Source organism: Hylobates moloch, unplaced genomic scaffold, assembly GCF_009828535.3.
Source record: "Hylobates moloch isolate HMO894 unplaced genomic scaffold, HMol_V3 SCAFFOLD_6, whole genome shotgun sequence".
Taxonomy (NCBI): domain Eukaryota; kingdom Metazoa; phylum Chordata; class Mammalia; order Primates; family Hylobatidae; genus Hylobates; species Hylobates moloch.
In genome coordinates this window covers 151,066,051-151,187,257 of record NW_026652281.1, presented here as the reverse complement: position 1 = coordinate 151,187,257, position 121,207 = coordinate 151,066,051, and the positions used below count along the sequence as shown (strand labels likewise).

Here is a 121,207-nt window from a genome sequence, read left to right as displayed (position 1 = left end):
CTGAGGCCCAACCTGGTTAGGCACTGGCCAGCTGGGTTATTTGGGCAAGACCTTTTTCCCCTCTCTCTCTCTTTCTTTTTTTTTTTTGAGACAGAGTCTCGCTCTGTCACTCAGGCTGGAGTGCAATGGTGCAATCTCGGCTCACTGTAACCTCCACGACCCAGGTTCAAGGGATTCTTCTGCCTCAGCCTCCTGAGTAGCTGGGATTACAAGGACGCGCCACCTCGCCGCGCTTATTTTTGTATTTTTAGTAGAGACCAGGTTTCACTATGTTGGCCAGGCTGGTCTTGAACTCCTAACCTCAGGTGATCTGCCAGCCTCCCAAAGTGCTGGGTTTACAGGCATGAGCCACTACGCCCAGCCCCTTTCCCTCACTGAGCCTCCAGTGTCTTCAAATGTAAACTCAGGAGAACTGAGTTGTGAGGATAAATCAAAATAAGGCATATATTCAGCATCTGGCACACAGTGAGAGATAGTTGTCCATTCAGGGCATAACCTATGAGGTACACATTATAATTGCTTTACATTTAAACTTTACAAATAGGTTTCCCACTAATGCTTTTGCTTTTTTTTTTTCCTTTGTCAGAGTCTTGCTCTTTCACCAGGGCTGGAGTCCAGTGATGCAATCTCAGCTCACTGCAATTTCTGCCTCCCAGGTTTAAGTGATTCACCTGCCTCAACCTCCGGAGACTGCAGGCGTGCACCACCATGCCCAGCTAATTTTTGGCCTGGCTAATTTTTGCATTTTTAGTAGAAATAAGATTTTGCTTTGTTGGTCAAGCTGGTCTTGACCTCCTGGGCTCAAGAAATCTGCCAGCCTTGGTCTCCCAAAATGCTGAGATTAGAGGCATGAGCCACCGCGCACAACCCGACCATCTCTTTAAATTCATGTAGCATTTTATGGCAGAGGAACTGGGGCTCCAAAATGTGAAGTTACTTCCCCAAAGTAATAGGCATTGACAGAGACATACTTTCTTAAACACTTGTTATTAAATTATATGCAGAAACCTGCACAAATCATCACTATGTAGATGGCTGAATTTTTACACAGTGAATATACTTGTGTAAGATCCACCAAGGTTAAGAAATGGTGCACTGCAGAAGCACCTCATGTCCGCACCCAATCACCATCCTTTTCCTGTTTTTTTGATTTCAGATGTCATCAATGGCCAGGTGCCTGTAATACCAGCACTTTGGGAGGCTGAGGAGGGAGGATTGCTTCAGCTGTGGAAGTCAAGGCTGCAATGAGCCCTGATCACACCACTGCACTCCCCCCGGGCAATGGAGCAAGACCCTTTCTCCAAAAAAAAAAAAAAAAAAAAAAAAAAAGTTGGCCATTTTTTTTTTTTTATTTTTTCTTTTTTTTTTTTTTTTTTTTGAGACGGAGTCTCGTGCTGTCACCCAGGCTGGAGTGCAGTGGCACGATATTGGCTCACTGCAAGCTCCGCCTCCCAAGTTCATACCATTCTCCTGCTTCAGCCTCCCGAGTAGCTGGGACTACAGGCGCCCGCCACCTCGCCCAGCTAATTTTTTGTATTTTTTAGTAGAGGCAGGGTTTCACCATGATAGCCAGGATGGTCTCGATCTCCTGACCTTGTGATCTGCCTGCCTTAGCCTCCCAAAGTGCTGGGATTACAGGCGTGAGCCACCGCGCCCGGCCCTAATTTACTTCTTTCACTCAAGTTGTATCAGTGAGACACATGTTATTGTGAAACCGAGAGCTAACCTGAGTAAACTCACCAAGCTTAACCTGCCTTGCTTGCTTTACATTGCTTACTTCTGGTTGTTCTTAAAACGAGGCGGGCAGATCACTTGAGGTCAGGAGTTGAAGATCAGCCTGGCCAACATGGTGAAACCCCGTCTCTACTAAAAATACAAAACTTATCCGGCGTGGTGGTGGGCACCTGTAATCCGAGCTACTTGGAAGGCCAAGGTGGGGGAATTGCTTAAACCCAGGAAGCAGAAGTTGCAGTGAGCCAATATCGCACCACTGCACTCCAGCCTGAGTGACAGAGCAAGACTCCGTCTCAAAAAAGAACAACAACAACAGAAAAAACTAATGCTAACTATGACCTAAGTCCATGGGTGAAAAAGAAAAAAAAAATCCCGCTAGCAAGTCATGTAGCCAAACAATACATAACTAAACTCCCACAAGCTTCCTTATAGATTATGTCTCTGGATGTTGGTCACTATAGTAATGGGTGCTTAAAGGTTTTTCAGGAACTAGAAGGCAGCCCTTGGTCATTTCCAGTTGGTTAAGACCACCAACCCTTCAATTGGGCCTGCATGGATGCCCAGAGAATGACCTTTTGAAGTCAGAGGCCCAAAAACCTCACCCTCAGATCATGCCAATGCAGCCATTTTCTGCACATGTGTGAAGAACGATGTAGCTTGATTACACTTGCGCAGAAACCCCAATTACCTCACCTTTCCTCCCTACCAATCATCTTTCCCCACACTTTAAACTACCCTGCTTTCTATTCCTTAAATACCCTCAAGCCCTATATTTGGGGAGGTAGATTTCAGGTTTGTTCTCCCGTCTTCTCACACAGCAGCCTTGTGAATAAAATCTTTTCTCCTTTGTAAAACCCATCACCTCAGTGATCGGCTTGCTGCCTGAGGGTAGAATGAACTTGGTTAGTTAACAACTATAGAAGTTTGCATATCATTTGAATATGTCACCATTTTTTTTATCCTTTCCACTTATTGATGGACATTTAGTTGTTTCCAATTTGGTTCATTATTAGTGTGACTAAGAAGAATCTCATACATACCCTTTGTGGAAACAGGTTATAGGCTATGTATGTTAGTGTGGAGTTGCTTAGGGTGTTCATACGTTCAGCTTTAGGTGCTGCAGACAAACAGGTATCCAAAATGGTCGTACCAATTTACACTCCTCCAACCAAGTATGAGGGTTCCACTTGCTCCACTTGTTCACCTCCACTTGGCATTGTCATCTTCATGTTAGCTATTCTCATGGATATGTGTATTAGGGTTTTCCAGAGAAGCAGAAACAAAAGACTGTGGCATGAGAGAGAGAGAAAAAAACTACAAGGTACACCAGCAAGCTAAGAGATCTAGGGAAGAGTTGTTGATGCTGCAGTTCCAGTCTAAAGGTCCTCTGCTGGCAGAATTCCCCCCTCTTCAAGTGAGCCCAGTCTTTTTCTTCCAGGCTGATATGGTTTGGCTGTGTCCGCACCCAGTCTCATCTTGCATTGTAGTTCCCATGATCCCCACATGTTGTGGGAGAGAACCAATGGGAAGTAATTGAATTGTGGGGGCAGTGATCCCCATGCTTCTTTTCTCATGATAGTGAGTTCTCACAAGATCTGATGGTTGTATCAGAAGCTTTTCCCCCTTTTGCTCAGCACTTCTCTTTGCTGCTGTCATATGAAGAAAGACATGTTTGCTTCCACTTCCACCATGATTGTAAGTTTCCTGAGGCCTCTCCAGCCGTGCCAAATGGTGAGTCAATTAAACCTCTTTCTTTTATAAATTACCCAGTTTTGGATATATCTTTATGAGCAGTGTGAGAATGGACTAATACACAGGCCTTCAGATGATTGGATGAGGCTCACACATATTATGGAGGGTAATCTGCTTTACTCCAAGTCTACTAGCTTAAATGTTAATCTCACTAGGAAAAAAGAAACACCTCACAGAAACACACATCACTGTCTCGTTAGGGCTGGTAACTAGCACTTTGCTTTGTCTATTTGAGAAGGTCATGGTTCCCTGTTTGCTGTTGTTTCTTGTGGATGTGTGTCCATATCTTTGCATGAAAGGTTATATTTTCCAGTCTTCACATCCAGCTTGTTTTTGTCTTTCTAGGGTATGTTTGCTTAGAGATTCTTTGCAGTCCACCTGTTGAATCCCATTTCCGCTAGGACACTGCCTCCTTTTCCACACTAGATCGCCTTTTAAGCCCAGGTTTGCCTCACTTTCACAAACGTTAGTAGTGCTGCCAGACTTGGATGGAGGGTGGTGGGGTCCCAAATGAAACACCCTAGCCATGTGGGAAGGCTGGTAGGGGGTCGTGCCCAGGGACCTGTAGAGCATGCCTCCCATAGCGTGGTGCTGCTGGAGAGCCACTGAACTGCCATCCTCCCCTCTTAGTCTCAAGCTGCCCTCAGGGGTTTTAGTCCCTTCAGGCACTCACAACACTTCTATGGGTTGATGTAGGAACCCAGGATAATGTGAAAGCCGGCATCCACCTCACTGTCACCAGTGGAGCAAAAGTTCATGATGTGAGTCTCCACATGCTGTTCTGTTCATCTGAGTGGGAGCTGCAAATTAGTCCTGCCTTCTATCTGCCATTTTCTCCCAGTAGGTCTTTTTCTATGTGTCCTATAATAATATTGACAGTAACTCTGATCAACATATTCTACAAAATATTCTGAAGAAATTTTGAAAGAAAACAGCAAAAATGATTCTAAGGGCAATTTTCTGCATGGTGACTGGCAGCTTGGGGCACGATCATCAAGGATAAGGAAGTCCATTTCTCTTACCCTCCAGTTGGAGGTTTTTTCACTTCTCGAGGCCTTGGGGATCATTTCTGCTTCATACTTGAGTTCTAGGATATTGCTGATGATAAACTTTGCACTGATATTGGTTTTAGTTTTCTGTGGGGGAGAGGGAGGCCAGATTGCTTCTACTCTGCCATTTTGGTGACTTGACTCTCAACTTTTCTTCCTCCCTATGTTTTATGTAAGCACATATAGAGTTTTTGGTAATTTTATAGTATATTCTAAGCATCAGGAGACATCAGTATTACTATTGTTTTATACAGCCAGGCTTCATTTAGGTCTACTAATATATTTACTCTTTCCATTGCTGTTCTTTTTTTTTTTCATTTCATTCATTTTAAACTGTATTTATATATATGTTTCTGCTGGGTATTGAATTCATGTTGCCAACTATTTTCTTTCAGCACTTTGAAGATATTCTATTGTCTTCTTGTTTCTGGTGTTGCTTTTGAGAAGTCAGCTGTTAGTCATATTACTGCCCTTTACAAAGTAATGTGTCTTTTTTCCTCTGCATGTTTTTCAGATTTTCTTTTTTCTTTGCAACAGTTTCACCATGAAGTGACTAGTGTGGGGTTTTTGTCTCTACTCTGTTTGGGCTTTTTGGTGCTTCTTGAATGTGCAACTTGATAGCACTTGTCAGCTTTGGTAAATTCTAGGCCATTATTTCTTTGGCTATTGCCTCTGTTCCATTCTTTGTCTTCTTTTCTGAGACTCCACTACACATACGTTAAATCTTTTTACTCTGCTCCATAGATCTCTTCTGCTCTTCTATAGTTTCCACACTTCTTTCTCTTAATGCTTCTGTCTGATTATTTTCTACTGATTTATATACCAGTTCACTAATCCTCTCTTCAGCACTATCTAATCTGCTATTAAACCCTCTATTAAGTAGTTTTGTTTTGTTTTGTTTTTGAGACAGGGTCTTGCTCTGTTGCCTAGGCTGACGTGATCATGGCTCACTGCAGCCTCGAACTCCTGGGCTCAAGTAACCCTCCAACCCCTGCCTCCTGTGTAGTGGGACCATAGGCACGTGCCACCATACCTGGCTTAATTTTTGATTTTTTGTAGAAACAGGGTTTCACTTTGTTGCTAGGTTTGAACTCCTAGGCTCAAGTAGTCTCCTGCTTTTGCCTCCCAAAGTGCTGGGATTACAGATGTGAGCCACCACGCCTAGCCTAAGTTCTTAATTTCAGTTATATTTTCCACTGTGGTAATTTCCATTTCCATTTTGCTAAGTTTTCTTATTCAGAATTCCTTCAGAATATTTTCTAGAATATGTTGATCAGAGTTAATGTCAATACTATTATAGAACACATAGAATAAGACCTACTGGGGAAAAAATGGCAAGTAGGAGGCAGGACTAACTTGCAGCTCCCACTCAGATGAACAGAGCACCATGTGGAGACTCACATCATGAATTTTTGCTCCAAGAACTACTGCAGGAACATACCAGGAAAACAGAGAATTCACAGACCCTTCAAAAGAAGCAGCTTGCTGCTGCAAACTCTGTGGGACGGCCGAAAAACTGTGAGTGCCCAACGTGTGAGAGGGGGAAAGTCCACCTCCAAACACACATCCTCACTGGGAAACCTGAAAATCCAGATCGCAGGAAAAGGATATAACCTTACCTAGAGCTGGAATGAATTTAGGGAGCTGAGCAAAATATAAAAGTAGAAGAAGCAGCGGCAAGAACCCTCAAGGTACTCCTAGTTCCCTGGGAAGCCATTTCTGACTTTCTCTCACGGGGTGTATGGGGAGGGCTGCCAGTGGAATTGGGGAAGGACCATAGGGAGAAGGAAACTTCCAGCTGAACTTTGTAATAATTTCGACCAAGCATGAATTTTCCAGGGCAGAATCAAGGGGGGAGGAGGAGGGCGAATGGGAAGTGCAGATATGAGCACAGAAGCTGCAGCAAGCAGAGAAGGGTGAAGCCTCAAAGCCCTGCTTGTTTTCTTAGTGGAGAGGCTTGTAGTCTGGGGCAAGATCTCAGCCTTGCTCACTGGATGCTTGGATATAAACTTTGTGTGTTGTTGGTGGGGCATGGAGGGAGTGAGACTGGCCTTGCTGGCTGCGTGGGAGCTGAGGCCTGTCACGGCCAGCTTTCCCTGACTTCCCTGGCAACCTGTATGACGCAGCAGAGGTAGCCATAATCCCCCTGGGAACATAACTCCATTGGCCTGAGACCTACACTCAATCCCCACAGCAGCCACAGCAAGCCCCTGCCCAAGAAGAGCTTTAAGCTCAGACACACCAGCCCTGCCCCCGCCTGATTGTTTTTCTCTTCTCACCCTGGTAGCCGAAGACAAAAGACCTTAACTTGTGGGATCTCTTCGACCCTGCCCATCGCCTGAGAAACCCAAATACTTATCCAGGTGACTTGAGGTCAAGCTTGTATTCTCCCCATACTACTACAGCTGATGCTGTCTTGAAAGTGCCACCTCCTGGCTGGTGGCTAACCAACTCATGCTGTCATGGCAACTCATAAAAACCCTTCTCCAAGAAGGGAGAAGACAACGGCTAATTCCACTGTCTGCAACATCCTGGATAACCAGGAAGGGAGAAGACAACAGCTAATTCCACTGTCTGCAACATCCTGGATAACCAGAAGTCTTGAGTCTGTCCATATGACAACTTCACTGCTAATGCAACCAGCATTCAAGAAAGCTAGCACACTAAACAAAACTACAGCTAAGGATCCTCACCAAGGACCCTCACCAGAGCAGGAGCTCGTATCCACAGCTGAGAGACTTGAAGATGGATCACATCACAGGACTCTTTGCAGACACTGAGCCTAGTAGCTCAGCTGGGTGGCTAGACCCAGAAGAGCAAAAACATTTACTGCAGTGTGGCTCTCAGAAAGCCCCATCCCTAGGGGAGAGAAGAGAATACCACATTAAGGGTCCATGGGACCAAAGAATCTGAACAGCAGCCCTTGAGCCCCATATCTTTCCTCTGACATAGTCTACCCAAGTAAGAAGGAACCAGAAAAACAATTCTGGTCATATGACAAAACAGAGTTTTTTAATGCCCCCTAAAGATCACACTAACTCACCGGCAATGGATCCAAACCAAGAAGAAGTCTCTGAATTGCCAGAAGAAGAATTCAGAAGGTCAATTACTGAGCTACTCAAGGAGGCACCAAAGAAAGGTGAAAACCAACTTTAAAAAATTATTTAAATAATACAGGATATGGATAAAAATCTCCAGAGAAATAACATAAACAAAAAACAATCACAATTTCTGGAAATGAAAGACAAAGAAATGCAAAATCCACTGGAAAGTCTCAACAATAGAATCAAATAAGTAGGAGAAAGAACTTCAGAACTCGAAGATAGAGCTTTCAAATTAACCCAATCTGACAAAAACAAAGAAAAAAGAATTTTTAAAAAATGGACAAAGCCTCCAAGAAGTTTGAGCTGATGTTAAATGACCAAGTCTAAGAATAATTGGTGTTCCTGAGGAAGAAGAGAAATCTAAAAGTTTGGAAAACTTCCTTGAGGAAATAATCAAGGAAAACTTCCCTGGCCTTGCCAGGGATCTAGACATCCAAATACAAGGAGCTCAAAGAACACCTGAGAAATTCATCTCAAAAAGATCACCTAGGCACATAATCATCAGGTTATCTAAAGTCACCATGAAGGAAATAATCTTAAGTGCTGTGAGGCAAAAAGCATCAGGTAACCTACAAATGCAAACCTATCAGATTAATAGCAGATTTCTCAGCAGAAACCCTATAAGCTAGAAGGGATTGGGGTCCTTCCTACCTTTAGCCTCCTTAAATGAAACAAATATCAGCCAAGAATTTTGTATCTGGCAAAACTAAGCTTCATAAATGAAGGAAAAGTATTTTTCAGACAAACAAATATAAAGAGAAGTTGCCACTACCAAGCCAGCAGTACAAGAAATACAAAAAGGAGTTCTAAATCTTGAAACAAAACCTCAAAATATGCCAAAATAGAACCTCCTTAAGCATAAATCTCACAGGGCCTATAAACAATAACACAAAGAAAAACCAAGGTATTCAGGCAACAACTAGCATAATGAATAGAATAGTACCACACACCCCAATATTAACATTGAATGTAAATGGCCTAAATGCTCCACTAAAAGGTACAGAATGGCAGAATGGGTAAGAATTCACCAACCAAGTATCTACTGTCTTCAACAGACTCACCTAATACATAAGGACTCACATAAACTTAAGGTAAAGGAGTGGAAAAAGATATTCCATGCAAATGGACACCAAAAGTGAGCAGGAGTAGTTATTCTTATATTAGACGAAACAGACTTTTAAACAGTTAAAAAAGACAAAGAGGGACATTATGTAATAATAAAAAGACTAGTCCAAAAGGAAAATATCAGAATTCTAGATATACGTGCACCTAACACTGGAGCTCCCAAATTTATAAACAATTATTACTAGACCTAAGAAATGAGACAGATGGCAACACAACAATAGTGGGGGACTTGAATACTCGACTGACAACACTAGACACGTCATCAAGACAAAAAGTCAACAAACTGTAGACTTAAACTATACCCTAGAACAAATGGACTTAACAGATACAGAACATTCTTCCCAACAGCTGCAGAATATACATTATATTCGTCAGCACATGGAACATTCTTCAAAATAGACGATATGATTGGCCACAAAACAAGTCCCAATAAATTTAAGAAAATCAAAATTATATCAAGTACTCTCTCAGACTACAGTGAAATAAAATTAGAAACTCCAAAAGGAACCCTCAAAACCATGCAAATACATGGAAATTAAATAATCTGCTCCTGAATGATCATTGAGTCAACAATCAAATGAAGATAGAAATTAAACCTTTTTTTGCAATGAATGACAATAGTGACACAATCTATGAAATCATCTGGGATTACAGCAAAAGTGGTGCTAAGAGGAAAGTTCATAGCATTAAATGCCTACGTCAAAAAGTCTGAAAGACCACAAATAGACAAGCTAAGGTCACCTCAAGGAACTATAGAAACAAGAACAAACTAAACCCAAACCCAGCGGAGGAAAAGAAATAACAAAAATTAGAGCACAACTACGTGAAATTGAAACAAAACAAAAAAATACAAAAGATAAATGAAACAAAAAGCTGGTTCTTTGAAAAGATAAAATTGATAGACCATTAGTGACATTAACCAAGAAGAGAGAAGATCCAAATAAGTTCAATTAGAAAAGAAACGGAAGATATTACAACCTATACCACAGAAATATAAAAGATCATTCAAGGCTACTATGAACACCGTTATGTGCACAAACTAGAAAACCTAGAGGAGATGGAGAAATTCCTGGAATATACAACCCTACTAGATTAAACCAGGGGGAAATGAAAACTCTGAACAGGCCAGGCGCACTGGCTCACGCCTGTAATCCCTGCACTTTGAGAGGCCAAGGTGGGCGGATCACCTGAGGTCAGGAGTTCACCACCAGCCTGGCCAACATGGCAAAACCCTGTCTCTACTAAAAATACAAAAATTAGCCAGGCATGGTGGCAGGTGCATGTAATCCTAGCTACTTGGGAGGCTGAGGCAGGAGAATCACTTGAACCTGGGAGGCGGAGGTTGCAGTGAGCCAAGATGGCACCACTGCACTCCAGCCCGGGGGACAGAACGAGACTGTCTAAAATAAAAAAAATTTAAAAAAACTGAATAGACCCCCAATAACAAGCAGAAAAATTGAAATGGTAATTTTAAAATGGCCAACAAGAAGTCCAGGAGCAGATAGTTTCACAGCTGAATTCTATCAGACATTCAAAGAATTGGTACCAATACTATTGACACTATTCCGAAACATAGAGAAAGAGGGAATGCTCCCTAAATCATTCTATGAGGCCAGTATTACCCTAACACCAAAACCAGGAAAGGACATAATAAGAAAACTGCAGACCAACATTCCTGATAAACATAGATGCAAAAATCCTCAACAAAATACTAGCTAACCGAATCCAACAACATATCAACAAGATAATCCACCATGATCAAGTGGGTTTCATACCAGGGATGCAGGGATAGTTTAACATACCAAGTCAATAAATGTGATGCACCACATAAACAGAAATAAAAATAAAAATCACACAATCATCTCAGTAGACACAGAAAAAGCATTTGACAAAATCCAGCATCACTTTATGATTAAAACCCTCAGCAAAATCGACATGGAAGGGACATACCTTAAGGTAATAAAAGCCATCTATGACAAACTTACAGCCAACATTATATTGAATGGGGGAAAGTTGAAAGCATTCCCCCTAGGACCTGGAACAAGACAAGGATGCCCACTTTCACCACTTGTATTCAACATAGTACTGGAAGTCCTAGCCAGAGCAATCAGACAAGAGAAATAAAGGGCATCCACATTGGTAAAGAAGAAATCAAATTGTCACTGTTTGCCAATGATCATATACCTAGAAAACCCTAAAGACTCATCCAACAAGCACCTAGATCTGATAAATGAATTCAGTAAAGTTTCAGGATACAAAACCAAGGTACACAAATTAATAGCACCGCTGTACCTCAACAGCGACCAAGCTGAGAATCAGAACAAGAGCTCAACCCCTTTTACAATAGCTGCAAATAATAATAAAAAAATACTTAGGAATACATCTGACACCTAACCAAGGTGGCGAAAGACCTGTACAAGGAAAACTACAAATTGCTGCTGAAAGAAATCATAGATGGCACAAACAAATGGAAACATCACATGCTTGTGGATGAGTAGAATCAATATTGTGAAAATGACCATACTGCCAAATTCAATGCAATTCCCATCAAATTACCATCATCATTCTTCACAGAACTATAAAAAGCAATCCTAAAATTCATATGGGACAAAATAAAAAAGAGTTCACATAGCCAAAACAAGACTAAGCAAAAAAAAAAAAATCTGGAGGCATCACATTATCCGACTTCAAGCTATACTGTAAGCATATAGTCACCAAAACAGCATGGTACTGGTATAAAAATAGGCACATAGACCAAAAGAACAGAATAGAGAACTCAGAAATAAAGTTCAATACAGCCAGCTGATCTTTGACAAAGCAAACAAAAACATAAAGTGGGGAAAGGACATCCTATTCAACAAATGGTGCTGGGATAATTGGCAAGCCACAGGTAGAAGAATGAAATTAGATCCTCATCTCTCACTTTATGCAAAAATCAACTCAAAGTGGATCAAGGACTTAAATCTAAGACCTGAAACCATAAATATTCTACAAGATGACATTGGAAAAACCATTCTAGACTTTGGCTTAAGCAAAGACTTCATGACCAAGAACCCTGAAACAAATGCAACAAAGATAAATAGATGGTACTTAATTAAACTAAAAAGAAAGAAAGAATCAGCAGAGTAAACAGACAACCCACAGAGTGGGAGAAAATCTTTACAATCTATACTTCCAGCAAAGGACTAATATCTGGAATCTACAAGAAACTCAAATCAGCAAGAAAAACAAAACAAATAATCCGATCAAAAAGTGGGCTAAGGACATGAAGAAAAAATTCTCAAAAGAAGATATACAAATGGCCAACAAACATGAAAAAATGCTCAACATCACTAATGATCAGGGAACTGCAAATCAAAACCACAATGCGATACCACCTTACTCCTGCAAGAAGGGCCATAATTAAAAAATAAATAATGTTGCTGTGGATGTGGTGAAAAGGGAATCCTTTTACATTGCTGTTGGGAATATAAACTAGTACAACCACTATGGAAAACAGTGTGGAGATTTCTTAAAGAACTAAAAGTAGATCTGCCATTTGATCCAGCAATCCCACTACTGTGTATTTTCCCAAAGGAAAAGAAGTCATTTTATTAAAAAAAAAAAAAAAAAAAAAAGACACTTGCACATGCATGTTTATAGCCGTACAATTTGCAATTGCAAACATATGGAACCAGTCCAAATGTCGATTCAGCAACGAGTGGATAAAGAAAATGCGGTGTGTGTATATATATATATATACACACACACACACACCATGGAATACTACTCGGCCATAAAAAGGAATAAAATAATGGCATTCACAGCAACCTGGATGGAGTTGGAGACCATTCTAAGTGAAGTAACTCAGGAATGGAAAACCAAACATTGTATGTTCTCACTTATAAATTGGAGCTAAGCTATGAGGATGGAGGCATGAGAATGATAACAGTGCACTTTGGGGACTCCGGAAAGGGTGGGAGTGAGGGTGAGGGATAAAATACTACACATTGGGTAGTCTACTACGCTGCTCGGGTGTAACAGCAACAGTGCACGCTGCTTGGGTGATGGATGCACCAAAATCTCAGAAATCACCACGAAAGCACTTATCCATGTAACCAAACACCACCTGTTCCGCAAAAAAAACTATTGAAAATTTAAAAATACCATTATGGTAACTGAAGCCATTTGTTTCTCTTATTTTTTAGTCATTGGATTTTGAATTCTGGTGTGCTGGAAAAATTTTTAAAATCAAATACCAGATGGTGTGTAATAAAAATTGTAAAGATTATTTGAAACTCTAGATGATGTTATCATTCTCCAGAGAGAATTTACTTTCGTTTCTGGTGGGCAGTTGAGGTAGAGGAAGTTCATCTTAATTCCTTACTTGGGATCAAGCTGATTTATAGCTGGGTTCAGTCTTTACGAAGGCTAGTGTATATCTTGTTTGGTCTTACTCTCTAGACTTTAGCTCTTAAATGCCTCAATTTAAAGTCCAGGGTGTTTATCAGGGCCCTTTCTGGCCCTGGTCTTACTTTTGTCCCTTAACACCCCATGAGGCCACCTACAGCTCAGCGTCTTAGCCTCTAGGCTGTCACTCACTGTCAGCCAATGTCTGGAGGAGAAGTCATGCTGAATATTGCATCACCTTGGTGCTTGTCTTCTGCCTAGACTTGTGCACAACCCGCCTCAAGGTCTTACCACCTCAGTAGCTCTCCAGTCCCTTTGAATATATATTTATATAAATATAAAATATATATATTTTAATCTAGTGTTTATTTTGGTAGGAGAGACGTCAAATCTGATACTAACTCCCTCCCCTCAGCCAGAAGAACAGGGAAGGAGGAGATATAGGGAACAGAGGAGACTGAGGCTACTGTGCCTTAAAACCCTGTTTTGGCCTGTCCACGTGGAACAATCACAGAGCTGTCTCACCATCCCAGTAACCTGGAGCCTTCCCTGTTCTCCACAAGAGTCGGCATGCGGGGCTGCTAACAGGATGCCCAGCAGGATGACGCGAGAGCCTGACAGGTGAGGGTGCACCCAGCTCACACCTTCTCACGGTGCAGATCTCAGCCTAAAGGCCCCTCCTGGGAGCTGCCATCCTGGACCCCTCTCTCCAAAGCAGCTCTGTCCTCGCGCCCTCCCTCATACATTGTCTCTACCATGCTCTGAAATTCTCTTGTTTACTGTTTACTTGTTTATTGCCACCCTTCCCCACCTCAGCCTCATATCAGCATCCGCCCCCCCGACCACCACCACCAGCAGCCTCGGGACTCAAGTGTTCTGGTAAGAGGGAGAGAGGACTGTGGCTCATCTCGACACTTAGACATCATCTCCAGCATCTCCTTCACCTGCAGCAAGGGGCCAACCCTCAGTACCAGGGTGCGCCACCTCCACTGTTTCCCTAAAGTCTGCCCACTCCCGAGGTAGGGTAGCTCCTATGGCACCGAATCCCATCCCAGAATATGCTTATTACGGATGATAATCACCTGTGTACAAGTCCACCTCCCCAAGGAGACCGTGGGGGCAGGCACGTGCCTTTTCTGTTCTTCATTCAAGTGTTCATGCCTGTCTCCCTCACCTGATGAGGCGGGGAGGAGTTTCTGCTCACTAGTCCTTCCCCCGCCCCCGGGGGCCGCAGAGCACCTGACACCATCCAGAGGTTCCCGTGGCTGCAGGCTTCCCTCCATGCTACCAGCCAATTGCTGAGCCCTGCCTCTGAGCCAGACCCGCGCTCGGTATGTACATGGAGTGCGTCATTCCATCCTTAACGACCTAGGAGACAGGAACTGCCATTCTGTGAGGTAGGGGCCGTGAGCCTCGTTTTACAGATAAGAAGGAGGAGGCACAGGAGAGGTTAAGTCGCTCAGCCAAAGTTACGGCAGGGAAGTCCCGGGGCAGGGATCATACCCAGGCTGTGTGGCTGTGGCTCCCACACCCTGAGTCCCTATTCGAGACCGCGCCTATCGCAGCATTCATCACACTGTGTTGTAGCTGTTTCTCTCCTCCCCTCCACAGAGCTTCTCCTGGAGGGAGACAGTCGACCAGAAGAGTGAAGAAGGCAGGAACGGGTGACTGGAAGGAGGGAGGCTTTGTCCTGCTCAGCTGACATTGTCCACCAGGTGGCAGTCACAGCTCTCAGATAAAGTCGTCCCGTTCTTTCCCCCCTTCCCCTTTAAGAAGGAAACCCTTTTTTTCCCCCGACGCCGCCTCCCTCAATTTTTATTATTACCAAGAAGTGAAGTGAGTAGCCTCAATTCAAAACACGACTCCCTGCCTGAGCTTTTTGAAAATGGCACTTGGAGAAGGTGCGTCTCCAACCCCTGTGAGCCGCGGCGCAAGCGGAGAGAAGCAGGCGGGCTTGGGGATGCGCAGCCCGGGAGCCCAGGATCCATGATGTGAGATGGAATTTCAGCCCACAAAAGAGGTGACTGGCTCCTCCCTCCCCACCCCTCATCAAACAGCTGCAGGAGCCGAGTTAACCAAACGGTGCATATTCCTAGTCATGAATTCCATTTGGCCAGCGGCAGGTCTGGGACATATGTTCCCCTGAGGGACACCTCGGGGATGGCTGTCAGGAAAGGGCCTCCCCGCCTCATCTGCCTGAAATGCTGTTCCTTCACCCTCCGCTGGTTCTGCCACAGCTTCTGGCAGCTTCCATTGTGATTCCGGGTGAGTGGGGAGCTGAAACACACCTTGCTCCTAAGTCCCCCAACTTTCAAAATGCCAACCCCAGGACTGCTCTGTGAAGGAAAGAGACCCCAGGCCAATTCCATGGGTTGAGGGGAAGAGAGATTTCCTTTTTTATAATAAAGCAATTGTGGGCCGGGTGCAGTGGCTCACGCCTCTAAATTCCAGCACTCTGGGAGGCCGAGGCGCGCGGATCACCTGAGGTCAAGAGTTCGAGACCAGCTTGGCCAACATGGCGAAACTCCGTCTCAACTAAAAATATAAAAATTAGCCAGGTGTGGTGGCACACGCCTGTAATCCCACTTGTTCAGGAGGCTGGGGCGGGAGAATCGCTTGAACCTGGGAGGCAGAGGTTGCAGTTAGCCGAGATGGCGCCACTCCAGCCTGGGTGACAGAGTAAGACTCCATCTCAAAAAAAAAAAAAAAAAAAAGCAGAAATTGATATATTTTAAATGTGTATGTTAAATAAATAAATGCTATTAACCCTCAAAGTACAATGTAACATCCTTGTGCTCTTGTTGAGAATTAGGGGAAGATTGGATTCTTTGTGGGTTACCGCAGAGGGTGTGATAATGGTACCAAGTTGAAAGGTGTTCAGGGCTCAGTGCTATGATACCAGGCAGTGGAGCTCTATGGCTATTGTTTAACCTTCAGATAATGTCAGCTGTCTCCATTTTCAGTCCTTTGTGAATGAAAGGACCCTGGGCCCAGGGGACCTGGCCCAACCCTGAAGGAATGGGAGGGCCCCACCCCTACAGGGAACTGAGATACAATTCTCTAGACCTGGTAGCAGGGAAACTGAGTGTTTCCTCCCTCCCCCTGCTGCCTCCACACCATTAAACCAACACAGACACACACCTGGGTTTTGCGCCCAGTCTCTAAATTAATTAAATTGCCTGCATCATCACTTCTATCTCATTTTCCTTCCAGAACCGCCCTTCCCGCCCCCGCCAAATTAGAGCAACGCTTGATCAGAATTAGAGTCTGTGTCATGCAACTAAGTATTAATACCACTCCTTACCTGTTGAAGCAGGATCTCATACCCTTTCAGATAAGCAAAGAATTTCAATGAGACTTCAGAGAACAGGGAGGGGATTGGGGTAACAGTCTCCCTTTGTAATCGATACCTTCCTTTTGAAGGTTCTGTGTGTCTAGGCAGGATTAGAAGTGACCTTGTTTTCCTTCTGACTTCATGAAGGTTTTGCCTCTGCTGAAGTGTTCCAAGGGAACGAGATTAGTAATGCGTTGTAAATTGTGTTTCCTCCCAAAATAGTAGGGCATGTGGGACTTTGCCAACTCTCAAGTCACGCACACGTGTCTTCCTCACTGCCCACGTTCTCTCTGACACGAAGAGCTAACGTGGCCCAGTTCTGCTGCCATCCTGCACTGACACCAGCGACACCGGCGCCACTGCTACCCCCTCCTAAGGGCTTCTCCTGCCCCACTCGGGCTCCTTTACAATCTATTCTTCCCACAGTTGTCCTGGTGATCGCAAATCAGTCCCATCCCTCCCCTGCAGCTACTTTCACTGACTCTCCCTCCGTGTAATTAAAAATAAAATCTAAAGTCTCTACTGGGCTAACAAGGTCTTGTCTTGTGCAGTCCCCCCGCCTCTCTGAGCTCAGGTCCTGGTGCGCCCCCTGGCTCACTGTGCCTGGCCACACTGCTCTTCCTTGCACATTTATCAAGCTCAGTCTTGCCCCAGGACACTTGCACGTGCTATTTCCTCTGTCCAGAATACTTTCTCCTCACACTTCAGCATGGCTTGTGTTTTCTCATTATTCAGATCCGTTTAAATCTCACCTGTCAAGGAGGACTTCTCTAATCGCCCAGTTAACATAGCCCCACTCCTTCCTAGTCTGCACTGTATTAGCTGGTTTAATTTCCTCAAGGCAAAGCACTAATATTTTCCTACTTATGTACGTGTTTACTTGGTGACCGTCTGATGAGTTCCCTTTCCCAGGACATAAATGCCAAGGGAACAGGGACTTTGCTGGATTTGTCCCCACAATGTCCCCAGAGCCTGGGACAGTGCAAATACTTGTTGGATGAATGACTGAATGAATAAAGAAACTCCCTGATGCAATGTTCTTTTGCAGATCAACAACTTCGGGTAACAGTTATAAAGTTGGAAATTCAGATTGGTGGTTCTATGCATAACAGTAATGCCTTATCTTTTCAAGGCATTCTTTCCCGAGATCTTCCCAATAATGCCCATCACATTTCACTAAGGCTCCATTGCTGAAGCTGAAGTGACTCACCCAAATCCGACACAGCAACACACACACACACACACACAAACACACACACACACACACACACACATCCCAGGGCTCAAATCCAGGCCTTTGTCTCCAGAACATAAATGCCAAGAGGGCAGGGCCTTTGCCTGTCTTGTCCCCACAGCGTCCTCGGGGCCTAATAACAACAAATATTTGCTGAAGAAATAAATAGATGAATGAATGAGCTAACTCCCGGATGGAATTCTTTCCCTGGGACTAAGGAAAATTCTAGAAAACAGATTCCAGCCTCAGCTGGCTGGTCTGCTCAGGCATAGAGAGGAGCCAGCGCTTCCTTTGCTTTTGCCCTCCCTGCCCCTAGGGCCTGGGTCAGGCAGGAGGCCCACCCACAACCCACCCAGGCTCTGCTCTCCCGGCCGCTGTACTCATTCTGACCGCGTTACTCCGAGGTCTGAAAGTTCACGGCTTTCTCAAGAACTAACTTCTATGAAGAAGCAGTAGCATGGAGCCCGCTGGACAGCTTGTTAGAGATGTAGTTTCAGGCCCCCAGTGCTACTGACTCCGAACCTGTGTTTTGACAAGATCCCCAGGTGAACTTTTTGCCTGTACTTCTCTGAGTGCTCCAAGCTACCTTTATCAGGCATTCTGATCTGCACTTTCCTTGTGAAACATCCAGCCTTGGGGCCCCATAAGCTGTGGGCCTCTACTCCTGAAGCACAGCCCTCCTCTTAATGGCAACTTTGAAAGCAGGTCTAAGGAAGAGAGCTCACATAGGGATCCTGTTAGTCACTCATTCAGCAAACATTTAGTAAGTGCTTACCAGGAGCAAGGCACATGATGGGCCCTGAGGACACAGGCAAGAGAATATTTGTCTCCTCCCCCAAGAAAGGTAAACAAACGATAGGCAGTGACAATTATGCATCCTATTCAGTGCCGAGTCAGGAGTGCTTCTGATAACAAGTAAAAAGTGATGGCCAGGAGGGCTTCAGAGAGACCCAGGAAGTCCTCTCAGAGGGAGGAGGTGATGGTGATGTGCCAGCTGACTGTAGAAGGAGAAGTGAGGAGCCAGCTCCACCTGGAGCTGGGTCGAAGCAAGGAAGGGGGCAGGGCAGGAGCAGGCAGAGACTTTCCTAGGAGGCAGGTGAGAAGGCGGTGCACCAGGGAAGGAGACCTGCATTACCAGAACGGTGGTCCAGGCAGAGTGGTAGCAGCCCACCATCAAGAAGGAGAAATAGAAGGGCAGGTTGGGAGCCAGGGCCAGATCTTGCAAGGCCTTGGGGCGGATTTTATTTCCAGGGCAATGAGCCGCAGCTGGGGTGTTTTGCAAGGCAGGGGCAGAGGCGGTCAGGTTTCTGTTCCACCCTAGCTGCGGGGTGGAGGCTGGAGGCCATGCCTCCATCTCTCTGAGAGGTAAGGGGACTTTCCTTAGGTAGCTGGGGCCAACAATGGTCAGATCTGGGGCAATAATGTTAACGATACTGGGGGCCCCTAATGATTATGACTGAAGCACATTTTTCATGAATACCTTGTTGAATCCTAACCTCAAACCAGTGATGATTATTTGCCCTTCTAGTGCATGAGAAAGCCGATTCTTAGAGGTTACCTAATGTGGTCAAGGTCACTTGGTCCGTCAGCGGTAGTCCAAGGATAGAAACCCCATTGGTGTCACCCCAAAGCCAAGTCCCTAACCGCAGTGCTTCCTGTCTTTGGCGTTTGAGCCCAGCTATGCCCAGCTCCCAGGTGCAAGTCAGGTCTACTATCCCACATGGTGTCTGGGCTCGCTTCACCCACCTTTTGCACTTTATAAGGACAAAGGGGAAATAATTGCAGAACTAAAAATTCTGTTTCCTCAAAGGCAGTGTCATTGAGCTGTCACTGAAGGACACAGGGCCTAATTTCCAACTCTTCCCACCTCTTGATTCTTTCCCTAAAGGGAAAGATTTGGGGCTTATCCAAAGTTTCCAGAAAACCAGTCCCAGGACACAGCCCCTCTGGAGTTTATGCCCAGTTTGGTAGCACACATTCAACCCCCTCTGCTGCCGCTCGTGACTCCCAGACATGGGAGGAATCCTCCAGTTCCTAAGATGGAAAGAGGGAGACAGCGAGAGCTGGGCACTGCGGTAGCAGCAGGGCCTGGAGTCGCAGAGTCTTCTCGGTCACCATGGCAACTGTTGTAGGCTGGATGGGCTGGGAGCCAGAGAATCCACAGGAGGAAAGGAACGTGGGAGAGGGACATCCCAGGGTTCCTAGCCCTGCACTTGGCAGTGACCCTGCCACCCACCTCTGCCCTCAACTCAGCACTGGGACTGGCACTTCGTAAGCGGATAGATAACAGCAGCAAACAACAATGATGATGATGATAATGAGTTAACACTTACTGAGTGCTTACTCTGTGCTAAACACAGTGCTACGTGCTACCAGAATCAGATGATAGACCCCGACTTCCAACCATTATGGAGCTCCACTCTCCATGTAGAATTCAAAGGAAAGAATATTACAAAACGTGTATAAGCAAAGCCAAGAAGAAATTCCAGTTTTTCCCCATTATGGGTGATAACTGTATTAATGAAAAATTGCCCCACCCTGGGGAGAATGATGAGGGTGCGATCAGGAGTGTGAAAGGCCTTAGATCCCTAGTTATGGGCCGTGTGTGTAGAGGGTGCTGTTGCCTTCTGGACACAAAATTGCATGCAATAGTTAAATTCTACTCCTCTCTCTTCTTGACCTCCTCATTCTCCCTACTCTCCCCCTTAAACTCCTCCTCCTCACCCTCCGACACCCCTTATGGAGGGCTGCTGATCCTAAGTACAACACTTATGAGACTAAATCTGATTTCCCAGGTTGCATCCTCTCCAGCTTTAGAATTTCATGTTTGGTCTTTGTAGGAATTGAACTTTGGGAAGAGGCAAAGAAAAAGGAAGTTGCTGATGACTGTATTTGACCATGGTCTTAACGTCTCCCTCAGAAGGGCGTTTTGCTGCAAATCTGGGTTCAGAGATTCTAAGTTGATTCTTCCAGGCTCTACAGCATCACATCTGCTCAAGAACAGCTGTTTAGGCTGCAGCAAGGATCAAAGCCATGTGTAATTCAAAGCTCTCCTGCTCTAAAAATGGCAGACACTGCCTCTCTTTACATATATACACATATGTGTATATATATACACACACATATATATAAAAGATCAGGAATATAAATTCTCTGTAGAAATCTATTTTGATGCTTCTGACATCCGAATCCAAAAGCAAAATGTTCAAGTGCTGTTTTAAAATTCATGAGGACACATCCGTAAGTCTCTCCCCGATTCCTTTGGATTTCAGGACTATTTTTGTGAGATTACATAGACCGTGCAGATATCAAAGGATCAGATGCATGAGAGGAGGCTTGATTTTCTATATAGAGCATGTTGGTCAATTATAGTTCTATAGAAAAAAGTAAAACCCTTTCTTCTTGGTGGGATTTTTCTTTGCATCTAAAGAACAGATACCTGAGATATATAGAGATATACATATCTCTATATATACACATAGATATATAGATACACATATAGAGAGCCTGTGTCTACAAGAAATAAAAAATTAGCTGGGTGTGGTGATGCTCATCTGTGGTCCCAGCTACTCAGGAAGCTAAGGTGGGAGGATCACTTAAGCCCAGGAGGTCAAAGCTGCAGTGAGCCATGATGGTACCACTGCACTCCAGTCTGGGTGACAAAGTGAAACCCTGCCAAAAAAAAAAAAAAAAAATATATATATATATATATATCCCTCCATCCACCTACCTATCTATCTGTTCATTATTTAGCAAGCTGGATAGACTTCCTCGGAACCCATGTGATTTTGGTTAGTTGGGCCACATCTTAGTCCCTTGATAATTTGGGGATGGCATAACTACAACACAGATTAGCTGTCACACTATTCACTGGTGAGTTTTTAACCAGTGCAGGGGAATAAATGGAATTTTAATAAAATTTCTGCTTCGGTTGGACGTTTCTAAGGGGTGCGGTGAAACAGGCAGGACCTGTGTGCCTAGATTCGCATCCTGGCTTTGCAGATTAGTTAACGTTTTTGAAGCTTGGTCACCTTAAAGTGAGATACTGTATAATGACAGTATCTATGACATAGGATTGTGGGGAGGTAGAAGGGAGACCCCTGTATCAAATGCCTAGCACTTGGAAAGCACTCCACCAATGTTGTAGTTAGTATTATTATTATTATTTTGAGATGGAGCCTTGCTCCGTCACCCAGACTGGAGTGCAGTGGTGCCATCTCGGCTCACTGTAAACTCCACCTCCTGGGTTCAAGAGATTCTCCTGCCTCAGCCTCCTGAGTAGCTGGGATTACAGGCGTGCACCACCATGCCTGGCTAATTTTTGCATTTTTAGTAGACATGGGGTTTCACCATGTTCATCAGGCTGGTCTCGAACTCCTGACCTCATGATCTGCCCACCTTGGCCTCTCAAAGTGCTGGGATTACAGGCGTGAGCCACCGCCCCCGGCCTTATTATTATTATTCTCACCCCTAAAATTGTGTTTCTGGAATTCTTGGGTTTACAATACTAGAGAAAAGGGCCCTCCTTTTTCTTTGTTTCCTGCCCCAAACTGATGCGTCTCTCTTGGTGGTTGGATCAAAGAGAAAGAATATGTACTAAGAAGTCTATACTGTACTTCCTCAGAGTGAATAGAAATGTCATTTCAACTACCTTGTCCTTACTCCTAAAATGTATACCCAGTTCTGGCCTCTGAGCCATACTCATGGGCCAGTAAGGCAGACAAGAACTGCAGAGGTAGGCCTGAGCCACGTGAGCTTGACAGAGCTCATGGACTTCCCTCTGGCCTCCTTATCTGCCTCCCTACTAATTACATGACCTCGAGCACCTCTCTTAGCTGAGAGTCAGTCAGTTTTTAAGAGAGGAAGTGGCCACATTTTAGGACTCACAATCATTTGCTCCTACAAAGTTTATTTTTATTTTTTATTTTTAAAATTAGAGACAGGGTCTTGCCATGCTGCCCAAACTCCTTGAACTCCTGGCGTCAAGTGATCCTCCCACCTTCCACAGTGCTGGGATTACAGGCATGAGCCATTGTTCCCAGCCATTGTACAACTTTTGAGTTTTTTTTTTTTGGTTTTTATTTTGTGGTGTTTTTTTGTTTTATCCCCCAAGACGGTCTCTGTTGCTCAGGCTGGAGTGCCACGGTGTGATCGTGGCTCACTGCAGCCTCCACCTGCCGGGCTCCAGCAATCCTCCATCTCAGCAGCCCCCTTCCCCCACAGCAGCTGGAACTACAGGCACACACCACCATGCCCAGCTAAGTTTTTTGTTTTTTTGTTTTTTTTTTTTTTGGAGAGATGGGGTTTTGCCATGTTGCCCAGGCTGGTCTTGAACTCCTGGGTTCAACTGATCCTCAGCCTAGTCCTCCGGGAGTGCTGGGATAACAGGCGTGAGCCACCATGCCCAGCCATCTTACAACTTTTGTTTTATCATCCTATCTCTATAGTTTCAAATATGACACTTACACCCAGATTAGGTTTAGGAATGAAACTTTTGTTTTAGAACCAAAACCCAACTTAAATAAAAAGCCCTGATCCTGTTAATTGCTAATCCAGCGGCAAGAAGGTTTAAAGGAGAAGATTTGAGATTAGTAGGTGAGAACTGGGACCTAGGCACATCCCAGCCTTGGCCAAATCACCCACCTTCTCCATGAGACAGTTCTATGATCTGTTCAATACCTCATGGAAGTGTTATCCTTGCTAATGTATGTAAGGGCCTGATATATAACAGGTGATCAGCATTTACTAGTTTCTTCTGAACCAAATCATTCCGTCATTGCAGTCAGGAGTGCTGCGAGTCATCTGATGGATGTGACTATTCCACATTCCCACCCCACCCCACCCCACCCCACCCTCACCCCACCCCACCCCACCCTCACCCCACCCCACCCCCACGCCACCCCACCCCATCCTCACCCCACCCCACCCCACCCCACCCAGCATGCTGTTGAAATCAAACCTTCTGTCACCAAACACGCAAGGGCCCACAGCACTTTTCCCTCAAACATGAAAGGGGAATTGTGCCTTTGAAGCGGCGTCGTGATCTGGGGTAAGTACCCGAGGTTCATCATCTCACGCCACGGGAAATCAACAACGCGGACATACAAGAAGTGAGTTTAACAGTGGAGGTTCAATAGGCAAAAGAAAGAGAATGGCTCTCTCTCTTACGAGAGAGAGGGGCTCCTCAGTGGGACTTCCGGCTCCATAATGAAATGCATGGGGTTTTATAGATGAGCTTGAGGAGGCGTGTCTGATTCACTTAGGGCCGGAGAGATTGGTCGGACCAGGTGTGACACTTGCATCACGCACAAAGCAGCTGGCCATCCCACCCTAATGTTTTATTATGCAGATGGGGTCTCTACCTGGCCAACGCCATGTTGCCTGCCTTTCCACTGCACACATAGCGACAAAGAAAAGGAAGAGGGAGCCTCCATGTTGAACATGCCTGGCCCCCAGCTAGCTTTTTCCTGTTGGCACAGCTGCCGGCATTTACCTATGCAGGCTTCCAGCTTGCTTATTTATGTCTGCAGCTCGATTTTACAGGCTGCTCTTTGTTAGAAAAGAAATGATTTTGGGGCTGCTTTTTGTTAAAAAGGAAGCCTTACTGAGGACTCTCTTACCCTCGCTAACCGCCTAAATAATTTCCTTTTAGCTCCTGTATCACCTTCATTCCTCCAAATAAGGAAGCGCCAGGTCTTTCCTGGATCCTAGCTAAAACATTCTTTACAGCTTCACATAATTATTTTACCACCACCCCTCCTGGTTCTCTTCCTGGGTAACTTATTTCACGAGTTTAAAATGCCCTATTGCCTTTGGTGGGTTCTGGGGAGTCACTCCTAGGTCTCACAGGGAGGTGGGAGAAGAGTTGAAAATAATCTCTTTAAAATGGTGACATTTGCTTGATCACATTGACATTTTTATGGTATCAAAGCCGGGCTTCCTGAAATAGAACTCCGATGAAAAGGATAAAGAAAGCTCAAGCTTAGCTGCTGGCATTTGCATGCACTAATTCACCACCTCCAGCCCAGCTACCCACAGGCAGTTTTTCTCTGACACTGAATCAAATTACACGCAATACTAAAGGCTGGAGGTTTGCTCACATTCTGATTTGGGATGCTGCTGTTCATTTTTAACTTCCTGAGACAATGTGTACTTTCCCAACTCTGGTCACCACGCTGAATCACAATAAGACACTTTTTCCAGACAGCCAACAATGACACCCAACTTGACCAGAGAAAGATGGTAACTCAAAATATCCTGAGAAGACTCAAGGCACGGCAAAGTAAAATGTTCTCTAATGAGGACGACTGAATTGGTATTGCAAGATAAGAGCTCCTAGTGGGGCGCCAATGTTCATTTCCTAAATTCTTAGAATTTATTCAAAGCCAGTGGCCCCTATTCTCAAGAGAATCAGCGGGTGCTGAGGGAAGTTTGCAAAAGAAAGTTTTGAAGGAGGATATAGGAATGATGAGGCAGGGAGACAGCATATCATAGAATGGCAGATTCAAAGCACAAGCTGCTTGTCTGAAGTGGCATCTGAGGCACTCGTGAGAAACAAGGGCTGGTCTGAACCGGTGAAAAGCATAATCAAAATAGCTTTATTGTGCAAAGTAACTTCTCTTTTTCTTTCTTCTGGGATGGGAGTAGAGGGAAGACGAATTAAGAGGATGCATTGGAACTAGGACAGGGGTTAGAAGCTAGGTAAGTACCTAGAACTCCAGTAAAGTAGGTGTGGGCAATGAAAACAGCTCTGAAAGTGGCTCACAAGTGGCAGGGCCAAGCACCCTTCCAGCACACATGTATGGATGCCAAAAAACAAAGTGGGGTTTCAAAGCTTCTTGAAACATACCAAAATGTTACAGTGGTATATCCCAAAGTATGTTCCGTGTGTTACCTGTAAACAGAATCTGTAGTCAGAGAAATTGGAGTGAGGGGAACACTTTCAACAAAGTAAATAGATTTCTGGATGGGCGCAGTGGCTCACGCCTGTAATCCCAGCACTTTGGGAGGCCAAGGCAGGTGGATCACCTGAGGTCGGGAGTTCGAGACCAGCCTGACCAACATGGAGTAACCCCGTCTCTACTAAAAATACAAAATTAGTTGGGCATGGTGGCGCATGCCTGTAATCCCAGCTACTTTGGAGGCTGAGGCAGGAGAATGGCTTGAACCTGGGAGGCAGAGATTGTGGTGAGCTGAGATCGCACCATTGCACTCACTCCAGCCTGGGCAACAAGAGCAAAACTCCATCTCAAAAAAAAAAAAAAAAAAAAAAAAAGATTTCTTCATTGTAGAACTTCTCAAAGTCTTAATAAGCTAATGTGCAAATGTGCATTATTTTGACTTTGCAAGAAACAAGGTGACCCATTTTCTAAGTGTATTTAATGGTAAAACTTTGTATTTTTTTGTCTTTTTCTTGTGGAAAGGACTATCCTAGTCCTCTGAAGATCACAGTCTGAAATATTAAGAGTTTTGTCTTATTATTTGGTTATACACATTTCAGAAAATAATTACTCCTTAAAAATTTCTAACTCACTTCATTGACACCGTCAGTATTCTTCAATTTTTAAAATCAGAGATTACTTTCCCCATGACTTTTGATCAAACTATTTCCCAAACTTTAAAAAAAAAAAATCCCTAGAAAAATTACTTACTTTCTGACCTAGCTGTGGACACAAACCCATTACCAAAAGGGGTTATGAAATAACTTGATTGTTAAGAATGTGGTAGAGAATTTCCACTGTTTATTCATCTGGTTAGACAGTAAAAACAAAAGATAAAAATAAAAAGAATTTTCCTTGTTGGGTAGGTTTAGGCAATCAGTGAATACAGAAATATAGCCCAGGAAGCCTCTTAGGCCCTTTCCAGACGCACCATGCTGTGATTTCAAACACCCAAAGCAATGCACCTATATAATTTCAAGATAGAGTTGTTATATCACGTATCATTGATATCTCACTTACCTGAAATAAACATTTCCTAAAATAAACTAAATATGCTTGGGCTATCTTTTTTTTTCTTAAAATAGTGAAACCATCCCAGAATGCCTAGGAATATTTATAGACTTGATAACCAAATGCCACCCACATCTCCAGTGTCCCATCCCTGGGGTTTCCTCAAGGCCCTTCACTGAATGCTCAACATAAGGTTTGGGAATTGCCAGATAAGAGAAAGGGGAAGCTGTCCAGCCTGCCCTTACCCTCAGTAATCTCTATAGTTAGAAGAGCTGCATGTTGGGAAAGACAATTTAGAAGCCAAAGATCTCATAGTCCATTTCTCTCAGGACAAGAACCTCTTCTAGTCTTGAGAATACTATACTCAAGAAAGAACAGATATTAAATTTGACAAAACAGGATATTCTCAGTGTTATATTTTGTTACAATAAATCCTTATGTTAAAAGTTTGAGAATGCAGTTTAAAATATAAATACTAACACATTACAGTACTTGGTAGTCCACATGATTAATGGGTCAAATCAAAGATAGTATTTTCAATTGACATGCCATAGAGAGTATAATCCCACATACCGTATCCTATGACATTAAGGTCTGGGGAGGAACTGGGAATTGGAAGTCAAAAGAGACTTGTTTTCAAGCCCTTTGGTAGTCTGGCCACAAATCAAGACTATTCATTGACAAAGACTCAAAACTGAACCTCCCAGACACGGACTTTCATTATTAACTAAACATTAGGTGTTTCACTTTTGTTGGGCATTTGGCCTTCAACTGATAACTGAATGCTTAGATCCTGGGCTTACTCCCCGTATACATATTGAAGGCTACAAATAAAAAGAACTCTGCAGGGCAGGCAGCAGATGAACTAACAGTACAGGCCAAAGACACAACCACCCACCGACGCTTATAGGCTTACATAAGAATGCACACTGGCCACAGTACTTATATGACTGAAGATTTTTTCATACTGGTTTGTGCTGCATTAGCTCAACAGTATATTCCTAATACTTTAAATTGTTATATTCCCAATCAAGAAAGCATCATCTACTTGTGTTAAAAAGAAATAAGTATATTAAAAGAAATCTGAGTTAAAAGTTTTATTCATTCAACATCTCACATTACAAATATTTAAAAATTATATGCATACTGGTATAAATAGTCATTTGCAAACTATTTAATAACATTAATTTTCCACTAGCACTTCAACAAATGAACTCTTTTAAAAAAGGAACTGTGTTATATAACTTAAGAGTAGAACATACAAAAATAGGAACTTAACGTGAAAATGACTTTAATAAAAAATGAATTACCCTTATTTAAAATGCTATAATAAATACTACAACCTCCCCATACACAGTAAAAACTATATGGAAATTCAGCCAAGTAGTACAATTAACTGACATACTTAAATAACTTTTCCTTCTGATAATATGAGCAATACACTGGAAAAAAAATTAGGGATTAGTAAAAACTAGACACCCACTTGCTAAAAGTTTCACTTCCAAAAAATATAACAAAAATCTGATGAAAATTATAAAAACTAATTATACTTTAAATTTTAAAAATATAAAAAATAAAACAGTTGAATACAATATTGTCCCGATTCTTACAATGCTATCAATCACAGTAGCTTTAAAATAATAAAATAAAGCAAATGACCAAAACCTCTTTTATTCCATTTTTAAAAATAATCTTAAATTTACATTAGTAGAAAGATTGATTTCTGATTCTTTTCTTTAGAAACACCAGCAAGAAAGAGGATTACTCTTAACAGTAGAAAATGACATTTTTAAATGTCTGCAATTAAAAACAAAGAATTACACTGCAAAGATCTTTCAAAAGTTTGAAATAAGTATTGCACATAACTTGAAGTTAACTTGCCACAATTCATCACATTCAAGTTTTAAATCACCTTTTAACAGAAGATTCAACTCTTCAAAACAAAAGGGGTGAATTATCAAGTCTTTCCAACAGCACTCTCATAAAATGCTAAATTCATTCACTGCAAGTTTTATTTTGCATTCTGCAGAGGTCTGTGTATGGAGAAGTATTTATATTATACCAAAGCGCGGGGACCAGAAGGGGAAAGGAGAGGGTTCCTTTACATAGAAAATAATCAGAAACACTTTATTTTACATTGCAAAAATAACCATGTAATTACTCTGTAACTACATTGTAAGTACATGGCTGGTGCCATGCTAGTGCGCTAGAACTACATGCTTGGTGAATTGAAGTGATGCCCTAAAATCTGTAAACTAATTACATGTTAATTATGTTTGAGTTACATGGTAACTCCCAACTACAATCCCATGTAATCTGAAGAACATGTAATCAATAAAGTTCAGAGTAATAGATAATCATTGTTTATGCCCTGTAAATTGAAGTGTAACCAAATAATCTGTAAACACACTTGTCACACGATCACAAGTAAATATTAGTAGAATAACAATTTCTTACATTAGTCATGCATACTAACATTACACACCTGTCCCAAGGCAGGCTATTTTTTTTTCCTTATATATAAAAGAGCAGACATCTCTGAATCAAACACTTAACATCAATTTATTAATATTAAAAATGGCTAAACATTCACCAAAAATGTCTGCATTTTATGAATAATTTTAAAAACTTAGTAAGAAGCTGTAGACAATTTTGTTATTTTAAATTTCTACCCTATGCTTATGCATTTAATTTTTTTTTTTAGGAACTACAGTGTTATCTGTCATTTTCATGCGAATTTTTTTTCATTAATTTGTGACTTTACATAGACTATTTCTTAAATTATAGGTACACCAATAGCTGGTGCTGGGGAAGGATGTTTAAGCAACATGCTTTCTCTTCTCTGCAGACTCTAAAATAGCATTGCCAGTGCACGACATTCATAATTTAAAATGTATGCAGAGCACTGAAATGTATAAAAAGCAGAATATAAGAAAATAAAATTTATTAAAATTATTTATATTAAAAAATGAAGTATATGAAGATCTCTCAGTAATAAAAGTACAAAAAGCTACTCTTTGCAATATGAAAAATTGAGGTATTGCATAAAGAGATATCCCGTCAGTGAAAAGTGTGCCTAAAAATGTTCACTGTTGGAAAAACAAGATATACAAAAGTAGTGCATAACAAATATACATTATGTGCATGACAAAATAAGTTAGCTACAAAAACACTGTACCGAAATTCAGCAGGTCATGTACAAAGGGAAAAATTATTATTCAAAGCTAGTTCTCAAACAGTGTTATTTCTTGTTAACTCATCACACCAGTTTACTGAGTAGGAACAGCACGATAGCACACCCCAAGCCACCTACAAGCATTTAAAAGAGTAAAAAGAGGCAAATGAACATTCCAATTAGAATCACGTAGTTCAGGAGAAAAGAAAAAAAAGTCCCTGACCAGCTACACAAGAGCACCCTCCATTCGCATGACTGCTTTCAGTATTTGCAGGGAATTCTTTAAAAGCAGCTCCCTTTCTATGTTTGAATATTAGACAGCAAATGCCTCCATTTTGACCTTTGGAACTTAACAGGTATAGTTCATTAAAGCCTGTATTAAAAGTATAGGGCTGCTTTTCCTAAAGATCATCCATAGGGGTCATAAGCCAGGTGGTTCCACAGCAGTGCTGGGGCAAGTCTTTGGTTTTGAAGGATCCAAGATGGTACTGTTAGGTAGCGCAACTAGCAAGATTGCCATTCGATCATATTATTTCATGTTTTGCCCACTGATAATAATCCTTTTAATGATGGATAGGGCATTTAATAAGAGAATGTCAATTAAAATAAAAGTTACTTCCATGACTAGGGCTTCAAGAGACTATTTTAAATTTACCCCTGAAGCATACTGTTCAACACATAACGCCTTTCAAAGCTAGAATTTTATTTATAATAAAGCATGCATTACTTGATGAAGTTGGCACTTCAAACACTGACTATGTCCCATGCTAAATTCTGAAACTGTAATGTTATTTTAGTTTATAGGAAGAGTAAGATAAACATACGTACCTTTGCACAGATTTACACAGTTACTTAGTTCAACAGTGCAAAACACTTTGCAACTACTTAACTTTAACTTTTTTTTTTTCATTTTCTATGTTACAACTAAATTACAGGATACCCAAAGTAACTTTAAATCTAAAAGTAAGCCAATCAGCAGCCAAATTCTATATTGGTTTTGTCTTCCAGTTTTGGCTACAAGTGTACTGTAACACAAAATCAAAAATGATATCCTTGAGGTATCTCTAGATCTGTTGTTGTTTTTTAACGTCAAAATGGAGAGCAAAGGCTGACACCTGATGAGTATTAGTAAATTAGGATATAGAGTTTATATATAAACATCAAAAATAAAATTTATACATTTGTTCTTCAGGAGAGGAAATGCTAGGTTTCCCACCAGTTGTCATTAATTCTAGCTTTGGTAGGTTTCCTGGGGCTTTGACCAGATAAGTCAGTTAAATAAATAAGTGCACTCCCCTCAGTAGTAAATCTACCCAATTTTTACATTCTGAATTTTAAAAATTGTTTAAGAGAAAATAAACCTAGCTCTGCCTACTTTACTATTTTTTTTTAATTTTTTCTGATGTGGTGGTAAATTTTTGAGGGATAATGAAATTATGTTCAGCCTCCAAACCCTGAAAATTAATTATAATGCTGCTCAATCTTGCTTATGCATTTTTTGCTCTAACATGCTCTTTCCATTAAAAATTGTTAACTTCCTCCATTGCTGTTAAAAAAATTAAAAAGGGATGGAAAAAAGAGACAAAAAAGATGAAAAAAAAAAAGAAAGGAAAAGGCAAAAGCACTTCCCTGGGGGAAAAACTGTCAGATAGACCGATAGTGTTATTGTTGCATGGTTATTTTAATAAAAGTATTCTTATATGTTATATTATTAACAATAATTTAATTAAAAACCCAAAATACTCTATTGTTTCATTTCTCTTTTAATATTTCTCTCTCTCCTCTAAGAAAATGTTGCAGGAAGTTTGGATCCTCTTGGTTTCCAGCAAAACAAGAGAATAAAACTTCCATGCAACCCGATGGCAATACGAAAAAGGAGTTCATATTGTTTGCAGTGACACGAGAATCTACAAAACACCTATATTATAGGTCATTCTTTTCATTATACTATAGTTAAGTTACAGACTGCTACAAAAGGACATGCCAGCGTGAAGAGGTTGAGGAAGGGGTCAGAATTAACAGAAGAGTGCACTTATTCTGAGGCCTGAAAATGAGCACTGTAGTTATCCTTTAGTTCCAGCGGAATGAAATATGCCGAGGGCGGTCACCGCCTTCCTTCACCAGGGGCTTGTGGAATTCCCTGCCAGCGCGAGAATGGATAGCAGCCCAGCAATATTCACAGTAATACTGCAGACAGGTAACATTAGCACAGAAAAATGGAGCAAATTTCCCCCCACAACGGGCCCCCTGACATTCATCACACAGCTGATCATCCAAGACATATGGCTTAACTTCCACCTGCAATCAAAAACAAGAGTTTACATTTTTCAGTGACTAGGCCAGCAATGCTTACCATACATGTACATTTCCACCCACTATCTGAATGAATCTGTTCCAAGGTGCCCAAAGAGGAAGGACCAACTATTCATTTACTGAAATACGGATAGTTCATCTTTTAAGAACCTAGTAAGGCTTTTATTATCTATCATTTTACATTTTTTTCTTATTAAATAAACATCCTTCAAAGGAAAAAGGATTTCAGCAGACATCATGAAGTGAAGCCAACTGTTTAGACTAGAATGTTATGAGATTAAACCCACAGGAGATTTTTCATAGACACAAACCCTCATTTTAATTAGAGGATCTGGATTTTTGTCATATGTGGAATCATAATTTAAACAAAATCAACTAAGAGGATCCAAGTTCCACACAACTGCACTTCAATATTCAAGTTGGTGGGAAGACGCCTGACTACTGTGTCACATGATTCTGAGCTGTCGTAAAGCCTGGCTCGTGGTTTCTATTTATAGTGTACACATGTTGGGTTATAATCACAAACCTGGAACTCTGTTAAAAAAAAAAAAATGCAGCCATAGGATTCACAGTCTAAAACCCTGCTTTGTTCTTTCTCAGTAAGAATGGTTCACCTGAGTCTAAAAGTCAGAGGTGAATTTCTAAAACTGGGCCTGTTCCAGCGTTCTATCGGCCAACCTGTCATGTGAACCTTTCAAGCATTAACAGTCACCTGGTTATTAATTCATCAGCTAGAAAAGAGCTGGTTATTTTTAGTCTGGAGAGATTCATGGCTGAAACTCCCTTACAGCAGGCTGTCACCACCACTGGTGCCATCCAACTCTGCCAAGGAATCCCGACCAAGATTAGCCATGAACAAAAGGAGAAGAACATGCAGTGAGTCATGATTGTGATTCTGTGCTCCAGCCTGGGTGACAGAGTGAGACCCTCCTTCTAAAAAAATTTTTTTAACTAAAAAAATAAAAGTACAAAAGGAGAAGAAGAGTGTCACGAAGTCCAGGAAGAGCAGGCATAAGGAGAGCACTGGGCTTCTGGCCTCTAGGCTGCTCCATAATGTCTACAGAGTGACAAGAACACTGGGCAAAGGATTTCATTGCAGAGGAACACAAATTCAGTCGGAATTTCTAATGACCAATCCCACAGCTCTGAAACTTATGTTGGAATGAGGCAGTGAGATGTAGGTATTTTTTAGTGTGCATAAAAAACCAAGTAGGCCGGGCATGGTGGGTGGCTCATGCCTGTAATCCCAGCACTTTGGGAGGCCGAGGCAGGTGGATCCCTTGAGGTCAGGAGTTTGAAACCAGCCTGACCAACACAGTGAAACCCTGTCTCTACTAAAAATACAAACATTTGCTGGGCATAGTGGCGTATGCCTGTAATCCCACCTACTTGGGAGGCTAAGGCAGGAGAATCACTTGAACCCGGGAGGCAGAGGTTGGAGTGAGCTGAGACTGTACCACTGCACTCCAGCCTGGGTGACGGAGTAAGACTCCATCTCAAACAAACAAACAAAGTAGGCATGTTAACATACTAATCTTGTCCCTCCCCCACGCTTATAATAGAATAGGTAATTTTCTCTTTAATATATTCACAGTTTGTAGGCTGACCACCACTATCTTAAATTTTTTTACTGCCAATGAAGTAGACTGTACATGACATGAAACATAAAAAGCAGAAACTGCTACTGACTTGATCATTTTTACATCTTGAATTGAGAACAACATGATAAAATCAATCTATTTTAGCACAATGCCTCAGAGTGATGGATATCAAAGTCAGCATGCATGAAAGTGCCAGTGTGCCATGAAATAAAAAGGTGACCCCAAAATATAAATCAATATATTGCTTCCCTCATCAACAAAGGCTTTCTATGAAAAAAAAAATCGCCAGCTGGACCAAACATTGTGCCCAGTAATGTAGTTGATTACACGTTCTGGTCTAAATTCCTATCTCACTACAAACTAAGTTTACAGACTGGCGGTCAGTCCACAGGCCACACTTTGAGTAGTACTGGCAAGTGATACAGTTCTATCTGCTAGGAAATAAACTCATGAGGACAGGAACTTCTTGCCCTAAGCACTAAAACGTTTGTTGAATGCATGAAACACCAAGCTAAGGAATAAATCGGTGAGAGGCAGTGGCTGTGGAAAAAGAAAAAAAAAGAAATCTGTGAGTGCAGTTCATTGAGAAATAGGGCTTGCTGAAGTCTTCGCTATGTCCCAGGATTAAAAAACAAACAAAAAAAGGGCAGGAAACCTCAAGGGCATTCCTGTTTGTATACTTGATATAACACAGTACAAAGGATTCAGTAAATATTTATTGAATGACTTACAAACTAAGTGAATGAATGGATGGATGGATTGAGATTGAATGGAAGTTACAGTTTAGAGAAGATTAAATTAACTCAAGTAAATTGTAGTGTTCTGATTAGACTACTCAAAAAACTGAAAGATAAAAGAAATTCACAGGAAATTCTTTCATGTATTATAGAGCATAATGAACTCTATAGGCAAAATTGTCAGCTGTCACTTTATTGTCATAAAATCCTCCCATTCTAATATTGGTAATCACACATTTAGAGGACCATTTCTAGAATTTTCCAAAATGTAGTGTAAGGCTTACCCGTTTATCTATCTCTCCATGCTGCAGCTGAACAAAGCGGGCACTGATAGCAGCTATGTAACTCTGTTGATTAGAGAATGCAACTCTCCCAGCTCCTTTTGGGTATTTTAGCTCAGGGTCAGTATCAATCCCAGCGTAACACACACCTCCGTATAGCCGATCCATTATCATCGCAAGCTCCACTAATTAAGAAAGGAACAAAGAGGATATTTAAAATCAGGAAAATTCATCTGGCTCACCAACGGTTTCATCAAAAGCAATTCATCTGTACTCTGAGCTCACATCATTATAATAATTATAATAATTATTAAAATGAAACATTACTACTACCAGTCATCCATTGTGTTAAGCCTTAATCTTTTAATTGTGGGCAAGGGGTTGCTAGGTGTTTTCTAGTATGTTCTCTTTATTCTTCTCACAACTCTATGAAGTAGGTAGTAATTTCCCGAGGAAATTGAGGTGCTGAAAGGGTGATCCATCTGTCCAAGGTCATAGGTCACTAAGTGATAGTACTCCCATGTTTGCCTGCTCTGTGCCATGTTGCTGCCATAGATTTACCAGTTAATAATGTACTGATTAATGTAATAATTACTTGAACACTAGAAAATGAACTGGTAGACTCTTTGTGGGCCCTCCTGGCTTATTTCCATCAAAACCCTTTCCCCAATTTTTCATTAAAAAAACCTTGAAATAATGACTGCATTTTCTTCTTTATGAAGTGTTAAAATCGTGCAGCTACATTCCTGTTCATGTTGTGTCTTTATATCTCGTTTATATTATTAAACCTCAAATTACTTGAAGTTAGGAATTTAATTTGTTCTGTAAGTACTACCCTAAAAATATGATGCATTGCTGAGAAGTCTATTATATCCCAGAGCTCAGTCAGTGGCTGTTGAGCAAATGAGGATGTGGGAAACAAATACTGACAATTTCAATGCAGAATCTATCCTTGAAGGACTTATTTTCTTTTCGGACAATGATGAGAGTAACAACTAGCATTACGCAACACTAGACTAAGTACTTTGCACTGGTCATCTAATTCAACCCTCAAAATAACACTAGGAAATACTTTTCCTAGTGTTATTTCATCCTAGGGATGAAACACTTTTCATCCCTACTTGACAGATGGGGAAACTGGGAATTAGAAAAGTCATGGAATTTGTCCAAAGTCACTGAACTATTAGAACACATGAATTCAAACCCAGATATTTTGATTCTAGAACTCTCACTCTTGGATATTAACTCCAATTCTTAGGAAAAATTTATCCTGAAGATCTTTATATTTCTTGTGCTATAGGATAGAGAGTTTGTTGTTTCTTTAATCATACCAGCTCGTAATGGTCGAGGAACACCACCAACAAATATAGTTTTTCGTGGGTCAAGTGGCTGTGAACCATCCATCACAAAGTCACTGTCACTGAGATTCCAAGGCCGAATCTGGACCTAGGGAATGTACAAACCAAAATGTCTCATTCTCAATACAGATAATTCATGGGCAAAAAAGTTAAAAATTATTACAAAGTATTTTTAAAAGCAATAATCACATCATTACAAGTCAATAAAGCTGAGAAACTAGAAGATTTAAAAAGAGTGTATCCCAACCCATCATTTCATTTTTAGAAGTAAACTAAACCAAGGTGGGAAGTTCAATTTGATTCTCTATTATAAGCCAAATTACTTAACATGTCTATGATTATTTGTAAGTTAATTCACTGTTTTTCAGCTTATTTGGGCCTTTAGTCGGTCCAATGCCTCAATATCTACATAATTTAAATTTTTAGCATGGTATCCAATGCCAATCAACATACAATACTAAGTAAACAAGAATTGTGTGTCCAATCAGTGTATTCTAGGAAATGCAAACTACTCCTGATACTATCAAATCTGATGCATTATTTCAAAATGGTTTTCAAAGTAAAAATACTGATGATATTTGCAATAGATTTTTTTTTATGACAAATACTTCAGTGTATCCATTAGATCGGTCAATCAAGAATCATGTACCTCATTTAAAACTGTTCACATTTTCTAACTGTCACAAATGCCCACACCAAACGCTATGGGTTGACAGCAGTGTATTCCCAAATACCCACACCAACAGAGTCCTATGTCAGAGGTCCCAGATTCAAATACGGTTGGGGATTGGCAGGGAACATAAACGAGTCAAGCAGAAAGAGTCCAGACCACAGGAACTCTTCGAAAGTTTCTGACCTAGACAACCACAAGACTTCAGGAGAAGCTCCACAGATGTTATTTGCTTAAGCGGGGTCCACTGACAACTCCATTCTGCACTATCATCATTCACTGGGTGCTGGCTGAGTGATAATAAACTGCTGCTTTGCCAGAGTCATCAAAACATGCCAGCTGCTCCTCTTCCTAAAGACTACATTTTATGATAAACTTTTCCAGAAAGAAAAAACAGTATGCAATGTACCTGTACATGTATACACACGATTCACTCTACTTTGGAGAGTACCATATATAAAGTTAAGGATAATATTGGGTAAAATCTTCATTAAAGTGAGGAAAAAGCTAGAAAGACGTACATATAGTATTTGTGATTTGAGTTCTGTTATTCAGAGTCGATTCAGCTATTTTATTAAATGCATTATCAAATGAAGTCTGGTTTTTTACTTTATTTATTTTTTTTGAGACAGAGTCTCACTCTTCACCCAGGCTGGAGTGCAGTGGTGCAACCTCTGCTCACTGCAACCTCCGCCTCCTGGGTTCAGGTGATTGTTGTGCTTCAGTCTCCCAAGTAGCTGGGACTACAGGTGTGCGCCACCACGCCTGGCTAATTTTTGTATTTTCAGTAGAGACTGCGTTTCACCATGTTGGCCAGGCTGGTCTCGAACTCCTGACCTCATGTGATCCACCTGCTTCGGCCTCCCAAAGTGCTGGGATTACAGGTGTGAGCCACCATGCCCAGCCGTGAAATCTTTTAAAAATGAAGATTTACCAATTATATTTCAACTAACCAAAAATTCGACGTCAAATTGATATGTGCAAATACACAGAATGTTAATGTTAAGAACTTCACAACAAGACTTTACTTAGTCGGCTTACAAACGTGTCAATTAAGTACCCCAAACACATCAAATTGTCTATGGGTTTTTCAAACATAACAGATGAATGGAGGCAAAAACAAGAAGCTATTTTATGCTAAACTACACTTACTGGCTTATCCTTGATAGTGGGACTTGATACACAAAGGTAGAGTTTTCCATCTTCTTCAATGCATGCATCAATGAGAGCCTGCACAGAGCTTTCATCTTGAAACAGCAGGAACGCATAGCCTGGAAAAAGGGGGAAAGAAGGCTTATATGTTTTCCTATTTTTTGGTAATTTTTCAGGGGAAAGGAATCATGCACTAAAACTAAAGAAAGGAAAAAGAAATAGGAAAAAAAATTAAAACAATATTTATACCAAAAGTCCGATAACATCAACATACAGTTCATTTTGGTAGCATCTTGAAACATCTTTTAGAGTAAAATTAAATTTGAATTAAAAGAATATTAGGTTGAAATTTTAAAGAGCATTTGGGAAAATGCAAGTTTAACAATACAACATTTTACAGTGAAGGTGAACATTTATGAAAAGGCTACACATTAAACAATATAAGAATAAATTACATAAGTATAATGAATCTTGAGAATTACCTTTAGGAGGAAAATAGGATTTGCTCTCGGCTTTATGAGGCCAATCCACAATCAAAGGGCCAAAGCGACGAAAACTAGCTGTGATCTCATCTAATAAACAACAAAGGAAAACAGTAGATTTAAATATTTTTATGATCATTTTTTGAAAGTTTTTAAGTTTCAAATCTACTATTTACAAGAACAGTAAAAAGAACTCCTTTACTCCCTTCATCTAGGTTCCCCAGCTGTTAATAATTTGCACATCTGCCTTCACCCTCTTCTCTCTTCCTCTTTCTCCCTCTATCTGTACATATGCACAAATCAATCTAGCCATCCAACCAAGCCAGCCAGCCAGCATCTTTTTCTGAAATTGTGCCCTGTAATCCCAAACATAACTATTGGTATCTGCTCAAAGCAAGGTCACTCCCTTATACACCAATTTTGATATAACACTACTATGCGATTCACAGACTTCATTTACATTTCAAAATCCTTTCTGATCCACAGTGCTATCCAGAACACAGGTTGCACTTAATTATCATATCCTCAGAGCATCAGTCTTTTTTCAACTTGGAACAGCTCCATGTTCTTTCTTGTCCTTCATATTCATTCTACAGAATGACTGCTATGGTCTAAATGTTTATGTTCCCTCAAAATTCGTATGTTGAAACCTATTCCCCAATGTGAGGGTATTTGGAGCTGGGGCCTTTGGTAGGTGATTAGGTCATGGGGGTAGAATCCTTTCAATGGGATTAGTGCCCTTATAAAAGAGGCTCTGGAGAGACCCTTCACTCCTTCTGCCATGTGAGTGTACAATGAGAAGATTATTATCTATTAGGAAGCAGGCCCTCAGCAGACACTGAATTTGCTGGCACCTTGATCTTGGAATTCCCAGCCTCCAGAATGGTGAGAAATAAATTTCAGTTGTTTATAAGCCACCAAGTCTATGTTATTTTTTATAGCAACCTGAACAGACTTAAGATAGTGACCCTCAACCTGGGTCTGTGCTCTGCCTCCTATGATCAGAATCATGCTATGTATTCCAAACTGGAATATCACCATAATGGTGCAATGCCATCCTTTCCTACCATGTGCATGTTAATCTTTTTTCCCCCCAAGATAAGGGCTCACTATGTTGCCCAGGGTGGTCTTGAACTTAAGTGATCCTGCCGCCTCAGCTTCCCAAGTAGCTGGGATTACAGGTGCATACCACCACACCTGGAGGGCATGTTAATCTTGATCGCCTGGTTTCCCTACCACAAGGAAACCTTTTCTCCTTTTGTATTCAATTAGTGTTTTACAAGAGTATATTGTGTTGCTCACCAATATCCTGTTCCTTCATGAGCCTTGGCATCCATTGAAGACTCCTGCCTGTATTACTACCACAATAATGGTTGCCAAATAATGATTATCTGTTTCCATCATTCCTTCTACATATATTAGTCAGTATTGTGCAGTAGGGAAGAGTTTTCCATCTGTCCCATTGATTTATTCATTTATTGATATCAGTTTGGATCTATTTTATTCAATGGGTTGTGATCCAATTCACTCATTTATTTTGATGCTCAATTTGTCCCAAAAATTGTCCCTGATTTGGGACAATTTTTGTCCTGCTTGTCCCATAGGTGTGGGAGGCTCCTATGTCCTTCGCACTTCTTGCCTCCATTCTTAAGCACTTTCATGCTTTCTGGCCTAAGAAGATACTCCAGGCTCATCTTATTCTTTCCCTGTCCCAGCCCAAGAATCAGTCATTTTTTTTCAAGATGTATTGATCATTTTAGTGGCAAAAGATATTTAGAAACTAAGATACAGGTGCTCTATATGCTCACTGCTAGTGAGTATTCATTATTTCTAAGTCTTCACAGTGAAGGAAGCTAGGAAATAAATAAATATACGCCCAAACACAAATTTATAACTATTTCTGTATCTGTGTATGTACTTACAAAAACTAATGAGTTCATATTGATATTTTCAATATGACTCCAACATCTCATGGCTTTTTCTAGCCTTCCGCCTTTCTATCTTTATATTCTCTTTTTGCAGGGAGAAACCTAGTTCCCAATACCTGTAAAGACATTTATTAATTTGCTCAATGTAACCAATCTTTCCCCTATAGCCTCCTCTACCTTCTACCTTTGTGCCTTGGGTCTTCTCGCCCTTATTTCTTGGATACCATATGTGATGCGGCTCAGGCCTCTGAGCAAGCCCCCTCTACATACATGTATACACATCCCCTCCACGTGAGACCTCTTCCCTGTCACCAGTCCACTTCCTTGACAGCAGTATCTCAGCTTTAGAGGGAGAGGAAAAAGGGATGAATGGGAAAAAATGATAGACAAGGCAGGCCTGACCATATTTTGCTATTAATTTAAATGATACAAATTATGCTACATTATATATTTGGACACTAATGAGATTATGGAAAAATACATTTCAAAGAGACTGCTAGAAAGAGTAGGTAAGCATGTGTAGATAAGACCTGATAATAGGGCAGGGTAAAGGAACAGAAAAGAAAGATGAGGAGTATGTCTAAATTCCAGTCTGGTAGAGCTGTTTTCATCTTCCCCAGACTGTGAAAACAGTATAGTCTGCTCTGCTATGATATCTATTCTCGTAGGTATCATAGTGAGCCCTCATCTTGGCAGGAAAAAAGATTAACAGGCGCATGGCAGGACAGGATGGTATTGCACCATTATGGTGATATTCCAGTTTGGAATACGTAGCGTGAGCAGAGTAAGTTTAGTTTGTGTGAGTCTAGTAAACAGGGAACAATGTCAGTATAGCATGGAAGTTGTACTGGTTCATAAATGATTTTTCCTAGGTAAGGTGAGCTAGCATAGGGAGGAAAGAATTACAAACTTCATCAGGAAAGGAAAAAGCCCCCCACTTGTCTGATGTACAGGTACAAACCCTCCCAGCTCTATTATAAGAAAATTAAAAATAAGTGCAGCAACCAGAATTCTCTTGTCAGAGAGCTATGCCCCTAACCTTGCAGGGCTCTTATCTCCTGACAGTTTAGTTTGTGCTTCCTCAGGTGTTCAAAGGTCTGTTTCCATCTGCATTGTCTCCATGCTTGCAAGCCAGCATTTCTGCTTTATTGGTTTTGTACATTTTCAATATTCCCTGAAGCAGCCCCAAGCATGCTGAGCTACTTGCCTGAATTGTCCAAGTTATCTCCAAGGTACTAATTCTCTTCTTGTTAGTGCTTCAGGTACAAAGTTCATTAGCTTTTAAATGATTTGTCTTTAATCTTGTTTTCCCACATAAACCCTGTAATTTTTAGTACACAATTCTTCAGAACACAATATTCTTCAAGCTATACTGAGGGCAGGATGGAGATTGATTCAGACAACCCTGAAATTTCAGCATAGCTTCCACCAAGACATTTTATTGTAGACAAAAAGAAAAAGCAAAAACCTCTATGTTTATTTCAATCTTTGACTTTTTAGAACCATTTCTGTCTCGACCTTCCAAAAGATAAATTATCTTAAAGAAAATGAAGTGACTTGATAAATTTGATCCCAATCTAAATGTGAAGATATTAAACTTTATTATTTATTAGATCTTACACATGTATAAAGAAATCTATTCTATTCTCCATAATATGATTTAGTGTATTTCCATTTTCACTCAGGAAACGAAGACAAAAGAAATTAGGAAAGCAACGAAGAATAGGCTATAAGGTCTGCTACTTTGATTTTTATTGGGGTCACTCAGACCCATGGATGAATAGCATATTCCTGAACAAGTCCCTCTAAGTCTTTGCATGGCTGGCTCCTTATTCAGGTCTCAGCTTAAATATCACTTCCTCAAAGAGGCTTTTCTTATCCACCTAATTAAAAAGAAACTCCCTGCGTCACTATTTTACATCATCCTGCTGTGTGCTTTTCAAGACTTGCTCTCCAGTATTTTCTTGCATATTTATACACTGTTTATGGGCCTTCCCCCAATAAAATGTAAACTCTATGTAAGCAGGGACCTTCCATCTTGTTTACCACCTTAAATAAGATTATCCTTCTTGTAGTACAACTGTAGGCTATATTTTTCAAAAGTTCATGCTTAGTCTAAGATTTTAAACGATGAACTATACATTTGTGGAGCACTCATAAAAGGTGGGGAAAAAAAGGAAAATACATCATTCAATTTGTCTAAAGTAGCACACACAGACAAAAACGCAGTTAGTACCCATGTATGCCCATAACAATCGAGTGCCTTGTAAGCTTTCCCAGTGATGTTTACTCCTTTTCATATAGTCCAATCCCTTGCTCTAGTTGGTTTGCACAGCTCTGCTCCCCTCCCTTCTATGAATTAATCTTATATGCCATGATAGGAGGATAGGACAAGAGAATAATGCAAGCAGGGCTGACTATTGGAGCCAGATAAGACTGTTATTGTAACACTATCTATGAGTTTCCTACTATGTGCCACCATCGGGGCACCATGCTGTCAACAGTTCTAAATATACCTTCATCAATGTCTGGAGGCAATCCACCTACAAACACCTTGCGAGAATATCGTTCCACTCTTTCCCCATTCTGGTGACTGAAGCAGTGAGGTGAACCCAGGCCACTATGAAGAGGCTGATCCCCACGGCCATCATCCAAGAATCCATCTTCCATTGGAAACAGTGAAGACTGACCTGGAATAGAAAGCAGGGAAAAAACGGTAACAGAAAATGTTCCTTGCCACTGATTATCATGCAAAGAAACAAGGAAACAGCAGATTCAATAAAACTGCTGCTTTTATTTTTCTCACTGAATAATAGAAACACTGAGCTATACTCTTGAATTCCCACCAACTTAAAGTCCCAGCTGAGTCAGAGAGAAAGCACATGGTTAAATATTAATAGAGGGCAACTCAAGTATCCCACTGGGATCCAGAAACTTCAGTGAGGTGAACTGAAGTACAGGAGGAGAGAGCACACTTTAGCAGGCAGTCGGCAGCAGGCTGTACTCCCTTGGCAGGGCGCCATGGCTATTGGCAACCTAGACATGTACACTAAGTATTAAATTTGGCTATAAGACATTGAATCACTTATATTTCTTTAAAAAATCAAACAATATAGCCTGCACAATTTCCTCTAAGAGTGTGCTTAAAATGAACAAGTAGATTTTTTTTTTTTTTTTTGAGACAGCATCTCGCTCTTTTACCCAGGCTGGAGTACAGTGGCATAATCATAGCTCACTGCAGCCTCAAACTCTTGTGCTCAAGTGATCCTCCCACCTCAGCCTCCCAAGTAGCTGGCGCTACAGACACATGCCATGACATCTGGCTAACGTAACAAGTAGATTTTTAAAGTGACCACTCATTTTTATTTACCTTAACTAATGGGATATAATCAAAACCCACTTAATGTTATATTCCAACTTCATTGTGTAGTCTTATGAAATTTAAGATTATTAGGCATGCTAAAGATATATTTATTATTAGCTGGGTAATTATCAGCTTGCTAAGGGTATTATCTATTTCTAAAAACTAGTCATTAAATTTACTGTTTGAAAATCTTATTATCCAGAATATATCTGCAGGAAACACCAGAGATGCCAATATGTGTAACAGTCTTTCCATATTTACCTGACAGCAAAATATAAACTTTTAAATCATAAGGAAAACACAGAGCTACAAATAGCTGCAAAATCTCCCAAGCACTGTTTTATCACTTTTCTGGCTGCCAATTTACCTCTAGGTACTACATGCGGAATTTGTTAATGGATCCTCTAGAAACCTATCTCAAGTGCTCTTAACTTTAATAGAAACATTCCAGGTTTTGCCACACTTGTCTTCAATTTCTATTACTAAACACAAATAATAACAGTATATTTTTTATAAATTTATCCTATAGTAGCATATGTCAAGTGAAGACACAAACTGATTATAAAACTGGAGGTTATTTCATGAATGATCTTAAAAAATCACTTATCCTTTAAATCTAAGCTATTTAACTGTCTTACTTTCTCGTAAAAAGGCAAAATATAGGTGCCAAGAATAAGTTATTCAGGTACCTCTAGGAAATGATTCTTTAGAATTACCTAAAATTTCTAGAGCTTTTCCCCCAAATGTTTGAAATTTATAGGATTAGTCATTTATTTAGCTCATCTCATTTTAAACCACATGTATTGTTTACTTAGTAAAAAAGAAAAAAAAAAGTTGACATAAGGCATTTAAGTATAATTAAACCTCCAAGATAATGAGGTATTTTGGGACTAGTGTGACCATATTTTTCTTTTTAAAGATTCTTTTTTTCTAAGAAATTCCTTTCAGAAAGGAAAAAAAGCACATCTTTAGATATAAATAAGTTGATTTCTCATTTAACACAGGGAAATCATTTTGATTCAAATCCAAATCCCACCATTCTGATAAATTTCTTTATAGCCCCTTAACTCCTTCAAAGTATGTCTAAAATGTTAACTGTAACACAAAAATTATGTAAGGATCAAAGCTATGCTTCATTTCCCCTCTCCCCTTCCCCACAAAGGTTAGAAATTAAACAAGCTTGGGTCGTCTCCAAATACAAGTGATACATTTAAAAGTTAAAAACAATGTTACCTCTCCTTCGCCCATATGTCCTTGCTGCATGTCAAATGAGAAAAAAACAAAAACAAAAAAACAAAACAACCTTTCAAACATTGTCAAAAGAATCAACTGTGATTTCATCTACCAGCTTTTGAAAATGAAAAACTGTGACTATATTCTTCATTTCCTGGTAAATGTCTAAAAAAACAAGGAATGGGATGGTAAGAGGTCAATTTTGAGCATTTGTAAAATTTCTTCAAGGACACTGTAAAACTTTATTGAATCTTATTTGTTTTAGGGGAAGCTTTTTGCTGTAATTGTTGCCCAAGGTTCAAACTATTATGAAACTAAGGCAGTATACAACATAATCAAAACCAACTATTACCATATTAATAACGTTTTCTCTCAGAATTCCCTGCTAACTAGCAATTTAGTAGATGTACCAATATTTAATTCATGACTTTTTCACCACCAGAAGATAAATAACAACTTTACAGTATTCCTCGGTTAATCCCTTATAAGAGAAAATCATAACAAATGAAACCTTCAAGCAATTCATCAACTTCCTTTTAGCCAACAGTTCCCTATGCCTAATCAAGTCTTCTACCAAGTCCTAAATGTTGAAAAGTAAAAGACTTGGTATTTTTATTGCCAAGTAGGTTGTAGCCAAGGGGCAAAGTAAAGGTAATTAATAATCCACTGGACTACTCAGGAAACGACAGTATAAACTTTAAATCAGAAAACCTTTGAGAAAATGTCTTCCCTGAAACAAATTGGCACTTATAAGCCCAGCCTGTCCAAACACCTCAATTCTATCCAACGAACATTTCTTGAATGCCCGATCTTGTGGATAAATAGTAAATAGTGCATGTCCCTGACCTCCAGGAACTAGCAGCTTTTAAAGCCAGAAGGCCACATAAACAAACAACAGTGTAGCATGCCTATTGTTATACTAGTTATGTGATAGGTGTAACAGGAATAGAGGAGGAAGAACTGACTCTGACGAAAAAGTTGGGGGTGGGGGTAGGGAATTTGAGGTGGCCCTTAAAGGAAAAACAGAGGAAGGGCATTCCAGGCTCAACAGCGTTACAGGCAGGGGTGCTGGTGTAGCATTCAGGGAAAGGTGGCCAGAACAGAAGCATGTAGAACAAGTGGGGACTTGGCTGGGGATGAGGTTTCAACAGCAAACTGGGACAGGTTTTTTCTTTTTGGAGACAGAATCTGGCTCTGTCACCCAGGCTGGAGTGGTGCGATCTCAGCTCACTGCGGCCTCCGCCTCCCGGGTTCAAGCGATTCTCATGCCTCAGCCTCCCCAGTACCTGGGACCACAGGGGTGTGCCACCACGCCCAGCTAAATTTGTATTTTTTTTTTTTGGCAGAGATGGGGTTTCACTATGTTGACCAGATTGGTCTCGAACTCCTGATCTCAAGTGATCTGCCCACCTCAGCCTCCCAAAGTCCCAGGGTTACAGCCTGGGATAGGTTTTTGAGTTAGAAGGTATAGCTCCTTTAAGAAATCACTACACAAACTCACAAACTGGTCAAGGTTTTTATTCTTATTCTTCTAGATAAATGCTAAATAATTATAACTCAAATATTATGTGAGTATCTTCCAAAGTGAAATTATATCTCAAACCAAAATACATTTCTGCCACACTTAGATAGCCCTGGATTTCACCAAAGTATTTGAGCAAATGGATTCACACAACATACAATCTCCCTCAAGCAGTTGTGCTTTCACTTTAATAGATCTTAAGTTTAGGGGGTTGGGGAGGGGTAGGTATTTTCTGACTTAATCTGACAGAGGTTAGAAAGACAAATAGCATCACAAAAGCAGACGCTGGTTTAAGAACATTCTATTCATACAACTGCTTCAAAGATTAGGGAGTCTGGGGAAACAAAGTAACGATTTGAAAATCTTAGTGCTGTCAATCTTAAAAAGTTGACTGATGCTGCTTGGATTTCTGAGAAAACAGATATTTGAAAAGAATAAGCTTTTATAATATAGCTACAAAATTAACATGAAAACTCTCATGGCTTCCATTATATCAAAAATAAATAATTTCCGGAATAGTAAGGGCTGTGGATCAAAAGTTACAATCAAATACTCTCGAAATCTTCAAATGTACACTCTCAAACTTTGATAGTATACTATAAAATTAAACTGGTCAATATAAAATAATTCATGGTTAAATTCTGAGATTAAATTCTGAAAGCTATGTAGATATTTTCTCATATTAAGGGAAAATAGGTTATAAGTGAACAATGTTTACAACTATAAAAGTTGTCCAATCAAATCAGGAAATTAATGTAAATTAATATTGAAGAAATAAAAACAATGACATTCTGGAACATGCAAAACGAGAATGTGTAATTTTTATTTCCACTTATTGTAATACTTATACATTATTTTTCATGTAAATTTTGACCTATGACATATACACAAAAATAAACCATAAGTTCAATGAATTTTCTACAAATTGAACAGATCTATGTAACCGGAACCCAGACATTAATAGAATGCTAAATAATGCCACTTTATCTTACACAAAAAAGATGTACTAAGCACTTTTCCTCACTTATTTCAAATTATATTGGCACACACTTTATGATGAAATTCTTGCAACATAGAACCTCTCTGCTTTCCTCAGGAAAATGTCAGACAGATTTCCAATCTCATGACTAGCAAGTGTTAGTTGTTATTTGATGTTTCTCAAATATCCGAGGAAGTGTAAGTTAAAAAATGACTTTAATTATGTTCAAAGAAATCTACATTTTGGAAAAGTTCTAAGTCAGCAAAACTAACCCTGCTCAGAATTTTCCTCCAGTTACCAAAAAGTAGACTCTTAAAAGATTTTTTAGATGCATGCTATTACCACTGAATAAAAATCTCCTAGTCCCCACCAAAGTTTAAATGAATACTATTTATATGTTTATCCACTTTTATTAGTTCTTAGTTTTGATTTATTTTATTTTTATTTTTGGAGATGGAGTCTCGCCCAGGCTGGAGTGCGGTGGCGCGATCTTGGCTCACTGCAACCTCTGCCTCCCAGATTCAAGCAATTCTTCTTGCCTCAGTCTCGCTGGGACTATAGACATATGCCACCACATCCAGCTTTTTATTTTATTTTATTTTTTTGTATTTTATTAGAGACGGGGTTTCACCCTGTTGAACAGGCTGGTCTCAAACCCCTGAGCTCAGGCAATCTGCCCACTTCAGCCTCCCGAAGTGCTAGGATTACAGGCGTGAGCCACCGTGCCCAGCCTAGTTTTGATTTATAAAGTCCTCAATAATTTAATGTTCAGAACTAACAGGATTCAAGAATGTTAAAAAAAAAAAGGCTCAAAATATCATGGCCATAAATTTTTATAACTTCTGGTTACCTGCTATTAGATCTATTGATATACTTTATTTCTAAAACGTCTTTACAGGATTGCTTACAAATGCTTCCTTTCCTTGTTATTAGCCCTATATGCAGAATCAAATTCCCTCTAGCAAAATATTCCATTAATCTGTTATGCCAGACTTACGAAGTAGGTACAGAAAGACTTGTCAGGGCTCCCCTGACTTTCTCCCTCCCTACACATTATATTATACAAATAAAATATTATTTATCCCACAAAAAGTACTTTTTTCTCATTTGTTGCAACATTTGTAATAATCAAAGAGAAACAAAGTACCCACACATTCAAAAGAAGAAACACCTAGTATGTGGCATTTTTATGTATGTATGTATGTATGTATGTATGTACGTATTTCAAAGGAGCAACCCTATTAACTGAGCATGTGGCATTTTTAAATGTGGCTCACGTTCATGTACCTAAAGCTCTCTAAGATGCTGGCCTGCATGCAGTGTCTAAGTGTGTATTGTAGAATCCTTATTGTGTACATTTAAAAATAAAGAAAATGTAAATAGATATGTGGGACTATGCATAAAATCTTTTTACTTTTTATTTTATTTTTATTTTTATAGAGATGGGGTTTTGCCATGTTGCCCAGGCTGGTCTCAACTCCTGGGCTCGAGAAATCCATCCACCTGGGCCTCCCCAAGTGCTGGGATTGTAGGCATGAGCCATTGTACCCGGCCATGAAATATTTTTTCTAGAAACAACCACAAGAACCTTTAGAGAGAGAAACTTCTAGAAAGAGGAAAGAAGGCATTCACTTCTTGTTTTATCCCTTTCTGTACCATTTGAATTTATTATTATTGCATATGCTATATTGCTATATTTGTTAATGAACCCTTTTTGGTTTTCCCCTTGGTACTAATATTAAAAATGAACAAATGACATTATTACTTTCATACAAAAGCATACTTTCCTACATGACAGCACCTAATCAATTCTGTCACGAATAGGACTTTAGGCCATGAAGGACAAGATATTACTATGTTTTAGCGGACAATGAAGAAACGGATCCTATTCGGGTTACGCTGATCTACCTTAGGCCCTCCAACTGTGCACCTCTCTCTGCCCCATGGTGAGAAGACAAATAGCAATTCTATTTGGAAAAAAAAAGGGGGGGTGTAGCTCAGATGATAAGATGTTATCAAATAACTGACTTCTTTCGGCTAGGCATGGTGGCTCACACCTATAACCCCAGCACTTCGGGAGGTCGAGGTGGGCGGATCATTTGAGGTCAGGAGTTCGAGACCAGCCTGGCCAATATGGTAAAACCCCGTCTATACTAAAAATATAAAAATTAGCTGGGTGTGGTGGCACATGCCTGTAATCGCAGCTACTTGGTAGGCTAAGGCAGGAGAATTGCTTCAACCCAGGAGGTAAAGGTTGCCATGAGCTGAGATTGCACCACTGCACTCCAGCCCAGGCAACAGAGCGAGATTCCGTCTCAAAACAATACAAAACAAAACAAAACAACCTGACTTTTCCAGGAGGACTAAAAGAAAATATATGGGGAGAGGAGTGTGGAAATTAGCCAAATTAGTAAATCAGTTGAAAAGATATAAATCAAAGGCTTGAAGCTAAAAGGAATTAATCTGTGAACAAAAGAATAAAGATGGTAGAACCAAAAAGCAGACACAATCATTACAAAGATCAAAGCATACAATTCAACAAAGATGCAAAGAAACATTTTAAATGATTTCATAAATTAATCCCTAATTTAATAGGCTCACTGCCACAAAATTAATTTACATTTGCTTTATAGTTAGAAATTCCTATCACATTGGCTTATCTTTATATTAGCTTGTTGGTACAACAACATTCAAAGAATGTTCCTAAGATATGATAAAAACACTATTATTTGTAAGGTCTACCTTAGAAAAGAGCAGAGAATGCAACTCTGGTTTCCTTACGTCCCTAACCCTCAGTTTCTTTATTTATAAAAATGGGAAGCAAATGAGAGAATAATGAAAAACACAATGTGTATATGTAATGGTCAGTCACATACTCAATAAATAATCTCCTCCCTTTCCCAAAAGTAAATTCATATGCATATATTCTTAGTATGATCTTCAACAATTATTCTAAGCTTTTCATTAGCATTTTAAGGTTAACAATTGTAGAGCACTTTAGAGTTTACAATTTGTTTTCATATATTTTCAACGAAGGGATCTTTCAACATGCTTATTATTGTAGCAACTAGAACCATATTACATACATTTTCAGTAAGTGATCATCATCTACATTTCTCTTGAGTAAATTACACCTTCCTTTTTGATAGATTTCTTCCCTCTCCCAAGCAAACAATCTTCCTCTTTTCATTCCAAAAAACTATAATTAAGAGATGTTGGGCCGGGTGTGGTGACTCACGCCTGTAATCCCAGCACTTTGGGAGGCCAAGGCAGGCCAATCACTTGAGGTCAGGAGTTCGAGACCAGCCTGGCCAACATGGTAAAACCCTATCTCTACTAAAAATACAAAAATCAGCTGGGCATGGTGGCAGGTGCCCGTAATCTCAGCTACTTGGGAGGGTGAGGCAGGACAATTGCTTGAACCCGGGAGGTGGAGGCTACAGTAAGCCGAGATGGAGCCACTGCACTCCAGCCTGGATGACAGAACAGACTTCATCTCAAAAAAAAAAAAGGAAAGAAATGTTGTTCTGTGCTACCCTTAATAGATCTCTTACTAATCTCTTCCTCAAAGGAAAGAAAAAATATATATGAGTTGTTAAAACTTAACAGGTTTTTTTTGCTCTATAACTTTCTCCTGCCACAAGGTTCATTTTTGAAGTAGCTAATCCTGAGGGCTAAAGCAGTGGAATGAAAGGTTAGAGAAAAAAAAAAAAAAGTACAATGCACAAGCATTTTTATACAGAGGTGGTGGTGGTTTCTTAGGTAAAATAAAGTTTCAAGCTGGGTAAGAGGAAAATTAATCTTTTAATCCAATGTCTATCTCAGAGCTAAGCCAAGATACTCCAGAGGAATTTGAGGTAACTGGCCTATGTTTAGCACTTCTTCTCACTTAACTGGGAAACTAAGTTTTAGGCTTGCTTCTCATAACCATAAAATGGGCATTCTAACTATATCCCTACTACATGAAATTTACTAGTAAAAGGCATCTATTATGGGCTGAATTATGTGGCCACCCCCTATCCCCACCCTCCTGCTCCAATTCATATGTTGAAGTCCTAACCTCCAGTACCTCAGAATGTGACTATATTTGGAGACAGGGTCTTTAAAAAGGTAATTAAGGTTAAATGAGGTCACTTGGGTGGTCCCTAATCCAGTATGACTGATGTCTTTATAAGAAGAGTTTAGGACACAGACATGCACAGAGGGAAAACCATGTGGCGACACAGCTATCTATAAGCCATAGAGAGATGCCTCAAAAGAAATGAACCCTGATGACACCTTGCTTTTGTACTTCTAGCCTCCAGAACTTGAGGAAGTAAATTTCTGTTTAAGCCAGTAGTCAGTGGTACTTATTATAGCAGCCCTAGCAAACTAATACAGCATCCAAAAAGTAGCTTTAGAGAGTTTGGTTTTAAAAATACATTGAAAATCCAGGAACTGTCCCCAAGATTGCCCCTCAAAAAAATCTCTACAACTATTAACACAGCAATAAATTGAAAAATTCCCTAGAGTGTGAACTGTAACATTCTTAACACAATTACCAATCATTGTTGAATTATATTGGCACTGCCTTTTAACATGAGTAGTATATGAAGGTCATTGTATGAAACTGTAGGAAATTGATGATCGAGCAGGGCAAAAAAACAATTTGATCCATGGATGAATACAACCTATGTATCTTTGTAAAGGCAAATTACAACATTAGTCCAATATAAACCACTGAAAACTGGTTGGTGACTCTGACTTTTTTTCTTTTAATTATCGTTATGATTTTTCCAATAAGAGGCTGGAGAGGGGATTTTCTTTTTATTTATTGAGGATTTAAACCTCTTTCTAAAAGCTTTGAGGTTGCTTAAAAATTTCAAAATAAAGCATAGAATAAAAATCAGAGAGTCAAAATTCAAATGTTCATGTGAGAAAGAGAATAAACAGCTGCTCTACATTTTTATCGAAACAAAACAAGAAACGGCTTTCAACAGATAACTTGGAAGAAAAAGCTCTGAAAGTTACATTGAAACAAAGCAGAGTGGCTATATAATCACCTTATTAAAGGTTTTTAAAAGCCTGAATAGATTACGGTGGACAAGGAAGAATAGCTCCTTACAGCACCTTTCAGTCTTAAAATTAAACAATGACTATAAAGTGACATAATATATTAGGCTTTTATTTTCAGTTTTAAGAAAAGGCTGCATGGACACAAGACATGAAGGGAATACATTTGAAAGTGCATAGTTTTAGATTATCTACCTTAATGACAGACAACGAAAGCATGTTCAACTTTCAACAATTTTTACAAACTCATATTAATCCTTTGTTCTGTATTTTTTTCCTTATATATTTTCAGCTATTAAGAATCAATACATGAATGAGATTAATTCCTAACCAAAAATATTACTTATTCTAATTTTCTTATTTTGACTTACTACGTGCCAGGTGCAATGCTAAGTGATTTACACACATTGAATCTTCACCACAACCCTATGCGATGGGTAGTACTTGTAATTCTTTAATTAATCTTCACTAAGCACAATTCATTATGCCAGATTTGCAATACAGGTACCCCCAAAACCTGAGCTAAAGTAAGAGCAAAGCTACTGAGAATGAATACATGAATGAGGTTAATTTGTCTACAGATGTGATCCACTCTAGAAGATATTTCACAAACATGACTGACAGAATAGGCAATGTGCATATCTTGATCAAGGTCACTAAAAAATTGTCTCAACACCTCTCCTCCCTACCTAGTTTTAATTTCATGACTTTCAAGCAATCTTCTGCTCTAATCTGGACATTGCTACTGGAGAGAGAATAGGTCGGTTGAGTAGTCACCTCCAGCATCTGGTCTACCTGGAAGTTTTATGCTTCATTATAAATGAATAAATTGGCATCTGGTCCTAGTTGGTTGGTTACTAAAAAACTAATCCTTCATCAAATCTGACAAAATCAAGTTTTGGGGCCCCATGAAGCTCAGTACTAGACCTGAGACCACGGCAACTGTAAACCCCACACTCCTGGGTCTTGCTGGAGGAGGCAGCAAGAGATGTTTCTTAAAAGAAAGATATCTCTCTTTGTCCTTTATCTTCATGTCTTTCAGTTTGAGGCAATGTTAACCCAAGTCAGTATGCCTTTAAAATAAACAAAATTTCCATGTATACAACATTAAAAACTATCTAGTCTTCTCTTAGAGTTCATGCACCAGTAAAATTTGAAAACATAAATATTTTGGGAAAAAGTTACTTTTATTTTTTTATTGACAAGTAAGATCATTAAAAATAATCTATTTATGAAAGAAAGGGTAGTAATGAAGAAAAAAGGAAAGGCAATCTCATAATAGTATACTTTTTTTCTTTTTTTGAGACAGGGTGTCACTCTGTTACCGTGGCTGGAGTGCAGGTGTGCAATCATGGCTCACTGCACCCTTGACCTCTCCGGCCCAAGCAATCCTCCCACCTCAGCCTCCCAAGTAGTTCGGACTACAAGCATGTGCCACACACCTGGCTAGTTTTTTAAAATCTTTTGTAGAGACAAGGTTTGGCCGTGTTACCCAGGCTGGTCTTGAATTCCTGGGCTCAAGGAATCCTCCTGCTTCAGCCTCCCAAAGTGCTGGGATTACAGGTGACTTTTTTTTCCTAATTAAGTGAATTTAGCTTTAAGGAAAACCCAATAGAGAGAGCTTATTTTTCTGGACAACCCTCAACAAGATGGGCCCCAGAGGCAACTAATCCAACAGGAACACCTTCACAAGGAAACTGGGACAAAGAAGAGTTGATCACTTTGCCTAAGATGACACAGTAATATCTCCAATCTTGGTTCACTACAATTTCCAGTACTTGGAACTGACTTGAACTAGTTCCAAAGGAAAAGGTAAACTCCTCTGCATGTATATATATATCCCTTATGTTCTCCTTATCCTGATGGCACTGTCGCCACTGGGTTTGGTTTTTGACCTAACACATTTATGCTAGAATATTACATTATGGTATTATTTCTCGCACTGTAGCATGAAAAGACCTAGTTCTGATGACCAAGTAAGATTTTATAAACTATTTAGTCTCTAGAAGATCTGATGTACCCAGCAATTCTCAAAAGTCAAATCTCCTGCTAACTTCTCCTGGCTCAACAATCCTACGACACATTGATTTCAAAAGGAGATCCAGTTATAAAAATAATTTTTAACTCCTCATTTACAACATACTAAAATCAAGGAATGGAAGAATTTTTATTTTTATTTGTTTTGGGAATTATGAGAATATAGCTATTTAGTCCATAACACTTCTTAGAGGTCGTGGGACTTAAAATGAGCTTTGACAAATGGAAGACATTTTCTACACACAGAAATTTGAAATCCACATTCCATAGCAAATTAGTAGAAAAGAAGTAAACAAGACCTCTGTATTTCACCCAGTTGTTTTAGACCATGATACTAAAAAGACAGACACTAAAATTCTTGTGAGTGGATATTCCCTCCTCCTGGTGAAACTTAGCTTGCTTCACTATGCACATAAAAAGAGAACTCGACAGAATATTAGCACAGGAAAGGAGAATCTAATGAAGACACTGGAAAGCCAATAAAACTTCATGTTTCTTGTTTTTGTTAGACAGCAAACAGCAAATGACCTTGTCCTATGCAATGTCAAGCACTGTGGTTTTAGGCTGCCTTTTTCTGGTTTTAGATCTCTGCTTATTCTTTCCTCTTGGAACATTTTTCCAGCCACGTGGAAATGGCTTTTATGTTGACATTTCAAAGGTCACTTTACAGAAGCTAATATTAGATAAAGCCAATCTTTAGGTATCATTATGGGATTTTCATTCTCTTTGTCACCAAGTTCAGGACAGGGAATCAGTTGGCCCTCATATTAAAAAGAAAAGTTTCTGCCACAATTGTGAGCTAAAAGAATCATTCTTAAACTAGCTGATAGTTTAATAGCAACTTACAGTTATCATTACAGAACAAACTAATGTCATTTCTCCACTGCTGAAGCACAACTACTATATCAGTTTTGTGCACTTCACTAGGGTAAATCAATTATCACTTACCATTAATAAGCAGAGAGCTATCGGATCCTGGATATGAATAGTTTAGACGACCTGAAGGTAAAAGAAGGCCGTTACTAAATTTACTTTTTTCATAGAGGGTTTAAACTTATTCAATAACAGAGCTGAATTGACTTGCTTTCAAATAGGCAAGGTATTTGAATCAGAGGATATATCAATCAGCATGTTCATCAATATTCAAAAAGGAAAAGTTTGAAAGTAGGAAAAGAAAATATCTCTCATATTTAACTAGGTCCTTCTAATTTGCAAATCCCCATCCAAGGCAATTTTCTTTATACCATTATGTAATAGCAACTCATTATGACAATCTTCACACTTCTGCCCCAATAAATGTGAAAATTTTTCTTCATTTGTGTGGTGTTTTATTACTTTTGAAACTATGTAATTGGCAGTAATATTTTCCTATGTGACTCATAAGAAAAGTGCCAGGCTTATGGCTACATGTACAGACAGGCTAATGGGTTTAATTTCAGGTTTGGGGGAATATTCTCAGAGGGAAGAAGAACATTTCACTAAACTTACACTTGATCTTAGCCAAAAGGCCGAGAAGCGATTCACTAAACTTACATATGATGAAAAATATCAAAAGCCCAGGTCACAGTAGGCACTCACTAAATGCTGGGTAACTTTCCTCTGAATTTTGAAGTGTGTTAAAATCTACTTTTGAAACTAAAATGGGCACCCAAGATACCCCTCAAAAAAGAATTTTTGAAGGTACTAAAATTTTTGTTGGATGAACTGTCTTCCAAATTGGTAGTTACAAATACATGGGGGGAATGGCACTGGGATTTCTCTATGTTGACGGAATTACATTTCTGTTTTGGAAGAGTTTTACATGTAAGTTGAGTTATCTACACTACAAATCCTTACTGAGTACACATATGGACCTAGTTCTATACTGTAAGTTATAAAATAAGAATCATCATGCAACACTTTTACGTCTCCAAACCCCACATGCCATCTGCACCCACCTTGAGAAGAATGACTGAAGAACCCTCAACAGGTCTTCCTCATCTAAGAAATGGATAAGGGGACCTAGTTGTTAGTTCTCTACTATAGTTCCACCTTCTATAAATCAGGATTTAGAATAGGACTTTTAAAGTAACTCAGAACTACAAACATTCCTCTAGGAAACAGCAATCTGAACTCTGACCCCACAGAACCATGAACCTCAAAGACTAAGGAAAAACGGATAAACAGAGGTTCTCCGATGGCTTGCGGCTGGGGCAGGCCTTCCAGGATGCCAGCAAGGACTCTACCTAGTTCCACTAAATATTCTGGGAACCAGAGCTAACACGGGGTCCCATCAATCCAACAGCTACATATTAACAACTCTTTAGAAAGGAACTTAAGGTCTTCAATGTTTTCAATTGCTGCTTCTTTGAAACAGTCTCCATAGTAATGAACTCATGTCATGAAAAGAGGAAACTATTCTCTATTGCCAACAGCTTTAATTAATTCATATCCAAAACTTGAAGTCTGGATAAACTCTGAACTTCATAATTTTCCTACAATTTTGAGACGGAGTCTCACTCTGTCTCCCAGGCTGGAGTGCAGTGGCGTGATCTCGGGTCACTGCAAGCTCCGCCTCCCAGGTTCACACCATTCTCCTGCCTCAGTCTCCCGAGTAGCTGGGACTACAGGCGCCCACTACCACGCCTGGCTAATTTTTTTGTATTTTTAGTAGAGACGGGGTTTCACCATGTTAGCCAGGATGGTCTCGATCTCCTGACCTTGTGATCCACCCGTCTCGGCCTCCCAAAGTGCTAGGATTACAGGAGTGAGCCACTGCGCCTGGCCGCCAATTTTCCTACAATTTTAAAACCAAATGAAAGGATTTAAAAGAAACTAAGTTGGTAACCATTCCATTTAAATTTCAGCTTAGTTCTATGTAGGGGGGAGTGGAGGTAGGAATGGAGATGGAAGAAAAAAAGGTAAAAATTAATTTTGATATTTCAATTTCTTCCTAAAAATTGGTTTAATTCTTTAATGCTAATGTACATAGCCAAGCACCCAAATCTACTGAATTCTATCTAGGCTGCTTTTTAACTAAAGCCTGGATCTATGGCCTGTCACAAGCATGTATTTTTAAAAGGATAGACTTGAGATGCTAGGAGCAAGAACATGACCCTGTTAAAAACTTGGGGGATGGAGGGCCAGGTGCGGTGGCTCATGCCTGTAATCCCAGCACTTTGAGAGGCCGAGGCGGGCAGATTGCCTGAAGTCAGGAGTTCGAGACCAGCCTGGTCAATGTGGTGAAACCCCATCTCTACTAAAAATACAAAAATTAGCCAGGTGTGGTGGTGCACACTTGTAATCAACCCAGCTACTGGGGAGGCTGAGGCAGGAGAATTGCTTGAATCCAGGAGGTGGGGGTTGCAGTGAGCTGAGATCTCGCCACTGCTCTCCAGCCTGGGAGACAAGCACAAAACTCTGTCTCAAAAAAAAAAAAAAAAAACCTGGGAGGTGGGAACAGAGTACTGTTTCTGAATCACGACTAAAAGTAGCAGCTGATTTTCTGTAATGGAACATATATAGAGATTTTATACTTCTAAAACTCTCTAGTAAATGAATAAGAGCTATCACACACTTTCATTTACCATAAAACATTTTCAGAAGAATGACAAAATCAATATAGAGACAAAAATATTTGATAACATTAGTTGAAATATTAAGAGGAAATGTCTTATTATCTCCAAGAAGATATTCCAATTATTTAATACTAACATTGCAATAGAAACCAAGGCTGTTCTTTTTTTTTTTTTTTTTTTGACGGAGTCTTGCTCTGTCGCCCAGGCTGGAGTGCAGTGGCGCAATCTCGGCTCACTGCAAGCTCCGCCTCCCGGGGTTCATGCCATTCTCCTGCCTCAGCCTCTCCGAGTAGCTGGGACTACAGGCGCCCGCCACCACGCCTGGCTAATTTTTTTTTTTGTATTTTTAGTAGAGACGGGGTTTCACCGTGGTCTCGATCTCCTGACCTCATGATCCGCCCGCCTCGGCCTCCCAAAGTGCTGGGATTACAAGCGTGAGCCACCACGCCCGGCCAAGGCTGTTCTATATGAACCATAATGCCTCTTACTTGATGCCAAGGAAGGATGATGATGATGATGATGATGATTATTATTATTATTATTATTGAGACAGGGTCTCACTCTGTCGCCCAGGCTGGAGTGCAGTGTGGTGCTATCTCAGCTCCAGCCTCGACCTCCCAGGCTTAAGTGATCCTACCACCTCAAGTCTCCCAAGTGACTGGGACTACCGATGCATGCCACCATGCCTAGCTAATTTTTTATTTTTTGTAGCAATGGGGGTCTCCCTATGTTACCCAGGCTGGTCTTGAACTCTTGGGCTCAAGCAATCCTCCCACCTCAGCCTCTTCAAGTGCCAGGTTTACAGGAATGAGCCACCTCACCCAGCCCTAAGGGAGGATAATGAACAATGAGAATCCAAAAGACAATTATTAACAGGCTGGTTTCACAATGAAGTTTCACAAATGAAGTTCCACTTTATCACAAATTCATATTTTGGGTACCTTTTAAAGAGAAAATTTCAACTTGACAGTAACAAAACGGTCTCTTAACTCTATTATGAGATTAACTCAGCCCATATCTCCTGAAGAGACCTCCTGCAACCAAACTAGGTGACCTTTAACGCTTTCCCTGTCCCTTGGCCTTATAAGTTACAGTCATTCTACCCTCCAGCTAAGACACAATGCAACACTGAAGAATCACTGGCAAAGTTCACAATTGAACTCTGAAAGTGATACTTGTTTTTAATTTTTTTGACTCAGCCTTGTGATATAATTCCTGTTGTCAGGTTAGAATCAATTGCAGTCTCTAGTAGCAAACACACCTGTGACATTCTGTTAAACAATCAGCTATTCTTTCTACTTAAATTTTAACATACAGGCAGTGACATTAAGTGACATTGATTTGTTTTCTTTTTTTAACTTTCATAATGCTTCCCTAACTTGTGTGCCCTACTCTTCTGTAAATTCTCTCCACAACTAAAATATCTAAAGAGTTGTCCATAATCTATTATGGATAACACATACCATTTCCTTTCTGGAAATCCTCCAAAAGCTCCCATTAAAAGTGCCATGGGAATTTGGTTATCTACAATCTTTTTGCACTCTCCTTGTCCTTTTTCCTTTATTTCTGTTCTAATATCCTCTCTGCTATATTGGTGTAAGTTTCTATAGCTTTTCTATTCCATGGCTAGCTAGTTGATAATCCCCTCCCATGCCTGAGACAGTGGCCCTTACTCCATGTTCCCAATGAAGAGAGTGTGTCTCGTTTATATATATATATGTATTTTTATGTTGATATATAAATATGTGCTTATATATAAGCATATTTGCATACTTACAAATAAATACATAAACGTCATTTTTAGAGCATTTTAGGTTCACGGCAGAATGGAGAGGAAGATACAGAGATTTCTGATATCCCTCTGCCCCCACATATGCATAGCTTACCCCATTATCAACATCCCGAACAGAGTGGTATAGGTTGATGGCAAAAACTGCAATTACTTTTGCACCAACCTATACATTTGTTACACCCAAAGTTCAGAGTTTACATTAGGGTTCACTCTTGGTGTTCATTCTGTGGGTTTGGACAAATGTATAATGACATGTATCCACCCATTATGGTATCAGACAAAGTAGTTTCGCTGCCATAAAAATTCTCTGTGCTCCCCCACTCATCCCTCTTCGCCAGCCCGCAACCCCTGATCTTTTTACTGTCTCACAGACCTGCCTTTTCCAGACTATCATACAGTTGGAATCATAAAGTATGCAGTCTTCCAGATTGCCATCTTTCACTTAGTCGTATGCATTTAAGGTTCCTCCACATCTTTTCATGGTTTGATTGCTCATTTCTTTTTAGTGCTTAACAATACTCCATTGTTTGGATGGATCACAGTTTACTAATCTATATTCACCTACTGAAGGGTATCTTGGTTTTTCCAAGTTTTGACAATTATGAATAAAGCTGTCAAAAACATCTATGTGCATGCAGGCTTTTGCATAGGCATAAGTTTTCTCAAGGATTTTTTCAAATCTATTTTTTTTTTTTTTTAGATGGAGTCTCACTCTGTCACCCAGGCTGGAGTGCAGTAGCGCAATCTCGGCTCACTGCAACCTCTGCTTCCTGGGTTCAAGCGATTCTTCTGCCTCAGCCTCCCGAGTAGCTGGGACTACAGGCAAGCACCACCACACCCAGCTAATTTTTGTATTTTTAGTAGAGTCAGGGTTTCACCATATTGGCTAGGCTGGTCTTGAACTCCTGACCTTGTGATCCTCCTGCCTTGGCCTCCCAAAGTGCTGGGATTACAGGCTTGAGCCACCTCGCCTGGCCGGAAACATCTTTTTAACGAACTCATCAAATTTTGTTTGTAGCTACAAAGCAACAACGAACTTTCTTACCTAATCATTTCAGCTTCTGGCTAACCTTCTTATCTCTTTTACATTAAAGCCCCCTTCGGAATTAGAGCTTTTAATACCTAGGCATCTTGAGTGTCCTGTTTGGGTACCAGGTGAGCATTTGATGAGTTCATTCCACTGAACTCAAAACACCAGTATTTCATAAGTAAAGTATAATAAAATAAAAATTGAGATGTCTGAATATTAATATAACCCAGTACCTGCCTGCTGTTTTGTTTGGTTGGATTTTTGAGAAGTCATCTTTATTTTATTTTATTTTTTCAGACAGAGTCTCACTCTGTCTCCCAGGCTGGAGGGCAATAGCGTGATCTTGGCTCACTGTAACCTCTGCCTCCCAGGTTCAAGTGATTCTCCCACCTCAGCCTCCTGAGTAGCTGGGATTACTGGCACCCGCCATCATGCCCGGATAATTTTTTTTGTATTTTTGTAGAGACAGAGTTTCACCATGTTGGCCAGGCTGATCTCGAACTCCTGACCTCAGGTGATGCTTCCACCTCGGCCTCCCAAAGTGCTGGGATTACAGGCATGAGCCATGGCACCCAGCCAAGAACTCATCTATCTTTAATCAGTATCCAGGTTTGGGCACATTCAGAATTTAATTTCTCAAAGGAGAAGGAAGGCATTAGGATTTCGGCATGTGAACCTATTTGATGGGCAAAATTCAATCTTTGACGGCTCTTGGTATTGATTGTGTTATAAATATAAAAAATACTGCCTGGTCAGCAGCCCTAATCTTAAGGAACATTATGACAGGAAAAGTAGTAGTCTCTGGAGGCCAGCTGCAGAATTTGGAACCAGAAGCCTGGCATACATCATGCCAAAGGCATAGGCTATATTTGCTGACATGACTCAACCTAGCCAAATATAGGCAACAGATACAGTGTGACTCTGGGGATCTACACTACCAAATCCTACAACCTAGAAAAGATCCATACGTCAACTAGGCAATTCCATGCTAAGCATTTGCCAGTCGGAAGAACCAATATTTACCAACAGACTGACTTAGAATAGGTGGGGGCAGGAGGTGCTAAAAAGAACAGTATGTACTATCATATCCTTTTAAGACACTAACTAAAGTAACCAAGTCAAAAAATAAAAGGAGAAAAGACTAGAGGAAATCCTCCTTCACATTAGCAGTATATATAAGTATTACTTTCATTAATTAGGTAAAATAAGTTATTTTCTAAAGAATGATCCAGATATTACTACTACCGATAATTCAACAGGAAATAATAAAAATAAATGCTGCCATTTCAAACACACAAACACCAAAAAGTATCAAATGTATCTGCAGCGCAATTAGATTTCACACTATCTATAAGCTTTTCTTTTTCACAGTCATGCCAACAATGTTGACAACATGGTGCAGGCCAAGGAATGATAATAGGGAATAACTCTAAAGTGACAAGTAGCATAAAATTTTTAAGGATCAACTTTTGATTGATTCACTCTATAAAAACGTGGATACTCCAAAGAAAAGCAGGGTGTTTGCAGAGGAGTCTTCAGTGAGCACCATTAAAAATTTCTAATACACACAAATATATACATACACATACATTTGTTGTTGTTGATTACCTAACTAGAAGTACTGCTCCTACCTCTGCTCCTGCTAATTTTGTTTGGCTCACATCTAAGTAAATCAAAACTATACTGTCGTAAGTAATATTTTAAAGGAGGTAGTCCTCCTATCCCTGCACATCTTCTGTTTTTACAAACTCCACTTGAGACTTGCAGCAAGATGGCGCTGTGGGGATCTGGACATCAGACAGCAAAGCTCAAGAAATGTGTAATAAATCCACTGGTTTTGAATGCCAACTTTATACTTACACAAATGCAGAAGACACAGCAATATGAACAAAACAGCATTCAATATGTTCTATAATTTAATGGTATAAATTTAATTTTTAATAATTTAGTCTATTGACACAAAAATAACTCCCCAAATCAAAATCAGGAAGCTAATTCTACCCCCTTGTCTATCTGTGCTACAACCAACTTCCAACGAAGACATTCCCATGCAAAATCACAAAGAAGGAACTGGCTGAGACAGGTATCAGCTGAAGTCTTGTCCCCTCCCAAAGAGCCACTTAAAAGTCACTAAACACACGGAGTTTAGGCTAAACAAAACCCTTCTCTGCTACAGATTTGGCTTTCAGCTCAAAAGGCAGTACTTACAAAAATCTTTGAATTAATGGCTTTCCTAACTCTCCACACTGCCATTTCCCTTCCCACATCAGGCACTCCAGCCATTCAGAACTGCTGGCCCATAACTTCAACTTCTGGGTAACTCCCTCTACCTAGAATGCCCTCCTCTCTCTCTCTGCCCCTCAATGTCTTACCACTCAAGCCTCCACACTTTTGTCCCGGCAATTGCCCTGTTAGGCTTCACATCTTATGAGAAGCCTTCCCTGCCCCACATCATCCTTGCCTTGATTCAGATAACCCTCTGTACTCCTTCCAGTATTCTTTACACTTATTATACCATATTTACATTACTTGTTTTAATCTCTTGCTGTAGGGCAATGAGATCTTTATGGATTCTGGGTCTGATATCCCAGAGCCTGGAGCAGAGAAAGGTGCTCAATAAACAACTGTGGAAAATGAATGAAGCAAAGTTAGCAGTTGATGGTCTCTCTGCCATGGAAGATGCAGTGTAATGGGTAGAGTCAAGCCGGTATCATCTTGTGACCTAGGTCAAGTTATTTAGCTTTGCTGAACCTCAGGAAAACGGAGATAATTCCATCAATTCACAAAGCTGTTGTGAGACAGTCTTGAGATAATGTTTGCAGAATGCCAAAAAAAGTCCCTCAATATGCAGTAGGTACTTAACCAAATTAATTCCTTTCCCTTCCCCAGTAATAAGCCGAAGATAACCAACAATTTTCCACCTGTAAGAGAAGGGACAAGTAGGATTTCTTTTGGCCAAAAAGTTCTGAACTGGAACCTTGGAGAAGGGAGTGGCAAATCTGGGGGATATTTCAGCTTCAGAAAAATGAGAATTTGCTAGTGTCCTTGGTTAAAAACAGGGATATAAGTCTTCTCAGGAAGAGAGAGAAAAGAACAAAACCTAACCCCTTACTTTTATCAAAGCCAAACTGGCAAAGATACATAATAATTTTAATGAAAACTTCAAAAATTCAACCTAAAATTTGTCTTTTCAATAAAACCAGAGAAGATCTTCATTTTGAACCAAAACCCCAAATTTAATGTTTCAATTGTGATATGATGATTGAAAAACAGATTGTAGTAGTGGCAAAAGAAAATAACACTTATCTGTAAGATGGGTGAGGTCAATGGAATATGTTTCTACAGATGGAGGAAGGTTTCACAAAAAGGAAGGACTGCTTTGACTACAACTCGGGGCAGGTGCGAAGCTGCAAGATCTAAAAGCATCTAAGAATTTCAGGCGGAAGGGAATGTCTAGAGAGAAACTAGTAAGAAGCTGACCCAATTAAGGAATTCAAAAGATTTCCTACTGCCAGTAAAGCTAACAACAAACCAGCAAGCAGGAAGGCTATTTTTATCCTTGCCAGAAGCCTTCTGACTCTAGATGCTACATTTAGAGGACAGAGCAACAAGATAACTTGCCTTAAGAGGATGTTATGATACCGGAGATTAATGGCAATTTTTTAAGCTCTAAAAAACTCAGCAAAACTAGGTGTAGTTTTTGTCCAAGCTAAGCCAGCCAAAGTCAGTTGGAAAAAAAAAGGTGAAAAAAATATAACGGAAAGAAAAGTGGAAAAACAGACCGAGTAGCAGAAAAAATTAAAGCAATCCAGAAAAAAAGCCAAGGCAGTAAATTAAAATTCTCCTACTGTGCAAAAAGTTTGATTAAAAGAAGCATGTGTTACAAGAGACATATATTAAAAGAACTAGTGAATGAACATAAAGAACTGGCCCCAAGGTGAAAATAATTTTGACAAATGGCTCTCTGTACTGACATGAACATAAAAAAACACCAAGATAAACTTATGAAATCTCTAAGGACCACAAGCAAAGTCAGTGTAAATGATTGAGAACTTTAGAGATAAGAGAGAGAAGCCACAAGAGATCTAATTAGACTTTTCTCTGACTACAGAAACTAAAAAGAATTAAGACTGAGTTTCTTATTTATAACCATTATTTTATAAAATGGAATGCTACTATACTGATAAAAAGCTGCATTAAAACTGTTTACTGAAGTCCAAACCCCAAAAGGCAATCTGCAAAGTCACTAGTTGGCTTTCTGCATACAGACCTATCTATCATTGATAAACTCTAGTCACTTACTTAACATGAATTCTGACAATTTTCCTGAACCTTAATGAAAAATGGACTTGCATTTTATATCTGATAGAAGAATTTCACCTTTTGTTATTTCTCAGAAGACCCACTGCCTATTTTCTCCTATCAATACTCTGGGTTCTTACTTTTCCTCTTATTAATCTTCTAAATTAAATAATAAACAGGATATTCAAAGATATCTGGTAATTATTTGGAAAATAAGCTGCGTGAAGCCAGGAACCTTTGTTTTTAGTTAGTCCCTGATATATCCCAACAACCATAGTACCTGGTGCACAGTAGATGCCTGATGTATATTTGTTGTATGAATGGCCTCAGACAGCTCTGGACTTTACGTATACATCCAAAGCAGCGCAAAAGTGGGGGGTGGGAAGCAAAGGAAGTGTATCTGAATCACATGAAGAATGCACATGCTTAAGTCCCATGGCAAATCTGGTGAATCAGAATCAGGGAAGAGAACAAGTCAACTTGGAAAAGTTTCCACTCCCAATAAGGTACACTTCAGTATGAAACCAGCCAACTGTGAGGTATGAATCTTTCATAGATTATGATAAAATACAGACTTTTAAATTTTGTACCACCTCCTAAATTGAAATTAAGAAATCTTGGCCGGACATGATGGCTCATGTCTGTAATCCCAGCACTTTGGGAGGCCAAGGTGGGTGAATTGCTTGAGCCCAGGAGTTTGAGACCAGCTTAGGCAACATGGCAAAGTCCCATTTCTGCAAAAAATACAAAAACTAGCCAGGTGCACTGGCAGGCACCTGTCGTTCCAGCTACTTGGGAGGCTGAAGTGGGAGGAGCGTTTGAGCTCAGGGGGCAGAGGCTGCAGTGAGCCAAGATTGTGCCACTGCACTCCAGGATGGACAACAGAGCTTGACCCTGTCTCAAAAAAGAGAAAGAAAGAAAGAAAGAAAGAAAGGAAGGAAGGAAGAAAGAAAGAAAGAAAGAAAGAAAGAAAGAAAGAAAGAAAGAAAGGAGGGAGGGAGGGAGGAAAAGAAAGAAAAAGAGAAAAAAAAAATTGAATGCCTACCCCCTGTCAAAGCATACTAGACAAAAATGTTTACATATTCTTATGTTTGTTTCCTTCTCAGTGGCTACGCAATAAATACTCAGGCCATTGAACCAGGAGCCAGAAGCTGTGTGTGCCTCCTATATTGACCCTTGTAGGTACCAGGAATCTGAGTGACTTTACAGAAGCTGTTGCATCTTTAGGATCTCCAATTTTTTTCAGCTGTAAAATGAAGACCACAAAATATATATAAAAGGTTACTGTAAGGATCAGGGTTAGAAATAATTCTCAGAAGGGGCACTGAATAAAAGAGAAATGGTATCAGAGGTAGGCACCCTTTCACTTGAAACTGGTTAATGCTGCTTCCCATACAGAATGTCCAGGACTACCCTGAAAAGGAAAAATGCAGCGCAGTATCAAAACTATTCTTCAATCTACCTGGCACATCGAATATGTTCAAATATTTGTGGAGGTGGAGTATAAGCAGAAGCTAAAATATAAGACACTTCCAAACCACGTGGCTTAAAGAGGTTTTAGTAGCACCTGCCTCCCCCTCCTAACAAGAACTGCCATGTTATACAACACGGAGCACACCCATCTTGTCAGATGGCTCCCTCTACTCCCTGGCATCACGCAGGATGTAGCCTCAGCAGCCCATATTCTTAACCCTGCCACAAAGGAATAAAGATGGCTTCAGATGTCAGGAAGCTCCAAAATGCTACTTGGTGGAGAGGACAATTTAGGAGAGCGTCAGTAGCCTCCTCACTCCTCCCTGTCCTCCTCACCATTTCCTCTGTTATGTTCTTTTTTGTAGAAAGGAGCATTCTAATGGCAGGAGTATAAAGCAGAAAAATTAGGGAAGTTCTCTAGAGCAGTATTTCATAATCTATTATAATAACTATTAAGACCTACTTTGATCAAAATATTTCAGAGAGGCTTTCCTCCATAATAATAACTGAAGACTCCTACCCCGTCTCTACCCTAATGAATGCTACAAGTAAAACAGAACAAAAACAAAAAAAAATCTTAATATCAGAAGGCTACTATGAATTCAGCAACACCTTTAAATGTATTTTAATTGCATTACATCAGCAGCCACATGCTTTTGGAAGATAATCATGCATACACAAGTGACATCTATCATCTAACTGGAATGCCTGATCACTAATGGGTTCACAGGCTCTATCAAATAATTCCCATGGCTGAAGAGGCCCATGGTTCACAAATGGAGAACAAAAACATCTCACGAGGCCAAGTTTAAACAACGGTTTTCTAAACATAATATTTTTAGGCCTATCTCAAAAAGAAAAGATGTAGTTTAGACCCAAAGCCTTCACTCAACCGACTAAATCTGATTTCTGATTATATCCCTTATGCAAACTACTCCATATGAAATACTGCCACACCCAGACTCACATGATATTCATGGGCTACTTTCCGTCATTACACCATAAAAACCCTCAGTTTTAAAATGTAAAACTGTACCTTCAGTTTTGTAATGTAAGACTGAATTGCTGATGGTAACGTAAAGATCATTAAGTTCAACCCCTCCGTTTACAGGTGAGGAAACTGAGGTCTAGAGAGAAGTAACCAATCTAAGGCACGACTAGTGGCCAAACCAGGTTTGAACACAACCCTAAACACTTCTCCTTTTATTTCATAACATTTGGAAAAGTCTGTTATATGCTAACAACTTCTGATCATTACAATAAAGAAATCAGGTAGCTGGTTTAAATACCTCTATTTAGTCAACCATGCCAGACATTTATTATTTGGAATATTATAGCCAGCAGAAGTTAGATTTTTTAAAGTTATTTATATTTGAATTAATCACGGCTGCTCTTCAGAATTAAGACTTGCTTTTTATTGCTGGTTTCTCAAGCACTAAAAGGGGGCTCTAATTGGTTGATTCCTCCTTCTCTTTTCCAATATACAGCAACTGGCATCAACCCAACTGGATTCCAAAGAGATTATGGAACTGCTTTCCCTTCAGAGTTCTACTAATGTTCTTAATTGACTGGTTACCAGGTAATACCCAGAATAAAACAAAGCCTTGCTTTTAGAACTGAGTGCACTGGAGTAGGACTGAATTCAGAATCAGTCAATTAGATAAAATAATGAAGCCCAGAGGCAGCCTGACCATCTCAACGTCTGATTTGAAAAGTAGTAACTAGTTTAAACCTTCTTAAAAAGTATTCCTTTTACAAATTGTATGGCTAATTGTACAGGGCTAAGCAAGAACAATTTCAGAGAGTTTTCTCTCTCCCCCTTTTTAGTTTTGGTAGTAAGGATAATGGTAATGTGAGGGGGAAAAACAAGAAATTCACAATCCAGGCACATACAGTTGATAAATGCATCGACTTCATATAATATTCAGGTAGAAAGTCCATGCAGGAGTTTTAGGAAGTAATAATTCTGTGGCACAATTGTTCCCTCGTTCCTGTTGCTAAACTAAATGCAGAGAATCTTGGATATTTTTATGACAACTATGAATCAGGCGGCATTTCTTCCCCTCCCCCAATGTCAGCAAATAACATCGTCATGGATTATATAACAGGATCAAGGAAAGCCTTAAGACCTTCATAGACAACAAAGGGCTTTTTTATTAAGCAGATATTTGGGCTGTTTTTGTAGCTGTCAGAAAATGAGACAGCAAAAGTCACCTCTATAGAATTTTATTATAGAAGGAAAACATAGAAAAACAAAGTGACACTATTAAAGGTGCACAATACACTCTATTAATTTAGATGTAGCACATGAATGACATGTATCCCCATAAATATCGTGGGCCCCCTTCTCTTTTTTACAGTAGAAAGGTCCCTAATATTTATCATTGACAAACTGTGGACAAAGTCTGAAAATCTTACTACTTAATTGCCATTCTGATTTCATTTCTGAGTGGAGATTACTATTTTTGCCTGTCCAGATGGTAAAACATAAGCTTACATTGTACACAAAACTTAACATGACAAAGTAAAACATTAAAGTACTTGTTAATTTGTTACCTGATTGTTGCTTGTTTTCTTATTTATCTCCAAGTTTTTATCTACCACACATAGTTAAATCCCTGCCCTGAATGTATGTCGAACAATATTAAGTCATAACAACCATAGAATAAGAGAACTTTACTACCACTGAAAAGAAAAAATAATGTTAATGGGTTAAAAAAATCTTTTAAATGTATGTTTAACCTTCTAATAACATTAAAAGTTTACTATTATAATACTTCCCCCATCCACTCACCCACCGTTACCCTCACCTCTCACTCAGGTAACAGAATAAAACGATAACCAATTTTCACGGCCTCAAAATAGGATTCTTTGTGTTCAATGTTCAGGATTAAGATAAAGGGGCTGCTTAAGTAATTACGGACCCACATCATGGATGACATAAGACAAATTCCCCCTTTGTGGCAACTGCTTATTTGATTTTCAGACCAAATAAAAACAAGGGTTAAATATTCAATCACGAATGTGTGGCAGGTAGAGGGCAGAGGATCACTATTTTCGATTGACTAGTATGTGTTATGTAAGTAAACGGGGCAGATGAGGATCTGGCCCATGCACAAGATGCATTTAGTTTGAACTGAGTTGGTTTCCATTCAGAGGCTAGAGGGAGGAAGACTTCAGTCCGATCCTATGACGATGTCGGCATTCACATACATCACATGATTTTCTTTCCTAGGCATTTCCCCTTCCCCTCCTCCCCTTATAAAAACCCAAAGACAAAAACAACAGCCACCCCAAATCTGAAAGGGGGTAATCACACTGCTCAAAATCCACACCTTTGTAAGCTCAACCTACACAGTACAGTGAGGAATCCAACAAATCCGGATCAAAAGTAAATCAGAAAGCAGGCAGTTGTTCAAAATTAAGAATAGACCCTTCACTTTTCATACAAAAAAATCATGCCACACAATTTCGCCCTCTTCTTCCTCACAATAGAAGTTACCTCAACACAGAAGCCCAGGTCCCATCCTACAGCACAGCTAAGCCAAGGCAAGAGAAAGACTGTTCAGGATGTTCCATTTCCGCAGTCAAGAGAGGGAGAGTACAGGAGGAGAAGAAACACGCTTCATTCCTACACAGCCACACACGCATTTAATTGTAGCCCAGTTTAAATTATACTCTTTGCTATTTAACGTCCTCCATTACTTATGAGGCTTTGAGAAGTAAGGCAACTTTCTAATTCCTAGGAGACTTAAGTCACTTCCCTGTTACGCTACTTTGAATTACTTGGTATCATCCAAACCGAGCAAGAAAGAGCCAGCCTAGTTCAGGAAGGCTTCAGCCAGACAAGCAGGCAGCTGCCGGCCGACTATGAGTCCTAAAGACTTAATGATATTTTAAAGATCCCTCAATTCGCCAGACATATTTGATACCACACACTAATAATTTACTTGGAAGGAGAAATTTGATTATAAATCCGAGTAAAATTAACTGGTTTGCGTTATCCATTTCTTCTTCTTTTTTATTTCTTTGAGATGGAGTTTCAGTCTTGTCGCCCAGGTTGGAGTGCAATGGCTTGATCTTGGCTCACTGCAACCTCCGCCTGCCAGGTTCAAGCGGTTCTCCTGCCTTGGCCTCCCAAGTAGCTGGGATTACAGGCGCCCACTACCAGGCCCAGTTACTTTTACATTTTTAGTAGAGACGGGTTTCACCATGTTGGCCAGACTGGTCTTGAACTCCTGGTGATCCACCCACCTTGGCCTCCCAAAGCCCTGGGATTACAGGCGTGAGCCACCACGCCCAGCCTATCCATTTCTTCTTTATGGTACTTTGAATCATGCCCCATTAAATGTCCCTTAAAGGAAAATGTCCATCTAATCCTTTAAAAAGGTTGAAGGTTAGGGTACCAGTAATCTGTTCTTATTTTGCCACAGGCAAACCAATTTAAATAGAAAAAGATTAAATACTGTAAGAAATTATATACCCTCCCCACCATTCCTACCTGAAATAAATCATTCTAATATTAAAGCAACAGAACCTATTTTAGTAGGACTTCCTTTCATTTTGAAAAAAATTTACTTATTCTCAAATTACTTCAAATTTATAACATATGAAATAAATAAGTGACAAAATTTAGCAACTCTCATAGCAGGTTTCTAGAGCTATTTCAGCCTGCATAGAGTCAGTATCTGTATAAAATACTTGTTCTAATGCCTCTCTACCAGTATGCAACATGTGTTCTCTAAGTCAACTAAGTGACTGCAATTTGGAATACAGGAATATTAGTAAAATGGTGTATCAAAAGAAGAGTTAAGGTTTCCTATTATTTATTACATATTTTTAAGTAGCACTAAATTAATTCTATCCCAACTGTAAAGATATAGAATTTAAATAATCCCCACAGCCACTCTCTTACAATGATATAAAAAAAACTTTTATAAAACTGATGAAACAAGCTTTGTGTACTAAACTTTCAACTTGAGTTTCATGATTTTCTTCTAGAAAGGCTATTATAAATTCTTTTGCTTAGCAACAAAGAAAAGAAGCACAGATGGAATCATCACTTGCCCACTCATTTAAGCATTTGTTTCAAACAAATTTACAGCAATGAAAAATAGTCAGGGAAGAGTCTCTAAATTTAATATGTAGATAAAGTAAGAAAAAATATGAAAGTGTTTTCAAATGCAAGGTCACAACACCTTTGGCAGTCAGGAATTAAATAAATAGCACTTTTGGAGTAGATCCATAGCTCTTAAAATAAAGTGATGCATGAAACACGTGAGGCAGTGATGTATAACGTGCTTCCACTACTTCCTCTACATATGCAATAGGTTTCCTGGGCACCATGGGGATATGTAAAAGACTGGCACTTTAAACAACTTGCATTTTTGAATGCAATCATTATTGCTTACATTCAAATTAAGTACTTGAAATGCCTGTAACTCAGAGGAATTGTGGTGGATATTGAGCCTTCCTTTCAAAAACTGAAAGCAAGATACATTCTACAACAATATGAAGAGAAAAAGACTCCATTTTCACACTATTCAAACGAATAATATGATATCTAAGTCATAATTTAATATCTGAAGAACAACTATAATGTTTTGACAGTCTGTAGATTGCCTTTGTTCTCTCAATAATTTTGCTGTCTCGTTTTGGCTTTCTAGTGAAATGAAGCAAATTGAATACTATATTGTTTTCATATATTGGATTTAAAATACTCAACCACATCGTGAAACTGTGGATTGTTATATTCTGTCTGACGTCTAATTTTTAAGCACTATTTTTGTCTCTTTATTCCCTTCGCATACAGAAAAGAAAAAAAGGCTCCCTAATTTTCAGAGGTCTCTCTATACACTGAATATAACACTGCCTTATGAATCTTTCTTTCACTGTGTCCAACCTATGCTTCAGAAGGCTGAAAACAGATGTACTCGCATGTGGTTTTAATCTATTTCATGCTGCTCCATTTCTAAGTAACAAGTACCAATTTCATAAGTGAGAAAAAACACGAATAACAATAAGATACAATATTCCCCAAATAATCATCTAGGCATCTACAGCAATAAAATATTTTTCTGTCCAGGTGAAGAAAAACTTGATAAGCCTAATAATATTGTAGCAATGCACAAGCTGCCACCTGGGAGATCAAAATTCAAAATCAGCCTGTAGCTTAGGCTCTAAGCTTATGAGACTGAGTGTGCAGCAAAGAAAATGAATTTGGTCTCTGGGGAAGAGCTTCTCAGGATTGTCACCGGTGTTGGTTATGGAGAAGGCAATACACAATTTCGCGGATAAAAATAACATCCAGACTTGCCAGCTGACCAGAGAAAGGAGAGGGAGATAAGGAATGAGGAGAACCCTTTCCCCACCGCACAAAGGGCTAAATCCCTGTACATAGAAAAAATCATAGTAGCCTCAAAATTCTTAGAAAAGCAATTAAAAATAAGTTATAAAAAAACCTAATACAAATTATGAAAGCTATGTATTCCTTTGAACATTTGTTTAAAAAACATAAGTTTTCTAACAAACCAGTTGGAATCAATAACACATTCATAAAGAAATTAAAAAACTGTACTTGAAGGTTCCTAGGACTATTAAGCATTTTGTTGATAGCAAAAATAAAGTTTTTTAACCGCATTACAGTAAGGGAGATTTTTTTGTTCCAAAATGAAAAATACAAATTAGGTTTTCTAGCTCTTTTGAAAATTTAAGTTAATAATAGCCACACCAATAGATTCAACTTGTAGTTCCTGTAGCAATTTTAGGCCTTATTAAACACATACAGACTGCATATCTATGAGGAACCAGAAATGAAAGAGAAAAATAAATGAGGTCATTCATAATTTTTTATGAAATTATTTTTAAGATTATTAAAGTTGTTTTTGAATTGTAAAGTCTTTAAAACAATCAAATCTTTTAATTTTTTTTTTTCTGAGAGGTATACTGTTCTCTGCTAATCTCAGAATTAACACGAATTTTCTTTTTTTTTTCTTTTCTTTTTGTGACGGAGTCTCTCCCTTCTGTCGCCCAGGCTGGAGTGCAGTGGCCCGATCTCGGCTCATTGCAACCTCGGCCTGCCAGGTTCAAGCAATTCTCCTGCCTCAGCCTCTGGAGTAGCTGGGACTACAGGTGCACACTACCACGCCCAGATAATTTTTCTATTTTTAGTAGAGATGGGGTTTCACCATGTTGGCCAGGCTGGTCTCGAACTCCTGACCTCAGGTGATCCACCCACCTCGGCCTCCCAAAGTGCTAGGGTTACAGGTGTGAGCTACCACACCTGGCTAATGTCAATTTTCTATTTTCTGTTTCTAAGGAAGCAGAGCACTGGAAGAGTATTTTATTTATTTATTTTCAAAATGAATTGGTAGGTGTTAGATAACTATTTCAAAATGACAATGTGTTTTTTTTAAGTTATTCAAATTTTATTATCTTTATTACCTTTAAACAAAATTTCACAATAGAATGAACCACTGTTAAAATCAAGCATAGTATTCTTAAAATAGCTATCTAAATCAGAAGATAGTTTGACAAGAAATAAAATGTTACCCTGAGCAAAAACAATGTCTTGGCAGTGATAGGCTACAATGATACAAAGGTCATGATCTTGTTTGAAAAAGAAAACAAGCATAACTAAAATCTGGCATTTTAGATCCATGCACTCAGCTGTGAATTCTTTACTGCTCTTTGTAGGAAAAAACACACAAGCTTCCTGTAATATACTCAAGCCAGATTGGCACTTAAACTGAAACTGGCTTTTTTGATGAGCATGAAAGCAGACTTACATGTTTAGTAATAATACATGTAATTTTTTTAGTGTCTTCTATGAACTAGGCAATATGCTGAAATCTATAGCTGCATCATATTATGTCATCCTCACAGCCATCACAGACTGTAGTGACAGAGTGGCAGTTTAACCAGATATGATTCCAAAACCCACTGTCTTTCTATTCTGTCACGTTGCAGTCTATAAATCACTATTTTACAAAATCTGTATGTTCCCAGATTAGATCAATCAGACTTAATTTATTCTGTCATCAGACCTAACTTTTGATTATCCCTATAATATCAGCTTAAAGAAACTTAATTTAGTAAAAATTGGTAAGGAGAACTTAAAAAGAGAATACAGAATAAAGGCAGAACTTTAAACAATTACCCGTTGAGCAAACTAGAAGAAAAAAATCTGATAGAGATATCCTGGCTAAAACTGATGGCCAAGGAAATTCTATTGTTAATCGTATCAGAATACTGTGAGCTGGCCAGGTGCAGTGGCTCACGCCTGTAATCCCAGCACTTTGGGAGGCCAAGGTGGGTGGATCACCTGAAGTTAGGAGTTCAAGACCAGCCCAACCAACAAGGTGAAACCCCATCTCTACTAAAAATACAAAAATTAGCCAGGCATGGTGGCAGGCGCCTGTAGTCCCAGCTACTTGGGAGGCTGAAACAGGAGAATTGCTTGAACCCAGGAGGCAAAGGTTGCAGTGAGCTGAGGTCGCGCCACTGCACCGCGCAACAGAGCAAGACTGTCTCAAAAAAAAAAAAGAGAATAATAGAATAATGTGTGCCAACTCTTTTATCTAACCTAAGTATTAGTTAGAGGCTTGCTTCTTAAAATGTCACATAACAAGTTGTTTCTATCCACTGCTGTTTGTAACCTATGCTTTCTGTGATAAAGACCATAGGCACCTAGAAAATGATTTCTAATTACTTATTATCTGTAGTACCTAGTGTATGGGAAGCTCTTTTAAAATGTGCTGAAAGAATTAAACACATTAAGAACATACAAATGTTCTTTAACTACTTTTTCCATACTTTTTTTTTTTTTTTTTTTGAGACGGTCTTAAAGAGCAGGAACACAGCTCACTGCAGCCTCAACTTTCCGGGCCCAAGTGATCCTCCTGCCTCAGCATCCCGTGTAATTGGGAACATAGGTGTGGGTTGCCATATCTGGCTAATTTTTTTTTTTTTTAATGTTTGTAGAGACCAGGTCTCACCATCTTGCCCAGACTGGTCTTGAACTCCTGGGCTCCAGCCATCCTCTACCCTGGCCTCCCAAAGTGCTGGGATTATAAGTGTGAGCCACCGCACCAGACCTTAACTTTAAAAAAAAAAAAAAAAAATTATTTTATTATATAAAGACAGGGTCTCACTGTGTTTTTTTTTCCTTTTCAAATTACTTTATTATATAGAGACAGGGTCTCGCCACGTTGCCCAGGCTGGTCTCGAACTCCTGGGCTCAAGTGATTCTCCCTCCTTTACCTCCCAAAGTGCTAATTATAGATTCACAGCAAGTTGCAAAAGTAGTACAGAGAAAGCCTCATGTACCCTTTATCCAGTGTTCTCAAATGGCAACATTTTACATAACTATAATACAAAACCAGGAAATTGACATTGGTACAACCCACAGACCTTATTCATATTTTTCCTTTAGCTATTTTTTAAGAGTGTACAATTTTTCTGTTGCTAGAAATGGCACCTTAGACTCTTCATTTTTCTGAAGAGAAAACAAAGGGTCCAAGAGGCTGAAGACTACCCAAAGTCAGAGTGCTAAAAAGTAGCAAAAATAAAGCCAATTCTGAGTGGGAGATCATCTTTCCACAGCTATATAGCATGCATCTACACTAGAGTCATCCACCAGAATTCCATGAGAAATTCAGTAAAGACCTTCCAAATATTCTTATTTCAAATGTCACATCAGATGGATGCCTATTTTTTACACATTATTTTTTTTCCCCTCTCTCCAGAAACCTAAAAGCTTTCCTCATTAAAAAAAATTATCACTATTGGTCTACTGAAAAATACATAAAATGTTTTTCTGCATCAGTAACATGATAAGCCAGACTCAAAGGGAAACTAGGCTAAGCAGATCACCAGTTGAAACAACAGGCTGCCTTGTTACCTTTGACCTCAGTGCAAAGCTCTATGTCTGGCACAAAGCAGTGTCATAAACATTGAATCACTGAATGAATGAATGAACGAAGGAGCCAACAACTTAAGTGGGATGACCAAATGTACCAAACATTCTAAGTTTCTTTAAAAAAGAACAACAAAAAAAAAAACCTGCTTTCTAATCAACTGATATTTTTATCCAGAAAAATGTTTTATTTTGTGAGATACTTTTCCCAAAATCAGAGGAAAGGCCCTTAGGAAATATCTAGTCTTGCAATTTTCATTCTTGGCTACATGTTAGCATCACCTGAGATATTAAAAAATAACTTTGGGAGGCCGAGGCGGGCAGATCATGAGGTCAGGAGATTGAGACCATCCTGGCTAACACGGTGAAACCCCGTCTCTACTAAAAATACAAAAAATGAGCCAGGCGTGGTGGTGGGCACCTGTAGTCCCAGCTACTCGGGAGGCTGAGGCAGGAGAATGGCGTGAGCCTGGGAGGCGGAGCTTGCAGTGAGCCGAGATCACACCACTGCACTCCAGCCTGGCGACAGAGCGAGACTCCGTCTCAAAAAAAAAACAAAAAAACATGCCGGGCGCGGTGGCTCATGCCTGTAATCCCAGCACTTTGGGAGGCCGAGGCGGGCAGATCACGAGGTCAGGAAATCGAGACCATCCTGGCTAACACAATGAAACCCCGTCTCTGCTAAGAACACAGAAAATTGGCCGGGCGTAGTAGCGGCCGCCTGTAGTCCCAGCTACTCGGGAGGCTGAGGCAGGAGAATGGCGTGAACTCGGGAGGCAGAGCTTGCAGTGAGCCAAGATCGTGCCACTGCACTCCAGCCTGGGCAGCAGAGCCAGACTCCGTCTCAAAAAAAAAAAAAAAAAAAAAAAAAACATGCAAGCCCACACCCCATGTATGGAATGGGGTCCAGACATCTACATTTTATTTTTAAAGCACCCCAGGTAATTCTACATCTTTATAAAGGTGAAGAAACTGACACCTAGTCAAACAGAATATCTTATTCAAGATAACACAACCTTTCAGTAACATGAGACCAGAATCCATGTAGAAACAGTACTTTTTTTTTAAACATAATACATAGAAAAAAATTCTGAGAACTATGAAACTTCATTTTAACTTTGAAACTATTGGTTATTTTTTAAAACATGAAACTAGGCAAAAATTCTACCAACATGTGAACTCTTCCTGGGACATAATCACTGTCATAAGTAGGTAGACATAAACAATTGAGGCACTGAGAAGTTATTGCCTGAGATATAAAAAAAATAATAATAAGGTATGTGGTTGGTGTCTTTGAGCTAATTGCCCATTCTTGGCAATTAGTACTCTTGTCGTACTCTTAACTGGTATCACGATGGCTCCACTGTAGAGGTTCATCAAATATGTTGGATTTTTTAACAAAGAGGTGTATGTGTAAAATTGATAGAACTTACTGCATACAAAGTGACTCCATAATATTTGCCATACTGTGTATCAGATTAAATAGTTAATACACATTTAAAACTATTGTCTAAAATCAATTGGGTGCATTTCTAAACTTACCTTTAATAGTATCATTTTCAGCTCTCATTATGTCAATGAGTGAACTCTCCAGTGAGTGCATGTCGAATGTCCTGGGGCGATCCTGTAGACACAAACAGCCACAAACCACTTTTTAAAATAGCATTTAAATATAAAAGAAGACAGTAAGTTTCATTAGAAGGGACACAGATCACAAAGTAGCAATTTTACTCTCTATATAAGGCACATTATTACTAAATGTTATTATTAACACCAAACATCAAAAACCACAAAAGTAAGTACACAGCGCTCAGCAAAGAGTGATTTGATTTCTAACAATAATTTCAACAGAAGCATCACATTTATTCAGAAAGCCAAAACCATTAAAACTAATTTCTGTATTAGTTAAGAACATTACATAAGTGTAAAAAAAAATATTCTTTCCCATCACTTAAGATTGCAAAAACGTGGCAAAGCTTTCCAAACTTGTCCCATTAGTTATCTGCTAGACTGGTACCTGTATGTGCTGTTCAAAATAGCTATATTTTCTTATAAGGCAAAGTTTAAAAATAGTCATCAAATGATTGTAAGACTATTAAATGGTAAAGTATACAAAAAAAAAAATAAGAGAAATCTTTTTTTTTTTTTTTTTTGAGACAGTCTCACACTGTTCCAGGCTGGAGTACAGTGGTGTGATCTCAGCTCACTACAACCTCTGCCTCCCAGGTTCAAGTGATTGTTGTGCCTCCGCCTCCAGAGTAGCTGGGATTATAGGCACCCGCCACCATGCCCGGCTAATTTTTTGTATTTTTAGTAGAGATGGGGTTTCACTATGTTGGCCAGGCTGGTCTTGAACTCCCGACCTCAAAGGATCCACCTGCCTAGCCTCCCAAAGTGCTGGGATTACAGGCATGAGCCACCAGATCCAGCCAAGATAAATTATATACTTATTTTAAGAAAATAAAAATATTGATTTATTCATCTCTATATATTATCAAAGTTGTTCTTGACTGTTAATGATTTGCCTTCTCTAAAGATTTGTTTTTAAAACTAATAATCTATATAGAAAGTTGAAAAAAAATCTCCTTCCTTCCAAAACACATGTAAAAAAAAAAAATTTGGTAGACTCTCCCTTCCCCCAACATAAAAATAAATCTGGAATAATGAAGCACAGAAGCTGCTCTCATTACTGTCACGAGGTTTTCTCTAAGGAGAAGGATGAGAATAGCAATAGAGAACTGCTGAAGCATGTTCTGTCCCTCCCTGCCCCCAGTGCAACATGTTATTAGGTCCCCAAACAACCCAGTCATTACTTCTGGTAAATAAAGGATAAAAGGATCAGAGTTAGAACAAGAGTTAGAATCTAGATGAGAAAGCAAAACAAAACAAAATAAAATCTCAATTCTTATTTACTCTCAACTTGCAAAATTAGGCTTGATTTTGTTGCCATTAAAATTAAAGAGAAGGAAGAGTGTGGGGTACATTGCTGACCTAAACCCCTGGCTTAACCAAGTGCATTTCAAGAGTGGGTATGGAATCCTAAAATATACAACATCCCAAGTGCTCTGACATTCCTCAGGATGAAGAGTACTAGAGACAACTAAAATTAAGGTTTAGCTTGATACATTAAAAGTAGGAGATGAAAACATTTTAAAATTAAACTGAGACAAAGCAATAACACATGCTCTGACCCACCTTAAGGATACTGTACATAAACACACAAAGGCCACTGCAAGAATATTAAAGAAAAAGGGGATCCCAAAGGAATCTGCAAGCAGAATTCTAAAACTTCTATTCAATTATATTTCGTTTTACATTACTATTTAAATTCAAAGCTTTGACTTTCTTTTTTTAAAAATCACCTCCTAATTGTATCCCCTTTATTTTTCTACTTTCCTAGCTAACTTCCAGAACCTCTAAGCTGACGGAGGATGTCCTCCAGTTGAGAGCATTTTTATTTTTATTTTTTTGGATGGACCTAACATTTCTCTTCTGTGCTTTTATAACACATCTTACGCCACACGATTATTCTGCTTCCCTGAAATAGGGACCACTCCTCCTGACCCCATCTCATCATACAGATATTCAGTAATGTGCGCTGAGTGGTTTTATAACGCCACTGCAACTTGAGGAGTCCAGGGACAGTATATTTAGGTAGAATCCAATATTACAAGTGAGAGACAGTATTTCAAGTTTTCCCCCAGGGGTGGGAAGGTTAGGGTGAGGATGAGGATGGGGAAGAGTGAGCAGGTGCCTTACCATTCTATCCTGCTCTAAACTGGTATGACTCCCTCCAGAACATCTTTGCCCCACCTCTTCCACCGGATTCTTTCATCATTATCCTCATCTCCTGAACAAGATCTGTCTACAGAGAGGCAGGAGTACACATGGCCAGGACCAGACTAAGGGTTAGTATTCCCAAAAGAGAGAAGCTGTTCTGTGTTTACACTTCCTCATCTCAAGCACTAAATTAAGTCAAAACCTGCATATTCTTTCAGAAGCCAAGTAGACTTGAGGCATAATTTGAGGTTTAGAAGTTAATATAAAATTACACTATCTCATTCTATAGTTGCTGGATATGTTCTATTTCAGCAATGAACCACACCTTTAAAAGGGCCATCCATTTCCATCTCTAATACAAACCAGTCTTGGACGCAATAATTCCTGGTGTCTGTTCACTTGGCTGTGTCCTCTGACTGTGAGCTTCCCAAGAGCAGGAACTATGTCTCACATCAAATATTTCCAGTATGCCTACCACAACAGGGTGATGGTGCACCAAGTCAGTCATGTCCTAAGCCCACAAGACTGTCCAGAAGAGCCTGAGGTGGCAGGAGCTTCCTGGCAGATGAGCTCTGTTTAAAAATTATCATTTTCTATGTGTGTCATGATGTAAAACAGGTTAAGAAGCACTGTCCTGTATTTCTGTATTACTCTGCCTCACATAGGTCTTGGCAGGCAGAAAGCATGCAAATGTTTGCTAAATCAATGAATGGATGTATTCCTTCATGTAATTTTTAAACATTTAAAATATTTATTCTCTGCTACTTCCTTAAGATTTGTCTTTATATTTCCCCCTTTCCCTCTAAAGAGCTGTATGTTTGCTTTTGGGGGAGGGGAGGAATTAAGTTTAGTGTTGTTTTTCATGCAACTAACAGAGTAAGCAACCTTACCAATTTTTGGAACATGCATTTTGCAGTCACTGAATGACAAGAGCACTGAAAAGAAGCAATTGATAAAAAATATAACATAGACTGTTTTTGTTTGGTTTGTTTTATAAGAACTATTTCCAGTAAGTCAAGAAGCCTCCTTTTTACCTATTAGCTTTTGTTTTTGTTTTTTTACCTATAGGTTTTGTTGTTGTTTTGAGACGGAGTCTCGCTCTGTTGCCAGGCTAGAGTGCAGTGGCGTGATCTAGGCTCAATGCAACCTCTGCCTCCCGGGTTTAGGCGATTCTCCTGCCTCAGCCTCCTGAGTAGCTGGGACTAAAGGTGCATGCCATCACACCCCATTAATTTTTCTATTTTTAGTATAGATGGGGTTTCACTATGTTGGCCAGGATGGTCTCGATCTCTTGACCTTGTGATCCGCCCGCCTTGGCCTCCCAAAGTGCTGGGATTACAGGTGTAAGCCACCACGCCTGGCAGCCTATAGGTTTTTAAATGTGGTATTATGAATGGAATTTAGTAAACTATTCCATACCTTCCTCCCACTACCCTGCCCCATGGGCAGCCCAAGCATATTGTGGGAAACATAAAGATTTTTGCTGACTTCTAACTGGTAAAATACATTAAAGCTAAAATCCTAAATTAAATTTTAAATTTTCAGTAATGTTTTATGAAATGAAAAGAAATTCTCCACCCTTTTTACACTAATTTTTAGTAATGATACTAATTTTTTCCTATAATTTGTTACAATTTAATACAGGGATGACGAGTAAATACAAATACACAAAGTTTGTTCAATTGGTACTATTAGATGCAAGGTGTTTTGAGAAGGATTCTCAGGCTCTACAGGGACTCAGAAGGAAACTGCCTCCACAGACTGCTGCAACGTATAAGGTCCAATGGCACGAGTACTACATTCTTGCCAAACCTAGTCTAATATGTATTCTTCCCCACAACCCAAACTTATTAGCAAGTATACTTACTACAAACATTTTGTTTATGATGCTTTGGTAATTCAAAGAGATCAAAAGCCACATATTTTGTCAAGTAAGCATTCTGTTCTCAGAGCAGGTTTTAAGATTGCCATTCTTGATTTACCCCCTCACTGATCTTTTCTGTCCATTTTTAACATCTAATTTAAAAAAATCCTAAAATGTGCCTGTACCATTAGGAAATAGATAAAGGGGACACAGATAGACAAACAAACCCAAAGTATAAGAACAGTACAAACAATGCTGGTTTTCCTATGCAACAACGAAAGAGTCAAATCAAAAGAATAAGAGTGCTTTGATTTCCATATTTCATTCTTCAATTTTGCCTTTTTAAATTGTTAATTGGATCAAATGTAACCACTGACCTATTTTCTAGGATCCATTTCCCAAAGATTAAACTAACTGTAAAATAGAAACTTTGTTAGGTGATGCTCTTCTTGATTGAACTTGAGCTAATGACCAAAACATGAACATTAGCATAAATGAGTGGAATGGGCATTGCACACTAGGAAGCTTCAACTCTGCCTGTCGTATTATATGAGCTTGGGCACTTTCATCCTTTATACCTCTTTCCTGGTCCATAAAAGGAATGGTTTGATTGGATCTCTGATGTCCCTGTCCTAACTCCAAAATACATTTGTATTCTAGCTTTTTGATATTCTAACATACCTTGCTCTTTCAAGATTTACAGTTTAAATTATGACAATTATGGCAGGAACCAAAAATAAGGATGAGAATTTATTAATCAAAGTCCATCACTTTTGCCCACAAAAAGGCAAGGGTCAGTGATCAGTTAGTAAGAAAATGATCATTTAGAATCTTAAAAGGACAATCACAGCTGGGCGCAGTGGCTCACACCTGTAATCCCAGCACTTTGGGAGGCCGAGGCGGGCAGATCACGAGGTCAGGAGTTCAAGACCAGCCTGCCCACAACATGGTGAAAAAATACAAAAATTAGCTGGGTGTGGTGGCAGGTGCCTGTAACCCCAGCTACTTGGGAGGCTGAGGCAGGAGAATCGTTTGAACCTGGGAGGCGGAGGTTGCAGTGAGCTGAGATCGCACCATTGCACTCCAGCCTGGCAACAGAGCAAGACTCCGTCTCAAAAAAAAAAAGACAATCATGGCACTTTAATTATGCTACACAAAACATAAAATAAGCTTCTTTCAAAAAAAATCTACTTAAAAAATTTGCTGGGGGAAAGAAGAGTGAAGTGTGCTGGTTTCAGATAGATGATTAAAGAATCTCTCATAAAACAAAAGATACTGACAACTCAATTTGCTTTCAACCCCACTGCTAGTTTCTCTTGGCACCCTAAAGGGAGAAATTAGAAAAGCAGAGCCACCCTTTATTGAGCATCTACTAAGCACCTGATATTATTCTAGGTACTTGATTAACACTGTCTTAATTAATCCTCAAATCTTCTAAGTTACATTTTATTATTCCTTTTTTTTTTTTTTTGAGACAGGGTCTCACTCTGTTGCCCAAGTTGGAGTGCAGTGGCACAATCACAGCTCACCACAGCATCAAACTCCTGGGCTCCAGTGATCCTCTGGCCTCAGCCTCCCAAGTAGCTGGGACTATAGGCATGAGCTACTACACCCGGCCTATTATTCCTATTTTAATAATAAAAACTGAGACTAAAGAAAACTTACACAATTTACTACACAGATTGGTTACTGCATAGTTTAGTGGCATAGTCAGGATTCAAACCCAAGTCTTACTATAAACCAAGTGATCCTTCCTTGGGTAGGGTAATGATCATGGCAAAGAACCATACTAATTAAGACATACATTTGAATAAAGGAGGCACTCTAAGGGTTCTGAGGGTATGAATATGCTGGCTAGTGCCTGGCAAACAGTAGGCACTCAAATATTACTTATATTTTACTTATACAAATATTACCTTTTATATTTTATCTATACAAATGATATATATCAGAGGTACTAAAACCATAAGAAGAGAAAGAGAAATCTTATCTTCCTTCTCCCCACTGAGATGACAGAGTGGCACACAAATTAGAGACCCATCATAAATGCATCTCTGGGTTATCTACTAACCACAGGAGTACTGGTGGTAGTAACAGTACTAATAGGATTACTATCAGCAGCTAACATTATGGGTTACATTCATAAGCTCATTTATTCTTCACAAAACCCTGATACAATTAGATATGTTCAGTTATTATCCCATTTCACAGATGAAGAAACTGAAGCTTCGAGTATTTAAATAGTTCCATCAATGTTAGGTAAGTGGAGGCAGAATGTGAACCCAGACCTTCTGACTCTAGAACATGTGAGCTTAGTAATCATGAAGGAAAATAAAAGATCACCGATGATTTTCAAGGCTAAGTAAAGCAAACTTTATCACAATGCTTAAACCTCATCATATTTTGTAGTCTTAATTATTATATGTAATATACTAAGTTGCATGTCAGTAACTGGTTAGTTTCAGTTTCTGTCATCTCTACTTCACAGGACAATTTCTAAAAGACCTTATGATATCACTATGAAAATCAAATTTGATAAAAATAAGCTTCTGACAAAACAAAATGAATGTTTCAGAGAGGACCCTTGTTTTTAGTATACACCTGAATAATACTGCCTGCCAGGGCAAAATGGGAAGACCTACATCAGTATATAGCTAATGACAAGGCTTTTCATAACATTCCAGAAGCTGCCACAAGCAGCACGTGAACCTGCTGGTCTGTTCCTATCAGGAAAAACAACTAAATTGTAATTATGCTACAGACCAAAATAATCATTTGTGGCCATTTTTTTTTTTTTTTTAACATCCAGATGGTTGATCTAAGCCAGCGTTTCTCATACTTGAGAGTACATCAGAATCACCTGGAGTTCTTGTTAAAATACGGATTACTGGGTCCATCCCCACAGTCTCATTCAGCATTGGTCAGGTCCAAGAATTCCCATCTCTGACAAGTTTCCAAATGACACCAGGGATTACTCTTTGAGAACCACTGAGTTAAGCAAATCCATTCAACAGGTTAACTTCATTAGATCCTTAGGAGTGTGCTTTATAGCTTTTATCCTAGTTGGCCAGCTATGATGCAGTCCAGCTTAAATATTCTACAGGAACTACTGTAAGATTTCCTTATGAAGAGAAGGGCTTTGCTCTCAAAACCTGAAACAGCTCTGTCTTTCAAGTTCTGAGGTCCATACCTTTGGAAAGATTAAAATAAAGTTCAATTTCACCAAAACAAAATTCCTTGAGAAAAAGCATCAAGAGGTGAGTGGCTCACCATTAAGAACAAACAAAGTACAAATTTGGTGCTTGAATTTTCACAATAAAATATTATCTCTGGCATCCATATGCCCCATATCTTAAGCATATAGCTTTTTTTTTTTTCATTCAGCGACATGGAATATCTGCCCTTCAGGTATTTACTACTGACATGTCTTCTCTCTCTCACAACTGGTCAAATGCCCTATAAGCCAAGATAAACAGTCTAAACAAAGGATATGCTAATTACTCATTCCTTCAGATTCAACCTATTTATCAAGTCACATCATCAGAAAATACATAGTATATACTGGTCCCTTTGGACTTGCTTTTATAGAATTATGGCTTAACAGCATGATCTCAGACTTTAATAAGCAGAAAATATTAGTAACTGCTGTTTGTTAAACATCTACGAATTTTCTTGTAAAATTTGTCAGCAACGGAAAAATTGTCTGTCAATGCCCCATGATTAGAAACCTGCAAGGCAAATTTCTCTCAAAAATATTTCACTCTTGTTTAAAAGTATGCTTATTTTCATTAGAGAATGAGATCTACATCACCCATCATGTTACATTTTTGTCTTGGATGCTGGGATGTTCACAGTTAGGTTATGTGCTCACAGGCAATAATTGTACTGAGCTTAAATGTTCTCATCTAAATATAACCCAGGCTACCCACCACCACCACCACCACTCTATTATTTCTTCTTTTTATACTTGAACTAGTGTGTTTTGGCATTACTAGACTAAGTCTAAAACACAAAATGTAATTAATTGAATGTAACCACATCATTAAGAGCCAAAGCCAAAATTCAGCTATCCCTTAACTCATTCTATTTCTATAAAAACATATATTACTGTGATCATCACTTCTCAGACTGCTACATATCTGTACCAGGCTACAGAAGTTTCTCTTTCTGGCTTAAACTTACCCTGGTAAAGAAGGGAAGGGAAAATATTTTGGTTTGAAAGGAAAGTGTACGCCAGTGTGTCAGCTGCCAAAATAAATAGAAATTTTAAGATGCCAGTAGAGCCCATAATTAATCAAAGGTAACTATAGGAGTTTTAATTCAAGATTTGCCAAAATGTAAATATTCCTCTTGAATTAAATAATATGTAAATTCACAGATCATCAAGAGTGGACTATCCAGTCAACTTTCAAGATTCCACTTCCAAATGACCCTCACATCCCTACACAGGCAGCAAATCCCTTTTCCCTTATGTCTCCCTAGCACTCTGACATCCCACAAGATAGTGATAAGCTCTGTATGACAGAGCTTATCACTATCACCATGCGCCATGAGCTTCACTCATTTCCATATCCACAGCTTGTAGCATGCCGTAAAGCCATCGCCACCGATATAGAAAGTGGCTAACATGTTCCTCCTGGCTCTGTGTTGTGCATCTTACATGAATTACATAACAATTACATATATTAGTTCCTCACAACCATCACATGAAGTCAGTACTGTCATTTATTTTCCCCATCGTAGGCAAATGAAGCTAGGAGAAGTTAACTAATTGCCCTACAAAGTCACACCGTAAGTGGTCGAGTCTGACTTCAGAGCAGATGCTCAGGAAAAGTGTTTTAAGTGAAGTTTTGTTTGAGCCTAGAATTTTTGCTCTATTGTTACCTGGAAGGTATGAAATCCTTCCCTATATATACGTGGCCTGAATGAAGACAACGAGCATCAGAGATTAAAGTTAAAGCGGTAATTATCTGAAGCAGGAGGGACCACATTTAACAGCATCTCATATTTCTTAGCAAGTTCCCTCTTCAATCAGTACTTTTTCATTATGGCTCCTGTAATGAAGGTAGAGTCTAACAGATCTTAGGTTACCACATGTTCCCTAATAGAATTATGATCTACAACTAAATGAATGAATGTCTTCGGTGTATTATCTTGGATCAACAGCTCCATTTGGTTGCCATGTGAATTGACAAATAAGATCTCTCCAGAAAGCCTCTGAGAACAATTTTTATTGCACCTTTACTAAATAAATCACATTCATTTTGAGAATTATAAATCCTTAAAATGATAAACATTTCTTGTCATCACTTATTTGTATTAAAAAACCAAATGACTATTCTAGGCTTGATTAGTCAGTCAGTTCCTGAATCGATAGACCTTTTCTTCTTCTTGACAATTTGTTCATACCAATCTTGCCTAGCAGAGAGAAATAATTAAAATCTATCGCAAGCTTTGATACTTGTGATACTAAGTATCAAACATACTAAGCAAGTGATCTTGAGGCTGCAATATCACTGAACCTTAATTTCATCAGCAAAACGAGGATAATAGCACCTCCCTTATAAATCTGTGGTGAAAAGCCAATGAGATAAGGCATATGGGCAGGAGCACAAAGCATGGCAGTTAGTGAACTCATTCAATAAACATTTCTCTGCCCCTTCTATGGTGCAATGAAAAAAAGCATGAAACTCACATTTTAAATTAGATATCAGTTGTATCTGAATAAGTCAGTGATTCTGTGCTATTTTCTATAACCTGTTTTCATAGAGATAATCAAAATAAGTTCAAACCTATGACCCCGAAACTATCAGTATAAGACTTCTCCCTAATAAGCTATTCAGGGCAAGAAGTCATTAGTTCAAGGAAAGCAGGTAAACAATACTAACACTCAGCCTTGAGGAATGAAGTCATTTAGACCTCGACTGGCTGTTAGAGTTCCTGTTCTCCTTGTCTGCTAGGTCTGAGCAGGGTCCAGAGTCAGCAGGGAGAGGGGCCCACCCTAATACACAACTTTTTTTTTCTTTTTGAGACAGAGTTCCGCTGTTGTTGTCCAGGCTGGAGTGCAATGGCACGATCTTGGCTCACTGCAACCTCTGCCTCCTGGGTTCAAGTGATTCTTCTGCCTCAGCCTCCCGAGTAGCTGGGACTACAGGCGCCTGTCACCGCACCAGGCTAATTTTGTATTTTTAGTAGAGATGGGGTTTCTCCATGTTGGTCAGGCTGGTCTCGAACTCCCGACCTCAGGTGATCCGCCCACCTCGGCCTCTCGAAGTGCTGGGATTACACGCGTGAGCCACCACGCCTGGCCAATGCACAACCTTTATTCCTAAACTGAAGCTTATGTCTTGTAACCCTCGGCATCTCTTCTCTTTTGTGAGCCTTGACAGTGATCTCAAAAAGCAGCCTGTGCCCAGCCTCCACATTTCCAGACTCTCACAACACCCCCCAACCCCCATCCATAGTTCTCCAGAATCTCCTGGGCAGAAGGCACTCCTCAACACTCAAGCACAAAGAGGATGTCACCGGTCAGTGCACTTCAGGAGCAGAAGGATCATGTTTGCCATAGTTAAGCATCCTCAGCCCATGGCCCTTCAAAAGCATCAAACATTTGTGCACTGAAAGCAAGCAAGAAATTTAAAAAGTTGATGCAGTCTAAAAGTCTGCAAGGGACCCCAAACCTCTACATTCCTCTTAAAAAACAGAAAAACAAAAAAGACAACAACCATAAAAGCTCAGTCCTGTCCTGTTCTCTTGCTCATCTTTCCTTTCAGAGGTCTTGCCCACAAGTCCACAGAAGTGTGAACCTAGAGAAAGGATAGGATGAAGGGAGGAAAACAGTATACTCTCCTCCCAAATTTCAAATCATAGCTGGTGTTTGGGTGCTTTAACTGGATCTCTTATTTTTCTATGTTACAGAAAGAGAAGATGAAGCCAATAGTGGTCCACCACTATTGGCAGCAGGTTGAGCAGTGAAACAGGCTGAGCAGGTACAACAGAAATGTGGGCCTTGCTTCAGTTTCTCACTACCCTTCTTTAAAAAAACGACTTGAAAAAAATTTTAATGTTTTCTCTTAAAGAGTCCTTCTAGAGACACATACTGAACCATTTACAGATGAAATAATATCATATGAAGCAACTGCTTCAAAATAATACAAATGGGGAGAGAGAGGGTTAAGGGTATAGATGAAATAGGATTGTCCAGGAGCTGATAATTGTTGAAGCCAGGTGACATGTACATGGGAGTTCACTACACTATTCTGTCTACCATGGAATATATTTAAATTTTTCCATAATAAAAATTTAAGAAGACATGGGTCACGGGGTGCTTTACAAACAGAGAAAAAAAAATATCACCAGTTGGTCACTTTCAGCAGTGTTCAAGAAAATCAGTGTGTCATCTACCTCAGTCCCACCATTATTTAAGTATAGTGACTTTAGGAATTGTATTTTATTTATTTAAAATTAAGTTCAGGCCAGGTGTGGTGGCTCACGCCTATAATCCCAGCACTTCCAGAGGCCAAAGCGAGCGGATCACCTGAGGTCAAGAGTTCGAGACCAGCCTGGCCAACATGGTGAACTAAAAAGTACAAAAATTAGATGGACCTGGTGGCACATGCCTGTAGTCCCAGCTGCTGGAGAGGCTGAGGCACGAGAATTGCTTAAACCCAGGAGGTGGTGGTTGCTGTGAACCAAGATCACGCTAATGCGCTCTAGTCTGGGCGACAGAATGAGACCTTGTCTCGAAAAATAAAATTAAGTTCAAATTATCACACACCAGTTATACATGGGTTTTCAGATTTTAAGAAATTGTGCTATACTTTGAATAAAACTTTGACTTAATATTTCTGTTTGATGACTTGCTTTCTTAAAACAATAGAATATTCTAGGACTCAAATATTAGACATATCTCATTTTATCCTCAAAAATGCCAGACAAAAGAAATGAGAAAATAAAGGACCCAGAAGGTGCTGTAGCTTGCCTAGGTCACATAGCCAATGAATAGCTGAGCCATATCTGGAACCCAGATCTGACTTCCATTAACCAAGATAGTTTTCTAATAACATTTTTTCAGAGTATATGAACATTCTGAGTCACGTTCTTATATTGAGTTTTATTTTTTTAAGGTCTCATAGACAATAAAATGGCAGCAACTATTTTACTGACTAATTACCATGATCCTATTGACTAGATGCATTCCTCAAGAATACCTGGAAGAACTATTATTTAAATTGTTACATGGTATTTTTAAATAAATATAGATTTAAAATATATAATACTGAGGAACTAATTATAACATTATAACTTAGTTTTGGTCTACCAAAAAATGATTGGAATATATCTGATAAATCTTCAGCAAATAGAAATTGCCCAACCAAAATACCCTACAATATAAAATGTGCTTGTACAGCTTAAAGCTTTGAACTTGAATAATTCCATTTGTAAACATGAATGAGCACCTATAGGTAGCTGATGGAGTTTTTCTTTGGCATGTAACGGGACCAGAATTCTGCTATCCAAGTTAAAGTTTGCCTTTTGTGGTACCATTTTGTCACAGAATGTAAATAAGCACATGTTATATATAAACATACAGGTAACTTATATTAGTGTGTATTTATAATTGATAATTACTTTTTCCAAATATTTTTCCAAAAAAATTATAAATAATTTTCTAAAAATTTAAAATTTCCAAATATAAGCATATATTTATAAACACATTAATGACTACGTTAATAAAAATGTTTGGAAATGCCATTTATACAATTTTTTGTTATAGCTAAAATTGAATCTGTTAGTTTGCCTTAATGATTAAACAACTTATAGATTAAAATGAAATGAAACTATTGGGCTAGTTGATAATTTGTTTATAATATTTAAGAGAAAAAAATACATGTTCAGTCTTACTCAAAGATTAGCACAGGTCAAAAATATATTACAAACCATGTTACTGATTCATTTTTTATGACAGTCCTGTGCTTAGTTCATAACATAGTAGGTGCTCCAATAAATGTGTGCTAAATACATTAAAATATTTTTTAAAAACTCTTGATTCCAGGATAAAAGCCAAACTATTCTCAATTTAAATCTATGGCACCCTTTCATATCTCTTACTGAAAAATCATAAATTCTCCATTAAAATGTAGTCTCCTTTAATGTATGCAAAAGCAATCACATGTTCTAAAGTTCTTAATAAAACAACTGTGGCCAAAATCTCTCAAAATACTGAAAGAAACAGGCTGTCAATGCTAATGAAAGTTTAAGCTTATATTTAATTAGAAAACTTCTCAAGAAAATTGATAATTCTGCTGAATATTTTATCTGTCTGGGGTTGCATCTATAGCTTATTCAATAAAGCATATACAGCAAGATAAGCATGACTAAAATATTTCACAGTAACACGAGCTATATTTGTAACTAATTTCATAACTTTATTCAATATTAGAAAGCCATATTTTAAATTTAAAAAGTTAATCAACCTAATATGGCCACATACATAAGGTGCCTCACATTACCCTTCACTGTTAGGTATTATTATATTTTTGAAAAAGTATTTTGTATTTTTTCTAGAGACGGGGTCTGACCATGTTGCCCAGGCCTGGTCTCAAATTCCTGGGCTCAAGTGATCCGCCCACCTCGGCCTCCCAAAGTGCTAGAATCACAGGTGTGAGCCACCATGCCCGGCCAGGTATTATTTTCTTGATACAGTATTTTCTTCTGGAATTTAAAAGATTTACTCAAGGTCACACTGCTCATTAGAGTTTAGAGACAAAATTTTTAAAGCTTTATATATGCATTTTATTTATTTTTCCAACAGCTTCATATAGTAAATAATTATATTCAAATTCAGAGTCAAACTTAAGTCTGAGTCCACAGCCTATGCTTCACTCTACATTTTCGGGCTCACAAAATAGCCTTTCTCAATAATTATTCACTTTTCACCTTCAGAAATTGATTGAAAATAGTATCAACACCTTTATCTTGCATCTACTAAGTATTTTTTGCAAACTTAAAGGTGGAACTCATTCTGTTTCAATAAGATAAAATGCGATGAGAAAAAAATGGATGGGAATCTCCAATAAATTTGAATTTTAAAAAATATATTGCTCTAAATTTATCATGGTAAAACATACTTTTAATTTCTGTAAGGCAACTTTGAACAATTAAACATAAAATAAAATGAATTTTGTCACAAAAAGTTAAAATGCTCACATTATAGGCTCTCTGCCTTAAAGAGAAACCATTATTCACATTATCTTATGTGAATAATGAGACCAAAAACTGAGGTACAATACAGCGCTGAAAAAAATATGACAGTGAATTATCAAGCTTATTTTCCTCCTAGCAAAATAGAGAAAAAGTCATAAGGAAAATAAACTGAGACTGTCAAATTCAAACCTAGGCACATGTTAATTTAAAAACTAGGTTCCCCATTTCTTTCTTATGAACACCAACAGGATGCCTTTCAAAAACTTAAACTCATGAGCTAAGTAGCATCTTTCTAGTTGCAACCAGCAACAACCACATTTACTAGGCTTGCGATAAACAGGTTTTTCCTGAAAGGTGTTGGAACAATGTGCTGATCATATTCCATGGCTTCTCTGAAGATAGAAAAAGAAAAAAACTCTACCCTGGAATTAGTTTTAATTTCATCAGAAAAGCTATCTAACCTAGTTAAAAAGCCTTCTACAAAGAGGAAGACTTTTCCAATATGTCAGTTCTGCTAGATCTAGAACCATCCGACTCATAATTTACAGTTAAAAAACTGGTTTCTCCCCTTCTAAGTCAAAGAAAATGTTTCCTATGCAAAGATCCCTCTTGGAACGATACTGTATTAAGAAACAAGAAAATGTAATGAGGTTGCCTATTAGACAATTTTAATAATCCACCATGACTTTCAGAACTGAAGCACCGCAGCAGTGTTCTGTTTGCAAATATAAGATGCAGTATATAATTTTGAGGATCCAGACACTTGTTTCCCTACCAAACAAGTTTTAGGATAGTCTTTGTGACATACAGATTTTGTCTTTTTCCTTCCTACCTGACTCTTAGCTAATGAAAGCGGCAACATAATTGAGCTGTAGTTAAGAGGGTGTCAGCACATACACTAAGTAATTCTCCTTTACTTTCCTGTAAGGACAGAAGATCCAGGCACCCCTCCAAAGAAATGCTATACTCAAATATAATTATTGGCAGGTGCCCCAATATATTATCTGCTTTGGATGTCAGAATTCTAAGATATGTTTGGTAAGACAGGATTTTTTTTTTCCTTACTGTAAGGGTCAAATCATGCCTGTAGTCACATGAATATGGACCTTCATTTTGAAATTGGGACAATAAAACCAAATGTCACAGGGCTGAGGAATCCTACATAGGAAGTGAAATAACATATTTGAAAGCACCTAGCCCAGTGCCTGGTATATAACATGCTCAAAATTTAAAACAAATCATTGACCAAAATATTATCTAAGTTTAACATTTAAAGTTGATAAACAAGTATACTCAATTATTTTCCCCTTTCAATACTCTATCTACAATCAGCCTTTGATCATCATGTATCACTAAAATTTTTCCTCTCATCTTACATGCGTCTGGGAGACACTCTCCCTTCCGGCCCCACCTGCACCCACTATCCCCCTGCCATATTATCATTATGTGAAGAGGCACTGTAGTATAATGATTAAGAGCCAAATCTTGTCTGTGACTAAAAATAATAATAATTTCTGCTTCATAGGATTGTTGAGTGAATTAAATGAATCAATACATGCAAAACATTTAGAACACAGGAGGCATGTTAGTTTTTTTTGTTTGTTTGTTTGTTTGTTTTTTTAAGTCGGAGTCTCACTCTGTCCCCCAGGTTAGGGTGCAGTGGCATGATCTCAGCTCACTGCAACCTCCGCCTCCTGGGATCAAGCAATTCTCCTGCCTCAGCCTCCGGAGTAGCTGGGATTACAGGCACCCACCACCACGCCCAGCTAATTTTTGTATTTTTAGTAGAGACAGGGTTTCGCCATGTTGGCCAAGCTGGTCTTGAACTCTTGACCTCAAGTGATCTGCCCACCTCAGCCTCCCAAAGTGCTGGGATTACAGGCGTGAGCTACCACACCCGGCCGCATGTTAGCTATTATTATTTGCATATTACTTTATCTGTGTCTAAAAACAGGATTTCAGTCAGGCACGGTGGCTCACACCTGCAATCTCAGCACTGCGAGTGGATTGCTTGAGCCCAGGAGTTTGAAACCAGCCTGGACAACATGGTGAAACACTGTCTCTACAAAAAAATACAAAAATTAGCTGGGCATAGTAGTGTGTGCCTGTAGTCCCAGCTACTGGGGAAGCTGAGGCGGGAGGATCTCTTGAGCCCAGGGAGGTTAAGGCTGCAGTGAGCTGTGATTATACCACTGCACTCCAGCCTGAGTGACAAAGCGAGATCCTGTCTCAAAACAAACAAACAAAATCAGGATTTGAGTGATGCCCTCTGAATTCATGTAATGAAGCTTTAAGCTAAGCAAAAATAACTTAGAAACACCTTTTAATATACAAAAATCCTCCAAATAAAATGTCTTCCCCTATCAGTTATTGGGGGGGAGGATTATGAATTTAAAAGGTTATTAATTTTAATTCATTATATGTACCCAAACCTGCAGTAAACAAATGTAAAAATCATTCTGGTTCATTTCAAATTAAAATAAACATTGCCTAGTATCAGTTACACTTCAGGTAAATTATTTCTTTTCAATACAACAATAACGTGCTGGCCTTTGATTGAATACCATTATTATAATGTACCCATGTAAGCACTATCCTTAATGTCTGTGGTAAGTTTCAAGATCTCTCTATCACACCTAAGGAATTCTTTTTATTCTTTTTTTTTCCCCTATGAGAAATATTGCAGAAGAAAGGAATTCTTTTTAATAGTAATTAAATTTAAGTGCTAATATCTATAAAATTTCTTTCCTAAAATTAATAGTGTTTAAGTTATAAAGTTTTTTTTGAGACTGGGGTCTCACTGTGTTGCCCAGGTTGGTCCCAAACTCCTGGGCTCATGCAATCCTCCTGCCTCAGCCTCCCAAGTAGCTGGGATTACAGACACGTGCCTGCAAGTTATAAATTTAAATAAGACAAATTTAACCAAGTTACTTATACCAACTTAAAATGATACTTTTTCTCAAAAATAACTAATTCACAAGAATTATTGGTTTTTAAAAAGCAAAAAGAACTGTATCCATTTAAGTAAGAATCACAGTGGTCAGTTTACTTACTTCTTTAGACTTTTTCAAAACCCAATTAGGAGTTTCTTGTCATAGAGATTTTTTTCAAATCATTTATTCTCTTGTGACTTTCAAATCACCCCACTGCTAGCTCTCTCTCCTCATATATGTGTGCGTGCACTCTCTCTCTCTCTCTCTCTCTCTCTCACACACACACACACACACACACACACACACACACACACAGAGCTACAAATGGTGGGGATGGGGAGCAGAATTAACAGTTTACTTTTGAATCTTACCATATTTGAAAGTTAGGTACACTGACCCATCCTTTTCCCATAATCAATATAAAAGACAGCAGTTCTAAGGGAAGAGTTGGTTTCTAACAATATATTTTAGTATCAATCTTAGTCTAACTATTATTTCATAAATCAACTTAATCTCCAAAGAAACTGTTCAAAAAGATTTCACACATAACACACATTCTATTAGCCCAATAGGAAAAAAATATTAATGTGCATATATGTATATTTTATTCATTGTCTGAACTTTTCATTTTTCCTAAAGCAATCTTAACAAAAGTCAGTAAGCTGAGAATGGGAACCAAACCGTGAGGCCACATAAATTCACCGTGTCAGCATATAGCAGCAAAATAAGAAAAAAAGGTGTATTTAGTTCTGAGCCAAATCTTAATCCAGTTAAAATGTACTGAATGTTAACTTACATTTTTTTAAATTAGCAATATAAGAATAATTCATAAAACTTATCTTTGCATTAAATTTTCTTTAAATTTATGTTCAAAGGAATATCAAAGGCAACTTTTTAAAAATAGACTTCATGGGATTGTCAATGTCTTAAACAGCCTTTTTACTTGACCACTAAAGCACAGTAATTGGTCTTTGGTTTTAACAACCGAAACCCTTTAAAGCAAATGCCAACAGTTTTTTGATAGGCAAAAAAAAAAAAAAAAAAAATCATTTTTAGAAGTCGAAAACTAAATATATCCACATATTTTAAGATGCACTGCACCTGAATCCTTAGGGAAAGAATGACATAGGGTTCTCTTAGCAAACTTCCCCTCCCTCTCAGTCAATTACTAATTAAAACAAATAATTCTGCTAGGGCTAACATCGTATTTGGGAACAGTGCAATGATTCTATAATCTGTTTTAGCCTTTGCAGAAATATTTCTAAAGTAACCCTCTAGCTGTAGCACATGTGTATGTGCACACATGTATGTATACATATTTTCAATCCTTGGGGTTTTTTGTTTAACTTAGAATTTGTACTCTGACCAGCTGTGTACCCTTGGCTAAGTTATTATATATTTCTCACATTCAATTTCTGCATCTGTAAAATGAGGATAATAACAGAACTCACCTTGTGAGGTTGTTGGGAAAACTAGATTGAATGCTAGATTCTTACCCCTTATAAATTTCCTAAACACATATAATCATACCCTCAAAGTATACACATTTAGTGGAGCATCTGACGTTCAACCACCTATGAAATTCCCTTTATCTAGTTCATATCAACGTAACTTGCTGCTCATTAATTCAAAAACATCAATGACTCTTGCCAGAATAAAGATATTCTGGTAGCAAGAAAGACAAATGATCTTTGCCTGGATCTATTTTTAGGAATGGTTTAATTATCTACACCTCCAATGTTAACATTGGAAAATAAACAAATGGGTGAAAGGCATAAAGAGTCACTCTGAGATGAACAGTTTCACAGTGTTCAAAAATAAATGGGGATGAAGAAAACATTTAGATCATTTCTCTCACTAGATACTCCTTACTGATGAAAGGTAGGCCAAAATTTGCAGAGGTTTAAGAGGAATTGCCAAATCCATCAATTCAGGCTGTTCAGACCTACAAGGTTCAGAGAGTTTCCAGGTTTAAAATGCAACCAACCACTGAGAAAACTGTAATTCAATAGCTGGTTTTCAGTGAATCACTACCTTGAAGTGTCAAAAGAAATTTGTTTAGTTATATAGTTACTTCAGAAAACATTCATTAGTTTCTGCAATGAAATATATTTATATCTATATATTATTTATTCTCATCTAAATAAGTAGGGAAAAAACTGACCCTGATTCTCACGTCAGGCAAGAAAGGTATTATAGTTAATAATTACTACATCCCCAGCTACCAGGTATTCATAATTATCTATGACAAGATTAAGGCTACAATTTAGAAAACTGCCAAAGAAACAGCTGAATATTTTGTTCCAATTACACTCCTGCTAAAATCAAGTCTGGTTATTGATTCATTTTCTATCTAAGAAAAGCTCTGATGTGAATACGGGCACTTCAAACTCTAGTTACATAGATATTACACCATGCTATTTCCTTATTCATCCTAATCTATTAATGGAACATAATCTTACCGGAAAAGGAAAAATGTTGTCAGCCCTGTTCAAGCTATCTTCCATCCAGGATTTAGGTGCAAAGGCAGAGCTGGGGCGAGCATACTTCTGGAGCTGAATATGATTGCTTGCAAAATTTTTCTTCAAAGGCGAGATGGAGTTCAGGGGCGTTATTCCACCATTCAGCCCTCTGCGGTGATCTCGGCCTTGGGAACCTCCCCAGCCACCATATCCACCACCGCCCGGGCTCCAGGAAGAGGAGGGTGTTGGTGACGGACTCTGGTAGCTGCTCCACGGAGAGGGCGGTTTGTTAAGATTATTCGCCAAATGAGGCAGCTGGTTAAAAGCAGCATTTCTATGTGTGAAGGGTGGGGGATGGGGACTGGCAGGAGACCTCCTTTGCTGCTGATGCTGGCTGTGATGATGCTGGAAATGAGGGTGATGTGGGTGGTGCTGTGAGAGAGGCCCGATCTGAGGAGAGAAGCTGCCTCCAAAGCCAGGGCTGACATGATGGGGAAAATTTTGAAACAACAGAGCACCGTTATTAGCCGAAGCAGCAGGGACCCCTCCCTGGTGAAAGAAACTTGCATCTTCATTGATTATTGTAGAGGAGGAAGGCGCTATCGCTGCTGACCAGTTACTGAAACCAGTAAGAGACGATGCACTAGATGTCAAGGGTTGGGTTGAAGTACCTAGCCCAGTGGCTTCTTGATAATCAAACCCTGTCAACACTGGAGATTCGATTCTTATTTTCTCCTTCCCATTGCCATTTTCCGAAGAATTGTCCCCTTGATTTTCTTCTGATTTTGCCTTCTCTGTTTCAGGCAGTATTCCAGCTTCCTGACCTGGACTTGGGGAAAGCTGCTGCTTTTCCAAGGGGTCTTGCTGTTCCTGTTGCTGACTTTTTGCTTTTTCTGACCCCAAGATCTCATCCTGAATGTTATGGGTAGCTGGAGCAGGAAAAAGCCAAGCTGACCCAGCACTGCTGCCATTGGCAGCTGTGTTATTATTTATAAAAGCAGCAGGGCTGGGGGTGGCATTTTGGTGATGGTGTGGAGGCTGCAGATGTGGATGGAATCTGACTGGAAAAGCAGATTTATTCCCAGTATTGCTTTGCACTAGCACTCCAAACCCGTAATCCCCCATTTATTATTTTTAGGAGCAGAATCTCACAATAAAAAATGACAACCTGATGTCTCACGCCTTTTTTTCCTCTACCCCAAATTTAAGTTGTTTGCTTGCTTGCTTGAAATGTCTTATATATAGCTAGCTCAAAGATCGCAGCTTATCACCTTAAATTGTTCTGATTTGGAATTCTGGTCTCTGAAAGAAAAAAACAACTCTTAAAAAAATCTCTTAAAACATTGACATGGATCCAATTGGGCTTATTTTTAGGAGGGAATAAAAATGAAGAGGGTAAAAATCAAGTCTTTGGTTAGTAAAATAGGCGCTTTCTTTTTCCAAAGGAAAATGTACATGAATGACAAAAACAGAGCTTCTCAAGCATCTATGGATGTAGAAGAATAAGCCTTGCGCGGAATAAAAATATAGATATATATAATTTAACAATCACATATGGTTTTCCTCAGCAGTTTAGATTCACTCACATAAAAATTAGAATAGGGCTAAGAGGGGAATACGTTCTTTTCTTGGCAGCTTGGTTAAAAAAAATCAGGAATAATTTAAGAACATTATATATTATATATTTATATATATAGATTATATTAGGTTATCTGGGGTGGGAAGTGAATTCCTGGTTTCGGGAGAGCAAATCAGCATTGACTAATGGAAAGATGATTGCAGGGAGGTTTCTGCTGTTCCTGGTCCTGTTTTCTGCTCTTTCGCAGGGTGCAGTTTTGGCCTCTGGGGCTGTTCCTGAGGCTCCGGGTGCAGATCTTGCTGCGGTCGCTGTTCCTGGGCTCCCCGCGGCTTCCTCTCCCCCATGAAAGGGGTTGGAAACACCCGTTTCTCCCTCTTGGGGGGGTCGCGATCAGGAGGGATTAGCGAGACTCGACGAGGGTGAGCGGGCGGCCCGGGGGTGCAGGGACCGAGGGGGCGACCTGGAAGGTCCTGCGGTTTCTGCCTCTTCCCCTCTCTGCGGCTCCGGGGTTTTTTTCCCTCATGGGACCCAGGGGCGGTTTGTTCAGTTCCCTCAGTTCGATTCTCCGCAGAGAGGGAAAAAAGACGAAAAGAAGGAAAAACCCACTACCGTAGTTATTTTAAAGGAGAAGGGCCTCCCCCCTCGGCTTTCTCTCTCTTTTCCCCCAGAATTTTTTTTTAAACTATAATTTAGAAGGCTTTTGTTTCTCCTCACGGTTGCTGGGCCGTCGCCGCCGTCGCCGCTTTACCCTGGTCCCGCAGTCCCCGCTGTCGTTGTTGAGGACTCCTCCTGGTTCTTCTTTTGCTTTCCTTCTTCCTCCTCTGCTGTCGCCGCTGCTGCCGCCGCCGCCGCCGCCACCGCCTCCCGGTGCCCGGGTCCCGCAGCCGCGGCTGAGTCCTTCTCCTCAGGACCGAGCCGAGTGAAATGACAACCAGCTGGAAAGACCCAGAGACACTTCCGGTTCGAAGAGGGAGGGGTGGGGTAGCACTCATGCCCCACCTACCTGCCGGAAGACCAATCATCTGTTAGAACTCAGACGAGACCACGCCCCCTCGCTTCAGCGCTCCTCCCAGGAAGGTCGAAAAGTTACCTCCAGAGACGCCTCTTCCGTCTGCACCTCCCCTAGTGAGGCCAGGCGCCTGGAACCCGCTTCCCCCACCCAGAGTGAGCGCAGCAGGTCGCCATCTTTTGTGTGGGCAAAGGACTCCTTTGATATTTCTCTTCCCTAACTGGGCTTTGCAGGAGGAGCAATAGGGACGTGTCAAGGAGAACGGATTCCTCGCTCACGAAGGCATACGGTCAAGGTGTTGGAGATCGAAGTGGCGGCCCGTGAAACCGCGGATGAATGAGAAGAGTGCCCACAGTAAAGGTGGTGCTCCAAGCATCACGTGCTCTGGCCCGAGCTCCGCCCCAGAGGGATCTGGAAGGGGAGGCGGGTCTTCCCAGCAGCTGTGCGGTGCCTAGAACTGCGTTTGCCCTTGCCCAGAATGTAGACCTCAGGAGGGACTCTCCCCTAATCTTCCATTCACTCACCCGCACCTCCCACTCTCCCATTTTGCTAGGCTCGCATCTGGTGCAGTCTCCCAGGCACAGAGATACAGCTGAGGCGTCTGTGGCTAAGCCCCCGTATCATCCCGATCTAGTACACTTTACACGCAATACCAGAGGGAAAATTCCAAAACTAAAATTTTATCTTCACCCTCACATGCTCTGATTTCTTCTATGGTTGCCCATTATTTCGAAGATAAAGGCCAAACTTGTTAGTCTGGTATTCAAGCCTTTCTACCTAATGGGTGGTATATCTTAGTGCCTCATCCCCCTCCAAACACACTCTCAATGCCTTTTTACATGTCCTTTCCACTCTTCTCCTTTGGTAAATTCCTATTGATTTTTAGGAATCAGTTCAAAAGCCACCAACAGTATCTTCTGAATTCTCTCTTACAAGCGTCCACGGCCCTGTGTACATCTCGTGCTTGTTTCTCATACTATATTGTGATGGTTTATGTCTTCCAGACCTGTGCTGGACAGTGGGCTCTTTCAGGAGCAGACATTGTAGATAGGAGACATCAGTGAATGAATCCTGAAAACGTGAATGAACAAACAAGCAACAATGAAGTCTTCCCTGAGTGACAGCCCCCCAACCCACCGCCACCTTTTCCACCCATCACCCACCCCCCACCCCTCACTCCTGTTTCCAAGTCTGAATTAATTATTTCTTTCCTTTTGCCATTTGGTTTGGAGCTCACATATCAGACTTTTCATTATTAGTTTGCTACTCAAGGGCTTTAATGTCTTGTTTATCTTTGTACATTCCCAACGCTATGACCACCGTCAGGGCTTAGGATAATGCTTTGCTCTCAGCACAGCTTTAAAGATGTTAAATAAGTGAGTATTTTCCTTTAGCAGGAAGAAAAATGAACAAAGAAATCAGGGTAGAGCCAGAAGTAACTGGCAAAACTAGAGGGAAAAAAAAGATACCAAGATTAATGAAGAATAGTGTGAACAAAGGTGGCTTCCATTTCATTTCCATAGCCTTCCTCTAATGGTCTCAACTTCTGCCTCAGTCTGTCAATCCTCCATCACTTCCGTGTAGAACACCTGAGGGCCTTCAATCGGTGATTTTATTCTCTTTCATTGTGCCATGAGCATGAGTCTTGCCTCTGTAACTCTACTATGAATTCTTTGAGCGTAGAGATTGGGTCTTACCTGCTGTTTATTCCCTACAACTGGACATGCCTGGAAACTTAGCTGGTTCCATCAGGTGTCTTTTCCAGCAGAATGGTTTCCTTGTCTGGTCCTCTCTCTAATGTCTTGTAGATTCCTCTCTTAATTACTGCTGGTTGTCAGTGGGTTAGTTTCTTAGGGGCAGAGGTTGTGTCTGATTTATCTTTATGTCCCCAGTGGCCAGAAGAGGGTCTGGCACAGAGCAGACTCAAAATACCTTTATTGAACGAACAAATGAATGTTCCATGCCCAGAAGATGGTTTAGGGTCCCTCAGAGCTACTAATTATCAGTGGCTAAAACGGCAGCCATGACTTGGAAAAAAGAGCACCTTTGGAACCAAACAGCCCTGAATTTGAATCCCAGCTCTGCTGCTTCCTAGCTGTGCAGAACTGGGCATCACCTCTATAAGCCCTTGGTTCCTCCTAGATAAAATGTGAATGATATTTCCTCTCTTGCTAAGTTTGTAAATTACATGGGATACATGTGAAGTGCTGGACTCCTAAAAAGTTTTATTAGTCCATTTTCACACTGCTATAAACAAATGCCCAAGACTGGGTAATTTATAAAGGAAAGAGGTTTAATTGACTCACAGTTCCACGTGACTGGGGAAGCCTCAGGAAACTTACAATCATGCCGGAAGGCGAAGGGGAAGCAAGCACTTTCTTCACAAGGCGGCAGGAGAGACAAGAGTGAAAGAACTGTCAAACACTTAAAAAACCATCAGATCTCATGATAACTCACTATCAGGAGAATAGCATGGGGAAACTGCCCCCTTGATCCAATCACCTCCGTCTACACATAGGGATTACAATTTGAGATAAGATTTGGGTGGGGACACAGAGCCAAACCATATCAGAGGTGATCAACAATGTCACTTCCTTTGTAACACATTAAATGCAGGGAATTCCTTCACAAGTGTCTTTTGCCTAGAAGCAGCTGCGTGCACAAGGGAATCCAGGAACTTGTCTTGGTTGATAAAAGGTGGAGACGCCCAGGGCCACAGTCAGGTGCTGCCAAGTCAAGCTAATCTTTTAAGGCTAAGTCAGGTGTGGGCAGTAAATTGGGATGGTTTGGAGCCAGGATGATCACTAAGACATCAGACTCTTGCTTAGGGACTAGAAGTATGGAAGAAGGAAGGGGGAAATCTATTATTTTCTTTTTTTTTTTTTTTTTTGCATCAGTTGCCTACTCAGGAACCCAGGATACCCAGAGCCCAGGGCTGCGCTCCTTGAAAACATTCTGGCCTCAGAAACGTCCCATGGTAACCATGACAACAATTCAGCACCTCCATTTAGGATCTCCAAAAGGATCTACAGATGTAGGTGAGTGCTGGCTTGAGCACTCTGCTGGCAGAAGAGAGCCTTTTTCATGAAGTGTGCTCACCAGAAAGTTTTTGGGTTGTAGGGAAAGCAAGTTCTGCCCAAACATTAAGGTGCTACTAGTTAAAAATATATATATATTAAAAAGCTCCATCCCTGTCTAGTACGATGAGGGCTAACACACCTTCAGAGAAGTTGTAGGCTGGGGAATGCCTGTAACCTGCTAGCTACTGCCTAGCCCCCTCTGGGGTTTGAGGTCAACCACACCCAGAACCTAGAGCCTTCCAGGAAGCAGGGCATTAATATCTCCTTCACCAGCCTCTTTTAAAGCTTGGCAAGCAGTATAAATCTCACTCCATAATCACACAAGGTGAACTCTGCCCCAATCCAGCTCTAATATCTCCCACCACTTTCCTTGAAGCATACATTGTCAGCCTTCTCCCAATAGCCCACACCTGAGCTCCCCAGAGGCCTGTCTAATGACCAACAATCAGGACCACTACCCAAGGCTGCCCTGGTTGTGCACTGTGCAACTTCATAAGGCACCACAGACTAGTATGTGAATGCATCCAATGGAGTTGTACAAGGCAGCGGCCCTGTTTCAGTTCTTTTTTCTAAGACACAGGGGCACATTATACAAATATGACACACATACAAAAAAAGCTCATTACATGAGCCATGCTTATTGCCTGCAGAAATATTTAAAGCACTTGATCCTTTTAGAGTTAGCAGCCCAGGAACTTTCTGTAATTGAATTGAAGGACACTGTGTCCTTGGTATTGGTTTTGGTTAGTGAGCTGTAGCGAGAAGACAAGTCTGGACAAGTATATGGTCCAGGCCTCCAAGAGATTAATACCCAGCAGTTACTTTGCCTGGCAACGTTAATAAGCATTCTGATGTAGTGGTGGAATATATGTTTTAATGAAACTAAAAAATAATAATAATAATATTCAAAGGCAGGGACTGTGAAGGTAGGGGAAGAAAGAAAGGTGAAATTACCTTTGGAATATCCTCTTCTCCAAGAGTACCTGGAAGCTCACTACCATAAGGCAAGCTTGATAGAAACAAAACCAAGTCGTGAAAGCAGGTTTCATTAAACCCCACTTCTGATCTTCACTCTCTTTCAGTATTGGAAAGTATGCATGTTTACTTAGAAAGAACCAATTTTTTTTTTTTAAACTAATGCTGGGTCATGTTTTCTTCTTTTATTGGTTGTTTTGCAACCTGTTCAAGCCCTCTGCATTTTAAACATGATTTTCTTCCTGCCTTCCCATTTGCGGTATTATCATTAACGTAGAGTGGATAGTTAACAAGCCATTTTGATAGTGAGTGGTGAAGCCAATCCCTCCAGTGCATTGTTATTGAATAAATGGTTTGGAAAGGTCCAGGACACAGATATGCTTCACTTGAAATTGTCGTATCCTGGCAAAGATTTAGGTGAGCTAGAACAGGGGATTGACCTTCCAAATTGTGCCATGCATCACTTCGGGATGAGTTGGATTCTTTTGTGGCTGCAGTCACCTGTGTGGCCAGGCGGCTGACCTAGATTACCCTTTGCTGTTTTGATTGGACACACTTCGCTTCATCTATCAAAACTGGCCATGCTGCTGAACAGCTGCCCTGTAACACTTTGTGGCTAGGCTGGAGGATTTTCACCTGCAATGCTGGGAAAAAAGTAACTTTTCAGAGGTTGCAGGGAAGCTGCAGGGTCCAGAGGTCGGAGAGCTGGGAGTCAGGGATCAAAATTCTAGCCCCAACATGGCCATAAGCTCACAGGCACTGGTCCAATTTGTCTGATGATTTCCTTATGGGCAGAATTTGAACTACAAAGAGTTTCAATTCCGAACCCTTAAGCAAAAAAAATGCAAAGAAAGTCATCAATATGTGTAAAAACGAAAAACAAAATAATCTTTTTAATATCCAAATTTCTTACTCCCTTGTTCTTGGAGTATATATATATTACTATAAAACAATCATATGAGTTAATTCCTAGGCACCCAACCTCAAACTTTAGAGTTCATCAGTTCCCAAGGGAGGTCATCAAGTGCAGATTCCTAGGCCCTGCCCCCAAATATTCTGATTTGGCTTTCTCATAGTATTTTTTAATAAAAGTATAAGGTACAAGGGATTTTCTAGTAATAATGTAGGAGCAGAGAAAGTCAAAAATAAAAATGGCTAGAATAAAATAGTTCCTTTCTCACATAAAAGAAGTTTAGAAGAGTTAACATAGAGCTAGTGTGTGGTTTCAATGAGTCATCAGAAATCCAGCTTCCTTCTAACTCATTGCTCTTCTCTCCTCCAAGTGTGATTTCTCCCTCATGATACAAGATGGCTGATCAAGCTCCAGCCATCATGTCTGCATTCCAGACCAAAGGACAGAGAAAAGATGAAAAAGGACAGAACTCTTCTCTTTGAGGAAACTTTTCAGATGACACACACATTACTTCCATTCTCTGCACATTGTTCATAATTTAGTCACATACCTCGTGGCTAAAGAGATTGGAAAGTATGGTCTTTATTCTGGACTCCCAAGTACTTGGTTAAAAATTGGGGTTCTATTACTAAAGAAGAAGGGGGAGATGGTAATTTAGGGGTGAAGTACTGAGACCCAGTGAGGTTTGGTGACTTACTGGAGATCTTATAGCCTAGTCAATCCTTCATTTTGCAACTGAGGAAACTGAGGCCCAAGGAAAGGCCTTGTCTAAAATAATCCACATTTTTTTGTCCAGGTATCTTGACTCAGAATTCTGTCTCCTGCCCAGTGGTCCTTGAATTTTATCATGCATCAGAATCACCTAGAGAACTAGTTAAACCAGACTAGAATTTCTCATTCAATAAGTATGGGTGGTGCCAAGAATTTGCATTTCTAGCAATTTGCCAGGCTATGCTGATGGTTTGGTGAGCACACCTTGAGAACCAGTGGTCTACAGCACCATCTGGGCTTAATGAGAGGCTGTCAATTCAATGTGGCCAACTGCACCCATCACCCTCCCTCCAGCCCTAGTCCTCCTCCCATTTTCTCTAGCTCATTTAATGGTGCCATGATTCATTCTTTCGGTTACCTAAGCCAAACTTTGGAATCATCCCAAACTCCTCCCTCTCCCTCTCCATCCTTTTATTCTTGGTCCCTAAGTTTTCCTCCTTTTCTCTCCTTAGCACCTCCTTGTCTCCCTATCTCCTGCTTTGGTTCCAGTCTGATCATTTCTCATCTGAAATTTGTTTGTTTTTTTTTCAAAAGTCATTTTCAGGCTTAATGCCTGGCCTTGTCCACTAAATCTTTGTAAATGGGGAGTCTAATTACATTACTCCATTGCTTAAACACTTTGAGTGGCTCCCTGATGTACTCAACTGTATTTTGCAAACTTCAGTGTTTTTCATTACAGCGTTGCAGTTTTTGCCATGTATGTGTAGCTCCTGCACTATCACCTATTAATATTTTTCAGTAAGTTGACTTACTTTAAAAAAAATTTAAATAAGTATACATTCAAGGAAACTTGATTCACCAGCCAAAGTGAAAAACAAGTACCACTTGCTATAACCAAAAGGTAGTTATCAAAATTCTTTATCATTGTTGAAAAGGAAGATGAATAAGGTTAGAGAGAGTAAAGACTTCCTAAGCCAATTTTTTTTTCCTTTTTTTAACAGACGGGGTCTCTCTCTGTCACCTAGAGAGAGTACAATGGCTCTTTCACCTTGTCTCACTGCAGCCTCCCCTTCCTGGGCTCAAGCCATCCTCTCACCTCAACCTCCTGAGTAGCTGGGACCACAGGTGTGCATCATCATGCCTGGCTAATAATTTTTTGTAGAAGCAGAGTCTCACCATATTGCCCAGGCTGGTCTCGAACTCCTGGGCTCAAGTGATCCTTCCACCTTGGCGTCCCAAAGTGTTGGGATTACAGACGTGAGCCACCTAGGCCAATTTTGAAAGATCTTCTTTACGTAATTAGAAGGACTGAAAGAGAATGCGAACAGAGCTAAATGTCTGGTTGTGTGATTCAAGATTATGCATTGCCTTATATGTGTGCTGCCTCCATCATCTCATGTATCCCACTGGGAAAGGACCCATTGCCTGGAAAGCACTGCCAAACTCCTTTAATGTGGCATCAGGGCCCTCAACAGCCTGGCACCTGCTCGACATCTCAGCATCATCCCTTGCAACCCTTTAAGAGCACTGCTTCAAGCACCCTGAAAAACTTGTGTTTCCACAAACTTGCAATAAGTCATGAATGCTATTTGCAGCAAGTAACACAGTGCCTTAAACAATTGGAGGTTACTTCTCTCACACATCAAGAAGGCTGGAGGTGGGTGGTTGCTGGTGCTGGAAGGCTAGTGATGTCAGGGATCTGGGTTGGAATCTCTAGACGTTTTTGGTCTTCCCTCCAAGGTCTTAAGAAATCTGCCACAGTCCCTGTCATCATGCAGGCATTCAGAAGCTAGAGGGAAAGGGCTGCAAAGAGCCTAGAGTTTCTCATCATGAACATTCCTCTGATCAGCTAGGAAAGGCCTTTTCCACTTGCTCACTCCCTATTACATCTTTTTGGTCAGAGCTGGGTCACAGTCCTTGATCTAGATCAGACATGGACCCCCCTTCCCTGAGACCAAAGGAGCTCAACCTGAAACATAAACAAAATCAGGACTCAGCTAGCAAAGGAGCAGGGAAAGGCTCTGGAGGAATCAACAAGTGTCTCACATGCCCACCATAAAATTACCGTAGGTCTCGCCTGCCTTGTTTGCCCAGGGATCTCCTACTTAAGCATGCATGGCCTTCTCTGCCCTTGGAACAGAAGTGAGTGTCTTCTCCTAGTTGGAATGGACACTTAACTGCATAATTGACAGTTATGGAATTGACCATTTAGATCCTACCTACTGGAGTTGCTCCTCCAGGTCAGGGACTCTTCTTTTCTCTTTGGTGTTCCCTGGGCCCAGCATTGTGTCCAGCACATAGTAGGCCTTTAATGAGTGTTTGTTGAATTAAGGCTGAATTAATTAATTTGTTTCTTCTATGCAAGTCACAAACAAAGTCCAAATACTAAATGTCAGGTTGAACTACAAGCATGCTTTGGAACATTTTACAAACAGTACTCTCTATTTCATTGCTGTTTTGTGTTGTTTTGGAGGAAAATATAGCAATTTCCTAAGAGCATATGTGAAGTTACTGTTAGCATAAAACTTCTACCACACTGCTGATCTTACAGCAAATCAGTCACTGTAAATCCTGGAGAGTGATTTTATAAACTTAGTAAACCATTTCCATCTTGTGTAAAACACATTATACGGGTAATAGCTTCATTTGGCCGAGTCATCTTAGGTACAGTTCCACGATTGCATTAAGCTAGTTTTTATTGATGTACCCTCAATGTTAAACAGCTTCTTAATGAAGTGGATTGCCTTGAAGCCTTTGGATAGTGCATGCACACAAACACACACACAATAAAGTTATCACCACCCAAAACAACTGCTGAGGCAGTAATGATGTAATATTAATGAGTAATATCACATACAATTGGATGTGCTAGTTTCTAAGGTTGTTGAGTTGATTCTCAGTAATGGGCTTCTTGAAATGCCTGGCCCCCAAAGAAGTACCTTCAGGTTCAGCAGCCCATGTAAAATATAATAAATGCATAAATAATTTATCAAGGGAAATAGGTAGCATTATGGCCACAATTCTGTGCTGCTGTTATTTAAAAGCCTGGCAGCTTGGTAGTTAGAGACCACTATGTCCAGGGGTGTTGTAATTCACCATTTGCACAGAGTTCAAATGAGACAGAAGAGAGATCCAGGCCCCTGGCTCATTTTTTATTTAGAGGCAATTTTTAAAAATCCATTCAGCCATTTAAATTCCAAAAATAGAAACAGGAAAAAGAAATAAACACGCTTCAAAGTTAGAAATTTAGAGACTGCTTGGAGTCTTCATTAGGCAGGGTCTGGAATATTTTTTTTGAAGCAACATTCTACAAACTTGGAAATGCAAGTTGCAAGTGAGAGTGGTGAGAGTTTAAATATTAGTTTCATTGTGTGTGTGTTTCTTTTAAACCCGTATATGGTGGTTTCTGAGGCAGTATTTTTCAAATCCTAGTCCTTTGTATATACTTGATACATAATTTTTATTGTATTATTGTACTACATATCATACTTATTATTCATTCAACATTGTTCGTAAATGGACTCAATATTTTAGAACTTAAGTAAATAAGTTAAAAGGAAAATTCTGTATTACCAATGTAAATGAAAAATCAATATGATATGCCATAAGAAGTTACTGTTATTTAATTTTCCTAATATATACTGAAATAAATGCATATTGAGTGGAACAAATGTCTAGAAGTCAAAATAAGAGACAGTTCCTCTGTGTACTATCCGAAAGAGCTCAAGGACATTTAGGGAAGCACCAACTTCCTGGTTAAGAACACAGACCTTTCAGAGCAGGCAGGATTGGCTCAAGTCCCACCTCGCCCATTTGCCAGCTGAGAGACTTGTGAGCAGGTCTTTTTGTCTTTCTGAACCTCAGATTCAGCATCTGGAAAATGAGGATAACATTTTTTGAGCAGTTACTTGAAAGGATTATACGAGGTGATATGTATAAAGCTCTTAGCATAGCACCTAGCCTATAGCAAATGTCCTAGAACTATCAGCTATAATTATTATTCATTTGTAACTGGGGAGATGTGGGTCATCGTGGAGAACAAAACACCAATGAATTCAGTTCCAGAACAAACAAAATGTACTAGGTGTCTACCACATGACAGGCTCTGTGGTAGGCCCTGGGGACATGGAGATAATTTTCAAAGTAACAGCCACGTAAGGAGATAATGGCATTTAAGCAGCCATGTAAAGAGATATGAGCAGTGCAGTGAGAGCTTTGTGCCCAGGTTAAGATGGAAGGTCAGAGGGGAGAGCACGATCAAAGTCAGCATCAGGGAAGAAAAATGTGTAGATCCATACATACATCAGGTCTTTTCTGATGGCTTATGGGGACCTATATCAGTACTGGAAGGTGCCAGGTAAATTGGATTTCTGCTGGGGAAAAAGATATGCATGAAATTCAAACGTATATACAGCCATGGAGACATCATCATTCACTTATGGGCTCAAGTGACATTAATGAGTTGGAGAATAGAATTTTCAAAACTAAATGGTGGTCAAGCAACACGTAAACAGAAGTTTGGTTTGCTTTCCTTCCATAGAAGTCACAGGCAGGTGGTTCACGGATATTTTTAGTTTGGCCTGCAGAGTAATTTCCGTTTTTATTCTTATTACCTGCTAACATGTAAAAATTATGAAATTTCATAAGAAAACCCAGATTTGTGTCTTTTCTTCAAAAAGTATAAGATGTGGCCATCTGGATGCATGTTCCTACGTATGATAATTTGGGGCTGGCGTTGAGCAGCTGCTGCCATTGTAAGATGGGGCGTTTGCTGTCCAATTCACCATGGTCTCTACTCAGTCTTTGGTGAGAAGTGGGGCCCCTGCCTTGGCCTGCTTTAGAGCGTCCACCCTGGCCCTTCTCCATGCTGTAAGAAGTCTGAGGAGCCAATAGATGCCTGCATCGCCTCTTCTAGATCATACTGCAGGTACCAAGAGACCCTGAATGCCCAGCCCAAATTACCTGAGCCTGCTTCTGGAGCCAGCAGAGACCTCTTTTCTTGGTTAATTCACCCAGCACTGCCAGGGTGCACACCCTGGGACCCAAGGGGTGGCAATGAAAAGCTGTTTTATTATTATTATTATTATTATTATTATTTGGTGAGGAAGAGGATGATGCTTGTATGTGCAGGCCAGAGTGTCCACCCACCTATGCAAAGCCCCCTGCTGTATGAAATGGAGTCAGATATGAGAAGAGAAGAAGAGCAGATGTTGAAGAGGGAAGACTCTGGACTGGGGACCAGTTTTTCCTAAGTCATCATCTTCAGGCAAGAGAGAATTCTAAATTTGAACCTGGCCTTCCAGGTGGTTATAAAGGTATATTTGTCAAGATAAGAGATTTGGCTGGGCACAGTGGCTCACGCCTGTAATCCCAGTACTTTGAGAGGCTGAGGTGGGCAGATCATCTGAGGTCGGGAGTTTGAGACAAACCTGACCAACATAGAGAAACCCTGTCTCTACTAAAAATACAAAATTAGCCGGGCATGGTGGTGCATGCCTGTAATCCCAGCTACTTGGGAGGCTGAGGGGGGAGAATTGCTTGAACCCGGGAGACAGAGGTTGCAGTGAGCCGAGATCGCACCATTGCACTCCAGCCTGGGCAACAAGAGCGAAACTTCATATTAAAAAATAATAATAAATTAAATTTGATAACTTGATTTAGAGCTTGTAAGTATTTAGATTATGTTGAGTGGGCTTCCATTTATATTCTTTCCCTGGACCTGCAAATATTAGGAAATATTGGGCATGAGCCTGTTGGTGGATTTCACTGCTTTCCCCTTGCTGCCTGGCCCCTGTTGATACTTGAGTTTGTGGCTTTTACTAAATTATGAGCTTCCTGAGGGTGAGAAGAGTACTTGACTTGTTTAGCAGTATATCCCCTTCCCTCAATACAGTCCTGAATGAGTGACTATCTAATCTGAGAGTTGATATTTTTGACTAGTTCTCCTGCAGTTATTTTATCCTGTCATATGTATGCAAATCACAGAATATTTAAAATTTTCTCCTTAGAAGTTTGATTAATTGCTGAAAAATTTTTTGATTATTTCTATTTATGGCTGGACACGGTGGCTCGAGCCTATAAATCCTAGCACTTTGGGAGGCCAAGGCAGGTGAACTGCTTGAGCCCAGGAGTTCAAGACCAGCTTGGGCAACACAGCAAAACCCAGTCTCTACAAAAAATACAAAAATTAGCTGGGCATGGTGGTGTGCCTGTAGTTCTAGCTACTCAGGTTGCTGAAGTGGGAGGATCATTTGCACCCTGGAGGTCGAGGCTGCAGTGAGCCATGATCGTACCCCTGCACCCCAACCTGAGTGTCACAGTGAGACTCTGTCTCCAAAAAAATAGAAAATTAATAAAAACTGAATTTATGTTCATGGTAAAATAATCAGAAAAGTTTTAAAAAAAGAAGAAGAAAAGAAATTTGCACAGCATCCCGACCCCATTGGAGCAACCATTATTAACATTTTGATATATTTATTTCCAGTCTTTTTTTCATGCATTTCTTCTCATAGCTGAGATTCTACCCAGAGATTTATGACAATACAATCACCATATTCCAAGTATTTGAGTGGCTTTCTTGCTGCTGTTTATCATTCCCTGGGATGCATTTTAAAAAATAAATTGCATAAAAAGCTTCTAGATTTCATGAAGAAATATTGAAGCAAGAAGTGGTACAAACACTTTCCAGAGAGGAGAATGTGGTTCTCAATTTTTGTACGTGTAAGAGTTTGTGATTTACTTTACTCACCAACTGTTTATCATCTTTATTAAGATCATGGTCACCATGAAGGGTCAATTATTAGCCATCTAATGTTTTTGCAGCCTTTTTTTCTGTGAAGCTGTCTATGAAAAAAGTTGCATGTGCTTGGTCCCTTCTCTTTGGAAACCGACAGACTGCCATTCGAGCAGATTTGTCATTCAGTCAGTGGTCTATATTTATCAGTTGACGCCCAAATGCTGCACCATTGAAAGCCCAAGACTGTCCATTTTAACAGGGTAGAGATGACTAAATTCCAAATTGCAATAAGCATGACAAGCCAATAAATAAGGGTGCCATGGGGACACTGAAGAGAGGTTGCTTTACACAGCCTGCACTCTAGGGAGGGCTTCCAAGAAGAGGGGACATGTGAGCTCTATCTGGAAAGATGAGCAGGGTCTTGGCAGGTGCTGAAGAGAACCAGGTGTCAGGTTGGGGCTCGGAAAGGGTGGGGCTCGGTGAAGGGGAAAGTGCCTAACCCACATTCATTGACTGTGTACTGCAGGTAAGTGGCCACCCTGAGCCCAGAGCAGATGGAGATGGAGGGAATGAATGAAGACATGAAAAGACCTTTGGGTGACATCCTACATAACAGAACACTTTAGAACTACATCCTTGATAATTAAGCTCAAATCCATAGCATTCTAGAATATTCCTAATAAAAGTAATTTAAAATGTCCTCTATAATTTGGACTCTTTTTTTTTTTTTTTTTTTTTTTTTTGATAGAATTTCGCTCTGTTGCCCAGGCTAGAGTGCAGTGGTGTGATCTCGGCTCACTGCAATCTCCTCCTCCTGGGTTCAAGCGATCTTCCTGCCTCAGCCTTCTGAGCATCTGGGATTACAGGCACGCACCACCATGCCTGGCTAATTTTTGTATTTTTAGTAGAGACGGGGTTTTACCACGTTGGCCAGGCTGGTCTCGAACTCCTGACCTGAAGTGATCTGCCCGCCTCGGCCTCCCAAAGTGCTGGGATTACAAGTGTGAGCCACCATGCCCAGCCTAATTTGGCATCTATTAAAATTAAAAGTGTGCATATCCCATGACCCAGAAATTCTACCATTTGCTTTCAAGTAGAGAAAAATCTTGTTCAAATCCCTTGTGTAAAAGTGTATATATTGCATCACTATTTGTAAACATGAAAAAATTGGGAGGATCCAAATATGTAGGCTATATGTAGCTCATGGAAACATATGGAAAGTTAGACAGCATGACGTAGATTTTTATGTACAAAGGAAGAGCTCCAAGACAGACAGCTGAAGGCAATAAACAAGTCACATAATACCTATGCATTATGACACCATTTATGTAAAACATTCAAGCACAAATATACTGTTTCCTATGGTTATGGAAGTATGCAAGTTTTTAATACTTTATAGATAATGAAATTTTATATAAGAACACAGATAACTAAATAAATGCATTGTTAGAGGACTTTTGTTAAGCTGAAAACTGTGGCTACCTCAGGGATTGGAGGGGGTGGTTAAAAGAGACTTAGGCCTTACTTTCTTAAATTTTGTACAAGGAGAGTGTATTCCTGTGAATTACTTGTGCAATTAAAGACTAAATAAAATAGTGAAAATGTTCTAACTTTCAGGATAAATCAGTACTACCTATTTGGAAACAAATCAAGCAACATGAAACAAGACTCTCAGATGTTCCTACCCTGTGGCCTATTAGTTTTCCTTTTAGGACTCCATCCCAAGGAAATAACCCCAGATAGTTGCAAAGATTGTCACAGAAAGATGTTCAATGCAGTATTATTTATAATGGTGAAAAAATTGAGCCATTTGAAATGTTCAATAATGGGTGAAAGCTTAGGTAGTACGTTTACATAGTAGAATGCTGGTTACCCACTAAAAGCTTGCTGTGGAAGAATTTTCATTAACTTGTAAAAAGGTTAACAAAATAGTATTAAGTCAAAATATAAAAATATGAACGCAGTATGATCTCCAATGTGATATAAGTACAAATGCCCATGGGGTTATGGGAAGGGATCCAGGAGAGCCATTTGACCAGGTCTTGTGTTCACTAATTGAGACTTTGGATGTGACCTGTAAATGCAGTTATACAATAATCACAGGAATACTCTAAACACTGTTACACACAGTCACAGATATACTGTTTTAAGAGTCACATGATAAATGGCAAGAGTATATCTGTGCACACCATCTCAAGAGTATACACATTTAAAATACAGCACAATGGTTTTCATTCTGTTTTAGTATTGCTTCACACTCAGAGCTTCACAAATAGACGAAGCCCAGGTCACCCTCCCTCTTGGAGAAGACCTGTTCTGCCGCAGGCACAAGGGGCCAGAAGCAAACACCCCAAATGTCAGTGTGCATGCGGGTAATCTCTTGCTAGTGGGATTATAGATTTAATTTTAATGGAGAGTTTTCTGCTTTTTCAAAATATTCTACAATGAGCCTGTGTATTTCTTTCAGAATGTAAAAAGAGCTTCTACAGTGAAAAAAGCAAAACAAAACAAAACAAAAAGACAGAAGAGGAAATGTCCTCCTTTAAAACACAAAAGCAGCGCCTGGCTCTAGAATGTGCCACATCAGGATGTGTCTGGGTGGAGACCTCAGCAGGCTGGCACCAGGGCTGGACAGAAAAAATACAGCTGGACCCTGCTCCAGTGTGTCACAGAAAGGCCAGTGGCGACTCCTGCCCCACGTTGCCCTTCTAGGTGAGGCCAGAGCAATGCTGTCAGCCAGAGGGGCAAGATGATTCAGGTTCAAAGATGGGCCGAATGTTTGCAGGGGTCTGGGAGATAACCCAGGCTCCTGACAGGCTGGGTGAACCTGAGGCCCTGGCTCAGTGGCTCTAAACCAGCGTGTGTGACAGCTCAGAGGCAAGGAGGAACCACACATTTGCAGGAGCAAATGGGATAACCAGTTTAGGCTGGTAAATAAATCCCTTTATCAAGGGACTTCAGAACAGAGGACTTATTTGCATGGTAGACAAGCTGCACGTGGATGATGGGCGCAATAGAGTAAGATACAAGAATCACTAGATTATGGTGGAATCTCTTATTAATGGAGTTGGGCCTCTGGGAGCGTGTGTGTGTGTGTGTGTGTGTGTGTGTGTGTGTGATAACCCCTTCCAACCACCACTCTCCGCCCCTACCCCCATGCTTTTTCTTCCCACTAACACAGCGGGTGTAACTGGTTCTATCAGCAGAACAAACACAAGGCCTTTGGTTTTTCTCCTTGTGAGGAAATCACTCCTGCCTCCTCACCGGAGAAGCACAAATGCTGATGGGTCAGGGAGCAAACTGAGTTTCTAGTGCCGAGCAGCTGGGGCCAGGAGCCAGAACCCTCATTAGAGGAAGCTGCTACTATTTCCAGGCTGTGTCTATTCAGTGAAAGCAGGTCATTACAAACACAGCACGTTTTTGCATATTAACCAAATTAAAATAATAATATGTTCTCTCCTTTCATGTGCTATACTGATAAATCCCAATTTATGAATGAAACATGCTGATTAATTAGTTAAAAAATAATTAGTCCCAGAATGTGCCTCTAAGTTGGAGACTTAATGAATGCACACAAATACGTTCTTCCAAGTCCTCAGCAGATTAGTCTTTTAAAGGAAAATATTCATAAGATGCATTCATGAGAGACAAATGATGAAGTAGCCTGATTTTATTTTTCTTTCTTTCTCTCTGTGTGGGATAATATTTGGATGTTATTTAGCGCCTTGTCAGGCTGAGTCACCTTAGAAAAACAGGTCCAAGTAATGGTCCTCATCCTCGATTAGGTTCTGATGTTCAGATGTCAAGAGAAAGGTCTCAGCTCGGCAGCTCCTTTGTGCGCTGGAGAGAGCTTTCCAGCTCCGTTATGGAGCCTTCATTTCTGGGAGCCAAAAATTAATTACAGAAAGACCAGCGTGGTGGAAAGCCAAGAGATGGCATCCCCAACACCAGAGTGTGGTCTATTTGGTCTTCATCATGTTCCCATAGCTGAGAAAACCACTATTGGGTTTCAGATAATATCTGGTTGTTTTGGCCGCTGAAAATCAGAACACACTTGGCACTCCAAGCACAAAAGGGCACAAAGATGGCTGCCAAGGCAAGGGTCTTTAAACCACAGACTAGCTGGCCATTCCTAACCTGGAGGCTGCCCTGGGCATAACTGCACCTTACTGGGGCCAGTACATTCCAAAGACAACATGGACTGCATTGATATTGTAAAAATCACCTTCAAAAATTTCCTAACTTGTCTATCAGTGTGCATGATACAGGAAGAGTGACTGTTTAATGTCCATGGTTGGACCAGATACATCACTGTTTCTTTGAGCCCAAGTAAAGTAGTGGGCTCGCATTTAGGAACCTTGTTGTATGGAAATCATGTGGACACCTAGACACATTGGCCATGAGAGGCCCAAAGGAACAGAGAGGAGTGAAGGCAACCTTTTCAGATTCAGGCTCTGCCCCACGTTTACTCCATGGCATAAATCATGATGAGAAGAATGGTCCATGTTCTTAAAATTTCCTTTCCCACCACCCCCGCAAATGTGTATAGTGAAATTCACGTAAGTTAAATGACCCTACTCTCCTCTAGGATTTGGGATAAGAGAATGAGATTTGGGGTCAGAAAGACCTGGCTGTACAAACTGTTACCTTATTTCTCTGAGTTTCAACATGCATATCTGTAACTCTGAGGTAATTCTAATACCTGTCTAACATGCTCTGTGTGCCTGGGACTGCTCTAGGTTCTTCACTCATACCATATAGACAGTTTAGCTAGCCCTGATGGGAAGGATGGAATAATATAATCTGTGTAAAGTTCTGGCACATCTCAGACTGCAATAAATGGTAGCTATCTTATTGCCTCCCTGCTGCTCCTCAGCCTCACCCTCTATGCCTCCCTACCACACGTTTTCCACTTCATTCATTCACTCCTTATTCTTTTATTAATTCAATAGATATCTACTGACCACTCTGGGCTTCCGTGGGATCAGAGACGGAGAGGTCCTGATAGTTCCCCTAATGGACTTTCTCTCCTGCCTCTCTGCCTTTACTGTTCCCTTGGCCCGAAACTGCCACTTCTCAAATATGCCTGCCTCATCAACATGCCCTTTGCAAGTCAGCTCAGTCTTCACCTCCTCCATGAAGCTTTCTCTTATTCCACCAGGAGCTGATAGTCACCAAATCCTATGTAAAGGCTGGAGTCCATTCTAATGGGTCAGGCAATCATTCTTTCTGGTCAGTCAGCACCAGTGGTAACATATTGTGAAAATCCCCTGTGATCCCACCTGCCCCCTCCCCACTTTATGTATATTTCCTTTGCTCTATTAGTGTCGTCTTTTTTTTTTTTTTTGAGACAGAGTCTTGCTCTGTCACCCAGGCTGGAGTGCAATAATGTGATCTCCACTCACTGCAACCTCTGCCTCCTGGGTTCAAGTGATTCTCCCACCTCAGCCTCCCAAGTAGCTGGGATTACAGGTGTCCGCCACCATGTCTGGCTAATTTTTATATTTTTAGTAGAGACAGGATTTCACCATGTTGGTCAGGCTGGTCTCGAACTCCTGATAACTCGGGTGATCCACTCGCCTCGACCTCCTAAAGTGCTGGGATTACAGGAATGAGCCACCCCGCCCGGCCCTATTCACTCAGGTGATCCACTCGCCTCGACCTGCTAAAGTGCGAGGATTACAGGCATGAGCCACCACGCCTGGCCCTATTCTGTATTTTCATTATTGGCTTTTCTTGTCTGTCTCCCCACCTGACTGTAGGGCTCTGGAGGCAGGTTTGAATAGCTCATCTCTGTAGCTACTGAAAGGTAGCTGGCCAGGGCTGGCCACTGAAAGGTATCAAAAACGAAAAGGGGAAAAGGAGAAGATGGGTGGAAAATGAGAAACATGGGGGAAACAGAGCCGGGGTATTTTCAGCCCATGAAGAAGTGGCCACAGGCTGTAAATCTGTCTTTATAAACACCCCCCCAGCCATCTGCCCCCAAAACTTTGGCACAAGAAGTCTCTGCCTTTTCTATAAAAAATTCAGCTCATACGAAAATTGTATATACGTGTTGAGTATTATCTGGGCTTTGCATTTAGAAAAGAAAAAAAAATCTTTTGCTCTTGCCTGTGTCTCTTTGTCCGGCCCTTTGAGGCTCTGGTCTGTGAGTGTCTGTGCCAGTGTGCATGGCTGAGAATGGATGCTTTATGTGCAAAGGAAACACGGCTTTTCTTTGGCTGGTTCTCTGAACTCAGCTGCCAGTCACAGGGCTGGCTGCCTCGATCGGCTTCAAGGAAGTCTCACGTTTGTATTTTAGCTCTGTATTGAGGAGGCCACTGCCTTTCCAGGGTGGCTTCTGGGACATCCCCTGAATCAGGAATGCCTGGGGGCCATGGAAGTCTCAAGTGCCAGGCCTCACAGATCAAGGGCACAGGGCCCTTATATGTCTTTCCCCTTGGGAGGCTATCTCTGGCAGTAAAAAGGAGTCAGGTAGACATGGGTGCAAACCTGACTCTCAGTTCCCAGATGTGTGATCTTGTACAAGCTCCTTGACCCCTCTATGCCTCAGTTTCCTCATCTGAAAAATGGAGAGAGCAGAATTGCCACCTCAACAGAGCTACAGTGCAGAATAGGTAAGATAATGCATATGATCACATTTTGGGCTCTGAAAGATTAAGTGCACATGTTGATTTATTATTAATGTAACGGGAGGTTAAAATTGAAGTTTTAGCTGAGAAACTAAGGTATGACAGCTGCTGCAAGCCACAGGTGGGCTGAGGCAAGCCCAAGAGTGCAGGATTTACAAAAGTAAAATGCAAAAACCAGTTGCACATTTATCAAAGCTTGCCACCCCTTTGGAAGACAGAAAAGGGTTGGGTTGTGGAAATTTAGGAAAGATTTTGTGAAGACTTCTTTGGAAAAGGAGTTTGTGCCTTCACCCTTAGCCCTAGTTCCTAGGACTCCCAGAGAGCTTGTTTTGTGTGCCTTGCAACTGGGGGATTGTGGTGGGCTGGGGTCTGACTCATGCTTAAGGAAGCTGTAGTTGGTGGCAGCAGAAGAGAGGAAGTAGGGACATGGCCTACAATGGTTGGGCAACGATAGATGAGGCGGAGGGCAGGGGAAGGGGGTATTACATTCCTAGTAGGAATGTCAGCCTGGGGTCATTGTGAAAGGGATTTTGTCCAGAAGAAAGTACCGGGATAGGCCAAGAAGGGGAATGGCGAGTTACTGGGCAAACAAAAAGCTCACCTGCATCGAGGGAGTTGTAATCATTGGTGGGGCAGCAGGGCTGTCCCCAAATAACCTATAGAGCATTCAAGAGGGAAACTGTCAACTTCAAACATCTATCAGACTCAGAGAGGACAAAGCCAGTCTTTGACAGTACCATCCAATTAAGAACTTCCTCATCCCCTTTACCTCCCTTCTCTACCCCCACGTGATTCTTAGAAGCACCAGAAAATAGGTTAGCAAGCTAGTGGAGGAGCAGAAAAGCCAGACCCACAGGTTTCTGTTGGCAGCAGGCCTTAGGGGAAAGAGGGAAGAAAATGTAAATAATGAATTGAAGCAACATCCCTGATTTAAAGCGACCACAGGATGTTCTGTTATTTAACAATGATTAGAAAACTCAAGAATCTGTCCATATTCTCATTCTGGGGCAGAGAATGGACTGAACACAATGAAGAGTTCTAAAGAGAAATGGGAGACAAAAATAAAGCTGCTTTAATGAGTCCTGCTTATTCAATGTATTGGATACATTATCACTTATCTAGCACTAACCATGCGCCAAACACTGTACAAAGCACTTTATGTTTTCAAAATAAGCCATGGAGATGGATGTTATTATAATTTCATTTTGCAGAGGAAGAAATTCAGAAGGGTTAGATAACCTGAGTTGGGTTTCAGGGAGGGTGGGCAGGAGCCAGGATTGGGGTCAGGCAGTGAGGCCCCAGAACTGACCCCCTATCACTTTCCCTCTATGGTGTCTCAGTTGGCAGATCAGGCAAGGTATTTGGGGAAGGACTAAAGTTGTGCCTCATGCCTCCAAGTGCACTAAGCTAAAAATATTTAAGGAGTTCATGGGACTTTTCACCAATCCTTTTGGGAAAGGATTTCAGGGAGACATGCTGTTTGGGCTAGAATGACTTGGTTTTAAATATGAAGACCCACTCCAGCTAGCTTAAGGAAAAAGAAGAACATTATCATAAGGATACTGGGATGTATTCGGGAAGCCTGTTACCACTCTCTCTGCCTCCATTCTTCTTGCTCATTCTCTTCCTTCTTTTCCCATCGCACGTCCATTTTGCAGAGCAGGACTGCCCCAGTTTCCCAGTTAAGGGAACTTCGGTTCC

General features: G+C 40.0%; 1 protein-coding gene and 1 long non-coding RNA gene across 6 annotated transcripts; one reads left to right on the top strand and one right to left on the bottom strand.

Annotated features, from left to right (window-relative positions):
* Positions 1–3,374: 3,374 nt before the first annotated feature.
* LOC131383760 (uncharacterized) lies at positions 3,375–6,201 on the top strand. 2 transcript variants are annotated; one of them, XR_009214006.1, is made up of 3 exons: positions 3,375–3,465; positions 3,832–3,930; positions 5,958–6,201. It is a non-coding gene; the product is annotated as an uncharacterized LOC131383760 (long non-coding RNA). The 2 variants fall into 2 exon arrangements; XR_009214007.1 differs by having other exon boundaries at positions 5,909–6,201.
* A 19,889-nt stretch (positions 6,202–26,090) lies between these two features.
* Positions 26,091–100,398, bottom strand: CPEB4 (cytoplasmic polyadenylation element binding protein 4). Of its 4 annotated transcripts, XM_032158651.2 has the most exons (10): positions 97,872–100,398; positions 78,169–78,250; positions 55,505–55,555; positions 44,967–44,990; positions 42,886–43,059; positions 38,442–38,531; positions 37,960–38,078; positions 36,111–36,225; positions 34,783–34,964; positions 26,091–32,145 (listed from the first exon to the last, which is right to left on the bottom strand). In XM_032158651.2, exons 1-10 carry the CDS (start codon positions 98,994–98,996, stop codon positions 31,918–31,920), a joined length of 2,190 nt encoding a protein of 729 aa, XP_032014542.1. In that variant the 5' UTR covers positions 98,997–100,398; the 3' UTR covers positions 26,091–31,917. The 4 variants fall into 4 exon arrangements, with proteins under 4 accessions (XP_032014542.1, XP_032014543.1, XP_032014544.1 ...); XM_032158652.2 differs by lacking the exon at positions 44,967–44,990; XM_032158653.2 differs by lacking the exon at positions 55,505–55,555 and having other exon boundaries at positions 97,872–100,397.
* Positions 100,399–121,207: the final 20,809 nt, after the last annotated feature.

Bases quoted from the DNA above. Each gene is read 5' to 3' on its own strand.
- CPEB4 (XM_032158651.2), bottom strand. From the start codon at position 98,996: ATGGGGGATTACGGGTTTGGAGTGCTAGTGCAAAGCAATACTGGGAAT. The intron at 55,556-78,168 runs GTAAGTTTAGAA...TTTTACCTTCAG, and splicing joins TGAAAATGATACTATTAAAG to GTCGTCTAAACTATTCATAT. The intron at 34,965-36,110 runs GTATGATTAAAG...TTTCTTAATTAG, and splicing joins TCCTCGACCATTACGAGCTG to TGGAGCTTGCGATGATAATG.